Source organism: Brassica napus, chromosome C9 (genome assembly GCF_020379485.1).
Source record: "Brassica napus cultivar Da-Ae chromosome C9, Da-Ae, whole genome shotgun sequence".
Taxonomy (NCBI): Eukaryota; Viridiplantae; Streptophyta; class Magnoliopsida; order Brassicales; family Brassicaceae; genus Brassica; species Brassica napus.
The window spans coordinates 54,799,239-54,920,649 of record NC_063452.1 but is presented as its reverse complement, the minus strand read 5'-3'; the positions used below and the strand labels follow the sequence as shown (position 1 = coordinate 54,920,649).

Here is a 121,411-nt window from a genome sequence, read left to right as displayed (position 1 = left end):
TGTCAAGGATTTTAGGACCTTGTTGATTGTTAAGGATTTTAAGGTTTATGTTAAGGATTTTAGGACCTTGCTGATTGTTAAGGATTTTAAGACCTTAGTTATGTTAAGGATTTTAAGACCTTTGGGTGTATTAAGGATTTTAAGACCTTTGGGTGTATTAAGGATTTTAAGACCTTAGGTTCAGGTTTTCAGGGACCTGAATGTATTCGAGATTGTTGAGCTTAGGTCCCGATTTAGGGGGACCTAAATTTTCTTGGAGGGTTTTAAGACCTTTGATGTTTATGAAACTGAATCAATCGTTTTATTAATATCAGATATCAGAGAATACATGATTCAGATTATTTACACAGTAACTATTTTTAGGCTAAGTGTTCTTGGTAACACCTGCCCCTTTGGCTTAGGTGAGGAGGTTGGTGAGAAGAGGTTGGGGCTGCACTCATGACGGAGTTGCCTACGTACCCAGTCAAGGGATCAAGCCAAACGTAGTTCAGGGGTTTTAGGTACCTAATGATAGTATCTTTTGAGGTTCGTGGCATTCCACGATCGGATTTCAGGTACCCCGGTTCGTACCTTCTGGAGTTTGTAAACTCCGGGTCGTACTATGTGGATAATTCGGTAGGGTCCTTCCCAGTTGGTTCCTAACTTTCCAGCTCCCGGTTCCTTTGTTCCTTCGAACACTTTCCTAAGCACTAGGTCCCCTACGGCGAACTGTCGGGGCCTTACTTTGGAATTGTAGTGTCGTGCCATTGCTTGCTGATAATTTTGAATGCGAAGCAAGGCTTGGTCTCGTCTTTCCTCGATCAAGTCGAGGCTATCCATCAGGAGCTGGTTATTAGCTGCGGGATTTGAGGTGCAGAGCTCCCGTCTGAGGCTACCTGCGGTGGTTTCTGCTGGGACGACAGCTTCCATCCCATAAGCTAAGGAGAAGGGAGTTTCCTCTGTAGCTTTTCGTGGGGTGGTTCGGCAGGCCCATAGTACTTCGGGTAGTTTTTCCGACCAAAGCTCCTTTTGGGCTCCTAGGCGTTTCTTGAGGTTTGCTAAAACTGATTTGTTGGCAGCCTCCGCCTGTCCGTTCCCTTGAGGTCGCCGAGGTGATGAGAAGGTGAGGCGGATGTTCCATTTATCGCAGAAACTTTTGAAGTCGTGGGATATGAACTGTCCTCCATTGTCGGTTACGATTTCGTATGGGACGCCATGCCTGCATACGATGTTTTTCCAAACAAATCCTTCGACCTCGAATCTGTTTATTTGTTGGAAAGCTTCAGCTTCAATCCATTTCGTGAAGTAGTCGGTTAGGACCAGGAGGTTTAGTAACTTCTTTCCTTTCCCTGAAGGTACTAATGGACCTATAATGTCCATAGACCACCTCATGAACGGATAGGGAGCTGATATGTTAGACAGCTTTTCCGCTGGTTGGTGTATGATCGGTGCATGCCTTTGGCATTTGTCGCACGATGAGGAGTAGACCTCACAATCTGCGATAATGGTAGGCCAGAAGTAGCCTTGTCTTTTTATTCGGATGGCTAAGGCTCTGCCTCCGGAATGGTTTCCACAGGAACCGTCGTGCATTTCCTTCATGAGTTTCATAGCTACTAGGCCGTGAACGCATTTTAGGTAAGGTCCGGAGACACTTCGTTTGTGGAGGGCTGACTCGATTATACAGTATCTTGCTGCTAAAGCTTTGAGTTTTCGAGCCTCCCACTTGTTGGGTGGAATTTTTCCCTCTAGGATGTAATCCATGATCGGTATTCTCCAGTCTTCTCTCCCTACAACTTTGTTGTGAAGAGAGGAGGGAGATTCCTGTTCGGGACCTGGTGCCGTGGTGCCCCCGGAGATATTCGTTGGAGTAGGTTCTAGGTTCTGAGGAATATCTCCAATTTCCTCGTTATCCCCTGTGGTTTGTGTAGCGTTCCTAGATGCGTTTTTAAGAGCGGTGCGGCTTCTTGTTTGGACTTTATAGACAAGTGGCTCCGAGGTCTGGATGGTGCCCCCGGAGGTACTCGTAGAGTTAGGCTCTAGGGAGTCTGAACTTCGGTGAGTACCTTCACTTTTGTCGTTGTTTTCCGGGTTCTGGGTTGCTTTCCTGGAGGTGTGCTTTCTAAAGCTGCGTGTTCTAGTTTTCGGGAACCAGAATGTCGTGAAAACTTGGGTAGCTACCGTCGGGAGGCTGTTATCCTCTATTTTTTCCTTTGGTTTGCTATCCATCTCAGCCTTGGTAGCTATGTCGATACTTGGCTTCTCGATTCCTTCCACGGGTATAATTCGTTTTACGAGAGGGTCGGATGTGGAAGCTAATGCGGCGAGCGCGTCTGCTGAGGAGTTCTCCCCTCGTGGGATCCTCGTTAGCTCGAACTTGTCAAACTGCTTTGTGAGGTTTAGGACGACCTCGAGGTATGCCCCCATTCTTTCGTCCCTTGTTTCGTATTCCCCGTGAAACTGGCTAGCTACCAGCTGCGAGTCGCTGTAGGCGTTTAGCTCCCGAATTCCGAGGCTCAGGGCGAGCTTTAATCCAGCGATTAGTGCTTCGTACTCGGCCTCGTTGTTGGAAGCGTTAAATCCAAGTCTATAGGATTGTTCGATGGTTTCTCCGGCTGAGGAGGTTAGTCTTAAACCGACACCGGAGCCTTGCCTTGACGAGGCTCCGTCCACGTATAGGCTCCATTTCGGAACCTCTGTTTCCTGGTCTAGATGTTCGGATGCTAGCTCAATAACGAAATCGGCGAGGACCTGAGCTTTTGCTGCTGCTCGGGGTCTGTACTCGATGTCGTACTCGCTGAGCTCTATAGCCCATTTGGCTAATCGTCCGGATTGGCTAGGGCTATGCAGAATCGTCCGTAATGGTTGTGAGGTCATTACGATGATCGAGTGCGATTGGAAATAAGGTCGCAGCTTCCTGGCAGCTGTCACGACTGCTAGGGCTAGTTTTTCCATGGTGGGATATCTCGTCTCGGCGTCTATTAAGCTTTTGCTAGTATAATAGACAGGTCTCTGTTCGTTTTGTTCCTCTCGTACTAGCACTCCGCTGACTGCAGCTGCCGACACGGCGAGGTACAGGTACAGTGGTTCTCCTACTACAGGTTTGGATAGTATCGGAGGTTCCGAGAGGTAAGCCTTCAGCTGTTTGAAGGCTTCTTCGCACTTTTCATCCCATAAGAACTTCTTATTATTTTTCAGAAGTTTATAGAATGGAAGGCATTTATCGGTGGACCTGGAGATGAATCGATTTAGTGCTGCGATCCGTCCGGTCAATCTTTGTACCTCTCTGGTCGTTTTAGGTGATGGCATTTCCAGGAATGTCGCTATTTGTTTCGGGTTGGCTTCGATGCCTCTTTCGGTTACGAGGTGACCTAGGAATTCGCCGGAAGGTACTCCGAAGGTACACTTAGCTGGGTTTAGCTTCATGTCGTATTTGTTGAGGATTTCGAAACATTCTCTTAGATGGGAGATGTGGTCCTCCCCCTTTGAGGATTTGACTAACATGTCGTCGATGTAGACTTCCATGGTTTTTCCGAGTTGTCCAGCGAACATTTTATTTACTAACCTTTGATAGGTAGCTCCCGCGTTTTTCAAACCAAACGGCATGACCTTGTAACAATAGGTTCCTCGTTCAGTTATGAATGCGGTTTTCTCTTGATCCTCAGGATCCATCATAATTTGGTTATATCCTGAAAAGGCATCCATAAAGGACAAGAGCTGGTGTCCAGCCGTTGCTTCGACCAAACGATCGTTGCATCTATGCCTTTCATGTCGCTGGTGGTCCATGCAAAGGTTTTGATATTCTGTTTTAGGAATTCGACGAGCTCCTTTTTGGTTTCGAGAGGTAGCTCGGATCCGATGCTCACCTGTTTCTCAGGATTTGAGTCGTCAATGCTAACTTTTTCGGTGAGGTTCTTAGGGGGACCTCGGATATTTCGTTGCATTTCGCGACTCTCCTGGATCTGTAATTGCTATTGGGGGGATTCTTTTATGATCTCGAATCCTCCCAGGTAACAGATCCTTGAAATCTTTTGGCTACCGTGTATGGTAGCTATTCCGTTGGTTGTTGGAAATTTCACGCATTGGTGATAAGTTGAAGCTACTGCTTTCATCTTATGAATCCAAGGCCTTCCGAGGATTGCGTGGAAAGGGGATGGTTTGTCGACAACTATGAAGTTGGTCATTTTCATGACTCCGCCAGCTATAATTGGGAGCTTAATTGTTCCCAATGAGGTGGCTGTTTCACCTGAGAAACCTACGAGGTTGGATTTCTGGTCGACAATTTCGTAGTCGTCTATTTCCATTCCCTTTAGTGCGTTGTAGAAAATAAGATCGACGGAGCTTCCGGTGTCGATCATGAGCTTAGGTACCTCGTACCCTGCTATATTTAATGTTATGACAAGGGCATCGTCATGAGGTCTATCGAGGTCTAATGTCTCACTCTCCCAGAAAGAGATCTTAGTGTTAGACTCAGGCTTGGTCGGTTTGGACTGAGTGTTTGACACAGCTTTCCGTACGTGACTTTTAATAGAGTTAACGGAGTCTTGACACACATCGGACCCTCCAAGGATGTAATCGATCCTTGAGCCAGGGCTCGATTGGGGAGGTGGTTTACTCAAGAGGGCCTCGATTTGTAGGCTTTTTCCTTGTGGAAACTTTCCAAGGATCATATCGACTCTCTTTTTGGGAGCTGGGGGTGGTGAGTCTGTTTCTTTTTCAGGTGACCTCTCGCGTTTTGGAGAGCTATCTCTGGGACCTCTCTTCTGATAAGGTTGTGGCTTTTTGAGGTCCACATCTTTTATTTCTCCGGCTGCGAATTTAGCAGCCAGTTGTCGTTGGAGGTCCCAACATTCTTCGGTTGAATGTCCCTTTCGATCGTGGTAAGAGCAATGTTTGCTCTCGTCATAACCTTTGGACCAGGGGGCTTTAGCTGTCGCGGCGACAGGTTTTTCTTCCTTGTCTTCCTCGACTACGTAAGAATGTTCTCCCTGGGTCTGATTATTTCGGGAGCTACCTCTTTTGTGAGGTCCCTTTCCATCGGAGGCTTCGCCTTTCGGGTGACTCTGGGGTTTTCTGTGGAGCTTATCTAATGCTGCCATTTCCTCCTCCAAGGTAATGTATCTAGAGGCCTTATGGAGGGCGTCGTCGATAGTTGGAGGGGGATTTAGCGTTAGCTCCGAGAAGAAACCTGATTTATACCAGAGACCTCTCCTAAGAGCCTCAATGGCTACCTGATCGTTGGGATTCGAGAGTTTAGTTCTTACTGCTCTGAACTTTTCGATGTAGACTCGCAGTGAGTCTCCCAGTCCTTGTCTGATCTTCCAGAGGTCAGCCTCAGACGCTTGTTTCAGGATGTGAGTTGAATATTGCTTCATAAAGGCGTTAGCCAATTGATCGAAACTGTCTATAGAGTTCGGCTCGAGGCTGGAGAACCATTCGAGAGCTGTTCCGATCAGGTTTTCGGCAAATGTTCTGCAATATCCTGCATCACACTCTTCCTTTGTGAAGTGAGCTTTAACGATAGCTAATCGGAAGGCTCTTAAATAGGCCTTTGGGTCTGCGTTCCCATCGTATTCAGGAATCTTAATTTTTCGAGTATCTCTTATGTAAGAGTTGGCAATTCTATCGGTGAACGGAGTTCCACGAGTCTCCTCAATTAAGCTCTCGATTTCGGGAGCTGAGCTCGTTACCTTGTGAACTTGAGCTCCCAATTTCTGGAGAGCTGCGTGGGTTCGCTCCATGTACCTGCGAATTGCGTCAGGTCCCTCGAAGGGAAGGACATTTGGGTCATTATCAGATACTCGGCGAGCAGGTTCCTGGTGAGACCGAGCTCGGTCGTCTTCCCAGCTAGCTGGCGAAATAGGTCGCTCATTGGTCCTTAGGCTCCGAGCGAGGTTAGTGCGGAGAGCTGCAGGATCAGCATCCGTCCTTTGGTATTCGTCTGTGCTTGGGGTTGAAACCCTAGCTTGAAACACTGAAGCTGATGTTCTGGCCCCGGACGGTATGTTGGTTCCTGCTCCAGACCCGGAAGGAGGTGGCGGTGGAGGCAAACGGGTGCTCCCACCGGTGTTTCGATCAGGCATGGAGCTAGTTGTAGCTACATTGCTCCCCATGGTGCTGGTGATAGGAGGGGTAAACGCAGGAGCTGTCCTAGCGCGAGGCGTTTGGAAAGCAGGTTCCTGCCCTTCTGCACCTGGGCTATCAGGGGAGAAGTTCAGGCGCTCTCTAGGGAAGGAAGGGTCAGCTAACCGTTCATGGAAAGTGACTCCTCTTCCCTGGTGGACGGACGGTTGGGTCGTTGCGGATTGAGATCTGGTTATCTCTTCGAACTGTTGCTGCCGTTCGGCTAACTGTTGCACCGTTCGCTCGGTCTCTTGAGCTTTGTCCACTAACTGGAGCATCATCCGACGGATCTCAGAAAGCTGATCTTCCGTTTGGTTCGGAGCGGATTGATGCGATGGGTTATTGAGGGCTGAGGACCCAGAGTTGGTCCCTCCGGAGGCTCTCGGGTTATTTGCCCCCGGAGCAGTGCGATTCGGTGAGCTATTGCTCTGGTTCGATTGATCGGGGTTAGATGGATTCGTTCCGTCTAATGGATTCATCCTTTAAGCTTTAGAGAAAGGGATTCGATTATTTGTCCCCACAGACGGCGCCAATTGTGAGAGACAAGGTTTCACTTCTTAGATTTAGGTTAGGTCAAGAGAGATGAATGAGAATCGTGGGCTGAATCCCGTAAATAAACTTGAAGAATGAATATGATTTTATTGATGAGTTGAAAGATGATGAATACAAAGGAATGTATCTTGAGATGATTACTAAAGAATACGTAATGCTTTTAATCTAGTACAAAAGTTGATATATGGAAAAGAGATGGCTTGTCTTTTATCTTCTCCGTCTTTATATAGTCTAGGTTTCGTTGGCAACCCTTCAACTGTTCTCCGAGATATTCGGCTTCAATTACGGAACTCGCTTTAGGCTCCTCTTGACCGAGTCTCTTAAGGTGTTAGCTCACTTTCTGTCGTGACCTCTGCTATGATGTCTCCCAGGTCCAGTCGTCAGCTCGGCTTTCAGCTCCCTTTGTTATGATGGGCTTATCGCAACCCACATGCTAGCTCACGCTTATCGGTACCTCACCTGAGGGTCATATTCGGGTCCAACAGTGGCTTCAAGATGTAGACTCAATCCACAATGCAACTGGGAGAGTTCATTGGCTCAGATGATCTCGCCACCTTCTCCTTCAACAGTCCGATCGCTGACTCTTCTAGGCTGGCAAGCAACTCTCTATTGGACATGGAACGAGCGCAACAACCGCCTGCACTCAAACTAATTCCGATCAGTTGATGCACTCTTCTCTCTAATTGATCATCAAATCAGGAATAAAATCCAAAGTTTCAGAGAAACAAACCCTAGGAAAGCCTCAGTAATGATGCAGTTCTGGTTTCGTTGAGAAAGATCATCTGTTTCACCGCATCAAACTCTTTTGTTGACAGACTAGCGACCTCGGACCATTCAGTTTCTCTTCGATACCATCGACAAATCAAAAACAACACAGCAACTGGGCCTCTGACTGAGGCTGGATAACTAAATGAGTTTAGAAAAATTCTATTTTGTGAGTTTCATTGGGCTATGCTCCTTAACTAGAGTTTTTGGGCTTTTGTAAACATTTGTCATTTTTTTGCAATTTAATATTAGTAAGCCGGCTACAAAAAAAAGTTTTATTGTAATAAAGTTCTCTACCATTGACGTGAGTGCTCTTTGGTATCTTTCTAGCAAAGCTAGGACCTTGGGTACATTTCTCTAGAGGCTTTATATTTTTGTTATTTCCCATGAACGAAATAGCCATTATAGAAACTTTTACTATTTGATTATAGATTATTTATTTTAAAATGATCTCAGGTAGCTGATGGTAGGCCGGGGACTTATTATCCGAGATCCGGATTCGATCTGAGATCCGCTCCGGATCCGCTCCGAAAATAGGATATCTGGGGTGCTCGGATCCGAATCTGAATAGTAAAATCTTGGATCCGTCCAAACCGGATCCGGATCCGGATATCTTAATTTTTAGGTCCGGATATCCGGATCCGGATCCGTACTTTTAAAACACATTAACTTTTTAAATTTCATTAATATTTATACTTTATATAATAATATTTATACATAAATTAATTTTGTAATATTATATTTTAGTTTTTACAATATTATAGACATATATATATATATATATATATTTATAACTCTTGTATAAATATTTCATTTATGTATTATTTTTAAAATTTTAGTTTTTTTAAAAAAATTATTATTTTTAATTATTTTTGCGGATCCGGATCCAGATCCGGATATCCGCGGATAATAGAATATAGAGACGGATATCCGAAATCCGGATATCCGGAAACCACGAATCCGGATCCGGATATTAAATCCACGGATCCGACGGATCCGGATCCGGATCCGGATACCCTAAATTTCTCGGATATCCGGATCCGTCCCAGCCTGGGTATGACACATATTTAAATAAGAAAAAGTTGGAAATAGAAGAAGATAAATTATTTATATTTTTGATTTTCATGTCTTATTTTTGTAAAAACATAAACCTAAAATTTGCAAGTCTTACAATTATTCATAAATGTGCGAAATTCTTAAAACTTTAGACAGATAAACGATACATTAAGAGAAACTACTGATAATTTTATTAATTTTTTTGATTGGAGCACAAGTAAAAGCTGAAATGACAAAGACTATCTCTTCATGTCATGTGTGCTTGATTCTATTTCCGGGAAGGTCACATGGAGCAGCTGAAGTATATGGATCAAAAGAGTCACTAACAGTTTTAAGCGTGGTGCTAAAATAGAATTCGATCATATATTCTGAAGTTGATGTGTCCAGTGACCATCGACTCATTAAGCTTCTTTCCCCATCGACGAACGCCAAATAAACCACCGTTTCCAATACTTTCACCACCGTATTAGTACCGTAAAACCTCCACTTTTCCTCTCCTGCCCTCCCTGGCAGCCCAATCTCGATTACCGGTACGTTCATGAACTTCTTCATGTTTCTCTAAGAACCACCTTCTTCGAAGCAATGTTTAAATGGCGCAGGTCTAGGGACCTCAGAAATTCCCATTTTCTGTGAAGTTCTAAGCATTAGATTAATCATATATTTCATATCTAGTATCAGTGTTTAGATATTCCGATTTAAAAAATATTTTTCATCCTAAAGATATTTTGAATACAAGACACAATAGAACTAAACCCTTTTTACTACCACCAGACTACTAACACTTCGGTCACATTTATTTGTTCATCAATTTAAGAATAATCTTGTTGCTTTAAGCGTAAGAGATGAGCAAGAGCATTGTAGATATCGGTTTGTAGTACGGTGTAAGGAACCACCGCGCTGAGCTTGGCTCCGCCCTCAAGCAAACTTGGGTTCAACGGTAAAGGAACTTCGTCAACGTAGATTGACGTGACGGAGATTAGGTGATCAGATCCAACGATTCTAAACGGTGTAATAGTTGAAGGGACCACTAAAACTATTACTGCCGATTTAGAAATGACGGGTGCCAGAAGAAGCAAACAGAGAGCGAATCTCATGATCTTGTTAAACGTTGTATCCTGGGATTCTGATTGCATAAAACAGTTACACTACAGGCAATTAAAGAATTAAGCAAAGAGCATTTCGCCTCCACTCATTCATAGTATTTTGATATTAAGTAAGAGAAAAAGACAAAAATAGCACTAAATCGAGTTTTTGTTCCCAAACTAGCACTTAAGGTCAAAAGTCACAAAAATAGCACTTAATGTTTTATCAAAAGTCACAAACTTAGGGTTTAGAGTTAAAGGGTGGAGTTTAGGATTTAGAGTTTAGGGTTTAGGGTTTAAATTTTAGGGTTTAGGGTTTAGAGTTTAGGGTTTAGGGTTTAGAGTTTAGGGTTTAGGGTTTAGAGTTTAGGGTGGTTTAGGGTTTAGAGTTTAGGGTTTATGGTTTAGAGTTTAGGGTTTAGGGTTTAGAGTTGAGAAATGAGGTTTTGGGATAAGATTTCAAATTTTGAAAAATAAAAAAATTAAAATTTTCAAAGGATAAACTTAGAAAGGTGTTATTTTGGTCATTTTAGTTTTTGAGTGCTATTTTTGTGATATAAACTTAGAAATGTGCTATTTTAGAGATTTGCCCGTTAAGTAATGTATATTTTATTTATGTTTTATTATATAACAAATTACTTTCTCTTTTCCACAAAGACTATTGTTTTGAGATTCTTAGTTGTTTCACAAAGATTGTTGTTTTTGTTTTCAGTGTAACTTTATAGCTTATTTCTTCATTTTCTCCATGTTGATAAGGCAATTACTACTTATAACAATCTTTTCTTTCAAAATTATGTATTAAAATAAGATTCTTTTTTACATTATAACTTTATAAAGTGTGTGAAAACTCCAAAATAACAATCTTTGTGGAAGGGAAGAAATATTCGGTTTGTCATATTGTAGAAATCATGGTCCTACAGTTGCTTGGGTGCAACACTCTCTCATGAATCTCTTATTAACCAATTAAAAGTCTCTTTGTCCTTGGTGACAATCTAAAATTCTTTCCTTCTCATTTGTTCTTGCAAATTAAGAAGCTTTTTAAGATCGATTTCTATTCCAAATGCACTTGTATCTCTTTTATTGAGTGCTAAAGAAAGAATAAGCTTTATTATCTAGAAGAGTTAGGTCTCATGAGTTATCTAGATGAGCAATGAATTAATGTTTATGGCAATTTGAAGGCATTGCCATGGTCTCCCTATCGTGTTTCTTATGAGAATTGAATGTAGCGTCAACTTACTTCATCTGTGGATTATCAAATAAATCTAGAGACCATATTGTTTTGCTGTAAGAAGGCATGGACAATATTGGGCTATATCGCCATAAGACCATGATTAAACCGGGTTCTTATAGTGGAGTTTTTACCGGAAGTTAAAAAAACTGTTTCTTAACTTTTAAATAAAAAAGTTAAGAACCGGTTATTAAAGTCCTTATTTAAGAACTGGTTCTTAACTTTTTAGTTAAAAGTTAAGAAACAGTTTCTTATCTTCCGCTAAAAATTTCCCGAGTTAATTAGACCCATTTTGTGTATGAGCCTAATCTCACTCTTCATAGTTCCCACTTCCCACAACTCTGTTATTCTGGATACCAATCAAAAACTGCCGCATGGACTTTGTAACTCTATCAAACCAACTTTAACTCGAGTTGGCGAAGTAGGCATAAACCTTTACACGACTACGAATATTCGCCGAAAAACGAAAATATTAAGAAACCTTATCTTTGCACGTGCCAAAACTCCTCTAATCGTCTCCTTTTTCTTTTTAAATAAATGGATAAACATTGACAAAAAAAGAAAAAAAAAGGTCCCCACAAATCCGCAAAACGACACGCAGTCTACTCAGCACTTGCCTCAAATCTAACCAATCCTTATCGGTTCACATTCGCTATCCCAATCTTATAAACCAGCGTCGGCCCACCGCATCTCAGATTCAAACCAGAACCTAACTAATCCTTTAAAACCGTCTTCATCCATTGCGTCCCCCACACTCAATCACACTTGTAATGGCTTCTTGTCTGAATCTCGTCCTCTTCTCCTTCCTTTCCGTTGTATTCATTTCAAATTCGCAGATGTCTGATTCAGTTAACGGCGTCGTTTTCCCTGTTGCTCGCGACGTACATACCGGTCAATACATCGCACAGATTCTTATGGGCGATTCGCCGGAGCCTGTCAAGCTCGTCGTTGATCTCTCCGGTTCGCTTCTATGGTTCGATTGTTCCTCCGGACATGTTTCCTCTTCTCGGAGTCTGGTCTCCGGGAGCTCTAGCGGCTGCCTTAAGGCGAAGGTTGGGGACGAGCGAGTATCGCGTAACGCGGTGTGCGATTTGCTTGTGAGAAATGGCGACGTTGGTATCGCAGCGAGAGGAGAGATTGCAAGAGACGTCTTGTCATTTGGATCTGTTTCTTCTCCGGGAACCGCTGATATCCTCTTCGCTTGTGCTCCTCCGTCGCTGCTACGTGGGCTTGCTAGTGGAGCCCAAGGAGTAATGGGCCTAGGAAAGGCCCAGATCTCTCTTCCCTCGCAACTCGCCGCGCAAACTAACGAACGCCGTCGTTTAACGCTTTACCTGTCGCAGTCGAACGGCGTCGCCTCAACGAGTTCGGTTGAAGATGTTTTCGGAGTTGCCGCGTCTAAATCCCTGGTCTACACTCCTCTGTCATCCGTCTCGAGTGGCAGTTACGTGATTAACGTTAAATCAATCAGAGTCAACGATAAAAGGCTCTCCGTGGATGGTCCGTTGTCTGTGGAACTAAGCACGGTGGTTCCTTACACGATGCTGGAGAGCTCAATCTTCGCGGTGTTTGCAGAAGCTTACACTAAAGCTGCGACTAACGCTAAGTCGGTATCTCCCGTAGCACCGTTCAGTCTCTGCTTCACGTCTTCGAGTGAGGTAGATTTCCCGGCGGTTGATCTGTCACTGCAGAGCGAGATGGTGAGGTGGAGGATTCATGGGAGGAATCTGATGGTGGATGTTGGTGGTGGTGTCCGATGCTTGGGTATTGTAGACGGCGGGTCGAACCCGGTCAGCCCGATTATAATGGGTGGGCTTCAGTTAGAAGGCTTTGTATTGGACTTTGATTTGGGTAACTCGATGTTGGGATTCGGACAAAGAACACGCTCTACTTCAGAGTCGTTGCAACCAGAATCTTTGTAGTAAAACCATCTAGTTTAACTTGGTAGATATACTCAGTTTTGCTCTCTTTGTTTGTGTTTGTTAAGATACCTTTTTTCTCTGTAAGCAACTACGCATTTTACACTTCAGAGCTTAGTATCTGCTTTAGTTTCTCAAATTTTCAAGACACCAAAAAAATTACAAGCACAAGGTTGTTGGATAACAAATTCAAACAAAGTGTGTATAGCTTTCGACTAAGCAAGGAAATAATTAAGATGGATGAAACAAAATACAGAGGCAAAGGAGCCAGCAAGGAAGATAAACCATACCTATGTATAGATATGTAGCACTCTTCCATGCCCATAGCGACTCTAACCATGTCCAAAACTCTCCTCCAAGACTCAACCCCACGAGCCCTTCTCCTATCAATCCCTTGGAGATTGCGAAAAATATGACTGGGAACCCAATGGTCACCAATACAATGCTGCACAACGCACGCAGCAGGCTCTTAACACGTCTGGATCTCAGATCGGGTTTTATTGGACGAACCATTAGACACATTGGCACTAGTAGCAACGCTCCAATCTCTGCGGTGGCAAAGTTGATTATGGACATGAGGCACAGACCGATGAAGGCAGCTGAGATGGTCACCGATTTCAAGACAGCCCAGTTGGTTCCATGGAGGCGAGAGGAGAATGGAGAGCAACCCGGAATTGTGACAAAGGTTATAAGGAGAAGCGAAGATGACGTAGTGGCCCAGATGATGGAGCGGTTTGTTGGAGATTGTTCTCCCGGTACTTGACAGATGAAATATGGAAGCAGTGTGACGATGAAACCTAACAGGTGCAAAGCAAAGACCTGTTTAGCTGCGTCTAGCCACTTCCATGACTTGAGGTTTTCGGCAGGGTTTTGAGTGGTACATCCATCAATGTATAAAGAGGCTGCGACCATCGCAAGAGGGGCTACAAGAAGAGCAAAGGCGATCATGTAGACTCCTACAGAGATAAATTTGCCTGGGGAAGTTAACAGGTAAAGGAAAAACGATTGATGGAACTTCTCAAGGAGATTGTTCACTGATCTTATAGTTCCTTCAAGTAACCTGCGTTTAAAGAGCAAGCACAGAGTTATCATCTAACACTGATACAAAGTTAGTTCTTTTGCATTACAAGACTCGCATAAACTAGCAGAGGTAGGTATACATAATAAAAAGATAGCAAACATAAATGCGAAAACTTACTGGGCACCTCGCAGAAAGAACTCGTGTTGCCTTCCCTTATTGTCAGGAGGATATCTAGGCGAAACTTTCAAAGTAATTGCATCAACTTGATAATCACGGAAAGCTCCATGAGGACCAGTTGGGATACCAAGGGCCTGATGAGAATGAATAAAGAAAATAATGAAACATTACAATCTATTCGTGTGAGTGCAACCACAGGAATTTACTTAAGGACAGATAACATTATAAACTTTACCTGGGAATAGAGTGAACTTGCTAGCGTAGCACTGCCTTCAAGATAGTCTGCGGCTGGGATACCAAACTTCCAGTCAGGATTTAACGAACGAGCCACTTTTCCAACAGCTTCAAATATTTCCCCAACAGTCTTCAGCCAACTAGAGGAGAGTAAAGATACAACCTTCTCCACCTTAACATAAAAGCCCTGCCTGTGCACCGCTAAGTAATTCACAACATTGATGAGGTCGAGGTTTGGCATCTGCCCATTAGATGCCTCTGCGTAGATACTCAGTGTGTCCTCGAACCGTTCGCTTCTACCATCAACCTTCACAACCAAAGCAGCAGCCACTGTTCCAGCCCTTCTGAAGCTGTCAGATGGATTAAGCTCGTCGCACTTGGACAAGTCAGAGACTTCAAACGAAGGTGTGTGGTATTCAGTTAACCATGCGGCAACAGGTCTATAGTCTCCATAGCGAGAATCAGCTACAAGCCATATAATGTCTTTGGAAAGCCAGGTAACTCTAGCGAGCAAGGAGAATAGAGAACTGGCAATGCCTAAAGACAAAGCCTCGTAATCTCCACCGTTTATGAAATCATAGGGAGTGACCAGGACAATAGACTCTTTTCCATCACCACGAGGGGCTCTTATAATCCCAGCAACATTAACCCCATAAGAAGCACAACTGACATTCCCTAGATTTGTAAATGAAGCAGGACCGGAGAAGAAGTGGAGTGGGTGAAAGTGGTTTCCTTCAGGCTGGAACTTTTGATAAGAAACTTCAGCACCCATATCTAACATGTAGTTTCCAATGAGCCTCTGGACTTCACTAGAAAAAGAAAAAGTCACACAAATATAGAATCTATAAATTACTCGGGTAAAGAACAAAACAGGAGACTGTCAACTGGTAAATAAATCAAAAGAGGTAATTACTTTCTTAGGTTTCTTTTCCTCAAAATGTTGGAGAAAGCTATATTAAAAGTGGAGGAGCTACTGGAAGAATTATAATGGAGAAAAGACTTACACAACCTGGCCTTCATGATTCAATCGAAAGTTCTTTACGTCGTTAACCAGTTTGCTTCCATCAGAAACATCCCGATGAGAGAGCATGGACCGTGCAGAGCCTGAAGAACACATTCAGAAAAAATGTAAACCACCAAACAACAGAGCGCTTGAATTGGAAAAGCCATAGACTCACATCATTCAACAGTGTTGATGAAAATTTGGTTAACACCCACAATGTCTCAATTAACCACAAGTATCATTCTTTATTTTCATCAACAGTCATAAGGAAACAAAAGCATGAGATTATGAGACATTCATTCAAACCTGGCATTAGAGCATTCTCGGAGATGTAAGTGTTCTTTGCAAGCAGCGGTAAAAGCAGCAGCGCCATAACCCCAGCAGCAGAGAAAACCACACTATAACACCATCAGCGGAGTCAAAATATAGAAACCAAAAGACATTGTGAAGCAAAATGATGGCGGAAACAGGTCAACCTGAAGACGGGACTGTGAGAGATGAGAAATATTCCCAGCTGAACAATAGGTCTCGGTTTGATCTTCGGAGATCCATCATCCGTCTTCACCTCATCCTCCTCCATTTCCCGTTTCTCCGTCGCCATGATCCACAGATCTCCGATCAGTTCCCAGAATGGTGCTAGTCAAAATGCGATCTCCGGCGATTATCGAATAGCTTGGGGAATCTAGACGGCGGACTCGGACCGGGTCGACCCGATTATGATTAGTGGGCTTTAACTTAAAAGCCTTTGTCTATTGGGTTTGATTTGGGTTATTTCGCTAACGGGCTTTATTTGATTTTGGTTATTTCATGCAAATAATTATTTTTGTGTACAAGTATTTTCCCGAAATTAGCAAATAAAAGGAAAAATAAGTTGGACACAGTCAATAGTGGGCCAGACTCGGTTATGATCGCATCAAAGGAAAATAATACAAACAGCCAAAAAACATGATGAAAAATCGTGATACGATCGAAAAAATTAAAATAGTATTTACATATGAAGTGTTTTGTGGAGTGCGTTAGTGATTGACAGCAGATATAAAAAGCTAAGGTGATCGAGATGGGTGTATCACTGAATCAGCGATGGTCCAATAATAATTGTTAGTTTGTATGATACGGAAGCTTTTAGTTCTACATATCCACAGTCCCACACCATATTGCTTTGAAATATCTATGAGTCCTCATATTCAAAATATTTAATGTCAGCTACAAAAATCGTCCCTAGCGTCTAATGTAAACATGACATTGTATCGTGTACATGTTTTTATTGGGGGTGGTAAATTCATGTACTTTGTAGTTATTATAAACATAATATTAGCTTATGACAGATGGCTCAACTGTAAACACCTAGGTGACTAAATCATATGAGTTTCCGTAATATGTTAATAACATGGAAAAATATTTTTCAAACAAACATTTTCCAGAGGTTTCTTATATGGATAAATATATAAAATAATGTTCTAACAAATGACACAAAATGACCTGTTACTACTATCATGTTGGATAATAGTGAGTAGCAAAAGAAGATAGAACTAAGTTCTTTTTATTCTGAACACATATATATATATATATATATATATATATATATATGTAAGTTCATACCAGATAACATCTTGGTTTCAAATAGTTTTTGGAAATTCTGTAAAGATAAATAATGCAAAACAATATCAAAGTCGTTTTCAGCTTTTGTAGTTCCCACTCCCATGTCCACGGTTGCCATTGCTCACGTATTTATTTATTTATACTTTCTATAAATTATTTCTTATGATGAGATAAGAAATTAATGCAACTTGTTCCTTCTTTAGTATTTTTATTTATATAAAAACTAATTATGTATTATGTTAACATCAATAAAACAAAATGATAACGTCAGTCATTGATTCTCACTATTATCAATATTCTTCTTGATTTTAGAGAATATAATTTTAAGATTTTAGTTTGCATCTGAGAGAAAAGTCAAAATATACTATATACATAGGAAGATGACAATAATTTAATCATCCAAATTCGTGGCCACTGTCCACTGGAAATGTCAAATAGGACCTGTGAGACAATGTCTTAATCGAAAATAGACGAATTGAATGTTGCCATGTATCAAATGAGGTATGTTTTGAGTTATAAAAGGATAAACGAATTATATTGGAAGATTTCTCATTCGTTTTGTTAATAGAAGGATGTTTGGTAGAGTTGATTCAATTAAACAGTTAATGCAATTATGGTATGATATAAATGGCCTGGTTAAGTGGTGTCTCTGGTCCACACTGTGGTCTTTGATATTTGGCACGAAATAGTTATAACTATTGTTACACATTTCATGGTTGTTTGTTGTCACCAAACCTTTTACTTTGTGTTATGGGTTTCCACTGTTTGCGCGTGTCATTTTCTTAACCAATTAATGGTAGTATTCTTCAGCAACTCACCCATTTCTGTATTCAACTGAAGGCTTAATAATTTTATTGGAGTTTGATTATTGTTTAGGTTACGTAATTTGGAGGAAAACAAAAATAGTTACAAAGTAAGATGGGTTGGTTATGTGTGCAAACAGTTAATGCATAAGGTTGTGTATGTTGTTCTACAGCGAACCTTGTGGATCAATCTACGTACTGCTAAAGTCTGAAATCTTGAGTTTGCTTGTCTAATGAGTAGATATATATGGTTGGTTTAAGGTAGTCGGTAGTCGGTAGTCGGTAGTCCAATAGTTTTATATTTATTTATCAACTTTCCGATATTCTTAATAATCTAGAAAAAAATCACTATGTAACGGGACGGGTTAGTCTATAGACTTATAACTTAGTACAACCTCCACAGAAACAGTAATCTATGATTAATGGTTGATGATTTGATTTAAAGTTGTCTTTTTTTTTGTCACAAATTTCATTAATTTAAATCTAAAAGGTCTCAACGATTACAAACCGGAGTAGTTTCAACGGTACAATGAACAAAAGAAGAAGCAGTAAAGCAATAACACATGAGATAGAAGTGTTTAAAGGAGATACTTGCTCAAAGTAGAGAGATCGGCAAAAAATCTTCACTTGAATCTTTGAAACCACAGCTCGGAAGAGCTTCAAATAGTCTGAGACGACTTTGAAATACCCTAGTGAAAGGGATTTGGAGGAGTTCAATACTGGCTTGAACACCAAAAAGGATTCACCTCTCGTGGAGAGGGATGCAGGAGAGTCTATCTCAACCGCAATAGTATCAAAAGGCCTTAATTGCCTGGATTTATCATTGAAACGCACACGAACAGCTCTAAAAACTGCAAGACTTACCCAAGAGACTAGGTGAATCTCTAACTTTAGCTTCACTTTCTAAGAGCTTAGGACAATGGAGTTTGGTGACGAAGTACACGGTTTAATCGGATCAGAAGCTCGGACCTTGACATTACCGTGTCTAGGCCAACTTATTGTAACCGGAAGAAACTTGAGCAAACTGTCACCGTACTCGTTTCCGTTGAGCGTGAGTGAGTAAGCATCGGATAAGAGGCAGTGAGATTTGGAATAGTCGGGTTGAAGCCTTAACTGCTTGGATATTGAAATAAGGTTTCGATGAGATGCAGTAAGAGGAGACTCAAAGGATATGCGATCCTTCACAAAAGAGCTCCCGATTAGGGTTTCACCAGAGTCGGAGTGGAAGCTAAGGCCGCCGTGAGAGGAAGATGAACCATCGACTGATGGGGCATTGCGTTCACCGGAGCATACCAGAACCATAGCGGTGAGACAGATCTGAGTTGTCTCTGTTCTTGAACCACGGTAGTAGATCTCGTGGAAGAAACATGATGCCCTAAATCCGGAGGTGGAGATGGAGGGAAGTGAAATAGGTGGGGAGGAGTGAGGCGGCGTCTGGTGAAGATCTCGAAGAGAGGATGAAGACGGTGGCTTTGATTGGGATGTAATTGTTGGGTCCGGTGGGTCAGGTGGATCTGGAGGATCTCGTGGGTGAAGAGGATTTAACAGCACCGAAGCAAACATCCACCGACGGCGAGCGAGAGAGAAGACCAGATCCTGGTTCATCGGCGCGGAGGGAGGTAGCGGGAGCAGAGCCATCAGAAAAACTCAAACGAACTCGACGTCGGTGAAAGGAGCACAATCGTCGGCCAGAGACAAGGACGAGGAGGAGCTTCAACTAGGAAGAGAATGCACCAACCGTGCCGGAGAAACAACGGTAGAACGAGCTCATTTTTGCCGTTGCGGCTTCCTTGGTTTCCGTGTCTGAGAGAGAAGCTTCTCTTTTTTGTAACTTAACTAAATTAAAGATTTCTTCTTAAACTATTGCAACTACTGGTCTCTTCATCAGAAGAGAAGATCTCTGTCGTGACTCCACTCGAAGCGTGACCAGAAGAAGGAGAGCTCGATTTAAAGTTGTCTAATATCGGATTCTTATTAGTTCAGGTTTTTCTCCAAAAGAAACCTCATAGTCTTCTCGTTCTCTATCTTGCTGATGTATCTTCTTTCGAATCTCAATTTTCTAGCGATCTACTAATATATTATATTTAAAATTATTCTCATTGTAAAATGTTTAAGGAGAATATATAACAAAACCACATATTAACTGATAGGAAATGTGCAAAGGTAAATTCACTAAAAGGCAGTGGGCCAAGCACTAAAACAAAACAATGGGCGTCCCACTGTTCTAACATTCTTAATACTAGGGATCGTTGGAGTTTTTGCATTTTAATCTCTTTTTGTCTCTTGCTTACTAATCTAGCATTCAGTTTTTCAATGCATTTTATCTCCACCATCTCCTCTTGTCTTGTTTACATTTGTTTTCACGTTCTGTCGTTTGATTTGTCTTAGTTTTGGCTTGTGTAATAACTTAACCTTGCTCATTCTTCTTTCATTCTTTATTGATTGATATTTTTATCTCGCTTAGCTCTGTGTTGCCACTAATTTGCTCGAATCATTTTTCATCATCTGCTTCGTATTCTTTTCATATTCATTAACTATTATCTCCAATCTCTTTAAATCCTAAAAATTCTACGTGTTCTTTTGTTTATTAAATCACGTATTAAATATTGTTGAAACGGTTTATTTATTCTAATAAATCCTTACGTTTATAACTAAGATGATATGGATAAAAGACTGATTATAATTTAGTTGAAATTGAAGTCTAAAGTAAAAGTTATTAAACTTGCAATCCTTCTTTTTGTCATCCAAGATAGCTTTAGTCAAATCAATTATATTGATTTAGAAAACCCATAAGCTATTTCAATACCGAACAACCAAAAAACAGGCGCATTTGTTATTGACGCTGCGACGGGTTTCCTTTACTATAAACATAATTGCTTGTCACAATTGTTAATAAACCCAAATGTGTTTACAAAAGCTACCCATATAAGAGATTCATACTCATTTCTCTTTCTCTAGTCATCTCCTATGTTAGTAGCTATCGTAATACAATCCTCAAACAAAGGATATATCTCTTGGTTCCATATAGAACATGCAAAAAGATTGTTTTCTGCAGACTCCATGATCACTGAGTATTATAAATATCAAACTCTGTCTATGGTCTATTTATATGTTGAGGAAAGGCCTCGAAATGTAGCTTCCAAATAATGATTTCTAGGTCAACACATTGCATGTTAACCTCCACAATGGGATCAGCGGATCTGCAGATACCGCTACATATCGAGTCGAACGCAGCTACACATATGTTCCCTACTTGTGTCTTTCATTCACAATCTGTAATTCTCCCAAGAACCAGAATCAATGTTAAATGAGGTAAAAGTTTTAGAGTCACAACAGACTTTGTATAGCCAAGCCCAATATACCAAGCACCCAACGTAACACCCCCACTTGCCTATTTGTGCAGAAAATAATTTGATCATTATATAGTAGCACCAAGAAGTTAGATGGAGAATGAGGTATGAATGCAAAGTAGACAAACAGTTAAAATCTTACTGATTATGAGAAATATAAGAAATCAATTCTCTTGAAATGACGTATAACTGTCCAATAGCGTGACAGAAGTACTTGTTCCTGTTCTCACCAAACTTCCAATTCTAAATGTATATATAAATCTATTAGAGTTATTGCCAGCGGTTTGTTGCGATATTTGTTAGCTAAAATAATTCATCCAACATAATATGAAAAAGAAACCAATGAAATTGTAAAGCTAACCATCAGCTGAGATGCTTTTGCTGTCCTGACATATTGCAAGCTTAGTGATTTCACTGTCAAAAGCAACAAACTCAACAGTCATATACATCCGAGACATTTATTTACAAACGGTTCCTAGCACAGAAAAATCATATTATTATGTTATGGATGATAAGTTTGATGCATAAATACAGTTTGGAATTTTTTTCAACTGAACATTTGTGTCTACTGAATTACGTTACAACACCCACTGCATTGTGATTTTGGCATGTTAAAGCTGAGAATCAACATTGGAGCTTGCGTTAACATTTGGAATATGAAATATAGCACCATCAATTTCAAGTGTTAATTCCATTGACAATAGCTGTGCAAAAGAACTCTGCTAGTAAGGTAATCATGATTAGTAATTCTTTACGTCTTAGTGTCGTGCAACTTCAAAACGATAGACACTTACAATCGACGGCTCTCAAAGATGGACCGCAAACCATCTAATGATATGCTTACCTCGTCGTATAAGTAATTCATGTCACTTCCTTCCCACAGGTAACGTTGCTGGTGCAGATCAATTCTCTCTACCTTTTCCTCGTCATTAGGATGCTCTGCAATATACCCTCTGTAAGGTTCAAATTTATGTCGCTAGAATTATCAGAGAAAGAAATATAAAGTACCCTCCAAATCTTCTGGAGCATCGACATTTTCTTTATTTAATGATCTTCATTCAACCTAACAACCATCAAAATAAAAAGAATGTGAGGCACATAATCTTCAAAATCCAAGTTTAATGAATGGAAAAAAACTCAGGAAGACAGAAAATGTCAAACACTCACTGGCTTCTTCTTCTTTTACTTCTTGGCTCCCGTAAATGAACTGTCAAAACCATCATTATTTGCAGGAAAAAAAGATTAAACAAAGCAACTGGTGAAAAGAAACAAATATGTTTCACAGCACATAAACTCATCTTGAACAATCAGGCAACAGATAGTATGTCTCCCGTGTGACTCAGCTGAGTCCTCGATGGCATCCTGAACGACAAATGTCTTCTTCTTCTTCTTGGTTAGATCAAAGGATGCAAGCTAAGGATGACTAAATAAAATTAAAACCACACAATCGTGATTTATCAGGCAAAATAAAAGAACTGATGATGAATTTATTACAGATGGGAAGATGTAGAGACTAAAGAAGATAAACTGATTCATGGAACTCAAAGAGACAATCTGTGTTTTTTAGATGAGTCATGATCCGATGATTAAAAATTGAAAGTCTTAAACTTCCATTGAAGAGAACGCTTACAGACCAAAGAGGTCTATATTGGGCCTTTTTTTAACGAAGCTCATTTAAAAATGTGAGTTATAAAGTATTTATTAAATCATTAGATAAAAAAAATTAAGTGTGGGTACCACAGAGAAAACCGAAGAAGCAAATATTTCCGACCTTCATAAATATATATTAGTTTCGGTCATCAATATACAAAGTATCATTTAGTTTAGTGGTATAACTGTTGGTGTTTATATGTCAATAACTCGAGTTCGAGTCACATGCTTCACATTTTTTCACACTTTTTCACACTTTTTAAAAGTGAAATCCATCAAAATACTGACGTGTCGTCTCAGAGATGAGGCAGAGATGAGGCAGATGATTATATTATAGATTCATTTTTTTTTCACTGTCAACACATATTCTGTTTTAATGATATATTAATTAAGTTGAGTTTTTGTTTTTATAAAAAAAGTTGAAACTGAAACTACAGCCGCTGTTTAGGATACGTATGAAAGTTTTAAATTAATATTACAAAGCTCCAAATTGTTGAGAATTATGTAGCACAAGGTTTTGAATCTTTGATGAAATTATAATGATTCTATCTTGAAAATTAAGAACTTTTATTATATAAATAATTATTCTTACGTCTCACTCTTTTTTTTTTTACAGTAGAGTGAGACAGGTATAGTCCGGATCTTGTAGTTGTTCAATTTATAAATGCTTCATTTTTATAATGGTTTTGAAAGTTGAAACACACTAACACCAATTTAAAATTTATATGGTGATTGGTTTAGTTTCAATAGAATCAACTTAGTAAATGACCTTGAAAAACTAGGAAAATATGGTGATACATCGCTTAATTAATTGACAGTTTTAATTTTCCCCGAAAATTAGTTATCTTATTTAGTTGTTCGTAATTGTCATTGTCAATATTAAATTTGGTTTAAATAGCCAAATTTTCTCCCAAAATAATTACTTATATGTTTTGTGCTTGTTACATTTCACCAGTTACGTATTTAATTTCACTTACGAGTTTTTGCTGGTTTTCTTATATTAAATGTATGAAAAATATGGCGAAGAAAAAGGTAGAAAAGGGTGGTAACGTGTAAGAAGTAAGAACTGTGTTTATTCATCAAAGTGGATGTTGTTATCCCTTCTCTTGTTTTACGCAAAGTGTATGTTGTTAGCTTAAAAATGGAAACAAAAAAATAAATTTCAAATAAGTAAAATTTAAATTCACCAGTATTTTAGAATTTATAAATGAAAAGTTAAGAATTCACCAGTGTTTTACAATTTATAAATGAAAAGTTAAGAATTCACCAGTAAAATTTAAATTCACCAGTATTTTACAATTTATAAATAAAAAGCTATTTTATTGGAGCAAATTTTCAATAATTAGGTCTTTGAGAAAGGAGATTGGATAAGACAAGAGACCACAAATGACACAGGTCCCATATAACTTGAATCTAACGCTCGAGAATGATTCCATCCCTCCCGCATGGACCCCACGTATTAGTTCACTGCCACATGTAAACACGTCAGGACGTTAATTTCCGTGTAATTAATAGAAGATTCAGGAGAAGCTAAAATGACGAAATTACCCACGATATCCTTCGTCTTCCTCCTATATAATTAAACACCATTGATCTCTTTTGTCACAACCTCCATGTCCCATACATCTTTAGCAGCAAAAGAACTCAAACAGTTTAATTTTCCACAAAACTAGTTTTTTCGGGTTTTAGTTGGTATCGTCGGAAGAGAGAGAAAATGTTGGGAATTTTCAGCGGAGCTATAGTATCATTGCCGGAAGAGCTGGTGGCTGCCGGGAACCGAACTCCGTCGCCGAAGACAACCGGATCGGTCCTAGTCAACAAGTTCGTAGAGAAAAATCCCTCTGCCGTGTCCGTACAGGTCGGCGACTACGTGCAGCTTGCGTACAGCCACCACAAAGAGAGTCCTCTCCGGCCAAGGTGAGTCACCCGTTATTTGTTCGTTTTCATTTCTCGTTGAAATCAGCCGACTATGTTTCCAAAGTTTTTACCTTGTGACGGTGGTGAAATCATCGTCCAGCTTCTCATATCGTTGATGATTAAATTAATATTGTACATAACAAAAATTAACGACGTATGGTCCAATTGCATGTAACAACCAATTAGACACCGGTTTTCTTATCTAAAATTACAGAGAAGATAAGAAATTAGTGAATATCATTAATTATCTTAATCATTTAGATAATACACGTATTTTATAATTCTAGATTCCGATTTACCTAATCACTCCACAAACTTAGGATGATGTGTTTGTGGTGGGGTGTGTGGACCCAAAGAGTAAGTCCAGATTTTACTTTAAAAAAAAGATTTTATTTGCTACATCATCATAGGTGTAACTTTTATAGAATACATCGATCCTAACTGTGTGGACTGTGGATGGATTCATAGGCGAAAAATACATTTTAAAATATCTTTAATACTTTTTTTTTTGTTAAAGAAATATCTTTAATACTTATCCAAGGAAAGATGCCAATGGTTAAAAAGGATACTTTAAAATCTTGTATGTATCCATGTGTTTTTTGTTTGCTCATCAGATAATTTTATTCATCAAAGATGTATATATATCAAGTGTTACATAGTTACATGTTATGTTCATAAGAATCATAACCTACAAAAATATAGGTTGAAAGATCCCAAAAATTAGATACCTTAAATTTAAAAATCTAATAGTTGACTTTGTCGGTGACTGTGGCGCGACACGTCTCAACAGTTGTGTTGCTCGTCAAAGATGATTGACCGGTCTCTCATGACTCATAATAATAATAGCACAGAGAAAATAAAAGTTTTAAGAACAAAGGGAAGAAGTTCTAGATTGTGGTAGAAAATAAGTCATTACACATCAGCCATAAAACTGAAAGTAGACAAAACTTGGTCCGTGTTCATAGACAAAGACGTCTACATGGACATGAGATCATAATTGATGGATCATCATACTATCATAATAATTATATAATTTTATTTTGTTCTTCTTACAATACCAATGATATGGTATAATTACTATTTACTATCCATGAATCAGATTTCTCAATGATATGACCATGTGGTAAACAAATTATTCTATCACAAAATCCATCCACAAGTAAATTATAGGGACAATGTGTTTTGGATATGGCAAATCTACAGAGGCAGCTTTGCTGGTCCACCAAACCCTATCAGGCTACAATTGAACCCCACAAGCATTAATATAGATAGCCTTACGAATTATGATGCCTCACTTTCTTCCTTTAGCTCTTAGCTCTTAGCCCTGCCCATACCAATACATTCATAATTGTATGTCTATTTAAAGTTCCGATGCTGACTCACCTGTTTGACTATTCTCATTATCAATTGCAATAACTTCCTTCAGATGAGTTAAATATGTATTTGTGTGTAATTGATGCAGGTCATTTGGGGCCAAGGATGAGATATTCTGCTTGTTCCAAGGCTCACTTGACAACCTAGGAAGCCTTAAACAACAATATGGGCTTGCAAAGAATGCAAACGAGGTTCTTTTGGTCATTGAGGCTTACAAGACTCTCCGTGACAGAGCTCCTTACCCAGCCAACCACGTCGTGTCACACCTAAGTGGCGATTTTGCCTTCGTGGTCTTTGATAAATCAACCTCCACTCTGTTTGTAGCCTCTGTAAGCTCTTCTTAACACCCTTTTTTACGGTGAGGTTTGATTGAATTAGGCGGTAAAAAAATTGGTTTAAATTTGCTGCAGGACCAAGAAGGTAAGGTACCATTGTACTGGGGGATAACAGCTGATGGGTATGTGGCATTTGCTGATGATATTGAGTTGCTAAAAGGTGCTTGTGGCAAATCTCTTGCTTCTTTCCCTCAAGGTTTGTTTCTTCATGTTCTTTGTTTCACTCCCACGTTCAAGACTTCTGGGATATTACAGGCAGTCTGAATGGTTGTGCGTGCGTGGGTTGCAGGCTGTTTTTACTCGACTGCCTTAGGTGGGCTTAGGAGCTTTGAGAACCCTAAGAACAAGATCACTGCCATTCCTGCTAGAGAGGAAGAAATTTGGGGAGCCACCTTCAAGGTGATTTGATTGATTTGATTCTTCATGAACAAATCATTTATATCTATTTTTATTTTATTTTTGTCAGCAACATTATTTAAAAAGGCTCATAACACAAACAATGGTGTTTGAAACAGGTGGAAGGAGCAGCAGTTCTTGCACATGGAGATTGATTAAAATCAAGATCCATCTCTCTTAATATCTAAACTCCAACAGCAAACAAAATAATGATGTAGAGAAAACAAGAAGCTGTTCTATGAGTTTTTTTATTTATAAATGTTATCAATGGTTGGTTATGATGCGTGTAGTGTGTTCTCTCTTTTGTACAGTCTGCGTCTGTCTCTTCTGGTGTTTGTAGTGACTTTGTCCCAATAAGTTATGCCTCAAAAATCAAAATCTACCTTCTCTTGATCCTTTTTTTATCTCATGTTCAGATCTTGTGTTTCTTCAGTAAGTCTTGCAATTCTCAATCTGTCTACAGTCTTAAACACAAACCTCTAAGAAGTCATATTGAGATTGCAGATAATGTGTCCTGAGTATTGAGTAGTAGTCTTTATTTGGTAATCACAACCTTCAGGTTTTATTTATAACAGTACTGAAGAAAAAGACGCAACAGAATAAAAACATGAACAACTTTGAAGTTTCTCATAGAGAATAAGATGTAGTAGAAGGCAAAACAAGTCCATTTCATGTGTTCTTCAGATTAAGATGCAGGGCAGATATCCTCCAAACTGTAGAAAAAAACCGATGATATTAATAAAGAAAAAAATTGTAGTTTCTGCAGAAGCTTCAGTAAGAAATAAATCCATACCTCTCCCCTAAACATTCGATAATGTCGCTAGTGAGAGCTAATATCTTATGTTTTGTAAAAGCCATATGCATCCCAAGATGGCTGGATTCTCAAAGGAACTGAAATTTTCAGAGAGTGTTAAAATGGACTGAGCTAGAAAATGATTGAGATCAGAGCAGGAGATATCTAACCTTACAGGACCTGGTTTAAGCTGTTTCGCCCATGACAAGAAACACTGCCACACTAGATGAAACCAAATACATGTAATGTAGCGGCTACAAAAGTTTAGACATTTAACCCGATCAACCTATTGATACTGGATCAAAGAATAACTCACCTCCCACTCCCAGAGAGAATAAACCGGATCAACCTAATGATATTGACTGTTTGACACAAAGGCCAAGCATTCTGTTCATCCACTTCACAATTCAGCACTTTCTGAACCGGACGCTTATACTCTCGTCTACATTTGGGGTTAAGACAGCAAGTGGATACCTGTTGACAAGATCAATGGAAGTTGTCACAAGAATCAGTCCGTCCTGCAGCGTTTTAAAATAGAACAATGAAGAGACAAAACAATCAAATGGTTTGGGAGAAGAACCGAGCTGATTGATCCAATCTTTACACTATATGTCACTGCTTACCCCATCTACCACAAAAGGAACATTGAACTTTTTGGCAAGAAGCATATGATTTACTCACACATTTCTGGACCAAAGCATTGACACGTTAAAATACATAATGTAATGAGGCAGAAGCAGAGGAATGAATACCAGGAGAAACGGATCCCTTCACAAACCAGGACCAATCACAAGGCAATTCAAATCTTTCCATCCATTTATGGACTGTTTGGTTTGTTTCTCTGTAACCGGAGATAGAGTTATTCCGTGCATGATTGATGGTTACGTGTCTTTGCTCGGATTCCAATGAAAGTTCAGATATTTCATCTCGCTTTAAAAAATTTGACTCTGTTTGAATAGTGATTCTTATTAAGAAAACTGCTACCTAAGGGTCCTAAGCTACTCTAATCGGTTTGCAAACCAAACCCTTGAGAACTTTGAGTATTCAAGTCATTGGTCTTGTAGATGAACAATAGGAGGCGAGGTGGGACAATAACAATATGGAGGGGTGGGAGAAGAAAAGGTAGATCATATCAGTTTCTTGTGAACTTGCTAGGAACAACGTTAAGATCAATCTGTGACTATCCACCATTTGTCTTTTTTTTTTTTTTTATCTCAGTTATGATCGATTGTCTAAATCATTTTCGAACTTATAAAACTCAAAGAATAGAATTGTAGTTGAGTTCCAAACTTTGTGCATGGTTTGCTCCTTGTTGGGATGTTAAAAAGGGTTTTAGAGCCCAGCCCTGCCCTGGAGGTAGGGGTGTTCAATCGGATATCAGTTCGGTTTTGGTTCGATTTTTTCGTTTTTTCGGTATTTCGGTTAGTAAAATATAACTACCATTCTAAATCCATATTTATTTCGGTTCGGTTCAGTTTATATACCGTCGGTTTTTCGGTTTATTCGGTTTTATACCAAAACATAATTATTTAGTTTGAGATCATATTATATAACTTTTAGAGTCATATTGTCATTACAATCATTTATTAAAAAAATATTATATTTTCAAATAAAAGAATAAAAAAAATAAAAACGCTTATACCTTCAGATGAAATAATCAAATCTAGAATTAAAATCAAAGCTCGAAATTTTGAAAAAAAAATATAAAACAAAAGAAGAGTATGAAAGAAAATTTTTTCCACTCTTCCGTATTTAATGTTCATCAAAGTCATGCTTCTTCGAATGAAATAAGAAAAAAGTTGTGAATTTTTTTTCTAGTTATTATCCATCAAATTTATAACCTTCACTTCAATTTAATCAATGCTAAAAGAAATCAAAATAATTAAAAGAAAAAGACTAAAAAAATAAGAAGCCTCAGTTGCCGATGAATTGTTATTTAATTATATTTTTAAGTGTTTTTCAAATTAGGATTCTTTATTACTATAAAAGTATGGTAATAATTATTAACAAAAGAATAACTTATATAACAAATAAATTTTCATATGACGTTATAAAATATGTACATATTTACATGTTTCTACTTTTGATCGGTTTATTCGGTTATAAACCAAACCATATCCAAATCCTACGGTTTTTATAAAATTATATTCATTCGGTTTATATAGTATATACCAAAACCATACTATATTGTCTATTTCGGTTCGGTTCGGTTTTATCATATTGGCATAGCCGGTCCTAGAGGTGTGGGGGTCCTATTCAAAATTAAAGATATTTTTAGTGATTTTTAGTAAAAAATAATGTAAATTTCTTTAAAATATAAAGTTTGAAGTTTACTAACATAAATATATAATTATTTTAATTATATTATTACAATTTTACATATTATATAACATAGAATACATTAACAATTTTATTATTATATAAACTATTGCTTACTTAATATATTTAACACTATTTAATAATATAAATATACCTATATATACAAAAGGTTTTTTTAAAAAAGGGGCCCCACCAAATGGGGGCCCCATCCAAATGTTTCGAAATCATACCCACAAGCCCGGCTCTGCATATTGGACATGCCTACCTAGAAGATATAAACCCAGCCCTTATTTAGTCCATTCCTATTATAGTTCTTCTTGGTCTCTACAAAGATCTGCTTTTACGACGAGAAAAGCGTCTGCAGAGATCGCAAAGGTCAACACAAGAGAAAGCAACAAGTGTAAATGGAATTACCTTGAGATCCATCATCTCTTACACTCTTTCTACGTTTCATGGTTCGACAAAATCATTATAAAAAAACATTTATTATTACCTTGAACTCATCTTATAAACATAAAAGCCTTTTTAATGATCTTGAGATCTCATAGTAAGAGGACTAAATAAAGGGTAATTTGATCTTGGCCGGTACGCAAGCTCTTCTCGTTTCTCACTCTCTGACTCATTGAATCTCGTCCCTAGACAAACATGACATGTGATGTGTTCATGCTAATTTCCGGCATGGACGGCTCCGAGCTTCCTAAATTAATTAATTTTTCTTTAATCATTAGAAGATTCCATCTTATTTCCACGTTCATTTTTATTGAATCTACCAAACCAACTTTTTAACTTTATTGCTAAGAACCTTTTGATATTTGATTATTTTCGAACCATTATGACCATAACGCTATTTTCGGTTAATGAAAAAGGTAAACGAAGACTAATCGCGTTAACACCAATACTACAACCAGCCAAACGACTTAACCGTTTCTTATGCGCACCGTAAAGCGACGCCGTTTTCGACCCCACCTCTATCTGACCACTTGTGTAACGCGCCACGATCGCGCGTGCGCCATCTTTTGGATCTGCGGGACCCACCACTTAAAAAGGGACCCACGATTCATACATACTTCTCTCCAAGCCTCTCTCTCTCTCTCCCTTTTCGAGAAACGAGACGGTCAAGAAAAAGTTAAGAGAGTCTTCTTTATTGTTTTATCACTTGCTTAGATTTTGAAAGCGAGCCGAAACAGTTAAACATAGCCTTGAATCTAAAATCTCCTCAAGCAACGCTGCCTCTCCAGCTTCTCTGGCCATTCTTGTTTCTCATTAAAGAGCCGCAAGAAGAAGAGTAAAGTCTTCTACTTTCAGCAGCTGTATCCTCATTAATACACAGATGTCGAAGAACCCATCTCTCGAAGACGACGAAGCCACACCAATCCCCGAAGCAATCAAGAGATTCAAGCGCTTACGACTCGTCTTCGAGCCCTCACTGGGAGTCTTGGGTTTCTTCTTGGTGGGTTTGTGTTTAGTCTTCAGCTTCTTCTACCTCGACTACACAAGCGTGGCTCAAACCAAAAGCCGCGACTTTTCGAATCAGTCCGATAGATTCCTCTGGCTCAAGGAGCTCGATGTTGGCTCTGGAGATACCAATAACGGAAACAGAGCTGAGTTTCTTGATGAGAGTGGGAACGCCTGTGATGTGTTTCATGGGAGATGGGTCTGGGACGAAGCGTATCCCTTGTATCAGTCCAAAGATTGCTCCTTTCTTGACGAAGGATTCAGATGCACTGAGTTCGGGAGACTCGATGTGTTCTACACCAAGTGGAGATGGCAACCTACTCACTGTGATTTGCCTAGGTAAATGTTTCTCCTGCGTTTTGTTACCGTTTCTCCTGCGTTTTGATTAGTTTAGTAAAGTAAGAGTTTGCTTTGAGTTTCAGATTTGATGCGAAGTTGATGCTGGATAAGCTAAGGAACAAGAGGCTAGTATTCGTTGGAGACTCGATTGGGAGGAACCAGTGGGAGTCTCTTCTTTGTATGCTCTCTTCTGGAGTCGAGAACAAGGGTTCGGTTTACGAAGTGAACAATAGGACTATAACTAAGCACATGGGCTTCTTTGTCTTCAAGTTTCATGACTACAACTGCACCGTTGAGTACTACAGAGCACCGTTTCTGGTTCTCCAGAGCCGTCCGCCTAAAGGGTATCCGGAGAAGGTGAAGACGACTCTTAAGCTGGAGACGATGGATTGGTATGCTGACAAGTGGATAGACGCGGATGTGTTGGTGTTTAACACTGGGCATTGGTGGAACTATGAGAAAACTATCCGCGGGTTTATCTTCTTTCTTTAACAATCTTTGCACCTATCTGTTTGTGTTTGGTTCCCTGACCGATTGTTATTTTTGCAGAGGTTGTTACTTTCAAGAAGGAGCGAAAGTGAGGATGAAGATGAAGATAGAGCATGCTTATCGAAGAGCTATGAAGACCGTTGTGAAGTGGATACAAGAAGAGGTTGATTCAAGCAAAACGCAAGTCTTGTTCCGCACATTTGCTCCAGTGCATTTCAGGGGAGGAGATTGGAGAAGCGGAGGAACGTGTCATATGGAGACGCTGCCTGACTTTGGAGCCTCTCTAGTTCCACCAGAGACATGGGAACATCTGAAGCTCCTTGGAGACGTCTTGTCACCTCTTTACCACTCGAACACATCATCACAGGCGGCGGCTAAGCTGAAACTGCTGAACATAACTGCCATGGCTGCTCAAAGAAACGATGGTCACCCGTCACTGTACTACTTGGGGTCGGCTAGTCCTGCACCGGTACACAGACAAGACTGTAGCCATTGGTGTCTCCCTGGTGTTCCTGATGCGTGGAACGAGATTCTCTTTGCGTTGTTTCTTAAGCGTGAAGGCTATTCAAGATCAAACAGTGGTGATTCAGACACCTTTACATAGCATCTTGTTGTTCAGAGCCTGACCTTAAAACTCTGAGGCTTTTGATTGGGTGATTAGGTTAATTGGGTGGGGGATATATGTAGTTACTGAATAGGTTAAAAGCATCCTTGGTTGTAAAGATACTTCTCATTACCTTCAAAAGATTCGAGTTACTTCATCGGGTTATTCATATAAATTCATAATACAAAAATTACATTACCTACTGAACAGAATAGGAAGAGTTAAGTTATTCATATGAATCCAACAGCCTATACAAGATTGATTGTTTTTTAGGGTTGTAGCATATCAACTATTTTTTGATTAAATCCCATATTTTAATCGAATCTTGGGACAATATCATCAAGACAACATGATGTGATTTGCTTAAATATTCCAAAGTTTTATAAATAGTAAAAAAAGTCCACCAAAATTAACAATTAGTTAATATTTTTTCTAATATAGACAGACAAAAGCTTGAAACAGCCAAATTAACATAATTAATTAACATTTTTCCTAAAATATAATATAGTTTTGGGCCCAGGCCCATGGTTGACCCAGTAAGTATAAGGATCGTGTCGCAAGAGAGGTTTCGGAACTCTCTGTGGCAGCGTGTATCGCCTCCTTGGATTGTTGGAGCTCTCCTCCGTCATCAGTTTCTCTGAATCAATCGACACTCTCTCTCGTATGGTTTTAATGGATGCTCCTCAGAGTAAGTCGAGAGACCTCGACAAGCTTCTTCTTAGATCTGGGAATCTCGTCGGCCCCGGCTTCTTCCCCGGAACCGATGTAAACAAAAAAAAAAACCCTTTGATCACTCATCTACATATATCTATCGTTGCTTCTCTTTGAAATTTTTCTGTTATTTTTTTTGTATCGTTTTTATGGTTTTGATGAGATGAATTTTCATTGTACAGCTGAGAGACGATATACGAGAATATGTGAGAGTATTGGTGGTTGGTGCGGGTGGATTGGGCTGTGAGCTTCTCAAGGACTTGGCTCTTTCCGGGTTTCGTAATCTGGATGTGATTGACATGGATCGAATCGAAGTCACCAATCTCAATCGCCAGTTCCTCTTCAGGTGATTTCTCCTTCTTCCTCTCATGTAGGGATTAATAGTTTCATATATGATTGATTGATTTGGTTTGGTTTGGTTTGGTTTGGTTTGTGTGTCTTTGTAATTAGACTTGAGGATGTAGGAAAGCCTAAGGCAGAAGTAGCAGCAAAGCGTGTGATGGAGAGAGTGAGCGGGGTGGAGATCGTGCCGCATTTTTCACGTATAGAAGACAAAGAGCTTGACTTTTATAACGATTTTAATATCATTGCTCTTGGTCTTGATTCCATCGAAGCTCGGAGATACATCAATGGTGTAGCTTGTGGCTTTCTTGGTATGGAATTTTTTTTAACTTCTCTCTGCCTTTTTTTTGTTTTTTTTTCCTCTCTAATCTTTTGTTTTGTGTTGGAGTATAGAGTATGATGAGGATGATACCCCGAGGAGTGAAACAATCAAGCCGATGGTAGATGGAGGAACCGAAGGCTTCAAGGGTCATGCTAGAGTTATCGTCCCTGGTGTTACACCCTGTTTTGAGTGCACGATTTGGCTTTTCCCACCTCAAGTGAAGTTTCCTTTGTGCACTCTTGCTGAAACCCCTAGGAATGCAGCTCACTGCATTGAGTATGCTCATCTCATTAAGTGGCATGAGGTATGTGATGTGAATAGATTCTTTATGAAAGAGACTCTTTCCAAGGGCATATATATATATATATATATATTTGTTGCGGTGACTATAGTAATAGTTTATTCTTCCTGAAGGTTCATGGTGGAAAATCATTTGATCCTGATGAGCCGGAACATATGAAGTGGGTCTATGATGAGGTAAGTCTTTCTTTTGCTCTCTTATGCTTTGCGTTTTAAATTTGGTTTATATCATATTTTGCATTATCTTCGCAGGCTATCAAGAGAGCCGAGCTTTTTGGAATTCCTGGTGTCACATACTCTCTCACACAAGTATGTTTCTCACGTTTCTGTCAATTTCTAAAAAAATTCCAGTAATCTGTTGAAGCAAGTGTGACCTGTTAAGCATGCAGCGTCAGTTTATATTCAATAAGGAACTATGATGAGAGAACCCTTGTTTTTTTGCATATAGGGTGTGGTTAAAAACATCATACCTGCGATTGCATCCACCAACGCGATCATATCCGCAGCTTGTGCACTTGAAACCTTGAAGATTGTATCTGGATGTAGCAAAACACTTGCAAATTATCTGACGTATGGTTTTACTTATTTCTTATTTTACTAGAGAATTTGCAAAGAGCTGAGTGTTATCCTGAAACAATTTGGTTGGTTTTCATTTTCCCAAGGTATAATGGTGGAGAGGGTCTCCACACTAAAGTGACTGAATTTGAGAGAGACAAGGAGTGTCTTGTATGTGGTCCGGGTATTCTGATAGAGCTGGACACCTCAATTACTTTGCAAAAGGTCCTTCCTCTAGCCCTATTGTCTCGTTCTCCATTTAATACCTCCATGATCCTTATTTTCTTAGCCATTGGTTGCTTTAATATGCTCACTTATCCTCTTCTCTAGTGCCATATTTCATCCCTGTATCAATGGTTGGATCTGATTGTTCTTAGTTAATCTTCTCACTGTTTCCAAGCTGTATACTACCCTTTTGGCTATATCTTTATTCTTGAGTTATTCGTGCTAAGTACATCTATGTTGTCCATTTAAAATTCTGCGTCTCAGTTGCCATTTTGTTTCTCCTAGTTCATTGACATGCTTGAAGAACATCCGAAGCTTCTATTGTCGAAAGCAAGTGTCAAACACGGCAAAGACAGCCTCTACATGCAGGCGCCTCCGGTTCTAGAAGAAATGCACAGACCAAACCTAAGCAAACCGCTCTATGACCTCATGGGAAGAGTCGAGAAGGACACTGTTCATGTGTTTGGCACAGCCCTCAAGAACGAAGAGAAACAGTCGAGCTTAACGAAGCTAAGGGTTGTCTTCAAAGAAGTTGATGGTGTTGCAGACATGGATACAGCCATTTTGAGAGTGAACTCTAAGAGAAAAACACCCCTTTGATCGCAGCAAGATCCATTAAGATAATTGGGAAGCTTGACTTTTGTCCCGTTTTCATTATTGGTCTTTTTTTTGGTTCTGTAGTTAATAGCTGTGACAGCAAATCCTAAGAGCCTGAAACAGATGGGTTTTATATGATTATTCTTAACCTCCAATATGTGTCTGTATCTCTGACAAGAAATAACATAGAGCCTGAAACAAGCTGTTCTTATGTTTGAGTTCATATGTCCTGATGCTCCACGTTTCCAACTATCAAATTCCAAGTCAGTTTTTCATCTAACACTGTGATTTTCTTTTTGAACTAAACACTGATTTTTTTCCCCAGAAATTTATATAAAAACAACTCTTTTAATTTTAAATAAACTAATTTAAAGAATTTATTTATTATACAACTTGCCTTTTTACATTTTTTAGAAAACTTGTCTGTTTTTATATTTCCTTTTTTTTTTTTTTTATCTTCTTCTGTTTGTGGCTATACTTGCTTACACTTTGCACCTTTCCCTTCATATGATCTTGGAGACTTTTAAACTATAGCCTTTTCTGAAACCTTATAGTATGGGTCGAAGAGATAAGGTAAGTTCTATAACTTGTTTGTTCATTATCACCAGTGAAAGGTCAAGATTTGAGCATGCAAATCACTAATCAAAGACCCCCAAAATGAATTAAAATCATTATCTTAACAATAAAAAAACCCAAGTGATATGAACTTGTGTGTTCTTTTAATTGGAAAGTGATTATAAAATAGATAATTGTGTACCTATACCATCAAGCTTTGCTTGGGAAATGGTTTATATGAAGTTATGAACTATCATCAAATATGATAGGTGCGTGACCCTACTTCACTCAAACACTATCCTCAAACCATATCATATCAATGAGTTTGATTCTCTCTCTCTCTCTCCAAAATCCAAATTGTCTAGTGTCCATTTCCTCAATTGCTCACCACAAACTGTCTTCAGATGTGGCTGTTTTTAGGATACATAACAAAAACTTCCTTATGGCTCTAGCAAAGATTTTTCCCCCTTTTTCCCAATAAGGTATCTGAATATTTGTTGGTTCAGTTTAGTTATATTGGTAGTAATTTAGTAAAGCTATAAAAGTTTTTTGTTAAGTATATGATATTGTTATAAAAACAGAGTGGATATGGGTTGTTTGTGAACTTTGATTTCTATCTTTATAACACTTAACAACTGGATAACATCAATGCACAACCTACTTGTGTCCTTCATGCTATGTATTGTAGGGACTTGGCCAGATTAGATTTACATTGTTCAAAATCTCTTTCTTTTTTTTCTAATGGCCCCACTCTCCCACCCACATGCTCCTCTCTCTCTTCCTGGCCTATTTATTTGACTCCTTCAACGTGCCCTCGAACTCCACTTGAAGCAAAGATAACAAAAAAACACACAAGACTTGTTTCTACAGAGCAACCAAGTCTCAAGAAAGGTAGATATGGCTATGGAGTTAGAGCTTGATGATGATGTCTTCTTCGCAGACATAAGCAAACAGATCTCTCTTCTCATCATGGATGAAGATGAACAGTTCAACCCCGTTTCACTCTCTTCCTCCTCCCCTCTCGCGTTCCAGGTTTGGTCCTGTGTCCACACACAATTAACCTCTCTATCTCCCTCTAAAGATACCTCTCTAAGCATGTGTTTCTTGAAATCTTTGTGTAAACAGAGTATGTTCAGAGGAGGCTACCAAACGGCTCCATATATGTATCATCAAGAACAGAGTAAAGGGACTGGTGTTTTCATCCCTAAATCTTCTCAGGCCAGAAGAAGACCTCATCATCCTAAGCAAGGCAGGGTTAGTTCCTTCAACAACAAGCAACAACACTCTCTTCATAAAAACAGACAACAGTATCAGCAGAATCATGACAACTTGAGAGGTACCCTCACCACTCACAACAACAAGAGCAGCATGGTAACTAGTAACGTTCATGCTTCTTTCCCAAGAAGAACCTACAGAGATGCAGCATCTATCTACTCTTGATTAAATTAACAAATATTCTGCAAGATTCATTGCTTTTGGTGTGATTGATTCATATAATAATATAATATTTTTTTTATAGATGCATAAGCTTTATTTGTTTGTAAATCAGGAAGAATAAAGATTCTATAAGGAAGGAAGGTACTTGGAGATGTGTTCCAAGCTTGTTCTTGTTTTAATGCAACTCTTTCTTGGTTATTTTAGAGATGATATTTCACTGACTTCTCTATTTGTAAAATATGTTTTTTAAGGATTAATAAAAATCAAGTTGCGAAATCTTGTTGGTTGATTACAACAAAAGATTAATGGAGGAATGTGTAAAGACAAACCCCCATGTGGAATTAGCAAATGTTCTATGTCTCTGTCCAATCAATCAATATCTTGGGGACATCACAGCCGAGTTTGCCACACTGTCTGTTTATTAAAGAAAAGTCAGATCTAATCTTAACTAAGAAAGAGGTCCAAAAAGACTGTCACAAGCTCACACACCTTCTGTCATGCCATGCCACTTACACTCACATGCCCATCTCCCTCTCTCCCTGCCATTATTAGTTCTCATTATTCCCTTTCTTCTTTGCTATTTACAGCAAAATAATATGATGATTCACTCACATTTTTCATATAAAATATCACATATTCCCTCTTTCACACATAGAACATTGATAAAGGTAAAAAGATAAGCTCGCACTTTTGACCCAAAAAAAAAAAGATAAGCTCACACACAGACAAGAAGAACGTCAACATAGAGATGCCTAAAGATTGACCAAACTCTCAGCATTGAACATGAATCAACAGAGATGCAATGCAAACGTAAAACAATGACAGACAAGAGTAAATAAACCAATAATATCAATTACAGCAACCAACAACCATCGAGACAAGATTTGAAAACAGAATATATTTTCACACAGAGACAAGAACATCAACATAAAAGACAAGTCTAAAGAACTTACACATGGCGGCCGTTTCTTCACTCTCTTCATCGTTTCTCTTCTCATCATCTTAGCTTTGATCGTACGTCCAAGATCCCAATCAAGTCCCGCCACGTCTTCATAACCGGCGGATCAAGCGGCATCGGTCTCGCCGCCGCCGGGGGAGCTCGAGTCTCCATCCTCGCACGCTCCCTCTCTAAGCTAGCCGATGCTAAACGATCCATCGAGCTATCAGCCGGCGTCGAGGTCTCCACGTTCTCTGCCGACGTTCGTGATTACGACGCCGTTTCCAAAGCGGTTAACCAATCAGGGCCGATCGATGTGTTGATCGTCAACCAAGGCGTGTTTATAGGAAAGGAGCTTGAGAAGCAGAGTACGGAGGAAATCAAGTTTATGATCGATGTGAATCTTGTGGGAAGCTTCAATGTGATCAAGGCTGCTTTGCCTTCCATGAAAGGTCGTGGCCCTGCCTCCATTTCTCTCGTTTCCTCTCAAGCTGGTAAGGTTCGTTTATAATCTCCATATATCAAGAACTTTTGTGATTGCCTGTGTGTGTGTGTGTGTTTGACATGTTCAGGCAGGAATCTATGGTTACACTGCATACTCAGCAAGCAAGTTTGGACTTCAGGGATTAGCGCAAGCGTTGCAGCAAGAAGTTATATCTCATGACATTCATGTGTCTCTTCTGTTTCCTCCAGACACTGACACACCTGGGTTTGAAGAAGGAAAGCCAAAGTTATAAGAAACATAGAAACTACTCTGTTCTCATTATGAGAGATTATGTTTTTTTTTTGGTCTTGTAGAACAGAAGAAGAGACCAGAGCTCACTTCCATCATAGCCGCATCCTCAGGCTCAATGAAAACCAAGGAAGTAGCCAAGATATGTCTCGATGGTATCAAGGCAGGAAAGTTCACGGTGACCAGGGCCGGCTTAAACTCTTCTTAGGCCCTGGGGTGAAATTTTTTTTTTGTCCCGTAAAGCAAGAAAAATATGGCTTATTGCAACAAAATAAAACAATTGTGTTAATCAAAACAAACAAAACAAATGTGTAACATCTTATTATGCTCACTGAAATAACTAATGTCTTAATCTAAAACCAACAGAAACTAAATCATTTGACCGAAAAACCTTATTCATACGAATTTTAATCAGCACTTAAGCTTTTCACAAATCTACTTGAAGCACCTTTTGTGTGATTGAATAAAAAATTCAAATAAAAGGAAAAATAACACTTAGGAATAGGAATCTGAATATCCAAAAGAAAAAAAACAAAGCTGGGAAAGACCAACAAATATATGTTGAACTGTATTTAAAAAACAAAAATATATTAAGAAAAATAGATATGAGTTGAACTGTATTTAGGAATCTGTTGGGTTTTCTTCCTGGCCACCTTCAAGCATACAATGATTTTTGATGAAAGCGTGTTAACAAATAAGTGAATGACCAAATAACAATATGGTTTCGGTTTAGCTCTACAACCATTATATATAATTTATTTCTTATGACTGTGTACAAAACAAGAAAACATAACTTTAAAACCTAAAATTGAAAAATTTAAAAAACTTTTATTCAACCCCGTTACCCATTTTCAATCGACCATGCGGAAATTTAAATTCTAATGATTATCTTTAAAACCTAAAATAATTAAATGCTACAAGAAATTAAAAAATTTATGGATCCCTTTTGTGCATGGGCCTGGTCGGTCGCCCTGCTGGCCCCACCAGTTAAGCCGGCCCTGACGGTGACGTGCCATTTCATTGGGTACTTGCTATCTATCGCTGTTGACATGAAGAATTAAACAAAGGGAAGTAGTGGAGGAAGTGGGAGAAGTGGCCATATCACTTACCAAATGGAGAGGAGTGGCTAGTCCACTACTAGTTAGTGGAGGAAGTGGGAGGAGTGGCCATATCACTTACCAAATGGGGAGGAGTGGCTAGTCCACTACTAGTTATTTATTCTTCCACCATTGAGTGCTTATTGCTTTTGTTTCCTTTAAATACACCATGTATGTTACACAATTAAACACACAATTCAATACAAACATTTCTTTCATTCTCTCAATCTCACAAATTCTCTCATTCTCTTAAATTCTCAAATTTCTCTTCTCTCTCAAATACTTACGGTTACTTCACTCCTTTTTTTTACTTTGTTCGTGTGCTTCATCACGGTTAAAACACTTAGAAGCTCTCATAATCCCACAAATTATCATGGTATCAGAGCAGCAACAATCTTGAAACCTTTCTAAATTCCGCAAAATCAAAACTCTGTTTCTAGTTCTTAAACTCTACCTCTGACCAAGTAAATCCCCAAGATGGAGAACAACAACAACAATAACAACAACCGCATCAGCATACCTGTGACCCTGAAGGGGATTAACTACCTCTTGTGGGCCAGGATGGTGAAGATTGCCCTTGGAGGAAAGGGTTTGTGGAGTCATGTCTCAGCAGAAGCAGCTCCAAAACAAACCACCCAAGGAGAAGATGGACAGGAGATTGTGGTAGCTACTGATGAAGACAAATGGGCTCAGGAAGATCTCATGGTTCTCACAGTGCTCCTTAGCTCCCTAGAACCCGCCATCATGGAGTCTTACTCCTACTGTGAAACTACCAAGCAGCTGTGGGATACACTCTACAAAGTGTATGGAAATACCTCCAACCTTACAAGGGTCTTTGAAGTAAAAAGAGCTATCAATACCCTCAACCAAGGAGATATGGAGTTCCAGCCTCACTTTGGCAAGTTCCGGTCTCTTTGGGCAGAGATGGAACTACTCAGACCACATACTACCGACCCCGCCACTCTCTTAACCAGGCGTGAAGAGGACAGAGTGTTTGGACTACTGCTCACGCTTAATCCATCTTATGGGAGCTTAATCAAGCACATCCTGAGAGCTGACAAGTTACCTGACCTGGATGAAGTATGCGCTCAAATTCAGAAGGAAGAAGGCTCTGTGGGCTTATTTGGAGGCAAGGGAGACTTAAACATGGCACATCAAGCTGAACGAGCCGTGTCAAACAAGGCAGCTTACAAGCTAGATGAGAAGAAAAACTTGACCTGCGATCACTGCAAGAAGAAGGGCCACATGAAGGACAAATGCTGGATACTACATCCGCACCTCAAGCCCAACAAATTTAGGGACAACCGCCCTCAATACCAAGATGCAAGAGCCAACTTCTCAACTGATGGTGCTGAGCCAACAACACCAATCACCATGGGTATAAGCAACCTAGGTGTGGGAAGAGCTACTGCCTCCACATCAGGCTATGCCACGCCAAGAGCCAATCTAGATGAGACCATCAAGAAGTCTGACTTAACCGCTCTCATCAAGGCTCTCAAGGAATCTGGTATATCTAAAACTCTTGGTATCTCCCTTAATGCTTCTCACAATGCAAATGGTTCTATGAATAATTTTAAATCGGCTAAGCCCTTAGTTATAGACTCTGGTGCTTCTCATCACATGATAAGTGATTTAGAACTGATTAAGAACATAGAACCGGCTTTAGGAAATGTGATGATAGCAAATGGAGATAAAATTCCAATAAAAGGTGTAGGTGAACTTAGATTGTTTGATAAAGAATCTAAAGCTTTCTATATGCCTACATTTGCCTCAAACCTACTGTCTGTTAAAAAAGTAACTAATGATCTCAATTGTCAAGTTACTTTCACGCCTAACAGTGTATACTTTCAGGATATTGATTCTAGTAAGTTGCTTGGCAAAGGTGTTACCAAGGGAGACTTGTACTTACTTGAGGACACAAGACCTGTATCTCAATTATCGTGTGTGTTTCATTCTGTTTCTGAATTCCCTAAAGATGAAATCTGGCATGCTAGACTAGGACATCCCCATTCTCGTGCCTTGAACATCCTGTTGCCTAGTATTTCTTTTAAAAATGAGTGTGAAGCGTGTATATTAGGAAAACATTGCAGAACTGTGTTTCCTAAATCAAAAACCCAATATGAAAACTGCTTTGATTTGATTCACTCTGATGTGTGGACTGCTCCATGTGTATCTAGAGAACAACATAAATATTTTGTGACATTCATTGATGAAAAATCTAAATACACATGGATCACTTTGTTGCAATCTAAGGATAGGGTGCTAGAAGCATTTAAAATTTTCAGAACTATATTACTAACCATTTCAATGTTAAGATTAAAATTCTTAGATCAGATAATGGTGGTGAATATACTAGCACAGCCTTCAAACAACATCTAGCCTCACATGGAATCATTCAACAAACCAGCTGTCCTTACACACCCCAACAAAATGGTGTGGCTGAAAGAAAGAATAGACACTTGATGGAAGTGGCAAGGAGTATGATGTTCCATACAAATGTACCCAAGCGGTTTTGGGGGATGCAGTAGTCACAGCCACCTACCTAATCAACCGCACACCTACAAGAGTCCTCTTTGATGCCACCCCATATGAGGTACTAAACAAATCTAGACCATCAATTGATCATTTGCGTGTGTTTGGGTGTGTGTGCTTTGTTTTGATTCCAGGAGAACTAAGAAACAAACTGGAGGCAAAGAGCACAAAGGCAATGTTCATTGGATACTCTACGCACCAAAAGAGGTACAAATGCTATGTACCAGAGACAAGGAGAGTCCTAGTATCCAGAGATGTTAAGTTCATGGAATCCAAGGCCTATTATGATCAGAAGAGTTGGGAGGAACTCAAAGATCTATCTCATTCTGCCTCGGACAGAGCTAACAACCTGAAGATTCTTATGGAAAGACTCGGCATTAACCTAGAAAAGGAACCAGAGAAAGGCCGGGACACTACTCCTTATAAAGAGACCATGGTTCATAACACTGAAGACTCTCATCCTGACCATGAAGGGGGGAATGAAGATCAACCGGCGCAAGCTCAACCTGAAGAAAACCCAGTATTATCTCATGATCAAGATGAGATGGGACAACCAGACACTGAAGCTCAAGAAGGAGAACCAAGCAGCAGTAATGAACCTGAGCAGACACAAGTCCTAAGGAGAAGTACAAGGATCAGAAGACCAGCCTCAGATTGGGTTAAAAATGATTTTGTTTACTACAATGCTCAAGCTGTGGCACATCCAGAAAGTGGATTATGCTCCCTAGCTCACTATCCAGAAGAACATCAAGTCTTTATGAGTTCATTGGACCTGGAATGGATACCAAGAACATATGCAGAAGCTATGGAAGATGATGAATGGAGGAAATCGGTGGATGATGAAATGAGGGCCATGGAGAAGAACAACACCTGGTATGAGACAGAACTTCCAAAAGGGAAGAAAGCCGTGACCAGCAGACTCATACATACCATTAAGTATCTTGCAAATGGGAAGCCAGAAAGAAAGAAGACCAGACTGGTGGCAAGAGGATACACACAAGTGTATGGAGAGGACTATCTAGACACCTTTGCACCAGTGGCCAAGCTTCATACAATCCGGATTCTACTCTCATTAGCAGTGAACCTAGAATGGGACCTTTGGCAAATGGATGTGAAGAATGCTTTCCTGCAAGGAGAACTAGAAGATGAAGTGTATATGAAACCACCTCCGGGGATGGAAGAAATGGTGAAACCAGGGAATGTCCTTAGACTCAGAAAGGCAATCTATGGCTTGAAGCAATCACCAAGAGCTTGGTACCACAAGCTAAGCACTACATTGAATGGAAGGGGATTTGTGAAGTCTCAAGCGGATCACACACTCTTCACTCTCACCAGCAAGCAAGGAATTACGGTAATTCTAGTCTATGTGGATGACATCATCATCACGGGTAGTGACAAGGAGGGGATCAGTTTAACCAAGACATTTCTCAAGGCCGCATTTGACATCAAAGACCTGGGAGAACTGAAGTACTTCCTTGGCATTGAGATGTGCAGATCAAAGGAAGGATTATTCATGTCCCAAAGAAAGTATACCCTGGACATATTAAAGGAGGCAGGAGATCTTGGAGGAAGACATGCCAAGACACCACTTGAAGAAGGTTACAAGGTATTGCGAGAGGGGGAGTATGAAGACACTCCATTTGAAGATGTCAAGCAGTATAGACGGATGGTTGGGAAGCTGATCTATCTAACCATCACTCGGCCAGATGTGTGTTTCGCAGTTAATCAAGTGAGCCAGCACATGCAAACTCCCAAGGTTCATCACTGGAACATGGTGGAGAGGATTCTAAGATACTTAAGAGAAGCGCCAGGACAAGGTGTATGGATGGCTTGCAACAAGAACACTGAGGTGATAGGATACTGTGATGCAGATTGGGCTGGAGATAGAGTAGACAGAAGGTCAACCACCGGTTATTGTACATTCATTGGAGGGAATCTTGTCACTTGGAAGAGCAAGAAACAGAAAGTAGTATCTTGTTCAAGCGCAGAAGCAGAGTACAGATCAATGAGGAAGCTAACCAGTGAGCTTATCTGGATAAAGGGGCTTTTAGGCGACTTGGGAATTGAGATCACCTCTCCCATGACCATGCACTGTGACAACCAAGCCGCAATACACATTGCATCCAACTCAGTCTTTCATGAAAGGACAAAGCACATAGAAGTAGACTGCCACAAGGTCAGACAAGCAGTGGAGCAGCAAGTGATTCTCCCATGTTATACAAGAAGTGCGGATCAGCTGGCTGACATCTTCACCAAGGCGGCCAGTAGCAAAGTTTGTGAGTCCATTCTTCCAAGACTTGGACTCATAAACCTTCCATGTCAATGATCTCCTCACCGTGGAGTATTCTACTCTTTTTCCTTTGCTTGGTTTTTATCCCAAGTGGTTTTTCCAAGAAAAGGTTTTAATGAGGGAATACTTCATGGCTTTCCAAGCTTGACACTCACTACTGTCAAGCTTGAGGGGGAGTGTTGACATGAAGAATTAAACAAAGGGAAGTAGTGGAGGAAGTGGGAGAAGTGGCCATATCACTTACCAAATGGGGAGGAGTGGCTAGTCCACTACTAGTTAGTGGAGGAAGTGGGAGGAGTGGCCATATCACTTACCAAATGGGGAGGAGTGGCTAGTCCACTACTAGTTATTTATTCTTCCACCATTGAGTGCTTATTGCTTTTGTTTCCTTTAAATACACCATGTATGTTACACAATTAAACACACAATTCAATACAAACATTTCTTTCATTCTCTCAATCTCACAAATTCTCTCATTCTCTTAAATTCTCAAATTTCTCTTCTCTCTCAAATACTTACGGTTACTTCACTCCTTTTTTTTACTTTGTTCGTGTGCTTCATCACGGTTAAAACACTTAGAAGCTCTCATAATCCCACAAATTATCAATTGCGACCACTGGCATGTCTCCTCAGAGATCGTTTTGGCTTGCTTTCGTGGAAGTTATGTTCGGTGGTCTTATTAGATTCGTTGGTTTGTTTTTCCAATGGGGTTGGTATAACACTATATCAAAGTGGAGCAATACAAAAAAAAGCCAATAGCAAATTAGCTTGAGCTCATCAAAGATCATGACATGAGATGTTAACATTCAGCTGCGAGGAACTTATGTGTAGGTACAGTTTTAAAATTTTCTCCATTTTTTTTTCATAACCACCAATACAGGTGAGTCAAAATACCACCAGCTTAATACATATTATAAATTACGTGGAAAGATTATATGAGAAACCGCATCATTATCAATATAGTTTTGATTTTTCTGCTCTGCACTCTTAATTCTTACACTTAAAAACTTTAAAAGCATCATATAACAGCACCATCTCGGATTACTGAATTCTTCAAGATAACTGTAATGCCAGATCTGATGTAAAATCCATCAGATGACCTATCTGCTTCTTGTACTCCCTGCAAGCCATTGGAAATGAGATAAGCAAACGAAGAATTGTATTGTCAGATGGTTTTCCAAGTTTTTTTTTCTTAAATAGAAGGAGATTTTACCTCCGAGTTTGCTATGATTACATTCTTTCCGACTCTAGCATTCTTGTCTATAATGCATTCTCTGTAGGGAAAAGGAGACGTCAAGAAGAGAAGGAAGAAAGGAATGATGCAGCTTCACAAAAGAGAAGGTAAACCATATAAGTTGATAGTTAGAGTCTTACTTGATTTTTGTGTTCTCTCCTATTCCAATGGGAACCTTTCCCTCAGCTAACAGTGATGCAACTTCTGCTTCAGTTTCGTAGAAATCAGCCCCAAGCATCACAGTGTCCTATAGTTTCCATGCTTATTAGATCATCATTTATATAATTTTAAAGAGTCTAATCCTTCCATTATGATTAGAAAAAGTTTGCCTACCTTTAACTGAACATTACTGCCTATTCTAGATCTAATCCCCACAATGCTGTGCTCAACTAAGCAGTTGGTTAAGAAGCTCCCATGAGAAATGATTGAATCAATCAGCTTCACATGTAATGAACTTAGGAGTTAGTGGTCCAAAACCAAAAGACATGGAAGTAGGGACATATTATGGCTGGTTATGCTTTACCTTAGAACCATCTATTTTTGATGGTGGCAGGTTTCTCCTTGATGTATATATTGGTTTCGCTGCGTCGTAGAAACTGAATGCCGGTGGCTAAAATGTGTATATAGACGTAAGTGACAATATGAGCACATAATATATATATATATATATATATATATGATTATGAACAATATTTTGGAAGATTTGTCCTTACATGCTCAGTAAGGGCGAGATTTGCCTCAAAGAAAGATCTTATCGTTCCTATGTCTTCCCAATAGTCATTAAATAGATAAGCCTGCTTAAAAGATCTCTTATTATCAATACTCATTTGACGTAAATGTATGCTTAAACTGAATGTTACTGACATTCACGTAGAATTCTTTGGCTGAGAAGGGTATAATCTCTGAACCAAAGTCGTTTGCTGTAGGGAAACGCCATCTGATTTCAAAACACTTGCAAGTTATTTTACCTTTTCACAGTTTTTAAAATAGCATAAGGAACTAACAAGTGTTGTTGTTACCTTAAGAGATTCAACAATATCTCTTTCTTGAAAACATAAACTCCCATTGAAGCTATGTATGGTTTCTTTTCAGCTTCCTCCTTGGAAAGTCCTAGAATAGTTGTGTCGACTGCCTAAGGATTACTCGAGGTTAGAACTATCTTCAAGGTTTTGTTCTGAAGATGCTAATATTATTAAACATACCATTGCTTTCAGGTCGTCTCCTTTAGGTTTTTCACTGAAAGAGATAACTCTTCCTTTCTCATCTATCTTCATTAGACCAAAATCTGAGGCACGTCTACCATGTAACACACAAAGACACAGAATAGAAATCATAATCTTTTAAATTATAGTTATATTAATAAAAATCCGAAGATGGGAATAAAGATCCGAAAACCGACTACCACAAAATTACACAATTCAACCATTTCCTATCTACCTTCTCTAAACCCATATCCCCGGCGCGTTCAGGTATAATGAAAGAACCTATATATACTCAGTTTGCATTTACTTACCTGTCATCTATTGGTATGCAGGAAATGCTTATATCTGCACCACTCTGTCTATGATCCTGCAAAGTGAAGTTCAATGTATGAGTCTCTGGAACTAACTAACTCTTAATGAAGGACATGGGATCAAGTAATCTTGTCTCACTTGTACAAAATCCATATAGTCCATCCTGTATAGGTGATCTCCAGAAAGGATCAACACATCTTCTATCTCCTTGCTTCTTGCATCCTATAAAAAACATTATTGGACCGTTTGTTTTTTTTTTTTCATGGGAAGATAAGTTACTTAAAACATTGGTTTCCTACCTCAAAAAGCCAATGGAATTGCCTAACTGCATCTGCTGTACCTTGGAACCACCTTTTACCTGTTTCTCCTGGCGTTTGAGTGGCAGCAAGAGCCTGAATATTATTTTTTCAAACAATTGCCTCAGATGCGTTAACCAAGTTTTGGTTCATAAAAGGATAAAGAAGAGAGCATATCAAAACCTCAACAAAGCCATCTCCAAAAACTCCATTGGAGTTGTAAGCACGAGCTAGATGCCTGTTCAGTGATGCTGAGTTGTATTGTGTGAGTATGTAGACTTTGTTGATTCCACTATTGATGCAGTTGCTCATCGGTACGTCTATCAACCTATATGCTCCCCCTATAGGAACCTGCAGTTCAAAAATATTCCCTATTGATTATACTTTGTGCTACAAGAAACTCAGCAATATTGGAAACAGAGAAAGGAACTAACAGCAGGCTTGGCACGACGCTTTGTGAGAGGGAAGAGTCGAGTTCCTGCTCCACCTCCAAGAATAATTGAAGCCACTGTCCTTGGATCCCTTTTCTCAGACTCAATCTCTTGTACCTTAGTCTCTCCAGTTACACTGGTTAAAGACATTTGAATTTTCTTCTTAGAGGAGTTAGTGGAAGAAGATCGAAGCTGAGACAAGTTGAGCTTCTTCCCCATGAGCTCTCCATTGCAGAATTTTCCTAGCTTAATGTGCCTGGTCAAGCCCGAGGAGCCACGTAGGCAGCTGGGGGCAGAGAGGGAGATTCTGCAGTCAGCGGAGACTGCCATTTTCGCTGGAAATGTTGGCTTGGCTCTTGAATGGTTTGAAGAGAGAGAGGGTGGGGGAGATAAAAAGAAAAGAGAGTTTGCAGGACTTGCATTTTACTTGAATATTTGGAAGGATTTGCTCCACCCTATCTTCAACAAGTAACATACACCACCAGTTTTTGTTTTGTGTTTCGATTTGAAGACATGGCTCTTTTTTGCTTGACCTGTTTCACAATGGCATATTCTACTTGAGACTTAAAAACAAAGTGGACTATTTAGTATCTTATAGAGAGTATGTTGTTTGAAAAACAATTCTTAATGTTTGAATTTTATTAAGATACTTCAAATTTTACTTGTGTTATGTCTTTGATATCCACATATGAAGATGTTCTTCTTACAAGCATCAACAATTACAGAACATCCCTCAACCTAACAAGTAAATAACACTGACCGAGGCGTGAACCTAGGCCCATATATCATATAAACGAAGAAGATAAGCCCACACTAGTTAGGCCCATTAATGAATACAAAGTGTAAAATTTTCAAGTCTGACATCTAACACCACTATGCAGAAACAAAACAAAAGAAAAAAAAGATCCAACACGCTTGTCAGATGAAGTGATTGATTGGTGGTATTTGCTTCTTGGGATAGTAGCTATTAACATTTTCAAATCAGTTACAGTTTATAGAATGTATTTTTTCCTAAATAGATTATGCTTTGTTAAAATCACTAGGAACCCCTAAGATTAATATTTTACAAATATTGTTTATTTTTAAATTTTAATTCATAAGCAAATCTCTGACTCCAGATTATGTATGTTTTGGTTTTAGAGATGTCTCTATTTTAGAATTTAAATCTATGATATCAAGCTGAAACTGAAAGTAGAGAGAATGCATAAGCCTACATTTGTATTTTATATAATTATTTTCATAGCTTGTATAGAGAGAATGCAGAAGCCTACATTTGTATTTTATATAATTATTTTCATAGCTTGTATGGTTTTTAAGGCAAGGGCTGAAACAGCAAATTAAATAGTAACTATATCACCATAATTTTAGCAAAAAATATATATATATATATATCACCATAATGTTAGTATTTCTTTTGGAATTTGGAGGCATTCATGTCGATTCAATCTTTATCCACCTGGATAGTTGGTGACTCTGATATCCAAAATAATTTATAATTTTAAAGAATATCCGATTTGATCCGTAAATAAAATAAAATTTTAAAAATAATTGAAAAAATTAATAATAACATTTTATTACAAAAATCAAATATTATTTAACTTTTTAAATTGTAATACCTAATATAATAAATTTAATTCATAAAAATATTGTAAAACTTATATAAACTATAATATATATATATAATTCTGTACATATATGTATATATATGCATATACCAAATCGAATTGATATCCGTTCCTAAAAATATTGGTATTTGTGATTTGTTTTTTTTATTGTATTTTAGTAATTGATTTGTTTCGTAGAGTTACGGATATCCATATTTTTGGTTCATATCAAAACAGATAACAAATCAAATCAAAACTTATAAATATTTTGCCCAACTTTATCCGTAAACTATAAAAATAATATATATATATATATATATAATTTAGCTTTTGATTCGTTATTTGTTTTGATTCGAACCGAAAAATCCAAAGTTTTATTGGAACCATGCATGTGAGTTTTATATACAAAGTATATAGTGTGAACGCGTTAGCATATTTATTATCAAATCATTGTGAGTCTGCAACGTGTCTATTATAGTGTGAATGCATTTATTACAATGTTTCTCCTTTAATATCCCCTATATATTATTTGTGGAACATTTTTAAGTTGTAACTTAAGGGATTAATGCTGACATGTCGACACCTCAGCCATTCTCAGAATCATTTTTAAAGCGGACCAACATAACTAGAGAAATAAAACGGATGACATTAAGAAACATTAGTGTATTAGTATATATTAGGGGATTAGTGTATATTAATGCATATATCTAACTCTGAGAAGCCCTGTTATTATTAAGGCCCATTGACTTGACACCGTTGAACAATTGTATTCGTGATTTAAAAAAGAAACCTTATGTGATCGTGAGTATCCTCTGATTTTCCATATCTTTGTTTGCAAGCAGTTAATATTCGATTACTTCTAGCCCAAGCTAGATTACTTATCAGTTTATCACGCAAAATATATGTTATAAGTTTATTGCTATCTTTGTAAAAATTAGTTAATAAACATTTAATGGTGAGTTACTGTAAATATTTTATAGACGGGCAACCCTAAATGATTTGTATAACTATAAATACATAGACTAACTAACGACATAGCTCATATTTTTCATCCTATCTTTTCATAAATAAAATTAACTAATTTATACCACTTAGCATTGTAACATTTTTTACTTAGCATTGTAACATTTTTTACTAAATAGAATTATTTACCTGACACTTTCACTCCGCGGAAGACGCGGATCTCTTCCTAGTATAAGGAATATGTTGGTCGATTATTGTTTTTACTATATAGCGGCCCACATTCAGTAGAGTCATGAGTCAACATTATGATACACTAGGGTCGGCCCGCCCTACCGGCGGGAAGTTAAAAAAAAAACTATTTTATATGAATTTACATTAATTTTATGAAGCATTTAAGAAAAAAATTGTAGATTGAAAACGATATTATAAATAAAAATAAATAAATAGAATTCAGAGATAATGTTGTTATTTTTAATAAATATAATTGTGCAATAATCATGCCAGAGAAATATGTTAAGGAAAAGCTTATATTATATAAGCCAAAACAACCTTTTGTTAGTGTGAGTAGCTTGGTCTGTGTATGTTTTAATTAAAATGTGTATGGTTTTTTTCCTAATGAAAGTCATACTTCAACTTCTCTGCCACTCTTTAAATTGAATACGGTATATCGTTATTAAATAAGTTTAGAATTTATTAGATAGTTTTACTATTAATTTATAAGTTATTAATACTGTGAAAATTTGCGTAATGAATTAACAATATACTTAAATTAAATGATACTATTGCATGAACGTTTTTTATAGAATCCATACTCCTATGTAATAAAGAGCTTATGTTGACGTGTAATTATCTTGCAAAATATATTTTTGCATTGGTCTATTAATACTTTGAAATAATGTTTACCGTACAAAGGGAATCGTTCAAAATTTTCAAATAATACAGTGTTCGTTTATTCAAATAGCCACGTAAGAGTAATATATAATAATATGTTTGCGATATTGTATGAAAAAAGAAGTTAGGAGCACTATTTATCTTGAAATCACGGACTTTAAAAAATAAATTGATATAAATGGGTAAAGCAAATAATTATAGGAACACTATTTATCATGAAATCATGGACCTTAAAAAAATAAATTGATGTAAATAGGTAAAGCAAATAATTATTCCTAAGTTTTTTTTTTGCTAAAACATTATTCATATTTTAAATGCTCAATATATGTATATCAAATTAGTAAATTCAATTTCGCATTCACTATATAATATTATAAATTTTATATGTGTGTTCACTAATATACTATAAACCTATTAGTTCATCTAGTTTTTGGTTTTTACGGACTATTTTACACATTAAAATAAATAAAACATTTTATTTTATTTTCGACACATGTAAATCCAATTAAAATCATTGTACTCGGTTCTGTTGATTTACATTAATTTGTCATACCGGTATGATCAGATTGAATATCAACAATATTATAAGAGTTGTTTTTATTACGTATTCATAAGACGAAGAACACAACATTATTTATTTACTAAAATTTAAATGTATACTGCTAAAAGTATTATTTTATTTGATCTAAAGCCCACATAATAATATTCTCGCATGTTTATGAGTTACACCAGAAGCCCACACGATCTCGAACTCCAAATTAGTGAAACGTCGCGTTTTGGACACGGACACTTGTCGGTTTCTCAAGACTCGAATTAGTGACGTGTCCGCCTACGTGGATAGCATAGGAGAGAAGCAAACCCAACTTTATATATAAATATTTGCCAGATAAGAAGAAAAAGAGGAAAATAAACATTTAAACAAAAAAAACGGGATATTAGGCAAAGTAACTAAGAAAAAAAAAATTCAAAATCTAACCAAAATCCCCCTCTTTCTCTTATTTTCTCTTCCTATCTCTCTCTCCTCTCTCTCCCAAAATCTAATTTCTCTTTTCTTTTTTTTGGTTATTTAGCAAAAAAGCCCCAAAAAAAAGCATAAGAGTAAAACACATGACATTCATCATAGTGCATTTTGGTTGGTTGGTTGGTGGTGGTTGATGGACCTCAGAGGAAAAAAACAGAGCTGTAAAATAGAAACAAGAATATCTTTCTCACTTTTGAAATCTTGATTTTGTCTCGATTTCTATAATCTATCTTTAGATTTGGTGCCTCCTTTTTGTTTGGGTGTTCTAAGTGTGAGGGAGCGTTTTGATTGAGGGACTTGACAATTTTCAGAGATACAATGTTTAAAGAAAAAAGAAGAAGGCAAGTGAATTTTGCGTTTAGGATACGTCTTTGAAACGTCACTTTCTTTTCACTAACAAACAATGAAACTAATGATCTGTTGTCTGAAATATCAGAGAGAATCGTATCTACTTTCTCACCCTCGCTTTATCTTTCTCAATTCCTTTTTTTTTTTAGTTTTCTTGGGTAATTGTTTTCTATCTTTACCCGTAACAAATTGAAAAGAAAATCATATTTTAAGTAAATTACACATCATTTAGTCATTTGACAGAAGTAAAAGCAAAGTGACATTTATACATTTTACTATTGCGGAACACTGCCATTAACATATCAGCTGGTTTTTATTAAGCTGTTAAGTTTTCTCAGAAAACGATAGTTTCTAGCTATTATCAGATTCATAAACAACAACAAAAAAACTGATCGGAAATACATGTAATTGACTAATTAAGACTATTAAACCGGAATACACAATCATACAAATTTGCTGGATGTCAGCAGGACATTTTTCAAAATGAATTAACAAAAGGAAAATGTTCAAATTTAAGCATTAGCTCATAAAAGTTTCTCATTTCCACTCGAGATATTATTTTAATGTTTAATTAGTTAATTAAGTATCAATTAAACTATGTTGAGTGATATTGTAATTTTTAGTTAACATAGTATATACATATTATATAATACATAGAATAAATATATCAACCAAATAATATATATTATTTCGTTTAATAATAACAAAAATGAAAATAAACGCTTACACTTGATTACCTTTGAAAATATATAATTTTTACTAGGCACCAAAAAGAGTGAACATGTAATTCTTGCGCCATCTCAATATTTTCAAATGAAATAGATTTAGTAGTCACTTGGGTGATTATTCCATGATATATATATACTATTATTTGTTGTTAGATTTCGGCTTTGAACAATTATAGCATTTGATGATAATTTTAATATTTAACTCTTCTAGTAAATTTTGGATATTTTTTGAATGGTTGAACTTCTAGATTAGTTTGTTATTATATTTTGTTGTATAAGTTAGCTAACTTATTTACTAACTCACAATTTGGATGATATAATTAAACTTGAATTGATAAATACTACTTCCTGTGTTCCATATTATAAATAGTTTTAGTTAAAAGCACTAATATTAAGAAATTGTTGCTTTTGTAAAAAATATTATTTAATTAATAAATTCAACCTAATATATAAAAAATAACATTATTTGATTGGTTATACAATATCCAATAAAGAGAAAATGTGACATTGAAATATGAAAACTACTTATACTGTGAAACAAACATTTTTTGCTAAAACTACTTACATATATAAAACGGAGGGAGTAAGTTATAGAGTAATTGAGCTGAACTAAGCTATCTCAAAAAGTATCTAGCTAATTTATGATGAGTTACTTAAAAAAAAAAATCATGATGAGTAGGTTTTTTTAATTAGTGAGAAAAGATGTTAAAAAGTTGTGTGTGTGGGGGGGAGGGGGGGAACAATACTGTATTTCTTAGCGACGTAACCAAGAGTTAACCATCGCCAACAGAACAAATTTATTGTATTACAGAACCTGAAACCTTAAAACGTGAACTTTGGTACTAGCTCTATTTAAAGAACACGAAAAGGTTCCATAAGAACAAAATAAGTTGCTCAAAAAAGAAGAAGATAACTAAAACTGATATGGACCTCTCGGAACTAGATATCTAGTTCACTACATAAGAAAAAGAAACGCAATTATATGGTTTTAGTACAGTGCATAATCCAATATATATATTTGAAATTCAATCATTTTAAAAAATTAGTAAGAATGCTGTGCGCTATAAATGCGACGAATGACTTTCTTATATATATTTGTGTCCAAGAATTATACTCATTCTGTTTCATAATAGATGATGTTTTAGAAGGAGTTTTTTGTTTCAAAATAGACGATATTTTGATATTTTTATATTATTTTTAACTTTAATGAAAACTATGTAACCAATCAGATTTTGAAGTCATTTCTATACTTGATTGAATGATTTTTAAAATATATTTTTTAAATTACATTTTAGAGAAAACTAAATTTTTTAATATTTGTGCATCAAACCAAAATATTATGTATTGTGAAACTGAGAGATTATTTTTTTTGACTATTTTGAATCTCTTCAGTTATTATTTATATTCCTCTCTGTGATTATTATCAACAAATAATATGTGTGTCAGTGTGTGTATCCAACCGAAGTTGATCTTTACACCATCTCCAACGTATTTCCTTATTTTTACCTCTAAAATAGAGCATCTCTGAAATAGAGATGAATTTCTCTCCAATGTATTTTTCTATTTTTGCCTCTATAAAAAAATATTCTCAAAAGATTCTATTTTAATTTTACAAAAAATACATTTTGTTTATAAAAGTTGATAACTAACCCTATTTATTTTTAACTTTTAAAATATTTTCATAAACTTATGATTTTTTTTAAACTAAAATTTTGTTAAAAGACTATTAAGTAAATAAAAAATGTTATTATACTCCTACAAAAGCTGTATTTCTCTATAAATATAATTATTTTGGTTACAACTATAAAAATTTGAAAGTTAAAGGACTATTTTGAAAATAAAAAAGTATGACTCTATAATAGAGGAATGCTATTTTTTCCTCTATAAAAGAAAAAATAGCAATCTCTATTTTAGAGGTGAAAATAGAGATGGGATGGAGCATTTTTACCTCTATTATAGCATATAGAGGTGAAAATAGCTAGGGATTGGAAATGCTCTCACATATGCACGAATTTTTATAGGGCAATAGAGTATCAATGTATTAGGGTTTGATCGTGTCACCAAGGTAAAAAATAATATATATTTATGGATATATATATATATATATTATTGAAATGTTGAAAAATGAGAGGTAATATCAGTAAACATGCCCTCTCTATTTTTTAAAATGGCTATAAATAGTTGACAAAAAAATGGCTATAAATAGAAGTAAAATGTTGTTGGAAATTTTCACTCTCGATTTTTGTTTTGGCTTTTCCCTATTATTAGTTTCAAAGTTAGTTTGTTCTCTTTAAAATTTAGAAGCTTGCTTAGTCTTGTATCCTTGTTTTGGCCGAGTATACCCTCAATTAATTGAACTTTAGCAAAAAAAATAAAAAAAAATACCCTCAATTAATTGTTCCCTTTCTTAAAATACTCTTATTATCAGAACTATACACATATGGATAGACAAATGCTATTAATCGATACAAAATTATACAATGATATACTTATATAGGTTAGATATAATATCATGTGTAATATTTTTGGCAGGAGCAAATCCACCAATAGACTACCTAGGCATAGACATTTCGGGTATCGGTTCGGTTCGGGTATTTCGGGTTTCGGGTACTTTTGATAGGGGGCTATAGTATCCATTTAGTACTTGACCTATTTTCGGTTCGGTTCGATTCGGATAGTTTCGGGTTCGGTTCGGTTCGGATAGTAAATGTAGGAACCAAAAAATATCTGGAAAAAGTTTGGTTCTCATTTTGATCCGGTTCGGGTTCGGATAGTTCGGGTAGTTCAGATAATTTGGATAAAATATCGGTCATTTAGGGTAAAATATAAAATAATTAGGATGATTTAGATAAAAATTTCAGATATTTCGGATTACTTTGGATATTTCGGATAAAACTATCCGGATAGTTTTGGATACTTTCGGGTAGTTCGGATACTTTATAATAATTTAGTTATCCTCAACTATTTTCAGATACTTTTAATAAAATTTTAAATTAAAAAATATATATTTAGTTATGTTATATGTATATATAATTAATATTTTTATATATTCGGGTACCCGTTCGGTTCTCGGTTCGGTTCGGTTATTTCGGATATAAAAATATAGGAAGCATTCGGATATTTGAGGGTATTGGTCCGGTTCCGATTTCGGGTATTTCGATTCAGTTCCGGTTATTTTGCCCAGGTCTAAGACTATCAACGAGGATATGGTTTTGTCGCTATGTTTCCACTACTCACGATACACGGATTCATCTAGTACACTCGCCAAATTAACGTACGCCGTCCTGTCACAAAACAAACAAAAAAAACGTATGCCGTCATAAATTATTTATAGGTTCTAATATTAACTAATTAAAAAAATTTGTAGCTCTATTTATATATATTTGACGGTCTCTTTTGAAATTGTAAATTATAAATGTAGTAATATATTTAAATATTTTTAAAAAATTGACCATAATTTATATATTTACTTTTATGAATTTTTTTTAAAATTTTTAGACTCGAGTCCTATACTTTTTTTTTTTGAAAAACAGATTCGAATCCTAATATATAGCTCAACTTGCTCATGCTTCGCTATTAAATGACTATGGTATCCATATTTGAACACTGTAATGTTTCTCTTGTAAAAAACTCTCTTTTTCATTTTTACGTAAGATATAGTTTTTGAAAAGATAAGTGTTTAACTTGTTTCACTTACGAAGAAGTACATGGATTACACCGTATATTCCCCCCCCCCCCCAAAAAAAAAATTACACAGTTTTTTTTTAATTTTTAGACTCGAGTCCTATACTTCTTTTTTTTGAAAAACAGATTCGAATCCTAATATATAGCTCAACTTGTGCTATTAAATGACTATGGTATCCATATTTGAACACTGTAATGTTTCTCTTGTAAAAAACTCTTTTTTTTCATTTTTACGTAAGATATAGTTTTTGAAAAGATAAGTGTTTAACTTGTTTCACTTACGAAGAAGTACATGGATTACACCGTATATTCCCCCCCCCCCCCCCCCCCCCCAAAGAAAAAACTCTTTTTGAAAAGATAAGTGTTTAACTTGTTCCACTTACACGGGAAGACAAGAAGTACATGGATTACACCGTACGTGTTATGCTCCCCCCCACCACAAAAAAAAAAAAAAAATTACATAGTTTCTTATGAGGCAGCTTATATATATATCCGTCGACATGATTTAATTTCGATGTTGCAATAAATTAATTAATGACTTAATTGGTTAATTATTCGGTCAAAGAGAGCGACAACATAAATTAAAGAACCTAAAGGTAGCCCACATCCAAAGAACAATATATTTTGTTATTTGAATAAATGCTTATTCTGGTTTTTATAACTGGAAAATGATAAAAATATGTTAATGAAAATAAGGGGTAACAGAGTAACTTCATGTAAGGTGTGGCTGTTTTGAGGATAGAAACTAAAGACGTCATGGTATTTTAGACGTTTAAAATCATTCACCAATCCTTTTGCTCAACTTAGCCACAAAGAAACCTGCCCAATTGCCACTTTTGAACGAAAATGCTCCCTCCACATTTTCAGAATTGGATCTAAAAGTTTAACCTAATTGAACCACACCAAAAAGACATTGCGTCACTAATCATGTAGACGTTATCAAGTTGGTGGGGACTAATTTTAGTTTAATTAATTAATGGTGATTTCACAACAAACAAAAAAAAAAGGCTGGTTTAAACAGTCATTCATTCAGGATTACAAACGCAGACCAGAATCCAGGATTCAAATGATCGGATCCAAATTAAAAATGGGTTATTAGTTATGTGATTTTACGTGGTTGCTTTAATCATGTTTTTGTCAACTTAATCATGTTTAAAGATGTGTTCCAAGTATGTAATAGCTTAACAAATATTCTTGAAATATAAATGCTTTTTGGAATGCTGTGGCAAATTAGTTTCAACATGCAATAATAACATAGTTAAAAGATGCAATAATACCCAAACAGATAGACGCGGATCCCATGCAGACTACTTTGAAAGAAAAGGGACGTGAAAAAGGAACTTTTATATACCAATCTCCACTTACAGTAAATATAAATTAATATCACAAAAACCAAAAGACAAAACCCTTGCACAAAATTAAGATAAAGATGAGATATCAAAGGTGACCTAGTGGTTCTTTGAGATTCTCACAGACGACTGCCAGAAAGTCGAAAGTTCGATACTCTGTCGGCGCGGTGATACTATACCTCTCCAAATAAATCCTTCGGGATTTCCTGAATATGGAGTCTTTCGAGGTGGGGTTAGTCACTATAAAAAGTGTACCCACAATAGTTTTTTAATAGCTATCAACTTGAGAAATTAAAGTAACAATTTTAAACGTTCTCTCTCTAAAAAAAAATAAAAGCTCTCACATCTCTCTACCGCCTAGGGTTTTCAGCCGCTCTCTCCCCTTCCGGCAGTCGCCGCCGCGTCTCAGGCGACCGCCGGGCTTTGCGTCGTGTCTTTTTTCTTTCGTCTGCGTGTTTGTGTCCTCGTCCTCGTCTCCTCCTCTATTTCTTTCTACGGCTTCCTGACGCGGCGGCGGTCCCACTTCCTGTTCAGATCCAGAGCTTCCTTGTGTCACGGTCAGTCCATGGGGGTGGCAGCACTAGAGGACGGTGTTTTTGCTCCTTCACGGTTCTGTTTCTTCGAGGCTAGGTAAGCTCTGTCCGGATTGGGGTTTTATTTCATTGTTGATGTGCGTTTGGTTTGAGTGTTGTGGCGTGGAGTTTGTTGAGAAGCTGGCTGTCGTTGTTCTCCTCCGGGTAGTGGCGTGGTGGTGGGTTCGTTGGCATGGTCCAGTTAGGGTTTCAGTATCCGCGAATCTGAGATCTGTTTCTCCGCTTCTTCGGGTGATCTTCGGTAGGCGCGTGTGGGCTCTCTCCGTCTCTGGTGAGGTCTGGTGGCGATGCGCGTAGGTCACGGCGGCGGCGCGTGGTGGTGGCAGAACGTGTGTCTCAGGAGAGTTCTTTGTTCTTCCTGTTCTTCTCCAGAGAAGTTTCCGGTGTATCCGATTTGGTCCTTGCCGTGATCTGAGTGCTCTTCGTCTTCATCACTCTCTCAATAAGGTATGCGATTGGGTCATTCTCGTTTGTTGGTGTGGAGCTTGTTCTAGCTGTGCAGTAGTTGGTCTAGCGAGTGGTTTGTTCTCCTGCGGTTGTGCATCCGGAGAGGTAACCACCTTTCGGTCCGCTCTCTATATATGAGATTTCGGTTAAATGGGTGTAACGGTCACGGCGAGTTGAACTGGAGGCAGCAATCTCCGGGTCTCTTCGACGAACGACGGCATCGTCGCTCGGTGGTTATCTTTCATGTCGTCGGAAATATAGTTGTCTGTTTCGAGTTTGTTCGTGCTTGGATTCTTTGTCCGGATTTTGTTTAGGCATTTGTAGTCGGAAGCTGTAGGAACCGTTGTTTTAAGGTTTGAGGGCGTTTTTCTCTCTGTTAGCTCGCGGTGCCCGATTCTCGTTCGAGACTTCTCTCGGATACTCTGATCCGGGCTTGACTCGTTACTAATCTGGCTCTTAGGCTTTGCTCCGCTATTCTTCGGTTTGACTTTTTCAATTTAGAATTGTTGTTTAGTTTATTTTTTGCATTATGCTACAAGTTTTCTGCGTAATTTCTGTCACAGATTGAAAATTGGTATAATAATTTAACATTTTATTAAAAAAAATATTAAGATAAAGAGCTTCGAAGCGCAGTCCGTTGGAGTTTCACGTGTCGCTCACTTAATTTTTATTCTTATATGTATTCCACATTAAGAGAAAACGAGTGTGGGCACTTGCACTATAATTGACGTTTAGTAAAATGGAGACTTATCAATTATAAACAAATAATGTTACAAAAAGAAAATTATAAACAAATAGTGTTTTTTAATTACTATTTGGTTTCATTACTAAATCTAGTGATTGGTAAAAACTGTTTCTTAAATAAAATAGTATGCATTTAAAATGAAACTAGTATGTTATCTTGGTTATAATTTATGTACTATGCTACCAAAATTCAAAAAAAAAAAATGAAAACCTGTAATTAATTATACTTTTTTTTTGTCAGCAACATAAAAGAATCATGTAAACTCTGCAAAGGGGCATCAATTGTAGAATCCGTTAACAAATCGCAGCCCCAATCAATCCCGATCTTCTCAAAAATACCCCGAAACCCACTCAATCCTGACAGATTCATTCGAATGAAATCGTTTTTTTTTCTTTTGCTCGCTAGTGCCGTAATCCGGATGAAGATTCGGTATATCCTTCTCGTTTCCGACTCTTAATCTCCCTGGATCCCACCCTCGAAATCTCATTGAAACCGTTGATCTAGATCGCCTCGGTATATCCTTCTCGTTACAAATTTGCTATATATTTGTTTAAGTTTTATCTTGTAAATAATGTTTTGGTAAATTCACATCTTGTTAAATGTAAACGGATGATATAATAAGTTAATAAACGGTAATAATAAGATACTAGATTTTGACCCGCGATTTCAAATCGCGGGATTATTTTCTAAAAAAACTTTAATTTTTGATGTTTTATTTTTTGTTGTATTAATATTTTTATTTTTGGCACATATATACTATAAATTATATTAAATTTTAACCCATTCTAAAGATATACTATGTAAAAAATATATTAATTATTCTCATATTTTTTTAATTTTGGTATATATATGTTTTCGATGCCATGAATATTATAATAATTTATTTTATATAATATTATGTAATTTATATAATGAAAATAATTTTTTCTAACCCAATAAATTTTCATGTTTATCAATTATTCCAATTACTTCATTTTTATCGAACTGTATTTCAAAATACTAAACAACCGATTTTTTTGAAATATCAATACTATGAAAATAGTAATCATTTTATTTAAATAAAATTTACATGGTTTAATTTCCAACTGATTTTATATTATAACCTGAAAAGAAAAATTCATGCTGTAAAATGAGATATGTTAGTGTAAATAAATCCATAAATGATTTAATGTTAAAAACACCTACCTAATAGCAATAATTAATTGCTTATTTATAAACGAACTAAACACTTATTATTTACAAATAATCTAAACAAACTTGTATATTATGTAAACAAAATTATTTTCAAAAGATTTGTTTCCTTATTAAATGAGTGAAATTAATTGAAAAGATCTTTAAAATAAGCAATGGCATGACAATGTAAATAAATTGAAAACTAATGGCAGAATCCTATTAGGGATTTTGCTTTAATAGTATAGATTGTTGAAGTATCTGGCAATCAGCTCTTTGATTTCTTTGTTCTTTGTTAAAAGAATATGTCCAATCCAATAACTAAATTTATATTAATTTTTTTAATTAGATATATTATCAGGGTTGCGAAACTCGAAATGCATGCACTTAAAAAAGTGTGTAATTAATTTAAAAAAAGTTTTGAACTAATTAAACGTGTGTAATTTGTTAAAAGAATATATCCGTTCCAATGACAACTTACATAAAAACTGTATATTGCATCAGTGTTGCAAAACTTGAAATGCATGCACTTAAAAAAGTGTGCACTCGTTATTTTTTAAAGTGTGTAATTAGTTTTAAAATGTTTTCAACTAATCTCCGATCCACCGATCCATCGATCCAAGTTGCGGGGTTGTGATAACGTCGTTATTATACGGACAAACCTAGCTAGCTACTTTCTTCCTTTGAATTACGATGTTAATACTTAATTAGTACATTATAGTGCAATTGAATTGAACATCTTTGAGACTGAGAGCATATTGACGTCATATATATATATATTTGACATGATCGTTCATTTGTTTTTTTTTCTTGAAAAAAGCATAAACTGTTATTTTCTTACCAGACCAATTTTGTTTGAATATCTGCTCCATCATACATTATTTTCTAATAATACAGTATTTCTTATCTGGCTTCATAAGAATACACGTATATTCTTAACATTTTCACCAAAAAAATACACATATATATTATAGTTTTGGCGATTACCACATGTTTAAATAATGAAATGATATTTTAATAGGCAATTCTCTCAAATATACATTTTTAAGTTTCTGTTACAAAAATAGACCTCAAAAACTAAAATGACCAAAATAACATTTTTTATTTTGAAAATTTTAATTTAATTTAATTTTTTTAATTTTGAAATTCTATCCCCAAAACCTCACTACTCAACTCTAAACCTTAAATCCTAAATTCTAAACCCTAAACTCTAAACTATAAACCATAAACCCTAAACTCCACCCCTTAACTCTAAATCCTAATGTCTAGATTAATTAACCCTAGAAGTATAAGTGTATATTTACTTTTTTGATAAAACATTTAAGTCTATTTTGGTCATTTTTATTTTTAATGTCTATATTTGTGACAAAAACGTTTTAGGTCTATCATAAAGAATTTCTCTATTTTAATTCATACTAAGGGGGTGTCCGCGCTTCGCGCGGAATATTGTTTTATTATTGCTAAGAGCATAATTTTTTTTTGGATAATGTAATTATGTTGTCGTTTTTATTTGTTAAGATCATTATTTGATGTTTTTAGTGTGTTATGTAGTAGGTGATAAGTTAATATATTTTGCGTTTTTTTTTTTGAATAATGTGTTGTTGTGTGTATAGTACTTGTTAGTAGTCAAATGAGCCTCTAACGTAAACTAATATTGAATTTCAATAACTTTGCATCTACACATTTGTTGATTCTAAGATTAACGGTTTCATCGTCAAAATTGAATTATATTTTTTTCATATTTTTGAAAATTATAATCTTTAAGATGTTTTTTGCCCTCTCCCCATATTTTAAACTTGGACCCTCACCGTCTATGTATTTCGTTACATTTCTGGTGTGCGGTGCTTCTCACCATCACCGGAAAAAGACTCACATTTTTCTCTTGTTCTTCTTGCCTTCTTCACCTATGAGATTATATGGTATTTGTTGCAGATCGGGTTTATGAGTTTTCAGTTGTTCGGTTGCTTCCCACGGCATTGTAGGTTGTTCCAGTCAATATTGACTGCTCCTCTTCTTCCTTAGATTTCAGCTGATGTTAGGAACTGCATCTCCTTGGTTGGGTCAGAGTTTATTCGTCTTTGATTTTGTATTCCTCGTCGTTCGCTTACCGTCAATAGTCTCTGCTCGTTTTGGTTTTCAAGATCTAATTTTTGGTGTTCTGACTTCTATGCTCTCTTTCATAGCTCGAGGACAGCTCCATAGTTTTTTGATTTCGCTCTGTATCCCTTTCCCTCTCTATTCTTGCATCTCTTTGCAGCTTTCATCGCATCTCTGGTGGCTCTCCCTTTCACTATGTTTGCCACTCGAGATTTGGATAATGTTTTCGTTTGTGTATGCTATGTGGGCTTGAAAGGTTATTTCTGGTCTCAAGTTTAGTCTCTGATTTTTTGGTGGTTGTCTTCCATTCTCCCTCTCTCAAGTTATTTCTTTTCTTTCCATGTTTTCCTTGGTATAGGTGTGCAGAGTTAGTCTCTTGGAGCTTTGGTCCCTTCTATCCAGAGCTTTGTGGTTTTTCAGTTGCATGTCGTCTTGTATGTTCTTGTTTAGTTTGTGAGGTGTTTCTTACTTTTTAGCTACTGGTTGTGATTCCGGTGTTTTAGGCATATATTTTCCTGCTTTTTGGTGGTTTTGGCCTTTCGGTTATTATTCTCCCTTTGGCCCGCTTTCTTAGTTTATGCGTTGGTTGGCTAGTTTCTTATTCTTAATTTGATTATCTTATGATACTAATAGTGAAATAAATATAATTTGTAAATGAAATAATAAAAATTAGTAAAAATAATAAAATGATGAAAAGTCTTGCTATTTTTAGGTGTGAATAAATTAAATATTTAAAATATATTTATATTATTTTATTTATTTCTTGAATTTTAGAGACCAAGTGTGAGAAGGATTATATAATACACAATTAGAAATTGATGGAGAAATTTGCAATAATTTAAAAGAAGAAGAATTTAAATACAAAAAAAACATGAAGACACATGTCAACAAATTTCCCTTCCGCATGTCATAAGAAGGGAAAAAATCAACTTTATATATATAGATATTAGTCATATATTTACTAAGGGATAAGAAGGGGATGATTGGTAAGTGATGTGGCTTTTATTTTTTGGCTTTAGAATAATAGCTTTAGATTTTATTGCTGTAGTTGTAGATTAATTATTTCCAGAGCACTAAATATAAAGCTCTAGAAAAATTGATTTCCAAAGCTATTTTGTTTCCTATTTTAGTTTTTATGGCTGTAGTTTTAAACTTTTTCTTAAAGCATAAAGCATAATTGATAAACTAAAATAGATGTAGAAAAAAAAAAGATGCGAAAAGCATTCACATCACTTACCAATCAGCCCCGAAATTACCAACTATCAAACAACAAGCGAGTAAAAACAAGCGTTGTCAAACAAAAAATGTACTAGCATTTGCATCCGGAACTATTGGGTTATATGTAAGCATTCAAAGGAACTAACCTAAAAATTAATGCACACTCAACGGCAAAAACTCTCTTTACTTGAAAACTCCAAACTCCAAAGTAATTAAACATTTAACCTACATTTTGACGTTGCAATCGCAGTATATTTTAACCTATATTTGTAAGTCAAACTACTAATTATTTGATTTGATGTATTGGCATAGTAAAGGAACGAAGCTTCTGGGTACAATCGTCACAACGCAGTTGAGGTTGCAACTTGCATGGCACTAATTTCGGACCACTCGGGGAATCTTTCTTACCAAACTAGATTAACTGCCGACCAGACCACGAGCATATTCCCTCTGCTCATTTCTTCCTATTTTATTATAATTCATTTTTTAAGTTCTAAATTCAAGTTTAATCTACTTTTGTAATCAATCAGTGAGGAAACGGCGATGTTTCTATTAAAAAAATAAAAACAAAATACATCAAAATAAAATAAAATTGTGAAACTGTGAATACAGAGCAAATTAGAAGTTTCTTATTTTAGGAAGTAGCAACGCACAAAGATTCCCAATTTAGCAATCCCCTGTTTTCCCGATCGCCTTCAACACATCTTCTTGGTCTTTCAACGGTCTCCATAGCGTCATCACTATCTAATACATCCTCTTCTTCTTCCTCCTCCTCGTCGGTTTCTTCATGCTTAGTCGTCTCTTCTTCGTCCTCTACAATTTCATCATCTGAGTCTTTCAGTATAGAGAGTCGGAGACGACCGTTGCTTCGGTCAGCTTGAAAGCACATGTTACGAGGCGGTGCCTTTGTGGCAGTCATGACCAATCTTCCATCTTCACGGCGTGGTCTCATTTGAATGCATCTCATACTGGTCAACGGAGGTGGGAGATCACTAGGGCTCACATTCTCTTTCCTACTCTTCAACGTTCTTGTTTCCCCGAGTTTCTTGTTCTGCACGTCAGATAAAGAAAGGAAGAACAGATCTTCAACGTCAGTAACATCAGAGCCTGTTTCGCTTCCGAGATTTTCAGTGCACAATGCTAAACTCTCGTCGCTTAGAGTTCTACAAGAAGATGGACGTTGAACATAAGTATTCTCTTTCTCAGAGCTCGTTGTCTTTGAGGAAGAGCCAGAGGACAAGGACTGGAGAAAGCTCCAACCATTCGATTCAGGAACCGAAGAAGCAGCTGGTTTGTCATCTTTAAAGGTTCGAGTGTCCTCTGCATTAAAGGAGTCAAATAAATGAGACTTGAGAGCTAAACCAAAGGGTTGAGAGATGTGAGGGTTTGGTGAAGATAGCCTAAGCCTTAAAGCCCTAGGCTCATCAAGCTGAGATGACTGAAACCCTTGTTGATACACAACAGTTCCCATTTGCTTAAAGAGGATAGAAGAAATCAAAGAGGTTATTTGTGAGATGCGAAACAAAGAAGTAGAGAGGTGTTTGGAAATAAGAATGAAGGATAATGAGAGGGAGAGGGGGCCAATTTGTAGTGTCCCAAAAGTGAATAATTAATAAAGAAAAATAAAAAAGAGAAAGAGAGTGACTGTGCAATGTGCAGAGACTAGAGAGGTGGGTAACTAGCTTTTCCATACCACCACTTGTATAATGCAAATTTTATTTTATTTAATTATGCCACACAATGCAGATAAGAATATGTGTTAAAAGGTGAAGGAATTAAAGTCGTTGTATAGTGCACATGGTTAAAATTGAAAAACTCAATGTTATCTTTCTCTTTTTGGGTGCAAATTCTACATGTTATCCTTTTACAGAATTTCTGACTTTAATTGATAGCAAAAGGAGCAGTTTGGAAAAGCATTGTATATGAGGGAAACTTTGTTAATCATCGTTTTTGACTAATTTGGCTAAAATAAAAACTGAATTATTCAGCAGCCAAGGAAGTTCCGACCCTCATGTGATCTGGAACAGAAAGAGACTACTCACTGGAAAAACAACAAACAACAAAAAAGAAAATACTTAGAATTGAATAAGAAAGTTCCTAGTGAAAAATAAAATTAATGGCTATGCTTAATTTAGAAATCAGATAGTTTCAAATTTAAAATAATATAGCCAACTATAAACTGTGAAATATAATATATTATTTGATTTCAATAAATTAAAATTTGTCTAGAATATAAAATAGTTATATTTTCAATTGAAACTTCGTATATTTGAAACGGAGAATTATAAACTTACCATCTAAATTGCCGTTAAGAAAAAAAAGCTTACCATCTAAATGAGAGAAAAAAACAAAATAAAACGCATACGAAAAACCAATCGGCCATTTAGAGTGAGACACGTGACGCAAGTAACATGTCAAAAGTTACAGACAGGTTTTGCTCTTTCTTTACTAACCTTCCAAAAATTAAAACAATCCAACAAAAGCTATGAAAGTTCCCAAATTTGGTTTCCCCAATAGTGCTATAAAATTAAGAAAATTGTTTTTTCTTTTAATTTCCTCTCTAATAGGTCTCCTTTTTTATTTAATTAAAGCAAAGAGTCGTGTGTGTGGCACACAGGGAGAGGGAGAGTCAAAACCTATGTCGGGTAACTCTTTGACCCAGTTTAAACAGCATGATAACAACAGCCCACTAATTCAGAAATATGAATACCATTAACCAAAGAATGATTATTGGCACTAATCAAGGAATAATCACGCAAGTGTGTCTCCTTGCAAAGTTTTGGAAAGGAATGGTCATAAATTGAAATTGCCATTGTATCCAAAAACTACGACATGAAACAAAATACAAGAGGGAAAACAAATAAAGTGTGCCAAAATATTACACAAACATGAATTATACTGTATATTTGAATGCAAGGAAAGAAAAACCTAATTTTCTGCCCACTTAGTATGACCAAAACATTAAAAATAAATGGGAAAATTACCAAATCACTCACAACTTGATTTTAAATGCAAAAGTAAACTCAAACTTGAATCAAATGCAAAAGTAACCTAAAAGACTATTGAAATTACAACCAGCCCCTTGTGAACAAATAAAAAACCGAATTTTTTTTACGTTTCTAACCCTCATAAGTCGTCTAAAGTTAATTGTTTTCAACATAGATGAGTGAAAGTAGTGAGTCATGATATTCTTTGGTTTAGGTTTTGCCAACATATGTTGTAATATTGTATGTGTTCTTAGGGTTAGATTTTGGAATGCATAAATGTTTTTTTAAAACTTTAAAATTTACCTAAGTGTGTTTATTTCTGTGTATATTAAACACTATTTAAGTATAACTACGGCTTTATAACGTGGTTAGTTAGTTAATTTAGTCAATTTATTTTAGGGGTTAAATTTAGGGTCTGGGACGACTTACTAGTAAGTCGTCTGATGTACAGTATTCAACAGACGACTTACTGACCGAACCTTTAATTTTTCAATGTACTTTTAAACCTAACCGAATTATTTACTTGACATATATAAGGTGCTTTTTTTATTCACTGTTTCGCAAAATTCAGAAAACCCTAACGCCGTTTCTCTCAAAGGCGATTTCGAAAGCGATTTCCGTCGATTCTCTCTAATCCATCGTTCTCACCGCCGGTTATCTCTCCACCGTTATCACCGTCGTTCTCACCACCGTTCTCACAGCCGTTTCCTCTATATAAGATCTGAGAGGAAACCCTAGCGCGCATTCTCTCAGAGGCGTCTCGTTGAACTCCGCCGCCGGTAAGTTATATCTCTTACTGTCGAGTGATTGATTGAGGAAAAGATGAACATAAAACGTTGTCTCTATCAATTTATACACTTGTTCTTTTTTTCACGTTTATTTTTTCAGATATATAACCGCTATGTCGAAGGCGACTATATCTTCTCCGAATTTTCAAGTCTGCTTTAAAATGTTCTACTGGAAGTCTTTCAGCTGGAAAACTTGCCAGACGACTTAATTATAAGTCTTTGATTGTTTTGAGATGATTGTCTTTGATTGTTTTGCAGGCAAAAAAAATGGATATACCAGAACTCCCCCGTAGGATACGTACATTAGGGGAAGAGCCCCCCCCCCCCCCCGCAGTGCATAGCATTTCGTATCATATTTGTTGGAAGTTGCATACTGCTTTAAAGAAAGCTCTTCATGATGACGAATATGAAGAGCTGAAAGAGTCGAAGTTGGGAGTTTTCATCAAGTTCCAAGAGCTGGGATTTGATTGGGCTTCAAGGCTGGTTCACTACATGCTTGGTTTCCAGCTGGACATAAAGAAGAAGTATGAGCTGTGGAGTCTCGTTGGTCTAGAACCTGTGAGGTTTTCACTGTTAGAGTTTGAAAACCTCACTGGTCTAAACTGCGAGTACATCGAGGACCTTGAGAGACCTCATTGTGTTATTACAAAGGAGTTGACTTCTTTCTGGGAGATGTTGGAAGTTCATGTCGAAGTTGTGTCATCTACTCAGGAGATAATAGCAGCATTTGAGAGATGCGAATGGTGGTCTCGGGATGTTCGCAAGCGGCTCGCGTACCTTGCCATCTTCACTGGATACATTGAAGGGAGAAAATATTCAACCCCTACACGGGTTAGTCTGGCAAGGCTAGTGATGGAGCTAGAACGGTTTGAGAATTATCCATGGGGGAAAGTCGCGTTTAAGGTGCTGATGGACTCTATGAAGGGCAGAGATATTTTGGGTTGTTACACTATTAATGGGTTTGCGCAAGCTCTCCAGGTATGGGTGTACACAGCTCTGAATGAATTGGGTGCTAATTATGGTAATCCTCTCCCAAACAATCTGTCTCCACCGATACTGACTTACAAGGGTCGCAAAGGACGCATACAGTTTAAAGAGGTTATCCTCAGTCAGGTATTTACTGCAATTTGGACGACTTAGCAGAAAACTTATAATTAAGTCGTCTAATAAGTCTTCCAACTGGACGACTTAGTAGAAGACTTATAATTAAGTCGTCTGGAAAGTCTTCCAGCTGGATGACTTAGTAGAAGACTTATAATTAAGTCGTCTGAGAAGACTATCCAAACTACTTAATTATAAGTCTTCTACTAAGTCTTCCAGCTGGAAGACTGTCCAGACGACTTTATTATAAGTCGTCTACTAAGTCGTCCAGGTGGAAGACTTTCTAGACGACTTAATTATAAGTCGTCTGCGAAGTCTTTTCTTTCCATCTTTCTTAATCCGTCAAATATCTAAGTTCATATCTTCTATTTGCTGCAGACTAGGGTGATCAACTTTGTTCAGAAGGACATTGGTGAAATGTTTCCAAAATGGGAGTTTGATGTTGAGGACACGCCCGCGAAGAACATAATTAAACTCGTGTTTGTGAAGAAACCGTGGAAGTGGACCATGGATTGCTGGGAAGTCACCGGTACTTGGGTCAATACAAAGCCGTCGGTTGTGAGTCCAGCGAAGAAAAAGATAGTGAAGGAAGACAGTCCAAGGCCTCGGAAGAAAGCTCGTAAAGAGGCTAGTGAAGAGGCAGCTGCAGTGGCTAGTGAAGAGGCAGCTGCAGATGCTAGTGAAGAGGTTCATACGACTGTTGGTGGATTGACCAAAGAGGAGATTAAAACCATGTTCAAGGACATAGTTAATGCCATGAGGGAAGGGTTTGAGACGTGCCTTAAGGAGATCAAGTATCTGTCGGAAAGGGTGGAATCTGTGGAGAAGAAGGTTGGTATCACCACAAAACGGAAAGGGACATCAGCTCAAAACACTACCCCTCCGCCTAACAAGAGATTGACTAGACAAAGTCGTAAGAATAAGAACTGAAAAGTTGCATTTGCTTTGTTTCTTGTATGTCAGAACATGTGTGCTTTAATTATAGTGTATGAAATGGATCTTTGGACAAAGTCATTGGTTATTATTGTTTGAAATGGATCTTTGGTTATTATTGTATAAACCCATCTTGTATATTGCAGAGTGAAAGTGTTAATGGGATGAACGCGGGAAGGAAGAGCTTGCCGGAGGATAAAGGTCCAGATGTGCCCGCAGATGCTAGTTCCTCGAAAGATAAAGCTCCAGAACCGAGCCTTGTTTTATTGGACAAAAATCAATCCACTGTTTCGGATTTACAGAAGGAGGATGCTAGATATCTGGAAAAGAGGGATGCTGCTTTGGCACTTTGCCGTGCAAAGAGTGATCGAACAAGGAAACTTGCTGCCTCACAGCAATCTCCTTATACGGCAAACATCACGACCAAAGTGATCATTCAAAACAAAAAGCTTTATCCAGGCTATAATCCTTTTGCACCAATTGACAAGAAGAAGTTGAAGGAGCTCGTTGATTGGTTGAAAATTGTCCGTAAGTGTTTATTTTTCCCATAATAGCTTGCTTTAGCCTATAAAAACTGATTGCTTTTCAACATTTTGTGTTTGCAGTCATTATAGAACACCTCTCGATAAAAAACCACGTACAAGTAGAACTTGGTGGTATCAAATCCTCCGGACCTCCTTAGAGTGGCTGGAGGACTGTGTAAGTCTTCTGCTATGACTTAGATGACTTACTGATAAGTTTTCTTTGTAGAAAACTTACCAATAAGTCGTCTGGTAAGTCGTCTACGTAGAAGACGTACCAGTAAGTCGTCTGATATCTTCTGACTTGTACCCTATTTTATATGCAGCATATTGATGCTTAGATTAATGTGCTGAGGAAGAGGTACAACGCTAACCCACAACATTTCAGGAGCGAGAGAATGTGCTTCCTTGATCATCTATTTGCTCAGCAATGGAGATTCAACTAAAAGGATTTTAAGGACTCGGAGCCCGATCAGAACGGTTTAGGAAGAAGACTCCCTGGTGGGGCGTGGAATTATTATGCAGGCACTATACCATTATTTTGCCAATCGAACAAGGTTTGGGGGACAGATATTGATGATGTCTATGCGCCAGTGAACTACAACGACACTCATTGGATTGCTATGTGGATATCGATCCCTAAGAGGCACATAGTCGTCTGGGACAGCATTTGTTCCAGTATCTCTCCAGAAAAACTCGATGTGGTAATGGAGCCTTTTCTCTGCATGGTCCCCTATCTGCTTGTTGAGTGCGCTTCCTCAGACGAACAACGTGCCCAATACAGCCTGGAGCCATTCACATATGAGAGGCCGACCAATATATCTCCGGTCCGAGCTGGTGATTGTGGCGTGTACACTCTAAAGTACATTGAATATCATGCTCTTGGGATAGAGTTCAGTAAAAAAGACTTTGCTAAGGCCAAAGGGAAGACTATGAGGGATAAGATGGCGGTGGATATATTTCAAGAGCTTCCTGACGTGCATGAGTTCGAAAACAAGGACAATGATGCCAACCTGGGTGCGTATGAGGGGTGATAAATATGCTTTGTTAGATTATTTTGTACGATAGATTAGGCTGATGTGTGTATTTAAACTTGATCCCTATTTTGTATTTGAACTTGATCCCTATTTTGTAACTATATTCTGCGCAGAAGACTTACAGTTAAGTCGTCTGGAATGTTGGACGACTTAACTATAAGTAGTCTGGAAAGTCTTTTGAGCAGTAACATTTTGCAATTATATTTCGGATAATATAAAGGGCAAGACCATCTCAAATTTGTTTGGTAGTGCAATTTGACAAAGAAGTTGACATAGACTAAACACTGGACGACTAACTGGACGACCTTCAGGACGACTTAATTGAAGGTCTTCTGGAAGACTAAACACTGGACGACTAACTTGAAGGTCTTCTGGAAGAAAAAACCCCGGACGACTAACTGGACGACCTTCTGGACGACTTAATTGAAGGTCTTCTAGAAGACTAAACACTAGACGACTAACTTGAAGGTATTCTGGAAGAAAAAACCCTGAAGGACTAACTGGATGACCTTATGGACGACTTAATTGAAGGTATTCTGGAAGACTAAACACTGGACGACTAACTTGAAGGTCTTCTGGAAGAAAAAACCCTGGACGACTAACTGGACGACCTTCTGGACGACTTACTTGAAGGTCGTCCACGTCATTTCTTACATTGTGGTTTCGTATGGCCAATTTCCTTGCATTTTGAGCATCTATAAACCATGTGTTGCTTCCGGGGTTTGCGTCATTTCATCCTGGATAGCTTCAACCAAGATTGCCATCTTGATTTCTTCTGTCTTCCCGGACCACGCTTTTCATCCGGAGGAAAGCATGTGCGTTCCTCAACTTGTTGTCCAACACAAGGATATATATTCTCTGAGTATATTCTCTGAGTATCCTACCAACAGAAAATCCTTTGAGTACACTGGACATACAAGTGTGGAGATATGCAAACCAGCAGATGTTCCAGCAGCTATAGCATGAGAGCAAGGTATTTTCTTCACTACATAGACACCACAATCACACTTTCCATGTTCCAAATCAACCACATAGTCCATTTTGCCACCTTTCACAAAGAATCGCCATCCATCAATTGGTTGTACCGTCATCGTATCCGCTATCTCCGATCGAACATCAAGCAAGTATTCAACACCTCGACTATGTTGAGTTGGGAGACTCAAAGCATCTTCTCTCCTTTTCCAAAACCACTTTCCTAGCTTCTCCCTTATGAACTCCAACAGGAACTGAACCGGAAATCCTCTAGCTCGCTTCAGAGCAGAATTAATAGATTCAGCGATGTTGCTTGTCTTTATGTTGTACATGTCCCCCTGGCAATAAACCCTTGACCATAGGCTGACGTCGGCATTCTACAAATACGTTGCAAGGTCCGGGTTAGCACTCTGTATCTCAGCCATGTACCGGTCAAAATCTGAAACCGTATGAGCATAAGCAGCACCTTTCACCAAGTACAAGAGATGTTTCCCTTTATACTTTTTGACAATGTTATCTTGAAGGTGATAATAACATATTCCTCGGGTTACCCAAGGAAACACCTTATCACACGCACTTTTAATGGCCGCGTGCCGGTCGGAGACTATCACCAGAGGCTGCTCATCAGATACACAACTAGCCAATTTTGTGAAAAACCATTCCCAAGAAGGTTCATCTTCAGCATCTACGATCCCAAAAGCCAATGGAAATATCTGAAAATTCCCATCTTGTGCGGCTGCAACTAACATAACACATCCATACTTCCCACTTAGGTGAGTCCCATCCACCACAATTACCCTTCTCTGATACTTAAAACCTTTGATAGAAGCTCCAAAAGAGAGAAATAAATACTTAAATCTATTGATAGAATCAAGTTCTATAGCCGTGATAGAATCGGGATTTGCTAAGGAGATTTGCTCGAGATATGATGGCAGACGCGAATACCCAACTTCTGTTGATCCTCTCACCAATGTTTGTGCATATAAAAGTGCTATGTATGAAGTGGTGTAATCAAGCGTCATGCCAAACATGTTCTTCATTGCATCAGTGATATGCTGCAGATTCAACCCATCAATGATTCCAACACGATCAATGAAAAGCCTACCAACATACTTCGGAGTACAGTGTCTCCGCTGAGCGAGTCGGTCTCCCACTGAGCATGTATGTTTTTTCACATACTTTGTTACCCAAAACGTGTTTGTCCCATGTTTCACACTCGATTTGACCTTCCATTGACAACCACTAACCGGACATGTTGTCACAAGGAGAGTTTTCGTTGACTTGTATATTCTGAAGGAAAACCTAAACCTCACTGCTGTCAACCACAACTCTGAAAGCAGTGCATCCTTGCTAACAAAACTCTAGTTGACATAGATACTACTATTCGATCTTCCTTCTTCAATCTTTTTGATATCTTCAAAACACATATCATCATCTTCCTCATCCTCATCTTCAACCTTTCCATAAAGACTGTAATCCTCACCATTCTCGTCCGCTTCAGCAACAATAGAGATACCAACATCCTCCTCCCCATCGTCCTCCTCCCCATCATCCTCCTCCCCATCATCCTCCAAATCATCATCATCATCTTCAAAACATTCATCAGCTTCATCATCTTCTTCCATGAACTCTGAAACCGTTTCCACCTTGCTACGGCTTGATACACAAATCCGTACTCCATGCATTTTGGTTATCTCGAGCAAGTTTCGAACTTGTCTACCACTTGTAACATGAATAGGAGGGGTGTCTGGAGTCTGCATCATTTCTACTGGTAATGAGTAAGTTATCTCCACAGATTCTGTGCTCATGTCCAGGTTATAATCTTCTTGAACCATTGCAAGAAGTTCAGCATGTGTCGAACCTTCCCCTAAAAAAATGATTTTCGCTCCTTTGACATTATCAACCACAAAATCTCAACGGAAATCTTTCAACAATCATTCTCCATACACTGCATGTAACTGACGCATCATCTACAAAAATTCAAAATAAAACACATTAGTAAACATAGAGAAAATGAAAGTTTACTAAACATTGACGCAGATGACATACCAGTAAGTCGTCTGGAAGACTTACCAGTAAGTCGTCCAAACATGTCATTTTTGCAATTGAATTTTAAATAGGACGACTTACAAGTAAGTCGTCCAGCTTTGTTTGTTAAAAAAAAAACCCTAGTCGACTTACCAGTAAGTCGTCTAGGATAAACGGGTTAGTTTTGCATTTGACCGAATTGTGTCAGATATTTGACTTTTCCTAGACGACTCAGGGAAAACAAAAATTTCAATATTTTATTAAAGCTAGACGACTTATTTGTAAGTCTTCTCAGGTTAGTTTGCGATTCGAAAAAGAAACTTAAATATTTAACTTTACCCAGACGACTTAGTTGAAAGTCGTCCAGGTAGACGACGTACGAGAAAGTCGTCCGAGATAAGCAAGGTTTGACCAGAATCTAGGAAATAAATCTGGACGACTTTGCTTATCCTGGACGACTTTCAAGCAAGTCGTCTTACTTGACGATTTCCGCGTAAGTCGTCTGAGAAAAGTTAAATATTTAAATTTTATTTTCCAATTGCAAAAGTAACCTGAGACGACTTACAGATAAGTCGTCCAGCTTTAATAAAATATTGAAATTTTTGTTTTCCCGGAGACGACTTACTGGTAAGTCGTCCAGGAAAAGTCAAATATCTAACACAATTCGGTCAAATGCAAAACTAACCCGTTTATCCTAGACGACTTATCAGTAAGTCGTCTAGGGTATTCTCTAGATTTTTTTTTTAACAAACAAAGATGACGACTTACTTGTAAGTCGTCTGTTTGACCAGAAGACTTACCCATAAGTCTTCTACAGCCAGACTACTTACAGGTAAGTGTTCTACACGAACAGATCTAGAAAAAAATCTAATTTCATACCTTAAACTAGTGAGATGACTTCCTTCGCACACATAGTCTTCTCCAACCACCCAGAATCTCAAACGAAAGTAACCCACCAAGAATAGTATGCTTGAATGACTCTATCAACCATAAAAAAAATTTGAATCAAAAGCCTGAGTTTTTTGGATGAATATGGAGGCAAAGTGAAAGAGATGTTGTTTTTAGTTCATAACAAGTGAGAAAGAGAGAGTGTAAATCGATTTTAGGTGCATTAAGAGCTTCAAATTGGTTGTTCATGGTGGTTGGGGTATTGATGACAATGACAATCTTGTAATTACTTGAAGATGATGAGGGTGAGAGAGTAAAAATGTCATTTTTGGAAGAAAAAAAAATTTTGATGGCATTTTCGTGAATTATATGAACTTGTGGGGTGAATAGGACAAAAAAAAATCTAAAAAAAGCATGAGTTAGTTTTAGGTTTGACTTTGAGTTTTCAGTCAATTTTTCAAAAAGCCCAAAATAAATAGCTCTTATTTTTTGTACTATGTTACATAAATAATAAACACATCAAATCAAGTGACTAAGATTTTAATTAAATGAAAATAAAGACAAATAAGAATACCTTATTTTTCTTCTCTAATTCTAAGTCGATGTTGGGTTAAGTTAAGATCAATCTTTGCCCTTTTGAAATTTGGCTAGCCAACGTTATGCTGCATTTTTCTTGAGAATCTTAAAAAAAATTTTTTGAACAAAAGAATCTTAAATTTAAGATTAATAAATTCCCTATTGGGCCATGTTACCTTGTACGGAACAGCTTGTGAAGACAGAGTTTAAGGCTCATTTAAGTCGTCAGCAACGTCAAGTGATTCCCCACTAAACACCTTTCTTTCTTCTGTCTCTCTGTTAAATCAGATCCTTACGTACTTAATCCCATTTCTAAACAACAAAAGACACTTTTATCTATTCATAGTAAACAAATGACGTAGGGTCACTGACTTTTCCTTAACTCTAAGGCATATGGGTTTATTATTATATAAACAAATGTAACCTAGTTCTCTCTAACTTTACCATATAGCTTACACGAAGAAAAGCTAGAATGCGTGAGCTGTTCCTATTCCAAAGTGGGTAGGAGAGATTTGTGAGATCTTCCTGGGCTTCCTGTAATAGAAAAAAAGCCATCTCAGTTCTGTGCGTGTGTTATAATAAAGAATATGTAGCTACTACCATTGATGAACTGTGAGCATAATGCTAGCTTGTGTGCTGTATAGTACTATGATAAACTTTAACCACCCATCCCGTCTTTTCGAGGTTTATTGCAGACATGAACAAAGCAAGTCTTAGTATATGTTTTATGGAGATTCTGTGATCACTAAAAGGATCTGGTACGAAGATACCTCAATTATATATTATACAATGAAACAAATTAAAGAAAAACCATTCCTTCTCTTGTGAGACTGATTCCAGTATTAGTACTCAGCTTTTACAATAAGGAACATCTTACTATATATTTTCAATGGTTGATCACGCATTACTTAGTCCACTAAAAGATTCAAATCAAGACTTGTATTCATTTGCATTACCATGAAAAATGCACAAATCCAATATATAACTATGGTAAGTAAACATAGAAGCCTTATATAAGAACTTGTACGCTTTGTTTTGGCAAGCCAAGAAAATTTTCAGTTTACACAATAAAACTCTGAAATCCGTAACTTGACAATCAATGTTTTGTTATCATAGTTATATGGTATGAACGGTGACCAAGGAACGACGAGGAATAATGTATTCCCTAACGTTCCTAAAAAAATCACCATTCATAAGAAATAATTTTTTCTTCTCGTTCCCTATCGTTCCTTTTATGTAGATAATGGTCCGACTGGTGACCATTTTGGAAATAAGAGGAACGAATAGGAAAAGAATGTAGAGAAATAAAATTGCAGGAATGGTTGTTCCATCCCATATTTAACAAGGAATAACTTTGTTTTTTATTTCTCTACAAAAAAAAGAATGATAGGAAATGAGAAAGAAAAATTATTCCTTGTGAATGGTAATTTTCCTTAGGAATGTTAGGGAATACATTATTCCTCGTCGTTCCTTGGTTACCATTCATAAGTAATATTCCTTGTTAAATATGAGATTGAACAACTATTCATTTTCATTCCTGCAATTTTATTCTTTTTCGTTTTTTTCCTGCTCGTTTAAACAATGGTCATAAGCGTTATCCATAAGTAACATAGTTTCGCTAGTGCCTCTCCCTTTGCTGAAGGAATCAATTAAGAATGACATAATTAGGCAACTAGTTGACATGCTTAGAATGAAATAATAATCAGGATTCTCTAACGTAAGCAAGAGTAAGAAAGTTATGACATTCTTTAACTAATAATATTGGAAAAAAGGAGCTGACCCGCAGATGTAAGCTCCATACAAGTATCCAGAAATTGAATCTTGAACAGCATAGGTGGTCCTTAAATCCAAACTATCCCATAGAAGAGAAGAAAGTAATACATGCAACCTTTGGCCTCTCCAAGGGAGAATGCTTTTGAGAATGTCCTTGTGCAAAAGCTGCTTTTCTATATGTAATTAAGATTACAATAATTAAGTGAGTAATGACAGAAGCAAAAGCATCAAATTTAAATCAAAATATATTTTGACTTCCTATCACTCTCTTTGTTCATGCCCATGACGCAAGAAAACTAAAAGAAGAGGGGAAAAACAGAGTGAAACTTCGAATCATAATCCTTCAGTGTTTGCTATTGGTTTCAAGTTTTCAACTACTGGAGGATCTAAAAGCATAGAGAAATACGTCATACCACTTAAGCTCGAGTGGAGACATAAACTTAAGCCTTACGTTTCCATGTACGTTAATATGATTATAGAGTAAATAAGAGTGTTATATCTCGTGGCTCAATAGAAATTGCAAAACAAAGAAAAGCCATCAATCCACCACCTTTTTGACCATATTAGTGGAACCTTTATGTGCCAATTCTTAAAACTTTTAAAATTTTGACCCAGAAAGAAAGTTCAAATCATTAGAATGAGATGTGGCGCTTATCTAAGTCATGCATAGTTGCATACAGAAAAGCTTATATAAAAAAATATTGGTTAACATAGTTCACAACTTTAGGTAAGGAAAAAAATATAAAAGCTTATATTTATATTAGAACTTTCTCCTAATTTGCTTTTATATAGAAGCATGAGATCCACACGAACATACCAATCTCATCCATAACTAATGTCTTATTCACATAGGCGCTTAAGACCACACTAAAGCTAAAATGTCCACAGCTTAGATGTCAATGTTGTAAAAAAGATTGTGTGATCTAAGCGCCCATAACGACTCAAGTACGGATTAATATATACGAACAAGATAACACTCAGGTAAATTAACATTTCAATGATAAAATATTGGAACAATGGCTCTTCATCATATCAGCTTGGTCTCGTATTCAATTAAAAAAACATGTTGATCCATCACAGATGATTTTACATATATATCACACCAGAAAGCTCGTGCTAGTTGCACCGTTTTGAACCTTTTTTAACAGTTGGGAAAAAATTACAAGTTAGAGGATAATCTTGATTCTTGAGTTCTTACTAGGTAGCCTAATCTAGTGAAGCAACTGAGGCAGACCACAGATCAAAGAAACTTATAGCGTTCAAACGTTTTCCAACGATTCATTTTTTCTTCTAGAAATAGGAAAATACTCAAGAAATAAGAATCTGTTAGAGTGACGCTAAATACAAACAATTGTTCAAACTTCAAACCATTAAGAGATAAGCATAGAGGCATGTTAGATATTGTTTATGTAGGAATAGAAAGAGTATGTAAAAAATGCAGCTCTCCCTCAAGACTCGAGAGTAAATAGGGAAGACAAATGTCTAACAATTATAACCATCTTCCATCGAGTGTGATCCTCAGCATCAAATTTAGGCAGTCAAGGTCTTTTTTACTTCCGTTTTGGCTACGGTTCTGGAGGTACTTTGTCTCTTGCCGGCCAACAGTCGAGTTTCGTCGGGGGACGGTATACAACCGTTTTCAATCTTTCTCAACTGAGTATTCCAAAGTCGGCCACTTCGACTATAATTTGTTGTTTTGAACAACAGTACGTAGTAGGGTTGAATGTGAAGCTTCTCTACGAGTCCTTACACTCCTTCAACACATCTATCTTTTATCTTGTTGTATTACTTTTTTTCGTTCATCGTTCATAAGTTGTGATCAAAACAATTATAACCATCTTCTGTGAGATATGGCAATGAGATTAGTCATGTAAACAAATAAAGACTAAAGGACTTATATGCAATTTGGAGAAAGTCTTTATGTCTGTAACAAAGAAGAGCAACATCACGTGAAGTTTATGTTCTCTTTAGTTGTCATGTTGGCAACTGTTCATTGGCTAGCTATTATCAAGAGCAAGGAGCCTTCCTTCTCATGTATAAGTAGAGGCAGCTATACCTAATGAAGAGTTAAGAAAGGTGAAGAGGAACAAAAGTAGATCTGGTCAAAGACCTGAAAATAGAGAGCAAGAGAAGAGCAGAGAAAGAGAGGCGAGCTTGGGTGAGACGGAGGTGGCGGAGCCACTTGGCTCTTGCCTTAAAGCCTCTTGCTCTTTCTTGGTTGAGTGTGGTTGTAGAGAGACAAGATATGTCTGTGGTGAAGCAACCAAAACGTGGCTCTTGTTGAAGATGCAAAGGAGAGGAAGATGTGATAAAGCTCTTCTATGGTTCATAGCATCGTGGGTTTCTCGGGTATTGAAGAAACAAGTGAAGACAGGAATGTCTTGGACAGGTTCTGTGTCACTGGTGTAAGGAGCACGAATCTGAGGAAGCAAAGGAGTTATAAGACTCTCTTTGAAGCACTATGAAGCATCTCACTCACAGCAACTCAAAGAACAAGAAGACCAAAGTCTGAAGCAGTTTCTGAGGTAGTCTCTACACTGGTTTCTGATGCTGAGACAGGTCTCTGCAGAGGCAGATTTGGTGAGGTCTTTAGTGGCTAAGGGAAGATCATTTTATACCTTAGCGACACTCCTACTATGTTCTTGAGTTGCTTGGATAGTGTGTAACACTTGTATAGCTCAGGTTATGATGTGTAACTGAGTTAGATAGTGAGATGTGAACAATCATGTACATTGATGAGATTTTCATAGTGAATGCAGTTGAGGGACACAGTCTCAGTCTCCCTCCCCGGTGAGTATAGCTCTCTTTCCACATTGGGAAGAAGAGGTGAACAAAATCGCTTGTGTCGTTTTGTTATTTGCTCTGTTCGTTAATTACTTGCATGAATCACAATGGCGGGAAGTGAATTTAGAGTAAGCTAAACTCAACATCTTCCTAGCAATTCCGAGACATGTACTTAGACAGTGTAGTTGATTCACGGCGAATGAGACATCGAGACTCCGCTTGCGAGCTGAACTCTTTTTTGGCATCATCCGCATACTGTCAAATAAGGAAACTCCAGAATCAAAAATAGTATATACTTTGATCTCTTGAGCCGTGTAGGCCCATGTTCAATGCCCAGAGAGCGACACTTACAGAATTTAAAAATTGACACGTAGTAGTAAGTAAACACGTGATTCACCCGTTTTTGAGAAACTTGATCTTAAAAAATAGTCGGAAAATAATTTAGAGAATCACAAAGTTTTGATACTTAAAAAAGAAAAATCAAACCATAATTCCGGTTTAAGAAAACCCAATTTGCTTTAAACCATCTGCATAACAAAAATAACTAATTGTAACGCGTCTAGGGATAATGGACTCAGTTCTCAATCAGACAGTGTTAAAAAAAAAACAGGAGACGGTAAGAAAAAAAAAGAAGAGAGAGAGAGAGAGAGAGAGAAGGGTAAGAAAAATTCAAAGCGTGAGGTTGTCGGGAACCAATCTGGAAGGAAGGAGAGGAGGGTGCAGAAGAGACAAAAGGAAGGAGAGAGAGAGAGAGACAGCGAAGACGATGGCGATGTTAGAGATCATGAGCATTATTGGGACAATCATGGTTCTTTTGCTTCTCCTCCTCATCGTCCTTTTCGTCTGCAAGCCATGGCGCTTCCTTCCCCGTTCCCCTTTCTCTACCTTCAAGGTAATCTCCCTTAATCTCCCGATCTTTGCTAAATGATCAACCTTTAACGCTTGATCATACCAATGACTTGGCGTTACATTGAAGTATATCATGCTCCTTTGGCTTTTTTTTTTATTGATTAGCCTTGGATCAAGTCTTTATAGCTCTGATACTTTTTTTTGTCAGGTGGGGGATTTGCATAGACCGCTTGTATCTCATCATGATGAATCTTTGATCCAAGGCCAAACCAGTGAGGTCTCAAGGGAATTTGATTTAGAGGAAGCTTGCTTCCAAAACGAAGAGCTTTTGCGTTCTTCTCTCACTGAAGAACATATTTACAAACAAAGGCTTCCTTCTTCATCTTCCCATCTCAACCAAGGTAAAGTCTTTGAGCATTCCTCTTCCCTATCCAAGTACTTAGAGTTCCACATCATTAGTTATCAGAAATATCCTTATTTGTGTTATGTAATCTATGCATTGCCCATTCTTGACATTACCGATTGGAACTAAACTTTTGTAGGTGAAAGCTTTGATCTACAAATAATATCTGAACCTCCTGACAATGCTTTGGTGGGGGAGACGCTTAAGCATCCAGCTGAAAAACTTTGTTTCCAAGAGGATATACTTGATTTGGAAAAGGATATACTTTCCGAGCTTCCTCCAAGAGTTGTTGTTAAAGATCAAAGTAATTTCCTTTTATTTTGTTGTGCTAGGGATATAAATAATACAACTTCAATCCATTTCTTCAATTACTCTTGCTAGACAAATAACATATTTTGTGTTAGAAGTGCAGGAAGTTGGTTGTCTCTTGAGGTCATTTCCGGTCCTTCCGTTGGGCTTCAATATGCTGTGCACTCCACAAGCACCTCCAAGCTGCCTGTGAAGCTAGGAAGGGTTTCTTCTGATATGATATTGAAGGACTCTGAAGTTTCAGGGAAGCATGCTCAAATAACATGGAACTCTACTGTAAGTAGAACTAGTTATCTTTATTTAATAGACTCCTGCTTGTCACATTTTCACACCTGCATGGCTTTTATTTTCAGAAATTGAAATGGGAGCTGGTAGACATGGGCAGCCTAAATGGAACTCTGTTGAACTCTCGGTCAGTAAGTCACCCTGATCTAGGCAGCCGAAAGTGGGGTCACCCTGTCGAGCTTGCAAGTGATGATCTCATAACTTTGGGAACAACTACTATGGTCTCTGTAAGTCTATCTTAATGGTTGAACTTGAAGGTGTTGCTGATAAATTCTTTCTTTTTTCTCTCTTAATTAATTTTTCATTTTTTCGAAGGTCCGTATCTCATCTCGGAATGAGTTTCAGACACCGTTCAGAATTGGTGTGGCCTCGGATCCCATGGCTGCACGTCGAGGAGGCAGGGAACTTCCAATGGAAGATGTTTGTTATTATAAGTGGCCGCTTCCTGGTGCTAATAAGGTTACCTGGAGCTGTGATCTTTAGTTCTTTATGTAACGAATAATGATAAGACTTCACTGCTTGTGCTAACATTATTCTAAACTGTACATGGTTTCAGTTTGGGCTGTTTTGTGTTTGTGATGGACATGGGGGAGCAGGGGCTGCTCAATCCGCAATAAAGTGAGTCATTGTTTTTTTGGTTTGGATCACCTTTGTGTTCAAGTTATGATAAGCGTGGTTGCAGCCATGAATAAAAATGATTGTTGTCTTGTCTGTTGTTCTTTGTAAATGGTCTAGTCAGTATATGTTAGGGTGTTACAGTAATTAACAACTGGAGCATCTTTGGTTTGAAGTTTTCAATTATATATTTATTTTGCAGAATTATTCCTGAGGTTCTGGCGAATATTTTATCAGACTCTCCGAAGAAGGAGAAAGTGTTATCACAAGGAGATGCTTCGGATGTCCTGAGGGACGTACTTGTGAAAACAGAAGCTCGCTTGGATGATCACCAATATGAGGTTCTGAAGCTTGTCCTTTTCATTTGATTACATATTTGTCTCCTTGACCGCTGGGCCGCAACTTCCTCATCGCTTCTTACTTAATGGACTAGCAGGGTTGTACAGCTACTGTTCTCTTGGTTTGGAAAGACAGTGAAGAACATTTATTCGCACAATGTGCCAATCTTGGGGATTCAGCATGTGTAATCAAGTACGTTCAGCATATACTACTGCTATCTTAAGATTCTTAGTTTCTGAGCTTTGTATTCAATTTGGCACAGCCATGATGGGAGATATATACAAATGACTGAAGATCATCGAGTGACTAGCTTGACCGAGAGAAGAAGAATTCAAGAAGCCGGACTATCTTTGAGAGATAAAGAGACTAGGATCTTTGGTATTATTAGCTCAATTAATTAAACACACTCCTTCGGTTCTGCTTCCATTGTAACATAATGACCAAATCTGAGTTGATAATCATCTTTTCAGGTATAAACCTTGCGAGGATGCTTGGAGACAAATTTCCAAAGCAGCAAGACGGTCGGTTCAGCGCAGAGCCATATATAAGTGAGCCTTTGCGTATCGATCAATCTAGTAAACACGCGTTTGCTGTATTGGCTAGGTAAAAAAACACTTAACATAATAAGCTTTCTCCCGTTTTCTTATTAATTTTTTGCTAATTATAAATTCTGAGAGAAAACCAATAACTGCAGTGATGGGTTATGGGATGTGGTGAGTCCGAAGAAAGCTGTGCAGCTGGTGCTTCAGGTAAAACATTTTTTATTCTACTTCAAATGGAAGCAACATGGCTGTGTTCTGTCATAAACTCATGTGTATGTTTTGAAATGAACATGGCAGATGAGAGAGAACGAGAGTAGTGCAGAGAAAATAGCAAACGGTCTACTGAACGAAGCTAGAGTGATGCGTACAAAGGACAACACCTCCATTATTTACTTAGATTTCGATACTTCCTTGTAATGTGTCTATTAATATATTTGGGAAGTGGTCTGTCTTTTGTGTAAAATCTTCTTTTATTTATACATGTGTTAGTATCATAGGGTATATGAGAAGATAAAAGACCTCAGGTGCGCAGAGCTTTAGAATGGGTATGGCGAGCTATATTGGTTTCATCCCTTCCTTATATAATAATATCATATTAAGAGTTTAATGTTATCTCTTTCTCGATCACAGTTAGAGGTTTTCTTTCCGTTTCTCTTTCCCTTCCACGTAGAAGTTTAGAATAATCACAAGGCCTTTAAAAGAAAAGAGTCATATACTCTTGTTATTAACAAGATCGGTTCTAAGCCTTGGGAAACTCATCAACATTTTAAGCTAAATCAAAATAATTTTTTCTTATAATTTGGAGGTTTAAAGCCTTTGTCTATTGACCGTTTAAAATTAAGGAATCAAAACAATATTTCAACCAATTCTGTTGGTCAGCCATGACTAAACAAGTATTGGTACATGGATGGATGGATGAAACAAACAAGTAGCAAATAGCCAGACTTTTTGGATTTCCTTCTTATCACATCCAACTACCTTAACCGGAAATTTGTCCTAATAAGTAATATTGGTTAAACCGGCCGAATATCTTAAATTTTATCCAAAAAAAAAGCCAAATTGAACCTATAAAAGATTTGTAATTGAAAATCAACCGGGCCCAAGATCAGCTGGTAGTTAGCGGACACCTCATTTAATCCTCAACCGTTTACCCAAACCCCACAACAACCTTTTTCTCCTTCACCTCGAAATATTTTCTTGAAAAGAAACAAAAAAATGGTTCTGCATCCAATCTCAGACGCTGACGAGAACAACCCCTTCGGCTCTCTCTCCGCCGATGAGTTCTACGCGAAGCATTCCGTCACCCAGTCCTCCGCCTTCATCACCAAACCTCGCGGCCTCAAGATCTTCACACAATGGTGGTCTCCACTCCCTCCAGCTCGTCCCATCGGTATCGTCGCGGTCGTTCACGGCTTCACCGGCGAATCCAGCTGGTTCCTCCAGCTTACGTCCATCCTCTTCGCTAAATCCGGTTACATCACCTGCGCGATCGATCACCAAGGGCATGGATTCTCCGATGGCCTCGTCGCTCATATCCCTGACATCAATCCCGTCGTCGACGACTGTATCTCCTTCTTCGATGACTTCCGTAACCGCCAGGAGACGCCCGATTTGCCGTGTTTTCTCTACTCCGAGTCCTTAGGCGGAGCCATCGCGCTCTACATCTCGCTCCGTCAGAGAGGCGTCTGAGACGGACTCATCCTCAACGGCGCCATGTGTGGAATCAGCGCGAAGTTCAAGCCGCCGTGGCCGTTGGAGCATTTGCTCTTCGTCGTGGCGAACCTTATCCCCACCTGGCGCGTCATCCCCACTCGCGGATCGATTCCCGATGTTTCCTTCAAGGAGCCGTGGAAGAGGAAGCTCGCGATTGCTAGTCCTAGGAGGACGGTGGCGAGGCCGCGCGCCGCGACGGCTTACGAGCTGATCCGTGTATGTAACGAGCTTCAGGGGAGGTTCGAGGAGGTGGAGGTGCCGCTTCTGATAGTGCATGGCGGAGGAGACGTTGTTTGCGACCAAGCGTGCGTGGAGGAGCTTCATCGGAGAGCAAGCAGCGAGGATAAGACGATCAAGATCTATCCGGGGATGTGGCATCAGATGGTTGGTGAATCGGAGGAGGACGTCGATCTGGTTTACGGGGACATCCTGACATGGCTCAAGACCCGATCGGGAACTGCCGCGGAGAGGAAACGGGAGTTGCGCGCTGGCGGCGGAGCTTAAGAGTTTTTTTTGACTCTTTGAGTACTGAGTTGTAGTCCAATAGGCCAGCGCCATCTGGCCAGCAACTAGTATACAACGAGTCCACTATCCCTTTGGGCATTAATAATATATAAAAGTATTTTATAAAAATTGATTGTTAAGATTCTGTATCAATTAGAAAACTGGAAAACTAAAATTCTTTGACCGAAAAAAAAAGGAAGGAAAACTAACATTTTTTATCAGCGGAAAAACTAACCTTTAGTGATATTAACTGATATATGATTGAATTGCGTCGTTGTTTCCGTGAAGCAATGGTTAAGTTATAAACATTGACCCAAAAAGGATAATTTCCTTATTTTGGTTGGATTAGAATTTTGTTAAACTCTATATAAGTGTATATATTAATAATAGCAATCCCAATTAATTTCGAAGGTCGTGTGTTTTATAGAAATCTCAATTTTGTTAAAAGCTGTGTTTGTTCATTAAGATGTCTTTTGATCAAAGGTTGTATCTCTTCAATATGAAACTATTTAAAAAATTTATGAATAAATTTTTTTTTTTTGAACATCTTGTGAATAAATGTTATGTTGTGTCTTTTCATATAAATGTGCTATTTAAAAAAAATACGAAAAATTGTGATTATTCATATATTTGTTTATGAAAAGAATACATTTTTATATATATATTTTCACAATCTATAATAACTAATGCAATGTTCAAGATAAAAAATTGCATCATTTCACATTTATTAAAATTTCAATTAATTTTGAAAGGTTGGATCTTTTCAACATGTAACTATTGAAAAAATTTGTGAAAAAGTTTAAATGTGTCTTTTCATTAGAGAATGTAAATTTACATCCAAAAGATAAATTTTAGATTCTATTTTTTTTTCCGACTAAGTTCCGTTTATATTAAAAGATCAGTCATAACATTGTTATACAAAAATTGGGGACACGTATGGAACACACTCCATGCATTATCAGATGTTAAAGATTTTTTGGCTAACAAATCTGCACATGAATTTGCAGACCTACTACGATACATAAACCTGATGTTATGGAAATGAGATTTCCAAGCCGAGATAGTCTTTAGATAATTCTCCAATAGTAGGTTAATGCTTGCAGTTTGTAAACATCTTGTGACTTGTATATTATCTCCTTCGAGGATCACTTTCTTGTATCCCAATGAGTAAGCTGCCTGAATAGCCCAAATTAAAGCAGTACATTCACCTTCTTCTACTGTGCTTCGACCTTCAAATCTGCCCATTCCACAGTCAAGAACTATACCAAATTTATTTCGAATAATCCAGCCCATTCCTGATTCTTGACGACCATGATGGTGAGAAACATCATAATTGCATTTAACCCAGTCTGCAAGTGGCGGTTACCAAGACTTAAGAGCCTGATCAGTAGTAGTAATGCTGGTACATCCTGTTGGTGTTGTAGGAATCTGATTATATCGATGCCAATCTACTAGATCATCAGTTACCTTTGAGTGAAGGCCACCTGGGGACCATACTTTAGAATTGAAGATTAGTTCATTCCTACATTTCCATAGTCGCCATAATTTTAGATTCTATTTGTTATGTTTTGTATGTTTTATTCTTTAAAAATTGTATTTATTTTTAAAGATTGTTAAAATGTAGAAATAGGTGTCTTATAATAGCAAACCTGATTTTTTTCTAACTGTTGACGTCACCTTTTTAATAGGAAAAAAAATCATATCCAACGGTGGTAATTGTCCTGCATATATAATCTAATGGATAAAATTTTGTTTAAGATAAGTCACAACTCCTCGAAGGCGTCGCTTAGAAAAATTGTATAACCGTCATCATCTCCAAGAGTCGTCTCTTTTCACAAACTTATTTATAGAATAGACCGTATAGGTTTGCAGTTTTTTGGATTTCATTCATCAAGGTTTCTCACCCGTTTTTTATCGCTCTCGTCTCCTTTAACATCCAATTCCGTAATATTTTGTTGGTGAACATTCAATTCATAGAAGCGTCCATCTTTCCACCCGGAATCTCAGAACAAAGTTCAACATAATTGTTTGTAAACCATTTGTTTGTTTTAATATATTCCTAATTTGAAGAGTTTTGTTTTCTATATATGCTCGTCGTATGTCTGATTAATTTATGTCTCTTTAATTTTGTTAACCGTCCTCATTTTTAAGTATACGTATTTGTTTCTGCCGTGTTTATTTTCAGGGCTTGTCGCTATTTGAATGTCTTTGTGATCGGATCTCTTTTTGAATGGTTAGCAGTGTGTGGAAAGAGATGGAGTGAATTGCGTCTTATTATTTGGCTGACGAACGAACACGAACCCCTTGTAACTTTCTTTTTCTCTCTTTCCTTTCTGATTTAGGTACTTTCTCCCAGTTTTGTATTGCAGTTTACTCGATTTTCATTGTTTTATCAGTGATTGGTTCGTAACGTTTTGGAAAACTGATATGATCATTGCGAAATAAGTATATATTCTTCTTATTCAGTAAAATAATTCTCAAGTTAAGTTACCAAAAAATAATTCTTAAGTGCAACACTCGTCTGTGCATGAGTTTAAGTGGGAAAGCTTGTACTTGAAGAACATGTGGAAATGAGCTAAGTTTCGATGCTAATTCAATATTTACAAGGTTTCAAAATTATTGCGTTGCAATACATATATTTACAAGGTTTCAAATAAATAAATAAATTGTGACGCCGACCTACTTACTGTGCAATTATATCATCATTATAACAACAACATGAAAGAGGATGAACGTGACAGAATCTCAAGAACCGTAGCAAAAAGAAAATGAAGGCTTGTTGTACTTATGTATTTAATGCACATATCTGCTTTTGGGATTTGAGTGTTTGGAAGATGGATTTAATTATCTTGCCATTTGTCCCTCTACAGACTACCAAAAAGATATGAAGAAACCAACTATGTGCTCGTAATATATTTGTTGTTACTTTTAGATTCAGCGATGCTTGAAACTTGTCATGAAAGGCTTGTAATTTTGTAAGAAGCAAGGATAAAATGACGTGAATAAGTACCAGGAAAAATAAGTACATATTTGTGAAAATTGCAATACTTTAGAGAAAGTTTACAATATTGAGTTGATCAGGTACTTAATTATGTTGAAAATAATATATTTCTAATAGTCTTCATACTGTATACACCAACAAAAAAAATCTGAAAGAAAAATCTGTCTTTAATCAAATCAGAATTTATATAAACATTGCTATTTAAGGTTCAACTTCAACCATGACACTACATTTGATGTTGAAATAATATAAAATTTATTATTTTAGTAATATACTTTAAATGTCATCTCCAATCAAAACATTAAATTTTGTGTTAAAGTGTTGTACATTAATTTTATATAAATATTTTTGTTTCAACTATTTTATATACTTATTTATTTATTTACCTATTTTAGTTTAACTAATTTATACATGCATTATTTTAGTTACAAATTTAATTGAATGAATAAATTAAGTTAATTCTGATATTAAATAAAATACACTAAATATTTTATTAAAATAGCATATGATGATTAATGTTACACCAAAAATATATATTACTTTCCACAAAACATCAAATTTAGTGTAACCGTCTAATTTTTGGAAACCTATTAGAGATGAAGATATAACAAGTTTGATGTTTTAAAGTTCAGTTGGAATTTAGTTTCAATTGAACTGTCGGTTATTATTATACTTATTATAATACTTATTTATTTTATTTTTTACCCTATATTTCAATTTGTATAACATAATCTAATTTGAAAATCACTTTCAGAATACTCTCAAATTGGAAATTGTGATAAATAATTTTACCCTACTATGTACAAATATTTGAAGTATTACAAAATCCCAAAAAATTAGAACTATTAAGAAAGTATTAATCTCAAATCTAATATAGTGTTAAAAACATATTTATTAGATTGTTAGAGATAAATAAATATTTTTCAGAAGTACACGATTTGACTTATATTTAATTTTCAACAAAATAGGTTTGGGACAAAAATAACATATATGGAGAAAATGGAGGTTTTATCATCTTGAAGAATATATTATGTTTTGAAAATTCAAGTGGATTATTTCCACAATGGTTTTAAGTAAACAATTGTAATTATCTAGATGAATATTTGCAATTATTAAAATGTAATATTGTAATTGTTTATATAAATATTCACAACTTTTAAATGCTCAATTAAAATATTTGATGATTAACCATTCTAATCTGGCTGATTATTTCTAACTAAAATTTAACTATTTAAAATTTAACATTATTTTTCTGCGATTAACTTTGTTGCTTTAAGTGAAAATTTATTGTCTCCAGAATGTTATGTCTCATATATAGCTTTGAATAACATGTGTTGCTTCCTTTACCCTCAGCTCCTCGACAATGAGGCTGAAGACAATGTCCTAATTTCATTTTTGAGTGAAATTTTTGTTTGTTGAGAATTTATTTTTACTATAAAAATAATTCATTTAACTTTGGTTCTAATTCGGTTGATATAACAATCAGTGAAACAAATAAATACTGTCACTAATAAAGTATTCCACAAATATTTTCAGTAAAACTATATATATATGATATATGCAATTATATATCTTTTTCATTTAGAATATTTTTACTGAAATGGTTTGTGGGTATTTCTCATTTTACTTATATTATACATTTTTAAAATTCATGAAAAAATTAAAGATCTGTATTTTCTCCTTATTTTATTATACTTTGATAGCAAAATAATATGCTTTCTATAAAAGTATAGATTGTACAAAGTGGCATATGTTTTTAATAAAATTAGTTCACTATAATAACTTAAAAATGCATAGATACTTGAATGTGTGTGCCTTTACTAATTGGTATTGACATATTTTTAATTTTATTACAACTAACTAATAAAAAATATAACTGCATGTAAGTTTTTTTGTAACACATGTATTTCTTCGAAACAATTATATAAAATGTGGAATATTCTTTTTTTTACAAAATGAGTTTCGTACGATATCGCACGAGTTCCTTACCTAGTATATAATAGGGCAATTCTCCTAAATAGATTATTTTCAAGTTTTGGTCACAAAAATAGACTAAAAGGAGGAAAATGACCAAAATATTTCATTTAATAGGTAAAATGACACTAATACTCTAGATATAAAAAAATAAAATAGAAATAAAAATTAAAAAAATAAAAAAAAAGACATTTTTGTTTATAGTTTTAGATTATATGTTTTCAAATTTGAACTTTTTTATAAAATTTTTTTTTCAAAATTTTTTTTTATTTTTTTTCAAGTTTTCTTTTTGTAATTCGAAAGATACTTTTTGAAACTATTTTTAAAATTTTTATTTTCAAATTTTTAATATTTATTTTATATTTTATAAAAATTTAAACTTCAGTCTCAAATCTCCACCCCTTAACTCTAAACCCTAAAGTTTGGATTAGTTAATCCTAGAGGTATAAATGTATATTTACCTCTTTAATGAAATATTTTGGTCATTTTTATTCTCGTGGTCTATTTTTGTGACCAAAACTTTTTTAATACTATCTTAAAGTATTTATGTATATAATAACTCCTTTTGTTACCGGTGCAAAAACCAACAGATTAACTGTCTCTCTTTTGCTCCAGCTAAAGAAACTCTAAGCAGTACATAATGGAGAATCAAAAGCAGACGAGTTTCTCGTTGAGATAGATAACTTCTGGGAGAAAGTAGATTTGATACGATCTCCTATATTCTTAAGTGGCGGCTGCGAATGGTAACGAATATGTCTATGTGTTTTGATTTTTTTTTAAAAATCTCACTCAACAAAATAACTGTTATTAATTATTAGCAAAACGTTTAGTTAATCTTTGTCTTTCATTTAAGGTTTGTTGGAGTTTTTCCCAAAGGAAGAAACGTTGAAGATCACTACTTGTCTGTGTACCTCTCCGTTCCCAATCCTGAAACGCTCCGACTTGGATGGAAAAGAAGAGCTAGTTTTTCCTTCATTCTGTTGAATCAGTCAGGCAAAGAGCTCGGCAGAAGCCCTGGTAAAAAAATATTCTAATTACCTTCTATTATGCATGTGTGTGTGTTCTGTGCTTAATATTTTTCAAAACTAATATTTCTGTTTTTGGTCTGACAGAACTCTGTCAGGTGTTCTGTGCTTACACCAAGAACTGGGGTAGGTCAAAGGAACTGCCCCTTAAAAAGCTTAAAGAAAAAAGGATCTCTGGAGAAGAGCAAACTGATCGTTAAGGTAGAAATACAAGTACATGAAGTTGTTGATGAAGGAGGTATAACTGGGAAGGAGATGGTAGATTATTTGGGTTTCCGAATTCTTTATTCTCAGGTATTTATTTATTTATTACATGGATGTTTTTTATAATCTCTTTTCTGATTTTAACATATATATATATTTTTGCACATGTTGACAATAATGACAGTTTGCTCCAGTGTATCGGCTTTTCAAGAAACACCAGGACATTGCAGCAAATTTTAGACAAAGTAATCAATTCGTGAGGACAGCATACATGAATCTCTCCTCCTCGGCGTCATCAAGACACTGAACAAGCCTCCACATTGCTTCACCGATACTGAGCTATCCAACGCTCGCAGCGAGTACTTGACCGAACTAAGACAAGCGGGATTCAAGGTTGAGTGGTTGAAGACAAAGCTTGATGAGATTTCCCTGGAGAGAAAGAAAGCAAATGCTCATGTCCAAGAACCCGATGATGAACACATCAAAGTTGAACTGAAGACAAAGCTTGTTCGCTCTTGGAATGGGTGGAAAGTAAAACTAGGATATTCTCGATCGTGTTCGTTATGAAAAAATAGACTAGATGGGATTTTTTTTTTCCCCAATTGATATTCATTCATACGCCAAAGACCAAAATTCATACAAATGTTGACGGCAAAACGAAATAGCCCCAACACTGAAAACCCATAGAAAACGGTAACTAAATCCCACACAGGGGCGACTTAAACCCACATCGGGGTGACTTAAACCCACATCGGGGTGATTTAAACCCACATAGGGGTGACTTAAAAGGACATAAAACATAATAACCAAACCAACACTAGCACCATAAACGGATAATCATCACAAGAGCTACAACAACACACCAAGCAGTATTTAGAAAAGAGTAAACGCCAATGATAGGGAGTTACCGCTGCTGCCACTGGCTCGCCACCCGGTAACCTCCACTTCTCATACAACCACACTTATCGATGCTGCCTCGCCCGCCAAACGATAAGACTAACCCGGAGACTTCATAACTCGACAACGGGAACTCGCAGCTCGGTCCACACACCTTGGATACATACACGACAAACAACTAAAGAAAGAAGCTCACCCAAACACCATGAAACTGAAGCCTTGCCTACAGAACTTCTCCATGAACACTCACGGGAGAAGTCATAAACAGCAAGCAACCACTGAACATATTACCCTTACCAAAAAGACTGCTAAGTCACAACCATGAAAACGCTCTCCCTTGCCCTATCAAGCTCACACCAACTTTTCGGTACACCAAACACTCAAACAACCGGCAAAACTAGTCCTATCCGTAGAAGAACCAGACACTCACCAACGATGAAAATTCAGAGTACCAAAACATATCGAAGATGGATCTCTTTAGAATCAGGAAGCAAAGAGAAAACTAGATCGGGAAGAGAAGGTGGATTTCGACGTCGGAGAAACCAACGCCGGAGCAAAACACAAAGAGCACGTACGGTAACTTTTGAGAGAAAAAGGACTGAGGAGTGAGAGAAAGAGTTCAGATGGCATTTTTTATAAATATGTTTTTTTTTTCCTTTCTCTTTTAATAAAATAAGAAGCTGCAATTCTCACATGATCAAACACCACACCAGCAAATCATTGTTAAGTTGCTTCTTTAGGTAAAATAAAAGAAAAAAGGCAGGGAAATGAAAGAATCTGGAGTCATTAATGAAAATATCCATTTGAACTTTTACTGGAGGATTAGCTGTCGTATTAACTGTTTGCAAGAATCCGTTGTGGAGAATGGAGATTTTTACCATTGTGCAAAGATGTTATATTTTTCATTACCATTTGTGCAAAGATGTTGGAAGTGCTGTCTGTATATACGGATTAAACTTAAACATATCCTTGTTTTCGTCAAGCAACGGTTTTTTTTTTTTTTTTTTTGGAACAACATAGTTGTTAAAGAATAAACTGAACGTGAGATTTTAAATCTATCGTAAGGAAACGTAAGGTTACAATTAACTAGCCGTACTTGAAAACCACGTTACTAATTAAATAGGCTTGAAGCCAGGCCCAATCAAATAAGCTAACATAGGCCCACGAATCCAGTAAGAACCCAAAACAACATAAACCCTGCGAAATTCGCCGCAGCTGCAGTCCAATCGCCGGCGGCAGAAAAATGGGGAAGAAAAGCAAGAGAAGCCATGACGACCCTGAGCTCGAAATGGAGGAGTCCGAGCTAACAGAGAGAATCGACGGAGACCTCAAAAAGAAGAATAAGAAGAAGAAGAAGAGAAGCCATGACGATCCGGAGCAAAAGGTGAGTCACGACGGAGAAGCGAAGAAGAAAAAAAAGAAGAAAAGCAAGGAGGAGGAGCCAAATGTAGAAGAAAAGAAAAACGAAGAGAGACCAACTGTTACAATAGCCATAGCTGGCTCCATCATCAACAACACTCAATCACTTGAGCTCGCCACACGTGTACTCACTCTCTTCTTCCCTTTTAGCTAGCTTCTCGGAGCTCCTCTCTTACATTTATATTATTAATTAAAAAAAAAAACTCTTTTTAAATGTTCTCAGCTTGCTGGCCAAATTGCTCGTGCATCCACAATTTTTCGAATCGACGAGGTACGTTGTTTCAGATTGCATCAAAACTAGTCTAAACTCTACTGAATTTTAAAACCTTTTTGTGTGTGTGTTTGATTGAATTCAGATTGTAGTGTTTGACAACAAGAGCAGCTCAGAGGTCAACAACTCCTCTGTTACGAATCCTTCTGATAGCAACGAGAGTGGTGCCCCTTTTCTCGTTCGTATCTTGAAGTATTTAGAGACACCACAGTATTTGAGGAAGACTCTCTTCCCCAAGCACAATGATCTTAGATTTGTGGTAATGACTTTACTTATATATCTCTTCGTTTTCTTCTACTGTCTTTAGTAACCAGACTTGTATATAAACAGGGTATGTTGCCACCTCTTGATGCTCCTCACCATCTGCGTAAGCACGAGTGGGAACAATACCGTGAAGGTAAAAACATCAATCTTTCAAAACCATCCCCAATGACATTGCTTTGCTTTTTTTCCATCTTTAGAGATATGATATGATACACCACGAAGCTGGTGTGGAGAAAATATGAATCAAGCTACTACTACCCTTTCTTTGTTGTAGATAAGGCTGTGATGTTGTGGTTTCAAATTTTTTGTTTTGGAAATGAAAACCTTGTAGGTGTGACGCTAAGGGAAAAGCCAATAAACTCTGAGGGTACATTGGTTGATGTGGGTCTAGACAAGGTATTTTTCAGCTCTTATCACATTCAGATATCTCAGTCGGGTCTTTTCTACAAATTGTATGCATGGATTGACTTTTGTTTGATGCAGAGTGTTGTTGTTGATCAAGTGCTTAGTCCAGGTGTTAGAGTCACAGTAGCCATGGGAACCAACCGTGATTTAGGTACTGTTAATCTCTTTATCATTTCTCAGTTATCGTATTCATTTGTCTTCTTTGCGCTCAGGAAAACCTGTATCTACTCGTTTAAGTTAATGGATATTGGTTTTGGTTCATCTAGATTTGGTACGTCAGATTGTTCCCCCCTCTAAGCCAAGGGAAGAAGCAGGGATGTATTGGGGATACAAAGTACGATATGCATCACACCTAAGTTCAGTATTCAAGGAATGCCCTTTCGAGGTACTACTCCTAATGAGATACTCTACTCTTCATCATTCTATGAATTATATCAATATTAATTTCCTACTACCAAGCAGGGTGGTTACGATTATTTGATTGGTACCTCGGAGCATGGCCTGAAAATTAGTTCATCAGAGCTGAAAATACCAACATTTAGGTGATTCTCATTTCCTCCTATACATTTATTTCTAAACACATTTTTGAATTGAGGGGACTGACTTAGATGGTTGTGGCATGAATTTTCATAGGCATCTATTGATTGCATTTGGAGGGCTAGCTGGTCTTGAAGAAAGTGTCGAAGAAGATAACCAGTATAAGGTAAATGTGTTTCCGTGGCCCTCAATAGTATCAAGAAAGTTGTATTAGAAACCTCTTTATCTCTCACAAAGATTCACAAGTTCTAAAAGATCTTTGGCTGTTTCCTTTCTTACTGTGATTTGTATGTTGCCTACAGGGGAAAAACGTGCGAGAAGCGTTTAATATATACTTGAATACATGTCCACATCAAGGAAGCCGAACCATTCGAACAGAGGTATTTGCTGTTTTGTTTCTTTCATTGTTTATGAAAAAGTGGATCTGGTCTTTTTGTTATCATCTGTGATGACTGAGCTGAGAAAATTGGTGCGGTAAATATATGCAGGAAGCCATGTTTATATCACTTCAGTACTTCCAAGAACCCATTAGCAGGGCAATGAGAGGAGTTGAAGCTTGATAGAAGCGTCAACGAAGAAGCTATTGTTTGACATTAGATTTGAGGGGATGTAATGTAACCTATCTCGAGAAAGCTTTTCCTAATCGATGTGTTAGAGTGTGGATTCAGTTATCTTCTCATCGTACTATATGCCAGTATCCGGTATTAAATTTTGTATCCAGTGTTGCCCCAAGAAATGTACCCATTTTGACAATGAAGAATTAAATTATGGATTACCAACTAAATTTTTTTTTTTGTTCTTGTTAAACTTTTCCTTGCGTTGTTAAGTATGTGGAAAATATAAAAACCATAGCTTATGAATGCTGCATTCTCATAGCTGCATGGAAGCAGAAACACACAATGGGTCGTGCTTGAGTTCGCAAAGTCAACACCAGATAGTTAAACACAAGGACACTACGCTAAGCTTATGGAAAAGAAAAAGGCTAAATGTGAACATGATAAAGAGTTGACTAAAAGTCAACAAGATGATTGTGTATACTTCTTCAAAATGGGAGTTAATCTAAAAGTCATATAACTAACAAGCTTAATGTGTTATCCTCCCAACATAGGTAAACATTTTGTAATAAAGAGTTATCATATATTATTAGTCAACATCAAAGTTTCTTAATCCGTTTGCTGTTCTTACTAAAAGTCAAAACAAAACAAAGCAAGTTTCTTAACACACACACACACGTATTTATTTATTAGTCAACGTTTGTATTAAAGAGTTATCTAAAAGGAAACGTCATACAACAAGATTAATGTGTATCCTCCCTCCCTCCCTAAGTTATATTAATTTAATGTTTGAATAACGAACGGTTCAACACAACACCTTTCTTCTTCTTAAATTTGAACTCAGAAGGAAGGAAAAAAAAAAACAAAAAGCATTACCATTTTGAATGAGGAGCAATCTCAGCCGTCGGATGAGAAAAGGCCGCTCTTTCCTCCAAAATCTCTTATACCAACCAAACTCTTTCTCTCTTTGAGAAAATTTTGAAATCTAACTGCGAGAAGAAGATGTCGTCGAGGATGAGATCATCTTACCTGAAACCACCGCCTCCCAAATCTCCGATCCGTCTCCGATCACGCCAAGTCCTCCTCTCCAACTCTTCTTCTTCCACTCTGAAAACACCACCAGGTTATGTTCACTTCATCAATCACCTGTTAACGATCAATCTATCTCGTCTCGAGTTTCAATAATTTGTTGGATGATGATTGATTCTCCCTAACGAAAACTAGGCATGACGAAGCCGGGACGAAGGTTAAGCCATGGAGATGTGGAAGCTAAGCTCTCGGTCGAGTCAGAGGATGTGAAAACCAGAGCTGAGGCGTCGAATCTGGAGAATTTGGCTGCAGATTCGGCTCCGTTGGTGTTCGAGAGAGGGAGGTTCTACGAAGAGTATTCGGCAAGGAGGAACGAGCGATTGAAGAGGAAGAACGGAGGAGAAGAATCTGTAGTCAAAGGAGTCGAGCCTACGACCACTAAGAGAAGAGGAACCACCAAGAAGAAGACCACTGTTGAGACTACAGAGCCGAGGTATTCTCTGAGGAGCATGAGCATGAGCATGACCAAGGAGAACAAGAAGAAAACTGTTACTACTACTATGAGGGGTAGAAGAATCTGATGTTGCTTTCGGGATTTCCATGTAAAAACCCATGAATCTTCTTTTGTTTTTTTTTTTTTTTTTTTCTGTTTTCTCAGTTACTCATACATTCAGATCAGCCTATCTATATCTAATGCATATTCGATTATATTATTTCATCACTACTTAGCATTGCTTCAGTGATGTATATGCAACTTGAGTATATTAGCGTGAGAGCTCATCAGCATTACATTTACACAACCATCCATCATCGTAGATGAAATGAGTTTAAGGACATAATCATTAAGATTTACTCAAGCCTTCCATCACAAGTAGTCAATTTTGTTAGTGTCCTGCTTCTTTTTTATTGAATAATAACTCAATACATACCCTCTAGCCTCTACAGTGAAGATGGCTGGCAGAACACAGAACACTAGTAAATGTACAGATCTAATGGGACAAATAGGATTCAAACGATTTGGTGCACAGTCATTAGACTGAGTTTGTGTAGCGAGTCTCTCATGAGGTGGGGGTGTGGAGAACTGAATCAGTTTGTTTCTGTTTCTCAGTTTTAATAGATTGAAATATCTGGACAAAAAAACAAATAGCCTAACAGGTATGTCTCAGTAAGTCATAATACTTCAGTAAGTCATAATACTTGCTTCTTTATAGCTTTGGTTTCGTTTTGGTTTAAGTCTAGTTTCTCTCGAGGCAAGTTCTTATGTTTGGTATGTATTATAGCTTTAATTGATGTTAGATCAAATTTGAGATAGGTTTGGTGGATCTTTAAGTGGAATAACTAGGCTTGATCTCCGATTCTGCACTGTTTTCTCTGATTTGCTTGGATTGTTTGTTTGAAGTTTTCAGTTTCATGGTTTTATACTTTTATTATTGTTTAAGTGTTTTCAAATTAGGGCTTCCTCTTTTAATCTTTTGCTTCCTAGTTCCTATCGCCATTGAATCATTGATTGAGTGAAAGTATGTTTTAATAATTTTCTTTTCCTTTTCTTCAGTTATTATCTAGATTTGATTTGATTTTGCATGCTTTGGCATTTTCTGCTTTTTAAAACATTGACGTCTAGTTCTTGTTATGATGAAATATGCAGCATCGAGACCTAATTCATCTCACTGAGTAATCATTATGATCCTAAACTTAGAGCTATGGTATCTCCAATGCGAAAAATGTTTGACAAATATTGGGATGGTTTGGATAACTTGAATCCCGTATTAATTGTTGCCAGTGTCTTCGATCCACGCAATAAGATGGTCTTTCCTACCATTTGCTTTGAAAACATGTACGGCAAAAACAGTTCGACTGCTATTGAAATGAAGGAAAAAAGTCATGCGTCTTTTACGTAAGTTATTTGATGCGTATAAGATATCTCAGAGCAGTAACATGGATGCATCGAATGAAAGTCAAACTAGACACGCAGCTTGTTTGGTTACTGATACGGCGGTTGGTGGATCTTTATCTAGTAGCACTCATCATCGGTCCACATTATTTTCCATGCTTTATCAGCAAATGCAGTCTGTGAACCAATGTATTAAATCAGCTAATGAGTTAAGCATATACTTGATGGAAAATGTTGAAGTAGAATCAGCTAATAACTTGGGTACAAGGTATGACATTCTATCATGGTGGAGAGACAATAGTGTGAAGTTTTCTATCTTGTCTGAAATAGCTAAGGATGTTCTTGTGATTCATGTCCTATGTTTCATCTTAATCTGCTTTCAGCACTGCCAGTCGAATCTTAGATCCATATAGGAGTTTTATTTCTCCTCCTATGGTTGAAGTCTTGATCTTGACACAAAATTGGATCCAAACTGCAGTTTTGTCTGAAAAACAAAAGAGCATCGAACATATGTTGCATGAATATGAATTCATGGACTCTCTACTAGAAGGTAATTCATATTTTAATTTGTAGGCATTGATTTATTATATTTACAAGCATTGGACGATAACACTGCAAAACGATTATGAGACGCAGCTGCTTTATCCGTACATGTTGGAGCTTATTTCCCATGTGTTATGTTCTTGTCATGTAGCAGTAAAAAAGATCGTTGGTCTGATTGTGCTTGAGTTGAGGCTCGGTTTTGGGCTTCTGGATAATTGGATTGGGGCCCCACTCAAGTCTACTTGATGAATTTGGGATGTAATCTGGCTATTTATTTTGTTTTTATATTGTTTTTCTTGAGACTAATGAAATTGTAGACGTATTTGTGAGATGTTTCATGGCTAAGCCAGAAAAATCCAACTCAATTAAGTCATCTAAATGTCTAAATCCTAAATCAATTATTTTTGAAATGTTGTTTGTATGACTATTCTGTGAATATTTCATTTTTTGAAAAGTGAAAACCGTGAACAGATTTTGAACCCTTTCAACATTGCAGAAAAAAAAATTGTACACTTGGATATGCTTATGTTGAATTTGATTTGTAGTAATGAAGTTTTTAATTGGAGAATGGAGCACTTCTTACAAATTTTCTAATTTAAAACAATCTTATAAATTTTCAAAAACTTGATTCTCTTTATGAGTTTTACCAAAGAGTGTCATGAAATTACTTTTCGATAAAGAAAATATCTTTGGAGCCTGCGATGCTATTTTAGATATAAAATTGACTCTCTTTATGAGTTTCTCCGAACAGTGATATTCCGTGAACATATAATCATTTTGGAAAATAGAGAGTATTGGGGAGAAAGAAAAAAAAAAGAATCTTGGCGAGAGTGTAAAGAACGGCTGACAGAGTCAGAGGAAACGAGTTGAATTATTATAGTGACGCGATGAATTTTTTGTTTCCATCTAATTTATTAAAGTTTCCCATTTTTTAATTTGACAAAAAGACTTAATATTCTTCTTATTAGTTATAAAACAACATTTCAAAAATAATTCTGCAAATATGTCTTCTTTTCGGAAAAGTAGTTTCATGACACTCCTCTGAAAAATTCATAAAGAGAGTCAAGTTTTCAAAATTTAAACGATGTTTTAAGTTAGAAAATTTGTAAGAAGTAATATATTCTCCAATTAAAAACTTCATTACTACAAATCAAATTCAACATAAGTATATCTACGTGTAATTTATTTCTTCTGCAATGTGAAAAGGATCAAAATCTGTTCACAGTTTTCACGTTTCAAGAAATGAAATATTCACAGAATAGTCATACAAACAACATTTCAAAAATAATTGATTTAAGATTTAGCCATTTAGATGATTTAATTGAGTTGAATTTTGTTGTCTTAGCCATGAAACATCTCCTGAATACGTTTATAATTTGATTAGTCTAGAAAAACAGAGTATATTAGTGTGAGAGCACATTATCATCAGTGATATCTAGGACATAATACTTAAGAATTACCAAACAAAGTTGGTTCAACAAAGACTAATCAAGCCTATTGCTTTGCCGCAGCCTTCAAAGTCAATTATGTTAGCGTCCTTCTTTTTATTGAATTAATTAATAAATACATATCCTCTACGGTGAAGATGAGTTAACTTTGTTTTTAAATAAAGATTTTTTCAAACATATTATTGTTGCTTTCTAATTTAAATAATTTTTTTTTGCTTTCAACTTTAGAGGCCCAAACAAATGATCTTATATACCTTTATGTGCTCATATGGTATTTGCCATAATGTGGTGATGTTTATTTAAATGAATAAAACGAGTTTTGATCTTATTTGCTATCAGGTATGGAACAACAAAAGTTTTGTACAAAACATAACACTCATCATAAATATTTCTTTCACCAACGAGGTCTCTAACCTCATTTGAAACAATAAATTTACTTCCTAATCTTCACTCCTCACTTTCTTTGGAAAAAACAACAGCAACAACGACAATTATTTGGTTAATATGCATATATATTCGAGTATACATACTCGCATATATATACATAATAGATAGATATATAATATACTTATGCTTCTTGTAATTACCCCTTTGGTAGGGTCTTATGAAGTGGCAATGCAGAAAGGCTCAACGGACAACAGAGACCTCCTACGTTCCTTGCAACCATTTATCCAACCGTCATTTCCAACACCGATTGATTTGTTGACATAGTTTTGGGCTTGAAATTGGGGATTTGTGTTGCGGCCCAAAGTTTCAGTGTTTTCGAGCTTCCAAGAGTAGTCACATGTGTTGAAGCAAGCTGCTCCTACAGTGTCATCCACCGTAGACGGTGGCTTCATTGACCGAGCGAGCTGAGCAACCCTCGGCCTTGGTGGCAGAGAGTGGTCTACCGGCGTCGACAGGTCCGTTTTGGTTTCTAACTCATCCCATCTCGAATTTGTTTTTGGTACACCAATCGGCTTATGTGCCAACCTATGAACAGATATAGGCCCAATGGGCTTTGGTGCCAGCTTATACGTAAGCTCACTGGGCTTGTACGCAAACTCGTCTTCTACCTCTTCTTCTTCATCGTCGGACCCACTGAAGCTCATCATCAGTTTCGTCTTCTTCGTCGCTAAAGATGTCAATTTCGCAATCGGGTTCGTCGCTGATTTCCGCAAAAGTTAGGAGGAGGCGTCCGTCTTGGCGCTTGGCGGAGAAGTTGTTGTGCGACGGCATGGAAACAGCCTCCAGACCAATCGGCCATTGTCGCGGCGAGTTTTCATGTGCAGAGCCGAACCAGATTGGATCGAGAGCGAACGAATCGGAGGAGGAAACGATCCTCGTGGCAGCTCCATGCATGGTGTGTGATTTGGAACCGTGATTGATTCTTGTTCAGCCTCAGCCTCTGTTTCTTCTTCCTCTTTGGTGACTATAACGCTGAGAATGAGATTCCTCTCCTCATCTGCAGTCTCCGAAGATGCATACGAAGCGAATCCTTCGCAACCCGTCTCGGATCCGAGACTCTCAGTGCAAATCTCGAGGCTTTTCTCGCTCAAGGAGCTGGCGCGTTTCATCAGAGGATGAACGTACGGCGGAGGAACCGCGTCGTTGCTCGACTCCGCCTTCTTCTTGTCCGATAAGATCGAACTCCATACATCGGATTGGGCCGGCTCGATCTCCTCCTTCGTCTGATTCTTGACTTTTTGAATCTGAGCCCAAATATCGAACCCAGATCTTGATCCTTCCTCTTCCTCTTCATAGGAGAAGACTCGTTGTGAGAGAGCCAATTCTTGGAGAACAAATCATCGGAGAAAGTCCGCCTGAGCGAAGGTGCAGATGAAGTGTTCGACGAAATGCCACCAAGGATGGTCACTATGCCTTCTTGCTGCTTCTTCAACGAGGAGGAGAAGCCAAGGCTCTTGCTTAAGCCACAAGCCATCATCTCAAATAGGATCAGAACCTCTCTTAATACTCTTCCCTGGCTTTCCTGCACAATTAACAATAATGATAATGTTAATAACCACTAATTACAAACGACAACTCAACAAACGAAGCTAACTATTTCTCTATAAATAGCAAATGATGATTCAGTTTTGAAGATTAGCATACCTGGTGATTTGAGAAATTAATCTCTTGAGCGAAAATTCAAATGTGTGTTAGGTAGTGGTGTATTAAAGAGAGGAATATGATGGTGATGATGTTTTGTGGTTAGATGGATGAGTGAGACATGAAGAGAGCAGAGTGCAGTTGCGCTTTTTATATAGAGGTTCTTCCATTAATGGAACCATGTACTGTGGGGTCCTCCAATGGGATGATCTTCACTAATTTTTATATATTTTGTTTATTTGGTGACATATGTTTTCAGAACTAAAGAATGCCTTCTTATGTGTTCTTTCAAAAAAATCTTAAGCTTTAGAGTTTGTATATTATTAGTGTATAATGGTTTTAACTACCAATATTCTGTTTGGTTGTCAGTTATCATTTTCTTATTTTTGCATTGTTCAACCACTACATAAAACAAATTGTTTGACCAAAAGACTTATATTTTTCCTAAGTTTTGAGTCTTAAGTCCATAATCTCTCTTATATCCCAAAATTAGATATTCTGATTTAAAAATAAATTTCCGTACTAAAAATGGTTTGAATCTAAACACACAAAATAACCAACTCTTTAGTGTTACTACAAAGTCTTTTTCTTTTTTCTTTTTTCTAACAAAAAGTTACTACAAAGTCACCAACACCTTGATAAAAATATTTATATTAACCATAGGAAAAAAACACAATTCAGAGTTATATATTAAACTGGAAACGGAGTCCAAACAAATTAGTTATATGTAAAATTTAAAGTTTAGTAATTTTTGTAAAGAATATGATTATTAATTGCCCACATGCGAAAATTCTATAAGTTGCATATATGATAATGGTGACAAACAAAGACGAGAAGCACTAAAAATGTGATATGTATTTGGCTGTGTAAGATGCATAACGCGTGTGTCGCGGAAAAAAATAGTAACCGATATGAAATTAAACGAGTATAAAAGCTGTGTCTATTTATCTAAAAACGAAGAAAAATGTTGACGTATGGCATCGATACCCTGTTGAACCAATAACGTGGCACATTGTGGAAGTCACAATTTTCATCTTCCTTTTAGAGTTAAAACGATGAGAATGTTCCAAAAATATGCAAAGAAAGCTGGATCCCATTATAGAAGAAGTTACCTTTCTACCACTTGGGTTTATTTTATGTTGAGCAAAACAATGCCGTTTAAACCCAACTAAACCAAACTAAACGAACTTAAATTACATGTACAATTGGACCATTCTAAACCTGCTAATAATCCCTCTATGTTATTCACAGCCTCTCTTTGTTACAGTTACAGTGTTGTGTATTTGGTTGGTGAAACTTTTTGATGAAGCATGCATGGCATAGTACTTGTCATCGAAGAAAAATAACGTGAAATATGCATGTTTATACCCTCTTTCAAAAAATAAAATATACATGTTTTTTTTTTGAAAAATGAAATATACATGTTATGTAAATTGTTTAATTTAATACAGCTAAACATCATCTGTAACTTTTTTTTTTTGCTTAAATAGAATCTGTAATTTTAGTGAAAGATTTCAAAAAAATATAAAGCGATCGATAACCAACCGAAATCACTGAAAAAGATAAAAAAAAATCATCATGAAATTTTAGAATAGTTTTATTTAAATAAAAATGTGATTTATATATCAATGTGTTTAATATTCATCGAGAAATTTACAAGTAGTCCTGTCAATTCCAACCTGACGATTAATTGGTTCACTTGCTGACTAAATTTATATATCTAAAATATCACTTTGCATCAGAAAAGGAAAATATAACAAAGATACAAGTAAATAAATCTTATATGGTCTCATTAGCTTCTTTTTTTTTTCACGAATAGTCTCATTAGCCTAGCTCCGTAAAATTTTCCTTAAACAAAACCGATCGAAAGAGATGATAATCCAAAATTCAGTTTTTTCACATTGGAGAGTTTGTTTTGTAAGAAAAACATAACCAAACCCAATATTTGATATGCATCTATACTATTATAAACCAATAAAATTAACATTTGGAATGATACGTAAAATCATTCAATTAAAATTAAAATATTTTTAAAAACATTACAAAAACATGCATAGTGTTATTCATTGTTTCATTTTCCTTCGGATATATCACTTTTAATTAAAGTATTAATTAGGAGGTGATATATTAATAAATTATAAGTGTATGGTAGATTTAGAAATAATACCATGCACGTATTAAAATGACTAGATCGTTTTCCGCGTTACGCGCAGATAATTTCTATTTAAATTTTACTAATGATTTGTTGTGTTAAAATCAAATATTGTAAAATCTTCATGTGTTTATAAATCATCTACAGTAAAACCTCTATAAACTAATAATGTTGGGACTTTGAAATTTTATTAATTTATAGAGATATTAATTTACAAAAGTTTCCTTATTTAGATTTTTTATTTTAAGATATATTTATTATAAGATAAGAAAAATATTTGATTTTAGTTTATAGACTTTAATTTTTACTTTTGAAATTTGACATTTATATTAATTTTATTATATTATTTTGTGTATATAATATATATTGCATAGAATTTAAATGTGGTTTTAGATATAATATTACTTAATAAAATATAATAAGTGTTAAGAAAATATAAAAATAATTCCACTATGAATATAAAAAAAACAATATAATAATAAGTTTTTACTTACATGAATATGTATAAATATAAATTATTAATTTATAATTTTACTGGGACCATATATTTACATAGAATTTTCTAAGAAATTATTATCTTATTATTTTATCGATTTGTGTCAAATTTTGAACCGGCCCAAGTTGGGACCGGCGAAGTTTATTAATTTATAGAGATTATTAATTTATCGAGTATTAATTTATAGAGGTTCTACTGTAGAAGTAAATAGTTGTTAAAATATTTTATTAAACTATTGTTCGTATAAATTAATTAAATGTCATGATTTTATAACAATGGGTTTAAAGAGTTTTGGCTGTTTTTTGTTTTTCGGAAACATGAACCAAGTATATGTTAACGTATTTCCTATTTATCTCAGCAATATACTTTTCTTTGTGAGTCTTTCTAAAGAACTAATCTTTACTAATGCTCCGTGGAAGCTTCATAGAAGATTAGCCCAATTTTTCAAAAGCATAATTAAAAAAGCATATATTCTTTTTAAAAACAGAAACAGAATATAAATCTATAAAATTTCTTAAGGTAATATTAATTATTTACAAAATTTAAGTTAATTACTTCTCAAATATAATAAAAGGCCTGCAAGAGTGTACAATACTGATAAGCAATAAACAAATGTCATATATTCTTATTAGGAAATCTTCATACACACTCACTTGGCATAAAACGAATGTGAAATCGCAAATTGTACGATTTCTCAATAAAAAGGACAACGAAGAAAATCAAAAGCAACCAAATGAGTTTTTATTCCACCTCCAATTTTAAGACAGGCACTCTTCTTTATTGTTTTTTGCTCTTCGTCAGACTAAGAACTTGTAGACGATACTGCGTGAATCCACGACTTCTGGACCTGTGCAACACATTCACATATCTGCATTAGGTTCATGTTCTCCTTCTTCCTCAAACTTATATAATCAAAAAACACCGCATATTTGAACTGTAAAACTCAGCCGCAATTAGTATTAGACATGAGTTCAGAACTATAACAACACATCACTGACGTACACCAAACACTTGGCTGCGTCCGCATCAACTTCCTCAAGATAAAGAGAGACCTAAAGAGTTAACACAGATGATAAAACTTACCATCCAACCTTCAAAGTTGTAGGATTTGTAGATCCATGAATTCTTCTTCGCTCTATCCCGAGCTTATTTTCTGGAAAATAAATCCAAAGCTAATGTCAACAAATGTATGTCTCAAAACAAATATAATTAGTCGTGACAAATCTCTCTGAGTGTCCAAACTCATTGTCTCTTAGTCGTGTACCAATTAATACCTAATTAAGAAATAACGTCGATATTCAAACAATACGGGTTTACTAACCAAATTATTTTAATAGTAACTCAGTGAGTCTAGTGGTGACTTGTAAAACACTGATGACAAAAGCAATCACTATAACCAGAATCTAAGTGGAACTAATGAGTCAGAGTTTGTGATAAACGAATGAAATCTTACCTCTATGAAATGTGTGAGCTTGTAATGTTTTGTTCCCAATCTCTGTCCACCTGACCCGACAGCCTTCGCCATTTTTTTTAGAAACCTGGAGCAGAAAACATAAACACTGAGCCTGGAAACAATGTTCAAGGTTTACACTTACTGGAAAGATTAGTAACTGTAGTAGCCAGATGTTATACATAAGGAAGCTCAATATTGTTGGTGTTGCCTCATAATCAGTCCGGTATGGGCAATCTGTCTTTGCAAAAGAATTAACAGGTAATAATGTTCAGACTGAAAGGCAATAAAAGTATAAAACTATAGCACCATCATAGCTTGTAGTTAAAACCAAATATAACAAAAAATAACATAAAGTCAGATAGTAATCTTCTTTATATGAGGAAAGAAGCCATCTCCAGTACACACCATCCATAGAAACCAGAGTATATCTTTGAGACAATGCACATCTATATATATATCTTCACATATAGCAAGCTCCCCGTGACCATATAGATAGCTGTAATAGAAATATCAAAACCATGGTGATGAAAATTAGTTTAGAATGTTCTGATACCACTGAGTGTAATTATCAGTTGATTGTAGAATGCTACTTACATGAGACCAATTTTGGAGTAGAGTTTCTTAATGTCCTCTCTTGTGAGCTCAGTGCCAATGTGGCATTTAAAATGAACCAATTATCATTAGTTTCATTCTTCATTTTTCTTCGAACTGATCTGTATTTATTCAATTATCATTCTGCTCATCGTCTGAGAGAGCTCCTCGATTTGAAATCTCCCCTTGAAAGCCTAAAGGTTTCTAATCATGCTTCCAGCAATCTTCATGTCTATAAACTGAACTAGCAAAGATTTCTCAAGACGATAAGAAGCTAAACCATCAAACCTGTTCTGTTGTGCCAGATCTATGTAAACCCAATATCAATATATACAATCATTTCAAAGCAAGATGATCAGTGGATATGACACCACGCTGTTATGCCTGAGACCTAAACCAAGATTCATATTTATCTGTTTAAGAGCATTCGCGAGGAGAGGAACTGGTATTAACATGAGAGTGAGTAAGACCAGCATATGTGGTGTTGTAACTAGTTGTTTGACAAAGTGAAAATGAAGGTTTCCTGAAAAGCAGAATGCATCTTATCTGATCTTCACGGAAAAGACGATGATCAAATCACCAGAGCCGCATCTTATGGCACCACCTGATACTCCTCTTCTTCACCCTCCTCACAATCACAACCATCATGGCTTTCTTCATTTCGTGGCTTCAGCTGATGGGAAGCTTCTAAGTATGAGAGTGCCCCTGTCGATGTATGAGATTAGTGCCTTCTAAGTATTTGGATTCCTGTTTATCTGTTTGTATTGTTTTATTTTGTTATATATACGTGGAATATACACTCCATATATATATATATATATATATATTATTTAGAAGTCCCCTTCATATAGATATACGTAGCATCATGATGGAACAACCACACTTGGTTCTGAACCGATATAGTTCAATGTTTATGGAATTTATTCTCAAACCATCTAACACAACAATTACCAAAATGCTGTTAGATACAATTTAAGATGATTTATTCGTTTCGTAGTGTTTCTAGAAAACATGTTATACATTATTTATTTGTTTGTTTGCTAAAGAACTTTCATGTTGTACACGAATGTTGCTAAATATATTATAAACCGTTAAAAATATTATAAATTGTATAGTTTATGTATATCGGAAGACGAGCTCCTATAAATACATAATTCATATCTTTTTTTTTTTGTCACAGACATAATTCATATCTTCATTCGCAGAAAACAGTTATTAGCAAAAATACACAATCGAAATATTTTAAAACATTTTTTACTAAAAATATTTGAAACATATAATCGAAATACAATTTGAATTGAAAACAAAACACAAACAATATGATAAATTTTGAGTTTCTATGTAATCAATAATAAAAGAAAAAACAGTAAAAACAAGAGCTTACCCAACAGAAGAATCACGAAAGAGAAAAGCAACCGAAAGCTCGTATCTTGTTGTGTGCATGTTGGGTCCTTTTGTCTCTCTTTTTCTCTGTCTACGAATGTGCAGAAGATGCTTCATATACGTAGCGTCGTTCATCAGAATAAAAACAATTAACATTAATTAAACAAAAAGGCCGCGACGTTGATCCCTTTCTGAGTATTTTATAATATTAGCGTGGTAACCAAAAACAAATTATAGAATATAAAAGTAATATATAAAGTTGCATGATCAAGAGAGCTTTTAGGGCGTAGAAGATATAAAGAGGGCGTAGAAGAGATAAAGAGGGCGTCGCCACACATGAAGAGAAGGGAACTGCGTAAAGCGAGACATGGATGCGTTTTGTCTCTACCTATAAACCAAAGCAATACAACTCAATATCATGTTAAAAAAAAATACAACTCGATATCAATTCTGTTACAAATTATTCATCATCAACAACATTTTTCCACGATATATTTATCAATTAAAAATTATAAGTGTCAAGTTTTTTATTTCCTGTTTAGTGTAATTTAAATTAACAAGAAAATGAAAAAAAAAACAGAATAGCATTTTTTATAAAATTCTTCATTCATTAGTGATGTTCATTATAATCTTGAAAAAAAATTGTATGACAAGTAAATCCTCTATCCTTCAAGTTTAATGTATGTCTGATCCTCCCGGAGAATTTAGTAATCCTCCTTTTTTGGTCACTACCTCCAAATTTTGTACACAACAGAACTTGGTAATACCTACGTAGATTAAACACTAAAAGAAAACAACGGTATTCTGACGGACATTCCGACGGAAAATGAAATCTTCGGAATATCCCGAGGAATTTCCGAGGATATTCCGAGGAAACACAAAATTTGGTTTCCTCGGAATATACCGACGGAATTCCGAGGAAATATAAATCCGTCGGAATATTCTTATGGAATACCGAGGAAAAATGTATTCCTCGGAAAAACCGATGAATTCCGAGGATATATTATAGCCGTTAGAGAGCCGTTGGAGAGCCGTTGGGGATTTTAAAAATTCCGAGTAAATTCCGACGAACTAGCCGTTGGCGTCGGAATTCCGTCGGAATTTCCTCGGTCTGTCGGCAGGATTTCAACTATAAATACAAGCACCCCTCTTCCTCTTCATTCACTCCATATCTTCATCCTCCCTCTTACTCTCTTTACACACGAATTTGATTCATAAAAAACATGTCTTCTTCAAATTATTTCCGTTCTTGGATCGATCGACCTCATTTGGATCCGAACACGAGATTGCTTACGGAAGAATACCAACGAGGTATAACCGAATTCATGGGGTTAGTTCACCGACAACTGGATGCAAAAACAGGTATGTTAAGATATCTTTGCTCTAATTGTAAAAATAGAAAGGTTATTAAAGAGTGGGATGTTTGGACTCATCTATATATGAGTGGGTTTACACGAAGTTACAAAATTTGGTGTCATCATGGGGAAACTGAATATGAACATGGTAGTACTAGCGAACCTCAGCCAGCGGTTAGATTAGAAGAACCAATTGGAACAGATGTAGGTTATGGTGTAGGTACTGAGCAGATGGTAAATGATCATTTTAGAGGGGAAGATTTACCCAATGCAGAAGCTAGGAGATTTTATGATATGTTGGATGCTGGAAAGCAACCATTGTACGAAGGTTGCAGAATTGGTCATTCAGCTTTATCATCTTCTACAAGATTGATGGGCATTAAAACAGATTATAATTTGGCTGAAGACTGTGTGGATGCGATTACTGATTTTGTAAAAGGTATTCTACCCGAGGATAATGTAGCTCCTGGTTCATACTACGAGGTTCAGAAACTCGTAGCTGGTCTTGGTTTATCGTATCAGGTAATAGATGTATGCAGCGACAACTGCATGATTTATTGGAGGGCGGATGAACAGCGGGTTACATGCAAATTTTGTGGGAAGCCTCGTTATAAAGATACGAGTGGAAGAGTTCCAGTGCCATATAAAAGGATGTGGTATTTTCCTTTGACGGAAAGGTTGCAGAGGTTGTATCTGTCTGAACGCACAGCGCAACCAATGAGATGGCATGCGGAGCACTCAACAAATGGTGAGATCAGACATCCTTCAAATGCAAAAGCGTGGAAGCATTTCCAATCAAAGTATCCCGACTTTGCGTATGAGAGAATAAATGTCTACCTTGGATTATGTACTGATGGTTTCAGCCCGTTTGGCAAGAGTGGAAGACAGTATTCTCTATGGCCAGTCATTCTTACACCATACAACCTACCCTCAAACTTGTGCTTGCGACGAGAGTTTTTGTTTCTCTCGATTCTCGTTCCCCGACCAGAGCATCCTAAGAGATCACTTGATGTGTTTCTTCAGCGACTAATATATGAGTTGCAACAACTATGGGCTAAAGGTGCTGAAACATACGATGTTTTGTGTAAAGAAAACTTTCAAATGTGGGCAGTACTAATGTGGACAACAAGTGATTTTCCAGCATATGGTATGTTATCTGGATGGACAACGCATGGAAGGCTATCATGTCCATATTATCAAGATAACACTGATGCTTTCCAACTAAAACACGGAAGGAAAACGTGTTGGTTTGACTGTCACAGGAGATTCCTACCACCTGATCATCCATATCATAGGAGTAGGAATTTGTTTACGAAGAACAAGAGGGTGTTTGACAATCCACCTCCGGAAATTTGTGGGAAAGATTTGAAGACACAACTAAGAGATTTTGGTGCAGAAATAACGCCTGACGTCGGTGGACATGAGCGTTTTCCGGTAGATGCTGTTGGAGACCTACATAACTGGCACAAAAAAAATATTTTCTGGGATCTGCCATACTGGGAGGATCATCTGCTAAGGTATAATTTAGATATCATGCATATTGAGAAGAACTTTTTTGACAATCTCATGAACACGATCCTTAATGTTCAAGGTACAACAAAGGATAATTTGAAGTCAAGACTGGATTTAGTCGATATATGTGCTCGTTCAGAACTTCATATTGATGAGAATGGTAGGGCTCCTTTTCCCATATACCGACTTGATGCAGAGGGAAAAGATGCGTTCTTTGATTGGATTTCAAACGATGTGGAATTTCCAGACGGTTACGCATCTAATTTGCGTAACTGTATCGACATAAAGGAAGTAAAGTTTACTGGCTTGAAAAGCCACGATTGCCATGTAATGATGCAGCGCCTCCTTCCGTTTGCCTTCAAGGAACTATTACCACGAAATGTTCATGAAGCAATTGCAGGGATAAGTGGTTTCTTCCGCGATTTATGCACGAGATCAGTGACTCTTGAAGGTATTGAAAATTTGAAGACTATCATAGCCGTGATTCAGTGCAACCTTGAGAAGATATTTCCTCCCTCATTTTTGATGTTATGGAGCATCTTGTTATTCACCTGGCAAGAGAATTGGAACTTGGTGGTCCTGTGCAGTATAGATGGATGTATATGTATGGGCAGTATATGTTCCATTTGAACAAGATGGTGAAAAATTTAAGTAGGGTGGAAGGTTCTATAGTCGCACAGATGATCAATGAAGAAACTTCAAACTTTGCCGAGTACTACTTTCCAGCAGAAGTTCAGACCAAAAACAGAAGACCTGCTCGGCATGATGATAGAGGCGAACGGGCAACATATCATGTTACGGTTCCAGACATTTTCACAGACGTTGGACGACTTAGCGGAAAACCAAAGGACCGTCGACTTACTGAGCAGGAACGCAGTAATTTGCAAACATATTTGCTCACCAACTCCGAAGATGTTCTTCAATATGAGAGGTAAACAAATTAGCTTACAAATTTTTATTTTAACAAGTTGAAATTTAAATCTTAATTAATTACATTATTGTCAACATATGTACATGATTTTCATGGCAGAAAAGCGGTTCGAATATAGATACGCCACAGAGGACGAACTAGAAGAAATGAAGCAGAGAGAATTTGCTGGTTGGATGTTTACTTATGTGAGTGCTTTAAACAAATTAAAATATCATTTATCACATATTTATACGAATTCACATTTATTGATATAACATATATATGTGCTATTAATAGGTGTCTGCTGGTTTGGCCAGAGGTGAAACATTTGACGATTGGATACGCGAGATGGTCGTTGGACCAAACTTTGTTGTGAAGTCATATCTGAGATTTTGTACTCGAGGATATGCATTCACAACTCAGAAGAGGAGACGTTCGAGTACGACTTATGATGCTGGCATTTATTCTGCATCAGGAGATGATGTATACTACGGACACATACATGAGATTTTGGAAATCAAGTATTTGGGCATGGTTGGATTGCGCTGTACTGTTTTCTATTGTGATTGGCACGACAACACTCTAGATCGAGGTGTGAGAACAGATGTATTTGGTGTTACATCAGTAAATTCGAGGCGAAAGCTACAATATTATGATCCTTTCATTCTTGCTTCTTAGGCCGATCAGGTAATTAAATATTAATTATTCAGAATGATTCATCATCATGTGTATTAATTTATAATTTTACTAATAATTTTTTTAATTTTACAGGTTTGTTATATAAAGTACCCCCGGGTAAGGAACAGAGATGATCCATGGGTTACTGTTACAAGACTCAACCCGAGAGGCCGAGTTCAGGGAAGTTCTGAGCTGGAAGACCCACTACAACCAAGCACATCCGGCAACTTAAGTGCAGCAGAAGATTTAGCTGGAGTTGGCCTTGTAGTCGATTTAACCGATTTCGGAGAGGAAGCCGTCGTTCACGTAGAGGATGAACCAGTGAATGGAGAGTTTGATACGACCAAAATATGGATCACTCTTTCGGTAAGGTTGATATGAACTCAGATCCGAGAGGATTGAGAACTGATGGATCGAGGGGTGACACTAAGGGTTGCGGAATAGCCCAAAGATACTACCAGACTTCGATCGTTGCCGGATGTGACGCACCGGTCCAACAAAAGAAGGATCGAAACTTGGAGATAACCTCACCAAGAAACTAAGAAGTGTTCTAAACAAAGAACAATGAGAGAAACTCATAAAAAAGGAAAAACAATCTGTTTTATTTCGTGGCTCTAAGGCCTTATTTATAGGATTACAAGTTGTAGAGATCCAAAGAAAAATGTGCTAAAAACAAGACATTGGAAATAGAAACAAAGACTTGACTAAATAAAGTCTTTGACTGAAACTTGGACTACCTCTTCATATAGCCACGACCAGGACTTTGAAAGGTGAATAATATACTCCTGATATGGGCCAAGACATGTCCCTTTGAGGCCTGGTCGAAATCCATCTTTTCCCTTAGCCAATATTTATCGGTTTCTCCATTTGGCCCAAACAAGTTCGTTTTTTGAATCTTTTTGAAAACCATCAAGCCCAATGCTTTCTTGAACATTTAGAACATGAATAATAACCTTTGTCATGATTGAATTGACCGTTGGTTCATCAGAAAGAAGGTTAGCCATTTCGAGCTTCTCGGGTGGTCTGAATTCGCGAGAACTGAAGATCACCTGATTTGTAAATAGCATAACTATCACATATGAACTTCGTTTGATCTGATTCTTCTTCAAGGAGCTCCGTAATTGAGTTGAGAACATTCTCCAAGTGATTTCATGCGTAGAAGCCTCGTGGTTTGGAAGATATGAGTCAAACAATGAACATATATCTTTACTGCTTTCCATGATCAAGCCATGCATGCCTGTTTTGCCCGGTGCGCTACCCCACGGCACATCAGAGTTTCACCAAGATCCAGATTCAGATTCATCTGGTGATGATGACTCGGAAATAGACTAGTATCGACTTTTTTTTTTTTAAATAGAAATACCAAGGAAATTCCGAGGGAAGATAGGTTTTCCTCGGAATTTCCTCTGAATAGACCTTGTCAATTTAGGGATTCGATTATAGAGTCTAGTTCCTCGGAATTTCCTCGGAATATTCTGACGGAATTCCGAGGAAGATAAGGGTTTCCTCGGAATTCCCTCGGAATATTCTGAGGAAATTCCGAGGAACTAGGGGTTTTTAACCGAAAACAACGTTTTGCGGATTGAATAACACGTATATAACCTTCATTACGTGTCTTAACCAGATTATGAAGTCAAACTTTGGTGTTTTACCCAATAACAAACACTTTTACGATTGCATGAACGAAAACCACACAACATAAGAGAAACACTTATACACTTTAATAAACGGTAAAAGGAATACTTACAATTATTTTTGAAATTTTGTTATTTCATGGTTTATGATCATCTATACAAAGAATCCTCAATGGTATGCATAACAATTGTATAAGAAATGAAATACGGCAAAAAAAAATCGATGTTTTGAAACCCCAAACCCTAGTTCCTCGGAATTTCCTCGGAATTTCCTCGGAATATTCCGACGGAATTCCGAGGAACAATATAAACCAATAGAAATACATGCATAGGATATTCTTTTTCCTCGGATTAATGAAATATCCGAGGAAATTCCGACGGATATTTAAGTGTCCGTCGGAATTTCCTCGGAATATTTTCATTTAACCGGGCAAACCATCCGCGAAATATTTCGCGAAAATTGAAATTGAAAATACCGATGAAATTCCGACGGATAGTTTCCGTCGGACCCTAGGTTTTATAAAGACGAAACACTTCTTCTTCCCCATTTCTCTCTTCTTCCTCTCCGGCTCCTCTCCCTCCTCTCGGCGATCTCCCCTTTCTCTCCCGACGATCTCTCCGGCGAATCCTCTCTAAACCTACACAAATCATGTAAGGACCCTATCCCACTCTCTTTGTTAGGTTTTTGTGTAGATTTGATGATTTTGGAAGTTTTTTGATAGATTTTTGTTAGGGTGATTGGTTAGGATTGTGATTTGGTTGTATAATAGGTTTAGAGTTGTGATTTGGTTGGATAATTTGTTGTGTTGAATTGATTTAGAATTTTTTAATAAATTTTTTATTATTTTTGTATTTATAAAATCAATTTTTGTATATAAATTCGATTTTTGTATTTTACAAAACGTTTTTTGTATATAAATTTGATTTTTTGGATTTTACAAAACGTTTTTTGTATATAAATTCAATTTTGGATTTATAAAAGATGATTTCATATTTATAAAACTATTTCTTTGTAATTATTAAACCATTTTTTTATTTATTAAAACTATTTTTTGCAATTATTAAACTATTTTTTATTTATTAAAACTATTTTTTGTAATTATTAAACATTTTTAATATTATTAAAACTATTTTTTTTAATTATTAAACTATTTTTTATTTATTAAAACAATTTTTTTGTAATTATTAAACTATTTTTTATTTATTAAAACTATTTCTTTGTAATTATTAAACATTTTTAATATTATTAAAACTATTTTTTGTAATTATTAAACTATTTTTTATTTATTAAAACTATTTTTTGTAATTATTAAACTATTTTTTATTTATTAAAACTATTTCTTTGTAATTATTAAACTATTTTTTATTTATTAAAACTATTTTTTGTAAAACTATTTATTTATTTGTGATTAAAAACTATTTTTTAAATATGTTTTTTTTATTTATTAAAATTATTAGAACGAATTTTTAAATATGTTTTTTTTTAGTTTACAGGTCTAATGATGATCAGACCTGGCCTAGACAGCGTCGTGGTCGTGGTGGTACGGGGAGCCAGTCTCGGGATTCTAGCCAGATTCAGGATTCCGCTTCGCCCCACAGCTCCTACCATACATCTCCCTCTCCATTTCCCGCTTCTGCTCCTCTCGCTCCCCCTGCTACACCCGCTCCTGCTCCTCCGGGTCCTCCGAGAGTGATGAGTGTTGCGGAGTTGGTTCGACAGCCCGGTCGTGACCATCTTCCCTATCTCACTCCGTATCCACATGGACGGGGTCAAACATGGTAATTACGTATTTTTTTCATTAAAATTTGATTCATTATTAATAATTTATTCTTTTTATTATGTTCAACCGATCCGGGAACGGGATCAGCGCATGGATCAACCGTATGATGTACTCGGCCCTCGATAAGGGACATCCGACTTTCACTGACTTCCCTACCGAGAAGAAGCATTTGTGGTTTCGTCAGTTTGCGGTAAGTATTCTAATTTTTTACTTATATTTTTAATCTTTAATATAAATTTTCTACTAGTTGTGTTTTTTTTCCAGCAAGAATGCAACTGGAATTCCGATGAGACGCTATTTATCTATCACCACTTCGTCCATAAAGTTATGGACAACTATGGGAAGCAGATCCACGAGTGGAAGAAGAAGTGGAAAATCAACAAGGTTGTTTTTAATTTATTAAACAATTTTTTTTAATTTATTAAACTATTTTTTAATTTATTAAACTATTTTCTTTTTTATTTATTAAAAGGTCACAAAGTCGATCAACAACACGGTCTGGACGGAGTTGTGTGCGCATTGGGATAAGGAAGAGACGAAAGAAACTTCTTCCACCAACTCCACCAACCGCAGGAGGGACCGTAAAGGGAAGGGCGTCTTCAAGCATAACTTGGGTGCTCAATCTATTGCCACTCTGGGGAATCGCATGGTAAGTTCAGCCGCTTTTTCTTCAATTATTTAAGTTTTGAAATTTTATTTTTTGTGCATTTCTTTTAATTTCTAATGTTTGTTTAATTTATGTTTTTTTTCAAGGCGGAAGAAAATGATGGCGAGCCGGTTGATGATCTCGCCCTAATGAAGAGGGCGTATACCAACAAGACGACCGGCCAGATTGATGACGGTCTTGTGAGGGAAGTGGTCACCCTGGTCCAAACTCAGGTGAAAGACGAAGTGTTTCAGCTTCAAACCGAGGATGACGATTCGACGGCTTCGACCAACTTGTCCCGGTTTCGAATCAACGAAATCGTTGAATCGGTAAGTTCTTTTTTTAAAGTTCAATTCATTTATTTCTTGATTTTTATTTTATCATCTTTTTATATTATTTAAATTTGGCTATTTTCTATTTCAGTCGGTTCCAAAGAAGAAGAGACGTTTGGTCGGTTTGGGTTGTCGCACCCGGTCGTTTCCTCCTTCTTCTGCACCACCGCCCTTTGTTGATCCAGAAGTACTTACGGCTCAGTTGAAGGACAAGGATGATCGCATATCTTTGTTGGAGACCCAGATGACGGCTCAACAGGCGGGCTATGAGGCACAGAAGAGGCTGAACCAGCCAATGATGGAGATGATGTAGAGGATGTACCCGAACGAGGTGTTCCCGAACGTGCAAGACCTGTAGTTTTTTTTTTTTCAAAAACTCAGAATGTTTTATTTTTATTTGTACAACTTTGAATATTATCGAATATGTTTTCAATTTTAATTTTAATTTTATATTTTCGAATTTAAATTTCAAAAATTTTATTTTTAAAAAAAAAATTAATTTTTTTTGAAATTCCGAGGAGATGAACCCTCGGAAATTTCCGAAGAACATTTCCTCGGAATATACCGAGGGACTCCTTCCTCGGAATATACCGAGGGACCCATTCCTCGAAATTTTTCGAGGGCTTCGTTCCTCGGAAATTCCCGATGAAAATTCTGAGGAACATTTCGTCAGAACTTCCGAGGATTGGACCACCGGAAAGTCTATCGAAATATCCTGAAGAAGTTCTCCCTCGGTATATTCCGAGGACATTTCCAACGAACTGGTGGTCCTCGGAGTTTCCTCGGAAATTTATTTCCTCGGAATTCCGTCGGAAATTTCCGAGGGATTTCCGAGGAAAAATGAATTTCCGATGACTTGTTTCGTCGGTATGTCGTCGGAATAACGTTATTCCGACGACATACCGACGATTTTTTTCCTCGGTATGCTGATGTTTTCTTGCAGTGAAAGTTGGGTATAAACATTGTATATATATACCTATGTGTGGACTATTTAGCTCGAGCACATAAATAATTTTATATACAATTTTTTAATGGGAGGTGAGAAAATGGGAATTGACGCATAGGCACAGTTTTCTCGTTTTGCATGGCTGGATATATAAATTATTCAAAAAGAATCAAACATAAATATTTTAAAATTATACATATTATTTTAGTACCGCTCAATCATTTTAAAACGCCATTTCTGTACTGTTTATAATGCGATTTACTTGTTTCCAGCTATATGGATCGTTACCTAGCTAGCTAGTTGACTCTTGTTCTAGGACATTTAAAATGAAAATACTTTAGGATTGTAATTCTTAAAAATATATAACATTAGCTTATCTATTAGTGATATGTTAATCTATCAATTCTCTTTATTCTAGTCAACAGTATTCTTGAAAATATTTAGTACTTGGGATTCTCTTGTCCTATAAACTCCAATAGATATGAGACTAGCTAGTTCAAACAATGGATTTAATTAGGGG

At 36.8% G+C, this 121,411-nt stretch overlaps 14 protein-coding genes, 2 long non-coding RNA genes and 1 pseudogene across 16 annotated transcripts; 11 read left to right on the top strand and 6 right to left on the bottom strand.

Annotated features, from left to right (window-relative positions):
- Nucleotides 1-6,713: 6,713 nt before the first annotated feature.
- On the bottom strand, nt 6,714-7,921 carry LOC106433638. The gene is made up of 2 exons (XR_007328975.1): nt 7,382-7,921; nt 6,714-7,288 (listed from the first exon to the last, which is right to left on the bottom strand). It is a non-coding gene; the product is annotated as an uncharacterized LOC106433638 (long non-coding RNA).
- Nucleotides 7,922-11,552: 3,631 nt separating this feature from the next.
- LOC111209871 (probable aspartic proteinase GIP2) lies at nt 11,553-12,823 on the top strand. Its single transcript, XM_022709890.2, has one exon. It carries the CDS (start codon nt 11,553-11,555, stop codon nt 12,702-12,704), a length of 1,152 nt encoding a protein of 383 aa, XP_022565611.1. The 3' UTR covers nt 12,705-12,823.
- Nucleotides 12,822-15,849, bottom strand: LOC106433649 (glycosylphosphatidylinositol anchor attachment 1 protein-like). The gene is made up of 6 exons (XM_013874477.3): nt 15,613-15,849; nt 15,443-15,534; nt 15,138-15,237; nt 14,135-14,942; nt 13,900-14,033; nt 12,822-13,761 (listed from the first exon to the last, which is right to left on the bottom strand). Exons 1-6 carry the CDS (start codon nt 15,735-15,737, stop codon nt 12,933-12,935), a joined length of 2,088 nt encoding a protein of 695 aa, XP_013729931.1. The 5' UTR covers nt 15,738-15,849; the 3' UTR covers nt 12,822-12,932.
- Nucleotides 15,850-24,047: 8,198 nt separating this feature from the next.
- Nucleotides 24,048-26,955, top strand: LOC106433660 (stem-specific protein TSJT1-like). Its single transcript, XM_048769011.1, has 5 exons — nt 24,048-24,455; nt 25,918-26,158; nt 26,240-26,360; nt 26,454-26,563; nt 26,680-26,955. The coding sequence occupies exons 1-5, from the start codon at nt 24,253-24,255 to the stop codon at nt 26,713-26,715; spliced, it is 711 nt and encodes a 236-aa protein (XP_048624968.1). The 5' UTR covers nt 24,048-24,252; the 3' UTR covers nt 26,716-26,955.
- A 3,804-nt stretch (nt 26,956-30,759) lies between these two features.
- LOC106433630 (protein trichome birefringence-like 11) lies at nt 30,760-32,716 on the top strand. The gene is made up of 3 exons (XM_013874461.3): nt 30,760-31,466; nt 31,550-31,939; nt 32,016-32,716. Exons 1-3 carry the CDS (start codon nt 31,003-31,005, stop codon nt 32,557-32,559), a joined length of 1,398 nt encoding a protein of 465 aa, XP_013729915.2. The 5' UTR covers nt 30,760-31,002; the 3' UTR covers nt 32,560-32,716.
- A 368-nt stretch (nt 32,717-33,084) lies between these two features.
- Nucleotides 33,085-35,834, top strand: LOC106433658 (NEDD8-activating enzyme E1 catalytic subunit-like). Its single transcript, XM_048769010.1, has 9 exons — nt 33,085-33,324; nt 33,453-33,616; nt 33,721-33,923; nt 34,006-34,238; nt 34,349-34,411; nt 34,487-34,543; nt 34,683-34,804; nt 34,897-35,014; nt 35,300-35,834. Exons 1-9 carry the CDS (start codon nt 33,223-33,225, stop codon nt 35,612-35,614), a joined length of 1,377 nt encoding a protein of 458 aa, XP_048624967.1. The 5' UTR covers nt 33,085-33,222; the 3' UTR covers nt 35,615-35,834.
- A 188-nt stretch (nt 35,835-36,022) lies between these two features.
- Nucleotides 36,023-37,879, top strand: LOC111209982. The gene is made up of 2 exons (XM_022710129.2): nt 36,023-37,198; nt 37,292-37,879. Exons 1-2 carry the CDS (start codon nt 37,064-37,066, stop codon nt 37,604-37,606), a joined length of 450 nt encoding a protein of 149 aa, XP_022565850.1. The 5' UTR covers nt 36,023-37,063; the 3' UTR covers nt 37,607-37,879.
- A 29-nt stretch (nt 37,880-37,908) lies between these two features.
- LOC106433640 (3-dehydrosphinganine reductase TSC10B-like) lies at nt 37,909-39,277 on the top strand. The gene is made up of 3 exons (XM_048768126.1): nt 37,909-38,015; nt 38,610-39,039; nt 39,113-39,277. Exons 1-3 carry the CDS (start codon nt 37,909-37,911, stop codon nt 39,275-39,277), a joined length of 702 nt encoding a protein of 233 aa, XP_048624083.1.
- A 6,796-nt stretch (nt 39,278-46,073) lies between these two features.
- Nucleotides 46,074-49,198, bottom strand: LOC106367896 (glucose-1-phosphate adenylyltransferase large subunit 1, chloroplastic). Its single transcript, XM_048769009.1, has 14 exons — nt 48,671-49,198; nt 48,420-48,587; nt 48,240-48,332; nt 48,079-48,162; nt 47,940-47,995; nt 47,629-47,722; nt 47,446-47,558; nt 47,291-47,363; nt 47,140-47,220; nt 46,950-47,036; nt 46,760-46,864; nt 46,567-46,673; nt 46,406-46,466; nt 46,074-46,312 (listed from the first exon to the last, which is right to left on the bottom strand). Exons 1-14 carry the CDS (start codon nt 48,995-48,997, stop codon nt 46,211-46,213), a joined length of 1,551 nt encoding a protein of 516 aa, XP_048624966.1. The 5' UTR covers nt 48,998-49,198; the 3' UTR covers nt 46,074-46,210.
- Nucleotides 49,199-66,055: 16,857 nt separating this feature from the next.
- On the bottom strand, nt 66,056-67,283 carry LOC106364890 (protein FANTASTIC FOUR 3-like). The gene has a single exon (XM_013804375.3). It carries the CDS (start codon nt 66,994-66,996, stop codon nt 66,160-66,162), a length of 837 nt encoding a protein of 278 aa, XP_013659829.1. The 5' UTR covers nt 66,997-67,283; the 3' UTR covers nt 66,056-66,159.
- A 15,197-nt stretch (nt 67,284-82,480) lies between these two features.
- Nucleotides 82,481-85,867, top strand: LOC106367895 (protein phosphatase 2C 70). Its single transcript, XM_013807757.3, has 13 exons — nt 82,481-82,805; nt 82,971-83,163; nt 83,305-83,469; nt 83,578-83,750; nt 83,828-83,986; nt 84,075-84,218; nt 84,316-84,377; nt 84,577-84,715; nt 84,811-84,905; nt 84,976-85,091; nt 85,184-85,316; nt 85,408-85,462; nt 85,553-85,867. The coding sequence occupies exons 1-13, from the start codon at nt 82,482-82,484 to the stop codon at nt 85,670-85,672; spliced, it is 1,878 nt and encodes a 625-aa protein (XP_013663211.2). The 5' UTR covers nt 82,481; the 3' UTR covers nt 85,673-85,867.
- A 603-nt stretch (nt 85,868-86,470) lies between these two features.
- Nucleotides 86,471-87,616, top strand: LOC106367894 (caffeoylshikimate esterase-like). Its single transcript, XM_048769008.1, has one exon. The coding sequence runs from the start codon at nt 86,471-86,473 to the stop codon at nt 86,942-86,944; it is 474 nt and encodes a 157-aa protein (XP_048624965.1). The 3' UTR covers nt 86,945-87,616.
- Nucleotides 86,969-87,616, top strand: LOC125593058 (caffeoylshikimate esterase-like). The gene has a single exon (XM_048769006.1). It carries the CDS (start codon nt 86,969-86,971, stop codon nt 87,470-87,472), a length of 504 nt encoding a protein of 167 aa, XP_048624963.1. The 3' UTR covers nt 87,473-87,616.
- An 8,158-nt stretch (nt 87,617-95,774) lies between these two features.
- LOC106367893 (putative methyltransferase C9orf114 homolog) lies at nt 95,775-98,253 on the top strand. Its single transcript, XM_013807755.3, has 11 exons — nt 95,775-96,116; nt 96,216-96,263; nt 96,349-96,522; nt 96,594-96,660; nt 96,859-96,923; nt 97,011-97,083; nt 97,199-97,317; nt 97,395-97,474; nt 97,566-97,635; nt 97,772-97,849; nt 97,958-98,253. Exons 1-11 carry the CDS (start codon nt 95,817-95,819, stop codon nt 98,027-98,029), a joined length of 1,146 nt encoding a protein of 381 aa, XP_013663209.1. The 5' UTR covers nt 95,775-95,816; the 3' UTR covers nt 98,030-98,253.
- A 578-nt stretch (nt 98,254-98,831) lies between these two features.
- Nucleotides 98,832-100,112, top strand: LOC106364889. The gene is made up of 2 exons (XM_013804374.3): nt 98,832-99,146; nt 99,248-100,112. The coding sequence occupies exons 1-2, from the start codon at nt 99,026-99,028 to the stop codon at nt 99,631-99,633; spliced, it is 507 nt and encodes a 168-aa protein (XP_013659828.1). The 5' UTR covers nt 98,832-99,025; the 3' UTR covers nt 99,634-100,112.
- Nucleotides 100,113-103,238: 3,126 nt separating this feature from the next.
- Nucleotides 103,239-104,900, bottom strand: LOC106367892 (annotated as a pseudogene).
- Nucleotides 104,901-108,275: 3,375 nt separating this feature from the next.
- Nucleotides 108,276-110,781, bottom strand: LOC125593057. The gene is made up of 5 exons (XR_007328974.1): nt 109,718-110,781; nt 109,303-109,619; nt 109,124-109,208; nt 108,754-108,823; nt 108,276-108,517 (listed from the first exon to the last, which is right to left on the bottom strand). It is a non-coding gene; the product is annotated as an uncharacterized LOC125593057 (long non-coding RNA).
- Between the last annotated feature and the right edge of the window lie 10,630 nt (nt 110,782-121,411).

Excerpts from the sequence above, each read along its gene's own strand:
- LOC125593058 (XM_048769006.1), top strand. The coding sequence starts at position 86,969 with ATGTGTGGAATCAGCGCGAAGTTCAAGCCGCCGTGGCCGTTGGAGCAT.
- LOC106433658 (XM_048769010.1), top strand. The coding sequence starts at position 33,223 with ATGGTTTTAATGGATGCTCCTCAGAGTAAGTCGAGAGACCTCGACAAG. Across the intron at positions 33,617-33,720 it reads AATCGCCAGTTCCTCTTCAG|ACTTGAGGATGTAGGAAAGC; the intron begins GTGATTTCTCCT and ends CTTTGTAATTAG. Across the intron at positions 33,924-34,005 it reads TGTAGCTTGTGGCTTTCTTG|AGTATGATGAGGATGATACC; the intron begins GTATGGAATTTT and ends GTTGGAGTATAG.
- LOC106433660 (XM_048769011.1), top strand. The coding sequence starts at position 24,253 with ATGTTGGGAATTTTCAGCGGAGCTATAGTATCATTGCCGGAAGAGCTG. Across the intron at positions 24,456-25,917 it reads GAGAGTCCTCTCCGGCCAAG|GTCATTTGGGGCCAAGGATG; the intron begins GTGAGTCACCCG and ends TAATTGATGCAG. Across the intron at positions 26,564-26,679 it reads TTTGGGGAGCCACCTTCAAG|GTGGAAGGAGCAGCAGTTCT; the intron begins GTGATTTGATTG and ends TGTTTGAAACAG.
- LOC106433640 (XM_048768126.1), top strand. The coding sequence starts at position 37,909 with ATGGAGGAATGTGTAAAGACAAACCCCCATGTGGAATTAGCAAATGTT. Across the intron at positions 38,016-38,609 it reads ACAGCCGAGTTTGCCACACT|CTTTGATCGTACGTCCAAGA; the intron begins GTCTGTTTATTA and ends TCATCATCTTAG. Across the intron at positions 39,040-39,112 it reads TTTCCTCTCAAGCTGGTAAG|GCAGGAATCTATGGTTACAC; the intron begins GTTCGTTTATAA and ends TGACATGTTCAG.
- LOC106364890 (XM_013804375.3), bottom strand. The coding sequence starts at position 66,996 with ATGGGAACTGTTGTGTATCAACAAGGGTTTCAGTCATCTCAGCTTGAT.
- LOC106433630 (XM_013874461.3), top strand. The coding sequence starts at position 31,003 with ATGTCGAAGAACCCATCTCTCGAAGACGACGAAGCCACACCAATCCCC. Across the intron at positions 31,467-31,549 it reads ACTCACTGTGATTTGCCTAG|ATTTGATGCGAAGTTGATGC; the intron begins GTAAATGTTTCT and ends TTTGAGTTTCAG. Across the intron at positions 31,940-32,015 it reads TATGAGAAAACTATCCGCGG|AGGTTGTTACTTTCAAGAAG; the intron begins GTTTATCTTCTT and ends TTATTTTTGCAG.
- LOC106367896 (XM_048769009.1), bottom strand. The coding sequence starts at position 48,997 with ATGGCAGTCTCCGCTGACTGCAGAATCTCCCTCTCTGCCCCCAGCTGC. Across the intron at positions 47,364-47,445 it reads ATATTGTTGAATCTCTTAAG|ATGGCGTTTCCCTACAGCAA; the intron begins GTAACAACAACA and ends TTTTGAAATCAG. Across the intron at positions 47,037-47,139 it reads ATCTCGCCCTTACTGAGCAT|CCACCGGCATTCAGTTTCTA; the intron begins GTAAGGACAAAT and ends TACACATTTTAG.
- LOC106433649 (XM_013874477.3), bottom strand. The coding sequence starts at position 15,737 with ATGGCGACGGAGAAACGGGAAATGGAGGAGGATGAGGTGAAGACGGAT. Across the intron at positions 14,943-15,137 it reads AATCATGAAGGCCAGGTTGT|TGAAGTCCAGAGGCTCATTG; the intron begins GTAAGTCTTTTC and ends TTCTTTTTCTAG. Across the intron at positions 13,762-13,899 it reads TTCTTTCTGCGAGGTGCCCA|GTTACTTGAAGGAACTATAA; the intron begins GTAAGTTTTCGC and ends CTTTAAACGCAG.
- LOC106367895 (XM_013807757.3), top strand. The coding sequence starts at position 82,482 with ATGGACTCAGTTCTCAATCAGACAGTGTTAAAAAAAAAACAGGAGACG. Across the intron at positions 83,987-84,074 it reads GAACAACTACTATGGTCTCT|GTCCGTATCTCATCTCGGAA; the intron begins GTAAGTCTATCT and ends ATTTTTTCGAAG. Across the intron at positions 85,317-85,407 it reads GCGTTTGCTGTATTGGCTAG|TGATGGGTTATGGGATGTGG; the intron begins GTAAAAAAACAC and ends CAATAACTGCAG.
- LOC111209982 (XM_022710129.2), top strand. The coding sequence starts at position 37,064 with ATGGCTATGGAGTTAGAGCTTGATGATGATGTCTTCTTCGCAGACATA. Across the intron at positions 37,199-37,291 it reads CCTCCCCTCTCGCGTTCCAG|AGTATGTTCAGAGGAGGCTA; the intron begins GTTTGGTCCTGT and ends TTGTGTAAACAG.
- LOC106367893 (XM_013807755.3), top strand. The coding sequence starts at position 95,817 with ATGGGGAAGAAAAGCAAGAGAAGCCATGACGACCCTGAGCTCGAAATG. Across the intron at positions 96,661-96,858 it reads GTGGGAACAATACCGTGAAG|GTGTGACGCTAAGGGAAAAG; the intron begins GTAAAAACATCA and ends AAAACCTTGTAG. Across the intron at positions 97,636-97,771 it reads AAGAAGATAACCAGTATAAG|GGGAAAAACGTGCGAGAAGC; the intron begins GTAAATGTGTTT and ends TGTTGCCTACAG.
- LOC106367894 (XM_048769008.1), top strand. The coding sequence starts at position 86,471 with ATGGTTCTGCATCCAATCTCAGACGCTGACGAGAACAACCCCTTCGGC.
- LOC106364889 (XM_013804374.3), top strand. The coding sequence starts at position 99,026 with ATGTCGTCGAGGATGAGATCATCTTACCTGAAACCACCGCCTCCCAAA. Across the intron at positions 99,147-99,247 it reads CACTCTGAAAACACCACCAG|GCATGACGAAGCCGGGACGA; the intron begins GTTATGTTCACT and ends AACGAAAACTAG.
- LOC111209871 (XM_022709890.2), top strand. The coding sequence starts at position 11,553 with ATGGCTTCTTGTCTGAATCTCGTCCTCTTCTCCTTCCTTTCCGTTGTA.